The sequence below is a fragment of the Hibiscus syriacus genome, unplaced genomic scaffold (assembly GCF_006381635.1).
Source record: "Hibiscus syriacus cultivar Baekdansim isolate YM2019G1 unplaced genomic scaffold, ASM638163v2 tig00110213_pilon, whole genome shotgun sequence".
Classification (NCBI taxonomy): Eukaryota; Viridiplantae; Streptophyta; class Magnoliopsida; order Malvales; family Malvaceae; genus Hibiscus; species Hibiscus syriacus.
In genome coordinates, this window is record NW_024062630.1 from 2163167 (window position 1) to 2307345 (window position 144179).

The 144179-nt window shown below is 31.6% G+C and overlaps 10 protein-coding genes, 1 long non-coding RNA gene and 9 pseudogenes across 13 annotated transcripts; 10 read left to right on the forward strand and 10 right to left on the reverse strand.

The window, feature by feature from the left end:
- Nucleotides 1–1582: 1582 nt before the first annotated feature.
- On the reverse strand, nt 1583–4193 carry LOC120113938 (ATP-dependent Clp protease proteolytic subunit 3, chloroplastic-like). The gene is made up of 5 exons (XM_039134997.1): nt 3884–4193; nt 3430–3544; nt 2937–3112; nt 2091–2186; nt 1583–1984 (listed from the first exon to the last, which is right to left on the reverse strand). The coding sequence occupies exons 1-5, from the start codon at nt 4133–4135 to the stop codon at nt 1691–1693; spliced, it is 933 nt and encodes a 310-aa protein (XP_038990928.1). The 5' UTR covers nt 4136–4193; the 3' UTR covers nt 1583–1690.
- Nucleotides 4194–5887: 1694 nt separating this feature from the next.
- Nucleotides 5888–12797, forward strand: LOC120113636 (methionyl-tRNA formyltransferase-like). Its single transcript, XM_039134721.1, has 13 exons — nt 5888–6080; nt 6182–6244; nt 6706–6753; nt 9409–9492; nt 9763–9848; nt 10248–10261; nt 10506–10576; nt 10662–10766; nt 11090–11123; nt 11631–11731; nt 12186–12245; nt 12308–12511; nt 12701–12797. Exons 1-13 carry the CDS (start codon nt 5928–5930, stop codon nt 12770–12772), a joined length of 1095 nt encoding a protein of 364 aa, XP_038990652.1. The 5' UTR covers nt 5888–5927; the 3' UTR covers nt 12773–12797.
- Nucleotides 12798–14741: 1944 nt separating this feature from the next.
- LOC120113967 (heavy metal-associated isoprenylated plant protein 21-like) lies at nt 14742–15519 on the forward strand. Its single transcript, XM_039135018.1, has 3 exons — nt 14742–14880; nt 14961–15036; nt 15129–15519. The coding sequence occupies exons 1-3, from the start codon at nt 14809–14811 to the stop codon at nt 15425–15427; spliced, it is 447 nt and encodes a 148-aa protein (XP_038990949.1). The 5' UTR covers nt 14742–14808; the 3' UTR covers nt 15428–15519.
- Nucleotides 15520–20960: 5441 nt separating this feature from the next.
- On the reverse strand, nt 20961–26204 carry LOC120113723 (annotated as a pseudogene).
- A 1315-nt stretch (nt 26205–27519) lies between these two features.
- Nucleotides 27520–29225, reverse strand: LOC120113939. 3 transcript variants are annotated; one of them, XM_039135000.1, is made up of 2 exons: nt 29017–29225; nt 27520–28258 (listed from the first exon to the last, which is right to left on the reverse strand). In XM_039135000.1, exon 2 carries the CDS (start codon nt 28242–28244, stop codon nt 27798–27800), a length of 447 nt encoding a protein of 148 aa, XP_038990931.1. In that variant the 5' UTR covers nt 28245–28258; nt 29017–29225; the 3' UTR covers nt 27520–27797. The 3 variants fall into 3 exon arrangements, with proteins under 3 accessions (XP_038990931.1, XP_038990932.1, XP_038990930.1); XM_039135001.1 differs by having other exon boundaries at nt 27520–28255; nt 29014–29225; XM_039134999.1 differs by having other exon boundaries at nt 27520–28249; nt 28996–29224.
- Nucleotides 29226–32163: 2938 nt separating this feature from the next.
- Nucleotides 32164–35055, forward strand: LOC120113940 (annotated as a pseudogene).
- Nucleotides 35056–46971: 11916 nt separating this feature from the next.
- Nucleotides 46972–69723, forward strand: LOC120113943. Its single transcript, XR_005515350.1, has 3 exons — nt 46972–46983; nt 52596–52600; nt 69645–69723. It is a non-coding gene; the product is annotated as an uncharacterized LOC120113943 (long non-coding RNA).
- Nucleotides 54158–56858, forward strand: LOC120113942 (annotated as a pseudogene).
- Nucleotides 57786–60015, reverse strand: LOC120113941 (annotated as a pseudogene).
- Nucleotides 69724–71172: 1449 nt separating the features above from the next.
- LOC120113724 lies at nt 71173–72797 on the forward strand (annotated as a pseudogene).
- Nucleotides 72798–80930: 8133 nt separating this feature from the next.
- Nucleotides 80931–82374, reverse strand: LOC120113725 (putative transcription factor bHLH086). Its single transcript, XM_039134777.1, has 4 exons — nt 81699–82374; nt 81501–81602; nt 81323–81388; nt 80931–81236 (listed from the first exon to the last, which is right to left on the reverse strand). The coding sequence occupies exons 1-4, from the start codon at nt 82257–82259 to the stop codon at nt 81048–81050; spliced, it is 918 nt and encodes a 305-aa protein (XP_038990708.1). The 5' UTR covers nt 82260–82374; the 3' UTR covers nt 80931–81047.
- Nucleotides 82375–85183: 2809 nt separating this feature from the next.
- On the reverse strand, nt 85184–90183 carry LOC120113944 (annotated as a pseudogene).
- Nucleotides 90184–96118: 5935 nt separating this feature from the next.
- LOC120113946 (probable calcium-binding protein CML23) lies at nt 96119–96650 on the forward strand. The gene has a single exon (XM_039135003.1). It carries the CDS (start codon nt 96183–96185, stop codon nt 96633–96635), a length of 453 nt encoding a protein of 150 aa, XP_038990934.1. The 5' UTR covers nt 96119–96182; the 3' UTR covers nt 96636–96650.
- Nucleotides 96651–100150: 3500 nt separating this feature from the next.
- On the reverse strand, nt 100151–104964 carry LOC120113637 (transcription factor MYB114-like). Its single transcript, XM_039134722.1, has 3 exons — nt 104820–104964; nt 104603–104732; nt 100151–100703 (listed from the first exon to the last, which is right to left on the reverse strand). Exons 1-3 carry the CDS (start codon nt 104938–104940, stop codon nt 100169–100171), a joined length of 786 nt encoding a protein of 261 aa, XP_038990653.1. The 5' UTR covers nt 104941–104964; the 3' UTR covers nt 100151–100168.
- An 11748-nt stretch (nt 104965–116712) lies between these two features.
- LOC120113947 (6-phosphogluconate dehydrogenase, decarboxylating 1) lies at nt 116713–119432 on the forward strand. The gene is made up of 2 exons (XM_039135004.1): nt 116713–116813; nt 117702–119432. Exon 2 carries the CDS (start codon nt 117710–117712, stop codon nt 119165–119167), a length of 1458 nt encoding a protein of 485 aa, XP_038990935.1. The 5' UTR covers nt 116713–116813; nt 117702–117709; the 3' UTR covers nt 119168–119432.
- Nucleotides 119433–120417: 985 nt separating this feature from the next.
- On the reverse strand, nt 120418–120813 carry LOC120113726. Its single transcript, XM_039134778.1, has one exon. It carries the CDS (start codon nt 120811–120813, stop codon nt 120418–120420), a length of 396 nt encoding a protein of 131 aa, XP_038990709.1.
- A 6522-nt stretch (nt 120814–127335) lies between these two features.
- Nucleotides 127336–129634, reverse strand: LOC120113727 (protein GLUTAMINE DUMPER 3-like). Its single transcript, XM_039134779.1, has 2 exons — nt 129374–129634; nt 127336–127470 (listed from the first exon to the last, which is right to left on the reverse strand). The coding sequence occupies exons 1-2, from the start codon at nt 129632–129634 to the stop codon at nt 127336–127338; spliced, it is 396 nt and encodes a 131-aa protein (XP_038990710.1).
- Nucleotides 129635–131742: 2108 nt separating this feature from the next.
- On the forward strand, nt 131743–135002 carry LOC120113948 (annotated as a pseudogene).
- A 583-nt stretch (nt 135003–135585) lies between these two features.
- On the forward strand, nt 135586–142756 carry LOC120113949 (annotated as a pseudogene).
- Nucleotides 142757–142978: 222 nt separating this feature from the next.
- Nucleotides 142979–144179, reverse strand: part of LOC120113950 — a 3316-nt pseudogene continuing 2115 nt past the window's right edge.

The window sequence follows — 144179 nt, forward strand, 5'->3', positions numbered from 1 at the left end:
ATGCTTTTAATATTAGTGGTAAAGTTTCAAGTTCAAAACCTTCTATCTTCATTTTAACTTTATTTTTTTCTTTCATTAAGAATAACAGGGTATATAGCAAATATTGTAATCATATCCTAAGAATTGTAGTTGGCTGAGTGGTTTGTGCCTGTGATCACCCTCCTATTATATTAAATAAATTAAAATTAAAATAATCATTCAATCATTTAATGACACATGTCACTATCAAATTGGATATTAAATTTATTTAATTGAATTAAAATAGTGTCTAAATTGATAGAATATGTAAACATTAAGGACTAAATATATAATTATGTCAATTTTATTAACGGACACGTCATCATCTTCATTAAAAATTAACGGCCGATGACTTGATTGAAGCATTTAAATAGTTGGGTGGTCTGATCGATAAAATTAAAACATTGGTGGTCAAAATGATTTTTTATCATAGTTTGGTGGTCAAAATGATTTTTTACCCTATATATTATTGTTACAAAGAGGATGATCTCAAAAGTCACAATATGATACTGATAGTGCTCCCAATCATGACTATGCAATGATTCAACCATAATCTGATTTCTATTCACACCGTAAGCCAAAACACAGTAAAAACTGACGGCGGAGCTTTAGTTATAGTATTTACTTATATACTTACTAAGGGTTAATATTAGTTAACTTTTGAGAATAAATCTAATTATAATTATTAGCAACTCTAGTAGGAACAGATGGGAATCTGAAAGATGTCAACAACAAATCTAACGTGAAGGAAGATAGTCTTGTCGATAAATTTGATTTGATTTTGATGAGGAAATAACTCTTTTTATGATATTGGATCCGGCAACCCTATAATACGATATAGATGAGTGCGGGAGTGGAATTAATATTGAATTTAATGATTTTCAAGGCAACATGAATGTGATAGGAATGGGATACTGGTGAGTATTCGATTTAGTTTTGAGTCAAAAACTTTCAAGTTAGTTGCGTTGACAAGTCTTATTTTATAACTTTATTTTAAAAAAATTGAGTCGAGTTGACTCGATTTATTTGAGTTTATATTTAAATTTAATTGTAAATATTTATAATGATCTAATACTACTTGATTTCAATTTAAATGGTCTTTATAACTATACATATATATCATGTAGAGTTGAGGGACTTAATTTGAACTTGAAAATCAATCCACTAATTACTAAAAATTTCGAGTTATTTGAGTCATATTTTGTAACTTAAATTTTATTTGAATTTTTTTAGTTGAGTCAAGTTTATGACATTACAAGTTAAATCAAGTCGAATCGAACATTTTAACGTTAAGTATAAAGGTTTAATATTTTTTAAATCAATTTTTGCTCACTCATAAGTAGGAAGATATTAAAACATATTTATGATGAAGAAATTGATATGTATTCTATTCAAAGAGAGAGTGATAATTCTGGAATGGCATCTGGTAGTAAAATCAGAAGATTATTGCTTGATGTGAAAAGAACTACTTTAATTTTACAATCGAAATAAATTATGTTTAAAAAGAATTCAATGTCGAACTCGAGAAAACTTTGAAGATTTAGAGACACAACGAGGTCCAATATAAATGTAGGTAACATGTGTTCCTTTTTGTGATTTTCGAGGGGAAAAATGATGTAATCTTACATAGTCAAAAGCTTAGTGAGAGAAACAACAGTTATCTCTCAAATCATCACAAAGGAGCAGCTTCTCTCTTTTCCTGCTCTGTGTCTCTTCCCTCATCACTTGCTTCACCTCCTGTATATCCATTCTGCAGCATTTTGTGTTCCGTAGGCAAATTCTTCTTGGCTTTCCTGCTCCCTTCCACTTTCCACAAATCCCACACCCGGGTTTTCGGTGGTGGTGTTGCATCAGCAATCGGAGCTACTAGCCCTGGCTTGCCATCATCTATTACTCCGTCGACTAAACCATATTCCTTGGCTTCCCAAGGATTCATGAAATTATCCCGGTCTGTATCTATTTCAATCTGCAACATAGTGGATAGTAAAAACAAGATGACTCGAATACTAAAACAAATGCAAAAGTGTAAGGGGGAAAACAGATGATAAAGGAATGTTGGAAGGCAATCAAACCTGTTCTTCAGGCTTTCCTGTAACTCTTGATAAGATCTTATTCAGCTTAACCTTATGGTACACCATTTCCCTTATTCGTATGCTCATCTCTGTTGCCTGGAATCATATATGAAACGGTCTAGTGTAGATAACAGAAACAACCAGAAATTAACTTGCTACAGACAATTCTATCCTTCTAAAGCAACATCCAATTAAACGAGCAAGACAAATTACTAGTAGAGCTCAAGTCAGACTTGTTCTATTAAGTATAAAAATTTATACCAAGCTCCATCTTTTTTCAATTAAAAACTCCATTTTCCGTATGGTTAACATCATTTCATCTTTCAAGAAAGTTTAATTGAACAATACAAACTGCTTCTGAAGAATTAGCCATGGAAACATTTAAAAAAGCAATGTACATTATATATAATGATGAAAGACACATCCAAATCATGAATAGTGATCTACATAGTTAGCTTCTGACTCATAGCATTCTTTGATTTTAATGGCTCCCTTCAAGCACTAATATTTTCTCGGGAAGCAAGGGGGATAAGAATTCAGTTCTGAATCACATTTGAATACACATACACACACACACGTGATGATTGCAATTTCAGCCTTGATCATAGAAGATCAACCAAAGAAAATTTGAAGGTTCAAATTGGAAAGCAAGCATTTCAAGTTTAATAATGAAAACAATCAACAATTAAATAAAACTTTAAGCTAACAATTTGAACATTATCATGACATTTAATAATGAAAACAGACAATGAAGTTGATAGTGCCCAAGAGTCCTTGAAGCAAAGATATAAATCTTATCTCAGAGGATCAATGTTCATAAAATAATGCAGAGCATCACACACTTACCTTGCCTCCAGCGGTTCCAAGGGGTTGATGAATCATCACTCTTGAATTGGGCATGCAGAACCTCTTCCCTTTTGTACCGGTAGCCAGAAGAAATGCACCCATTGATGCAGCAAGTCCCAAGCAAATAGTTGAAGCATCTGCTTTACACATCTTCATGGCATCATATATTCCCATTCCTACATGCATCAATCAACGAGGGAAAGTTAATATACACGTAAACTGTTTGCATAGCCTATGTGAATACCTCTTGCATCCGATTCAACAACACTGATCAAGGCCATTTGCTAACCATATAATTACTTTGAAGAAGCTAGCCAAGCTAAGAACTTTAGAAGTTAGCCTTTCTGTTGACTAAAAACAATTCTCTAAAGCATAGACTGTTTCGAAACAGTTCCTTAAATTCCAAAGGCCAATCCAATGCTTATGAATAAAGGCAACCGATAGAGAAGAGAAGCAAGGAATCAAGCATATGGAAGAAAACCAATAGACATACCAGCAGTGACAGAGCCACCGGGTGAATTGATGAACAATTTGATGTCATTCTCGGAGTCTTCAGCATCTAGAAGTAACAGCTGACTTATAATCAAATCTGCTGTCATGTCATCCACCTATTCAATATCAATGAAATAAAATTAAAAAACGGGTTCAAATCTAAGAAACTTCAAACCCAAATAATCACCAAGAGAATGTCAATCTTTGACCAACAACAAACAAATTTGAAAGTACAAATAGATATTAATAAACAACCCATTCCAAACTGAATTATAAAACTAAAAGGAGAGATTGAAATTACAGATAAAAAATGGCAATAAAAACAAACAAATTTGAAAAATATTAAACCCTTAAACCGAACCCAGTATCCCAATTGACATATAAGCTAAAAACAAAGTCTAAGAACTTGAAAAAATAAACCACACATTCAAAAGGAGAAAATAAAACCTGAGAACCCAAAAGATAATCCTTTGACGAAGAAGCATGTTGGTGGTGTCAAGCTCTTCGAATCTAGGAAGCCAAGCTGGAGCTGAAGTAAGAGGGGATACACCAGAGACATCCCAGTTGCTGGATACGGTTGCTTTTGGAAATGAACTCCTTGAAGCCTTAATACAAATGGTTTTCCCTCTTCTTTTATTTGGAAGCAAAAAACTTTTGTTCACAATACATGGTGGTGGTTTGGCTATGTGGGTTAAACTCATCTCCATTTTTTCTTTCAAGAATATTTTTTTTGATATTGGGGGATTTGTCCGCCATATGGTTTTGACGAGGAGGGGAAACAAGAACAGATTGGGGTATTATCTTAGGTGAATTACATCAATATTAATTAAAGTTTGAATAAGTTTTTATTTCGATCACTTAACTTTTAAAAATTATATTTTAATCCTTAAAATTATCGAAGAATAATAACATATTTATGTTCGTTATATCAACCTCTTCACAAAAACTAATATCTAATTTAATTTATAAATTATAATTAAAATATCACAACTCTAAAAATATCATTAAAAATCTTAAAATTCTGTGAAAATCTAAAAAAATAAAACCAAACATAATTTAAGAGTAAACTATTTAAAGTTTCTTTACACATTTTTATATATTTTAATATTATTTTTGAAAATATTATAAAAATAATTACTTCAATTAATTCATCTGTGAAACAAATTAATTTTATAAGACTATAAAATTAATTAAAGTAAACTATACAATCAGTTACCCAACTTTTAAGGCATTCTCGCTGTAGGAAATTTATCAAAATAATGTATTTTTACTAAAAATAATTTTCCAAAAAAAAAATATTTGTAATAATAGTATTCATTTCTTTATGCAAAAATAGTATTCATTTCTGCTGCATAGAAAGAAAACACTTTCATATAATTTTATTTTTGTCTATGTAATAAGTCATTAATGGTTTTTCTCACGTTCACATCACTCATAACTAAAATGGAAAAAAAATGGATAAGTGATAATACAAATTTTATTCAAAAATAAATAATGCGTTGTACATGTTGAAGGGATGACTGAGGGTAATCATCCTCTAAAATTTTTAAAATATCAAATATTTTAGATTTACTTTGTTGTATTTTTCAGTGATAATTTATTTTCGTCTCTAAAATTTTATAAATTTATCTCCCTTAATATAAGATATTACATCCACCCCTACATAATTGCACATATTAATCGAACAGCGACAATGATGATACACATGTATATGTATTGTCTCCAATGACTCATCGAGTACTTGTATATAAAATTATATTTATACGCTTTAAAAAATAATCTTAAAGTTCTTTAGAACCATAGTTTAAATTTTTTATTAAAAAACTAAAATGATATTTTCATTATAATTTAAGGGTTAAATTATATGTTAATCTTTTATTAATTTATTACATATCAATTTAATAAATAAGAAAAATTACATGTTTAGTATTTAAACTATTACTTTTGTTTCGCATTAGTACTTAATCTTTATTTTTTTGTTGAAAATTATACATAATGTTTTGGTTTAGGTTTCAATTTGATATCTATCATTAAAAAAATAACAGAATTACTAACTTGACATTTTTTCAATGATGATGTGATATTATCTTATAACGACATGTACCAAAATAAAACCTAAACTAAACGTTGAAAATAATTTTAAAAAATAAAATCTACGTACCAAAATATAACAAAAGTAATAATTTAAATATGTAGTTTACCCTAATAAATATTTGCAATGCAGTGATTATTTTATTAGTTTTTATAACTCGAGTAATTATAACATAATTGTTGAAACATTAATGACTAAAATAAAAATTCAATATAAATTTGACGACCATGGTTTGTAGACTATCCTATTATTACAGTATTATATTAGGAATTTTGGCGATGTTGAAGCGGTGTCGTTTTATCAGATATCACAATTTGCCTTTGTCCGGACCGGGTTACCAGCCTGATCGGGTAAGTCGTAGTTAAGTAGCAGAGGAAAAGGAACAAAGAGAAGAATAGAAGATAGATATGCATTCACCCTCAATGCTGCGTCGTTTCATCTGCATCAATGCAGCAGCATCGTTATCTGTAGCACCTTCTTCTTCTTCTTCTTCTTCTGCTGCTGCTTCTGCTTCTATTACTTTCAAGAAAAAGTCACTTGTCTTCTTGGGTTCCCCTCAGGTACTTCAAACTACTTAGGAATAAAAAGTTCATTAGATGTTTAAATATATTTTCCGATGTTGTTTTGTTTTGTTTTTTAAACAGTGGATTCTTTTTTTAAGGTAACTGCAACAGTGCTTGATGATCTCTTCAATGCTTCTGCTGCACCAAGTTCTTCTTTTGAGGTACTGCAGAGGAAAAGCAAGTTTGAAGCTTTTACCTTAATTTTGTCTTTTACAAGCTCTTTGATAATGGGTTATTGTTAGTTGTTGAAAGTATGTTCCCCATTGGAGACAATGCTCATTGATAATTAGCTAAAATTGATGGTTTTAGGCTTCACAGTTGCCGGTTGTGTTTTAATTGATGCGACGATTCATGTACTTGATAATTTGATTTGAAAAGTGGGAGTCAGCCTGTCAATTAGTATCCCCAAATATTTGGTATTTTCCAGGAAATGGTTCCGATAGCCAATATCATTAAAACCCAAATTGTGTGCGAATTGAAACTTTACTGGTTTTCTTGGCATTGTACCTTGAATCATTTGGTATATGCATTGACTGAAGAAAGAAATTAATACTTGTGCTTTTTGAGACATAGTTTTATCATTTTTCGTTGATAGTCATTGTTTAAATTGTAATTTATGTAGATTGCAGCTTTTGTTACTCAGCCACCTTCTAGAAGAGACGGGCAGAAAGATGATGCCTTGTAACCCAGACCGATGTGGGTAATCAGATCCGTTTCGAGAAGTCACATTAGGGCCACCGGAGCGACAAACTGTAAAGATAGCGAAAAATTTAAAACTTTTATTGAAACGTGTAACTTATAAAATCAGTTGTCACTATTTAAAAATAAAACAGATTTCCAGACTCGTATATAAGTCAAAACACAATTACATGTCCCCTAATCACATGTACCATACTCTGCAACAACGCCGGAAGAACTCCCTTACTGAAGTCGATAGATGCACTGGTACAATTCTTTTAACCTGAAAAGGTGAGAAATAGAGTGAGTTTCGACGTAATACAGAACTATCAGATGATGCTGAAGAACGTGCAGATACATATAAACATATATTTTCTTATTGGTTCAAATATCTATAGATTTCTTTAGCTGAGCTGAGGTCCTATTGATATTTCAGGTAGTAACATATAATATTCAGTTCAGATGGAAATATTTCAGATGTCTAGGTTCAGGAGATCAAAATAGGTTATCTAGTGTGTTCCCAAAAATCATGTAACTTTTCAGATTTACGGTACTTCAATTTTTTCCCTTCATCCGGTCTTATTATTTAATTCCAATTTATCATCTATTCCAGTCCTTTCGAACAATTCTGATAAAAGAACACCCTCCGATAAATTGTTCTTTAGGTATTTACTCATAACTCGGATATTTTCGGGTCAAGTGCCTTCTTGGATTTTACAAACGAAAAATCTTGAATTTTTCTTTACAAATACAGGATCTTAATAATTAAATTCGTACTTAATCGAGTTAAGTGCAAATCCTCAAAGTACTTTCTCCTTCAGGGTCAACTCTGACTATTTTACCTCTCAATGACATTTTCGTAATTTCTTAACTAGATAATTTTGATATTAGCTCTTAACGAAAATAATATAATATAGAGATCCTATGATTAATTGCTTCCTCGAACATTCGTTGATCTTGAAATGATTCCTTAAAAGACTTCTAGTATCTAGCATAAACAACCGGTTATTCATAATTTCCAAGTAAAACTAATATTTCTTATGCACATCAATAGTTTTAGCATATCAGTAATTCTTTTCAGATTTATTAATCCACTTCCATGGACAATTCTTGTCATTTTTCAACATAAGTGTAATTTCGTAATTTTACCTAATCGAAATATTCTCATAATTTATCATCTAAGTACCTTTAATGAGATAAATTATAATCTACATATCTATGGTTGATTCTTTTATCACTTAATTCCAGAACTTGTAATTTAATTCCAACTGTCCTTCAATTTCTTATAATAGTCATCTGAGCCATATTCAGTTACCTACTTTCTACCGTATTCGTATATAGTGTAGATCTTCATTAATTACATATATGAGACCAAACATTTCCATTCATGCATTTACCAATACCAACATGTTCTATAAAGCATAAAGAGGTAGTAAAATATTACCTCGATTTTCGTGCAATACTGATTGACTATAAAAATTCCATTCGAACGCCTTTGATCTTCAATTCAACTTCCAATAATTCCTCAGATACATATCAACATAAATTATATCAGAAACGGAGCTTAATTACGATAAACGGATCAAATTGGGTGATAAATCAGTGAAAAATAGCTTACCAGGTTCGAATTTGGTGAAACGGACTTCGGATTCGGATTCAGGACGTCGAAAGCATAAAATATGACTTTTCAGAAATTTGGAATTTTCAGTTAAAATCAAAGTCAACGGGTTTGACCAACAATTTTGAGGCATTCGGATTCGAATTTTGAAAAACGAACTGCTGAATCGGATTTGGAACGTTGAAAAATGTCAGGATAGGTATACACGATCAAAGTCAAAGGTCGTTTAATGCCCGGTCAAAGCCTGTCAAAGTTTTGGTCAACAGTGGTCAATGTCGGTCAACGATCAATGGGTCGGGTCGGATTGTGACCGGTCAAACCGGTCACTTTTTCCTTCCCCACGCGCAGTGGCAGCGCGTGAACAGTGCTAAATTCCCTGAAAAATTCATAAAAATTATTTTGAGCGATTTCGAGATACTTACAAATCTCGGTTCACAATTTTGAACGGCGGAGAGCTCGATTTCAACAAATCGGAAACTTTGGCCGCTTCACCTCCTCACGCTCCGCCGTCGACGGAGACCAAGGATGACACCGGCAGACTAGGAACTATGTAAGGAACACGATGGTGCGGGAGGTGTCGTAAACTGATGCTCGGATCGTCGTGAATCGACGAAAAACCAATTGAAATTGAGTTATTACCGACGATACTTCCGACTGAAATTAACTACGAACGGCGACGATTCACGACAAAATCTTTGAGGGGTTTTGTTCCTCGCTCGACAACGAACACGATTGTGGTTTCGGCTCGTCGATCGGAGGTTGAACGGCGAGTAGATCGGAGTTGAAAGAGAGGTTGAGGGGAGAGGGAAAACTGGAAAAATTTCCAGAAACATACGGGAAATTGGGAGTTTATATCATCTCATAATTAAAAATGGTTAAACCAAGAGTTTAGCCACTGAACTTCCTACACTTCATAAAATAGTCTGTCAACTTTAAAATTTTGCAATTTAATCCACTGTTTCTTTCAAAATACCAAATTAAATCAACTACTTTATAATTTTTTAATTTTAGCCCCCTAAATTGGGGTGTTACATGCCTTCACTAGTAGCTCAGTATGCTCTTGATAGAGGCTTTCCTTCTGATCTCATTTTCACACCTGAATGTGCTGGAGAGGTAGTTTTCTTTCAGCGCTCCCATTCAGTATAATTTGGAAAATTAAGACATTCGTTAGTTCTTATGAAAAATCTGAAACTGCATGATAATGTGTTCAATTGATTGGTCTGAAACAAATCTTCAAAATTGAGCCTAATTTTACTGCCATCTTCTTCTAATAATCTTGAACTTAGGCTAGAAGTATTTCTACTTTGTGAGATATAGTACTATATAAAAGCCAATAACTTTCCTAACCTGCTTATAAGAAGTATTTTTTTCTACTTTATATAGGAGACCTTCTTGTCCAATTTAAGATATTTACAGCCTGAACTCTGCATTATAACAGCATATGGGAATATTTTACCCACCAAGTTTTTGTTAACGGATTTGGAGTTTTTTTGTTTCTGCTTCTTTGTCATGTCTATGTTTGTGCTTACCTAATGTTTGCTCTCAAGTCAACAAACACTGCAACTATTTTTTTTTCTTGCAACTTATAATGGTAAGTTGATCTTTATAATGTGATCTTTACAGATTCAGCTTTTCACCAAATGCTAGACTTATAGTTCCTTTCCTGAAAGATGATTGCTTGTTTTGTTGACTTAAGTTTGTGAAGCATCTACCCCTTGGCAGAGAGGTTTGTCATTGTAGTTGGAGTCTTATATTTACAAACTATGTGTTGTTAGATTGTTAAACAGCTAAGGATTAATATCCCTAAGGTATTTCAAATCATTTTCAGTTTTCATCTTTTGATCCTTACTGCTTTTCAATTTTTCTAGCAACATAAGGATAGGTGAAAAGGAGGAAAGTACAATTCTTAAGAATTTTCATGTAGTGTTTTTATTATAGGATCCCTCGTTTTATCATGAACCACTTCAATAAAAATAAAATCTAGGCCTAAAATTGTGCATAGTTACCCATTAGGAGAAATAGAATGGGTAAATTTGCATTTGCAAAATATTTTTGGTATTAAGAACAATGGTAAAGGGTATGCTATCTTAATTCAGAAGTTGCAATACGTCCTTCTGTCTTCTCAGGAACAGTCAACATACACCCAAGTCTACTGCCATTGTACCGTGGTGCTGCTCCTGTTCAAAGAGCACTTCAGGTTCCTCCTTGCTATAAATTTCATTTTAATTATGACTGCTTTTACAATTCTCCTATGATATACAACCATTCAGTTTCTTCATTAGGATGGCGTTAAAGAGACAGGAGTCTCGTTAGTATTTACTATACGTGCCTTAGATGCTGGACCTGTCATTGCCCGAGAGAAAGTCGAAGTTGATGACCAAATTAAAGTAAGGATATTTATTTTTCGAAGTAATTCCTAAATCAGTAATTGCTGATTCAGACTGTCATAAAATGGCCAGTTAATTAATATTTACCTTTGTAAATTTTCAAATTGCTCCAGAACCAGGTGCTGTGAACAATATGCATTTGATCAAGTTTTACCATGATAAATGGACTTTTCTTTCATCTATTATACTTATTTACCTTTTCTTGCCTCTGTCATTTTTTCAGTTCTAACTTACAAAATTGACATTTTGCCTCCTGCACTATTTACAATATATAACCTCATATATTAATTAATTTGATGAATGCTTATATGATTTACATGCAGGCACCAGATCTTCTAGCATTACTATTTTCTGAAAGTGCTCCTATTGTCTTCCCTAAATTTCGCACATCTTGTTCTGCTTCATACCCAAAACACACTTGCAGTTTATCTACTATTCCTCAAACAGCTTGCATGAATTATTGAATGTAGATAGTATCATCAAGATTTTTGAATCAGTCTAACTCTTCCATCTATTTTTATTTTTAAAAGGGCTCATACAATTCCCTTAACAGCCATGCTCTATATTTTTCCACATAAATTGTGTTGTTCTTAGGGCATAGACTGCTTTCATTTGCCATGCTCATATCCTTTTGCGGCATATATTAGTGATTAGTCTCAGGAATGAGTTTATGAGACCTAAACGATAAAACTATAAGACCTGCTTTCTTGTCACTGAATCATAATTCTCATAGATTCTTTGTCCTGGATAGGCACTGTACTTAGTGCATAGATTCTAATAGACTATTTACTGCAGTTACCTTCCTTTACCTTGTTATATTTAATTTCCTCTCGAGGAGAATTGTCTCATCTTTAAGTTATGCATGTTCTAAACTTCTTGTACACAAACTTCCTTCCATATTCGATGGATCTGCTAAAGTGAATGCAGAACCTCAAGATGATTCTAAAGTTACCTTGGCTCCGAAGGCAAGGGTTCCATTCTCTTTAATTTCTTTATCTGTTCTCCAAGTATCGTTCATATGAATTATTTGAATATTGTTGCCTCTTTGGTGCATCTACATTATACATTTCCACATGATTTCTACTCACTAATGGCATGGGTAGTTTCTGTATGTTTATAAATGTTGGTTTGCAATTTTTAAAAATTTATTGGTGTGCTTCCAAATACTTGGTGCTATTTATTACATTCTGTGTATATTCAGTTTTTGCATCTAAAATTGAATGAATACTTTGATACCAGACAATGCCTACAGTCTGCACGATGGAGCTTATGGTTTGCTATGTTAAAGTTTGATTGGTTTCGCTTGTTGTTCACGAGCAACCGATGTGAAATGATATGTTCAATCATGCATTGATGGCTCTATCAGTGGGCCTTTAACGAGTACATAGTTTTGCCTATTTTTTCCCCTAATATAAGCAGATAAGTCCAGAAGAATCTTGGCTATCCTTTGACGAAGAAGCTTTAGTTCTACATAATAAGGTTGGCTTCTCTTCCATTTTCTCTGAATCTGAGAATACAGTCATGACATGCAACCTGTTTAGGTTCGTGCATTTGCAGGTTGGCCAGGAACCCGAGCTAAAGTTTTAGTTGTTGACGACAAAAGTAGCAACCATAATACCCTGGAACTTAAAATCATCACTACAAGAGTAGGGCCTGATGATAAAATTCAGGGCAATGATGTAAATGACATTACTTTCGTTGATGATGCATTGGTGTTTCCCTGTGGAGGACATACTACTCTTGAGGTGCATGAAAATTCTGTGTTTCTGGTTTTTTCAATGGATGTTTATGTGTATTGTTGGCTATGTTTTATTTACCAAGAAGCCTTTATTCTTATCCTAAAGCTTAAACCATATCCTACAACCAAAAAGAGAACGAATGCGCTTTTTTATTTTATTTTCTAGTTTCTTATCGATTTACTGGTCCTGAAACAGGTATTGGAGGTTCAACTTCCTGGTAAGAAGGTGACAACTGCAGCAGCCTTTTGGAATGGTTTACGTGGTTAGAAACTTAAGATAGTATAACTGAGGAGCCATTTTGTTTGCATTTCATTCATGCATTTCAGAAATTCCTTGTTTTTGTTGGAACATTTAAGCGAACTCAAAAGCTACATTTTGAAAGAAACAAAAATGTGTTGGATTAAATGCTGTGAGTATAAATTGAGGGACAAGTAGTGAAATTCCTCAGCCTGGTGTACGGTTTCCATGCTTGTCTGTGTAAATGATATACAAATCTCTCAAAATTTATTATAATAAAAATAACACAAGACGATTATGTATTGTAGCTTTGTATAGGAATGGAAAGAAATTTTGGTATTTCTTTCTTTCTTTGATTCCTTTTTGTTTTGGTTACTTGGGTTGAAAGGAATATAAAGAGAGAATGAAAAGGTTTCTTTCTACTTATTTTGTCAAATCTTATCCTTTCAAAATGGAAGGAATTTGGATGGGAACACTCTTTTTTATTCAACTTAGGCTTAATTCACAAATTGATGCTTAATGAAATCTTTAACAGTTGTAGATAGTTTTACCCATTATTATTTATTGTGATCTAATTCTCTAAATATATTTGTTTTTCTAAATTGTGTTTCCTTAAAAAAACCCTGGAATTGAATCGTGTGGCTTGGACATGAACACGTAGAGGAGGTAGCAGAAGGTGCATCTGGGCCAAACTAAAAAGCATTTGCTACTGAAAAAGGGCGCATTGAATTTCATGGTTAAGAAAAAGGCGCATTGTTGGGAATGTATAAGTTACGTTAAAATTAATATACGGTTAAGGAAAAATATCATCGAAAATGTTAATATATTTTAATATTTTCGGTAAAGGGTTATTTAAAATATTATTTTTTTACTGAAAATATTAATATTAAGCGTTATTTAAAATGTTATTTTTATTACCGATTTTTCTACCGGAAATTAGGTAGCGAAATTAACATTTTCGGTAGGAAAAATAATGTTTTAGGTAGCGCTTTACCAAAAATGTTAAAAAAACATTAACATTTTCGATAACGCATTTCCTTAGCCGTATATTAGACTACTGTAAGCTTGGGGCATCTTCACTTTCCCTTTTCTCATTCACCAATCATCAGATTACTAGTGTCAACAAAAAAAACTATTTTTTTCCATTTTGACCTGCAAATGCCCATCCTTCCCCTTCCTCTAAAGAATTTTTATATTGCAATCCAAAATGAATAACATTCATGAAGTTCTCTTGGTAGTAATTTGTGTGTAGAAGAATACCAGAGGTTTCCATAAGTTTAGGAGTATGACTCGATTTTATCTCCTGGATAATAAACTTTTTTTACATGATTTGAACTTGTTATTGAATGCAAGTGTTTGCTCAATACACACAATTATGAATAAATCATTTTCACCCACCAATGATTGAGCCCATTCCCTAGAGTGGAATGAATGCTTTTTTAAATTTCAAGCAAAAATATTAATATGGAATCAACCAAATTACATTATTTTCGTTATTTTATTAATAATTCAAACCCAAACCACAGGCCATGTTTAATATTTATGATTATAAAGATTCATAGACAGATAAAGTATGGTTTATGTGATAACCTTTTCTTCCTTTTTTATATTATTTTTCATGCTAACCATAACCAGCATTATCTTCTGGATCTAATCTTTTTCAAGCTTAGACATGTCAGATGAGATGAGATGAGCACCAGGAACACATGATTTTATGTTAAAGAGTTAACGGATAAATTTTTTAGAGATAACTAAATTAATAAAATTTCAGGAGTAAAAATAAATTATTATTAGAAAATACAAATGAAAATCTAAAATATAGTAGAATTTGAAAATGTCAAGGGCCGATTGCCGTCCTCCCCATCGGTCCATTCCCGGAGACGAGAGGTTGTAAATATCTACTGTTTCCTTTATTTAAAAAAAAAAGAATTTACAATTCATTTTCTGTATAAATACCAAGTCTCAAAGTCCCATTATCACGTCCACTGTCTATATTCCTTTGGTTTTCCTTTTCTTTTCTCTCTCTCAACTCTCTGTTGTGTACCTACTAGCTTTCTGCAACAAACATGGGAGCTCTCGATTATATTTCAAACTTTTGCACTGTCTCCGAAAGGAGGAGCAAACGCAAGCCAATGCAGGTACCTTTTTTCTTCTTCTTCTTCTTTGAATAAAAACTTCAAAACTCCACTTTCCTACTAACTCATTCAAAATTTCCCAGACAGTTGAAATCAAGGTTAAAATGGACTGTGATGGCTGTGAAAGAAGAGTCAGAAATGCTGTCACCAACATGAAAGGTCCAATTAATCCAACCCCCTCCCCTTTTTTTTTATAACATCATTAAGATCTTGTATGTTGTTAACATGTTTCCCTGTATGCACACAAACAGGTGTTAAAACTGTCGAAGTAATCCGGAAACAAAACCGGGTAACGGTGACCGGGAACGTGGATCCAAACAGGGTGTTGAAGAGGGTGAAGAGCACGGGGAAGAGGGCAGAGTTCTGGCCTTATATCCCACAGCATGTGGCCTTATATCCGTATGCAACGGGGGCGTATGACAAAAGGGCACCGGCGGGATATGTTCGGAACGTGGCGCAAGCCTACCCGGGACCTTCTTCCAACGCCCCCGAGGAGAAGTTCGCAACTTTCTTCAGCGATGATAACGTTCATGCGTGTTCCATCATGTAGGGTGAAGTAATCAAGTTAGATTTTTGACGACAATGTGCTGTTTATATTTTGTAACAGCTTCGGTTCATTGGGAAATATATATATTACTTAAACTTCTTCTATATAATTTAAGTTGGTCTATTTATGGTTTTTGGTCTCTCTACTTAAGTTTCACATAATTTGGTTTGGTCAAATTCTCTCATTAGTCCCGATGTTATGCATATATATTGGATTTAATTTTAAAATTTTAGTCCTGGTCCAAATAATACAACAACATTGTGATTGAATTATAGACTTAAAATAGTTAAAACAGAACAAAAACTAAATTTACAACACTCATATTACAATAACTAATAGTATAATTTAACTTAATAAATTTAACAACCATTATTTGGGTCATGATCAAAATTTCCAAGATTCGAAAAGCATAAGCATTGTAAATGACTAATGTAACATCTCAATTTTGTCAGGCCCGTTTTATTAAATTCAATTCTCGAATAAAATCAAAACAAAAACATTATATTATGTATTTAAAAAAAAGATTATAAAAACTCAAATACAGTCGGCTCCTTTTGTATAATTTGATTGAATAAATTTAACAACTATTATGTGAGTTGTGATCAAGATTTGAAAAGCACAAAGATTACAAATGGGCTAATTACAATATGGAACTAAGGCTTTACTTGGTAGAATAGAAATAAAATTTAAAAAGTGAAGAGATAGAAAACATATATATATATATATTATTAAAAAAAACCACCCACACACACATATTGAATAGTTTATGAGTTGTGGAGAAGACATTATCAACCGTGATACTTAATGACTTGAATAGTTTATGAGTTGTTCGAATTTAACTTAATTAAAATTTGATCAACGTCTGATTCAGATTAATTTTATTCGAGCTTGACTTGAGTCTTTAACGAGTTGAGTCGAACAAGATCCAACTTAACTCAATAAGTTCGCAAGAAGTTGATTATTATTTTTTTATATAATTTTTTAGTAGTTATCTCAAAAGATCATTCTATTAAAAAAAAGTCTAATTAATAATTAATAATCACTAATTTACTAATAGATAATAATAAAGACGTTAAGTTGTTGATAAATAATTACTACTAATTTATTAATTTTATAATAAACAACTAGAAGATACTAAAATATTAATTACTAATTATTGATTTACTAGATTTTACGTATAGTTAAAAATTAAGATAAAGATTTTAGTGAACTTAACTAGCAAAAAATTACTCAACTCATGATCGGCTCGTTCGGAAAATACACCTAACTATCAACATACCTTATACAATTTCTTTTAAAAAATAGTGACTGAAAGTAAAATATTCGAAAAAAGTGTGTGAATTTCAAGATTGAAGAGTTTGGAGGCAGTGAAGCATATGATTCCCACCACAAAAAATTAGCTGACCCTTATTCCCATATGTAATGGGGGTAAGGGAGAGGTAGAATAATAGGCTGCTCCCAACGCCAGGTTGAGAGCAGCGTCTGTAGGAGACCTCCGAATTATGAAATGCCTTCCGTGAGACTTGATTCCACGACCCCAAGTGATGGAAATATATGTTAGCGGTGAGACTATTTTCCGCATCTTTTTTTACCTATTGCTTGTATGAATACAGTTATGTTCCTTCAATTTTCATATAATAATTACATATATGGCTTTACTTTTATATAATCGGATGGAATAGTAATTTTATTATTCTATAAGTTTAAAATTGGAGGAATTTCGATAATCCAATTTCTCTTCTTGAAAATACATGTTTAATTTATGCTGTGCTTATATTTATAGCAACTAACATAAAAAAGCACGTCGTATATACAAGAATTATTAAGTGGAATTACATGTGAGATGATTGTTCAAAATGAAAATTAGGAATCTTTGGCACGAACTGTTCAAGACGTCAATTTAATGCCAATGTAAGCTAATTTGTGTTTGTCAACATCATCGGCACTAACCAAATTAAAAGGTAACTCAGCTTCATGTGCAAGCATCGCAATGCACCAGTCCACAATGGTGTTGCAATTGTCTCTCTTTGGAGTAAAGCCGAACGCCTGTCCGAAGCCGATGCAAACTGACTGATCAGCACTAGAGATCCATTTATGGATGCATATACGAGAATTGAAAATTAAAATGGCTTTGAATTAATCTTCATATACCGAATTATATAAATGAAAATGCTTCGACTGCTTCCTTTTGTGCCGGTGAGATTTAGTATCGATTCGGATCATTCTCGGACATATATTGTAAAATGATCTCGACCACTTTGTTACTTTTGAAACTTTAGTGGGGAAAACAAAAATTTACTCAAATATTAGTGATTATTTGTGTAATTTATCCTTTTTAATTTTATATATTCATTCTGCCCGTCAATAATTCGTTAAAAGTCTAACGACAGTTAACTCTCAGTAATTACATCTTAATTAAATAAAAATGAAAGTGACTAAATCTTATATTTTTTAACGAAAGTGACTAATATATCTGTAAACGGTAAATTTTGTATTGATCTTAAAAAAAAATAGTTTACAATTTCTTTTAGGGTTATTGAATGAGTAAAAATAAATTATTAAAATTATCTTTTTATTTTTTCTTCAAAATATATTCTCATTGAAATTATCTTTCTATTTTTTCTTTAAAATATATTCTCATTTTCTACTATCAATCTTAATTTTGAACGGATCCTAACTCATATATTTATTGTCTATTTTTTATTTTTTTAGTAAGAAATGAGAATATATTTTAAAGAAAAAATAGAAAGATAATTTCAACAATTTATTTTTACTCATTCAACGATCCTTAGAGAAATTGTAAACTTTTTTTTACACAATGTAAACTAAATGAGAATATACTTCTTAGTGACTTCAAGATATTTTGAAAAATTAAAATGTGAGTAAAAGATTAATAATAAAATATTTATACAAGAAAATTTAATTTTTAGAGACGATAATAATTAAAATCGTAATACATATCTAACTTTCTAAAATAAAAAATCATATATTAAATTAATTATATATTTGACGATAAAATAAATATAAACCATCGTAAAATTAACATTCATGTAACCTCTAAAATTCTTAAAGAAATATTAACTTTAAATGGTTAAAGCATTATATAAAGAGGCTATATAAACAGTAGCATAATTCAACATTATATTATGAGGGGTCATTTTAAAAAATATTGTATATATTAATTAAAATATTGTACTAATTTTATCGTTGTAAATTATATATCAAAATATCATACTAATAAAAGAAAATTTTATAAATTCTTAAAATTTATCTGTTCACATAAAAGTATAAAGAAACAAAATAAACCGATAATAATATTATCTAGAATTGTGTCTAATTTTTTCCGAAGATAAAATTTTATGAACCCACATAATAAATATAGGTATTTGAAATAAAATCATAAATATAAATTGAATTTAAAAATATTTTAAAAAATTAACTTCAACTGAAATGAAGTTAAAAATTAAACATTTGATAACTAGATCGAAGTTCTCAGCTCAAAGAAGATAAACAACCAAATAAAAAAAATACAAAGATTTTTTTATCTTAAAATCATAAATAACAAAGGAAAATGGATTTTGATTCATTTAAAATAAAATAATAATACAAAAAATAGATGTTAACTGTTTTTAATAAATAGTATTTAAGTGGTTTTTAAATTTTAAAGTAGTATTCACATTTTGTGAGAACCAAATTTGATAACCTATTTATACATGTTTTTTTTTGCAGGGGTTAAACTTAAGAATTTAATATTATATATTAGGGTAAACTATATGTTTATTATTTAAACTATATGTTTGGTATTTTTTTTAAAATTTTATTTAAAAAAATATACCAAACATTTAGTTTAGGTTCAATTGGAATCGGTCGTTAAAATTTTTACAGAATTACTAACATGACATTTTTATATTTTTTTTCAATGATGATGTAACATTAACTTATGATGATACATAGATATCACCATTAAGTTTTTAATGGTGGGATACCAAAATTAAACCTAAACTAAACACTAGGTATCTTTAAAAAAAATAAAGTTTAGGTATCAAAACATAATAAAAGTTATAGTTTAGGTACTAAATGTATAATTTACCATATTTGTTATATGTATATGTTTTTTAATAATTTTTGAGGACTATGGTCTCTACTAACCTTTGAAAGGTTTCGTCACTGTATATAAAAACTCATCAAGTTATCTTAGTGGTGAACAAAAATATTGTTCTTCTTAGAAATTCATTTTTAGAGTAATCGTATTTGTAAAATGTGTGCATGTTAATTAATTAAGAAAATTATGAATAAATATTAATTTATAATTACCGTATATTATTTTAGAAAAATATAATCTATATAAAAATTTACAAGATACAAGAAAAATAAAAGTCGGCTGCCCTAATGGCAAGCTTAGTTTTCACAATTTCAGCGACATTTCCCTAAATTTTGGCTTTAAATCTAATGGACTGACGTATATACAAATATTAATTAATCAATTAGTGGTAGTTATAAATTTTCAAATAGCAACACCAATTAGGTATGATCTTATCTTAAATAATTCTTTTCAATTACATATTTAATGCAAAAAAACAACATAATTAATACAAACTTTTGATCTTCAATATAATTATATAATCATATGGTGGGGGATTAATTAGTATTATAAAATTTAACCATCATTACTTTGGCCGCTAAGCATGTGAGGGTCACTATAATGAAGTAGTTTATTGAAAATAATGAAAGCTATATAAAAAAGGGGGAGCACCATCCTTTTTCTTTTAGATTTCATATAATCTTTGGTGAAGTTTCTTCTCAAACAAAAAGAATTATTCCACTTATCAATTCCCCAATAATTAATTGTTGCACAACAATTATATAAATATTTTTCCTTTGGAATAGGGATTGATTTATACCAACTTTATTAGTATTTTTTCTCATGATTATTAAAATTATAAAATAATTATTAAATTTATTAAATTAATATAAAATTATTATTAAAGTTTTTATATTATTATAAAATAGTCATTAAAATTATCAAAATTATATATTTATTATAATGACCTTCGATTACAATGATAATTTTATAATAATTTTAATAAATGTAATATTTATTTTATAAATTTTAATAGTTTAAATTATAATTAAAACGACTATTTGAATATAATTTATTGATTTCTAATATATTTTATCACATTTTTTGAATAGTACGTGATGATTATAAGGTAGCATATGCTCAAAATTTTCTTAATCAAATGGTAATGTGCATTCACCCTGCAGACACAGTTGTTCGAATATAGATCCTCTAGGAAAAACAACATTTTCTTTTACCATCGAGACCACTCAATAAATTCTAATATACTTTACCCTAGATTACATAGAACATGGGTGATATTAAAGTCAGGGACGAAATAAGATTTTATGCTAGGGGTGTTCTTCTAAAATTTTATAGAAGAACAAATTTGTAAAATTTTAGGGAGAATGAAAATAATTTTTTTAATAAAAAATATATAAAATATAGAAGAATTTAAAAATGTTAGGGGATGACTGCCTAACCCGTCCCTCGATCCATCCGTGATCGAAGTACGGTGGCAATGGCATTATGAGGGATGTTGGAGCTTAGTAAATTATCCAAGTCTATGGTAGTGTTGGAAGATGCAATGACGATGGCAATGGCATTAAGAGGGATGTTGGAGCTTAGTGAATCACATACCGCTCTTTCAAATAAGTCGCAGTTTTGTACAAACCCCAAGGTACAATATAAAGCCTCCAAGAATTTGCCTGCAATTTTTTACAAGACTGTGGTTACTTCAAATTCAACAGATTTTCATATTAGGGACTTGTGGATTGTGAAACAAAATGTCGAGGCTAAAATAGAAGGGAAAAACAGAAATCCTGATTTAGAAGTTTCTCTGACATAAAGAAAACAAGTCTAAAATAACCAAATATGGGTACCAGTTTTGTTTAATGCTTATCATCTATGTCCAATTTTGACTGAATTTTCTCATATACTTAAAAGGATTATACCCATGTAACCATGTCTAAATATATGTGGAATGTGTCCGGTTATACTATAATAAATACTAATATTTATTACCTTTGGACCAATTTACACTCCATTTTTTGCATCTGCAAATGGTCAACACAATGTAAAACATTGGTTTAGTATATTGAAAAGAATGATAAAGCATCAGCTAAAATCTGCTCACTAGGGAGTACTTACTGGCAAAGGCTACGTTCCAATCATTTTGGTAGCTCGTAACGTTTGGTTTAGGCCCTTTAGGATTAGAAATATAGCTAGTAGTATATTGGTTGATGCCTACATAAATCGCTGAGCCTTTCACCATCTTAACCTCTTCCTCAGTAAACTTTGGTAGTCTTTCTCCAACAATTTCTTGCATTGTTCTTGGATACTCACCATATCGAATCGGATGCAGAAACCTATCTAAATTATGAATAACATCAGATTTTCTAACCACACAGTACAGATCCTGATCTTCTTCAGGTTAAAATGCAATAAAATCAAGAGAACAGAGATTTCAACATAATTAAGGGTAAAGAAAGCTGTCAATGCCAAAGAAGGGTCAAGATAAAATGCTGTTACATTTTGATTTTGGTAAAACATGCATCTTTTTTTTAAGTTCTTGTGACGCACCAGTCAACATGAAAATCTCTAGCTCTTTGAGCTGCATAGTTATCGGCCTTTGATCTTGTAAGAGGATTCCAATCCTCCCTTTCTGCTTTTCCTGAAGATATAGTCAGTTCCATATCAATTCGTAATCCTTAGGGTTATCAGAATAAATTATGATAAATATCGACCATGAATATAAACTGTCGCATAGAATATAAAACTTAAGGCTGCTATCTGAACCCTTGCTTATTAGTCTATCCAAGGAGACGATAACTGACCTGGTATTTTTGATGATATCTTTTGACTGCTTCAGCATGGCATAAGAGTAAATTATGGGCAGCAATGTAAGTCACAGTTGCAGAGTTTCCAGCAGTACAGTTTGCAACTTCCTTAGAACACCTTGAAGGAGGATTGAGGCCATTATCAAAGCCAAGAGCAGCCACAATCCTTGGTTCATTAAATGTAAACCAGTTCTTGACTCTTACCACTAAATGTCTTGAAGCAGAACTCTGCATAATGGGCATAATCCTCCCTGAAAATTTTGAATCATAAATTAAAATTTAAAGATTACAGAAATAAAGGTTTAATTAAATTTAACCACCTTAATGAATATTAAGCTCATCGAAAAGTAATCACGTATGTTACTCAGGAAGATCATAAATTCATAATGGTTATACTTTACACAATTTGGCGGTTCAAGTACCCACTGTATTTTTCCTGAAGAGCTAGAGGGAGATCATAACGGTTTAAGTTCCCGTAGGGAATAATGCCTACAAAAGGTATGAATCAGATCAGCAGAGGTTTTCATTTCATAGAGAAAGCCATTAAATTTCATACATACCATAAAACCACTGTGCAAAGCATTTCATGGAACATTTCAAAGGTACAAAAGCACAGATTTCATTCTGACATCAATGCAAATCAAAATCTTCGCTGTTTTTCAGGATTTGAGGCTGAAACATGAACAAAGTTGTTTGCTGACATCCCCTCAATTCCTCTTCAAATCTCAACGAGAATATTTCTTACTAGTTAATAGGCTATATTAAAGTCGGATATGCAGTAAACACATGTTAGATACATATATTTTTTTATAGAAAACTGAAGAATTCGAGTACTATAGAATTTTTTTAATTCATTTTTCTCAGTAGCATTTTAGAGATATACACATTCCTTTGTTGAGATAATCATGGCAAAACAAACTGAAAATCGGTGTCAAGCAATAGGCATTCATTTCATTCACCTTTCTTAACCATGTAGTCGATCAATCCATTGTAATAATCAACTCCCTCCCAATTTACTCTTCGAACTCCCTCTACAAAAATAAGAAAAAAATCAAAGAGTTAATTTGAACAATAATAATTAAAAAAATCAAACGAAAACAATTGAGCCATTGGTGCAATACCAGGAAAGATCCTTGACCATGAAATAGAAAACCGGTAAGCATCAAAGTTGAATTTTGCCAGTAAATCTATATCTTCCTGTAGGAATAGTGGGACACGAATTAACAGGATTACTTGTTAAAATTAATTAGATCAAATTTATCCATAATCATATACTATTCTTGAAACAGAAAAATTGAAGTGAAGACGTTTTGTAACGGTGGCACTGATCAACAGCCACATCAGCGGTATCATTATTGGCTATGTTGCCTGTTCCAAAAAAAAATATTTAAAAAATGAAACTAATAGAAGGATTTATTAGAATTAGTAAAATACTGTAATTAATTTATTAATTGATGTTTTTCTAGATAGAAATTAATTAATTAATTAGAAAATGACACTAGTCTAGACATCCTAGGAACAATCTCCTGAGAGAGCACGGTGATACTCCACATGCTATTTTATTTCAAAACTATTATTACTAGTCGGTAAATTCTTATCAATCATGAATCAAATTAACAAAAAATAAGATCAGTTCAATTTGAATGTAGAAAACAATGATTTGAACAACAAAATGTAAACTGAAATTGATTTGAATTAGAATCAATTCGAAGCGCAAATGACAAAAAATCAGTAATTATAATAAAAAAATGGTATGATAATTAGAAGGATGGGTAGTATTACCTGGTTTTTTGACATAAACATCCCAGATGCAAGGCCCTCGGCCGCCCTTATCCGTCATGCCTTCAACTTGATAAGCAGAAGTAGCAGTTCCGAACACAAATCCCTTGGGGGAGCTGTCCCTGCTAAGCCCTCCGGTATCGTTCACTATCTCCACATTTCGGTGCTGCCTTGCCGCATTTGCAATGCAGAAAATCGAACAGCCATGGCTTCATCACTGTAAACCTCACTCCACAGCCAAAATCAAAGAAAACAACAGTCTGTATGAATGAGATTGAGAACGGGGACACAGGTATTTATAGATGGGATTTTCTTTAAAGTAGGAAATTTGTTCTAATCTATACGGGGAAGAAGATCCCAACTTACTTGGTGTCACTACTGCATTTCACTTAGTAACTAAAAGATCGAATCTAAACTGAATTGAATAGCATTTATACTTGAATTGGCTCAAACTAAAATTCATCTGTTCGGATGGCTTATTCATTTTCTCTAGGCAAAATATTTTAATAGTCCTTTTAAAATTTTCATTTATTTTACCGACTAAATTTAACTCGATTGATGTCATTAGTATAAAATATATAAAAATCTGAGATTAAATATATTGATTAATGAATCCATCAAATGGTATTGGACTGTTCAAAAAAAGGTATTTATTAAACCGCCTCGATAGCTGGAAAGGAATATTAGTCTCGTTTGGAGGTCGTCAAACCTTGATTAAGTCTGTTCTTGCAAACTTACTCGTTTACTATCTCTCGATGTTTCATATGCCAGCCGCAGCTGGGTAATAATATACGGGTAATGAAAGTTTTACTGAAAATATTAATATTTTTTAACATATTCGTTAAAATATTATTTAAAATATTATTTTTATTAGAAATATTAATTTCGTTATCTAATTTCGATAGAAAAAATAACATTTTATGTAGCACATAATATTAACATTTTCGGTAGAAAAAAATAACATTTTAAGTAGTATTTTATCGAAAATATTAAACATTTTAGGTAACAATCAATATTAACATTTCCGGTAGAAAAAAAGTGATATTTTAGGATAATGTTTTACCGAAAATATTAAAAAAATTAACATTTCCGGTAACCTTTTTCTTTAACCGTATATTAAAACTGTCGTACCTTAGACAATACCTTCGTGGGTAATTATGACGACAATCTTAATATAAGGCTAAGGAAATACTCTATCGAAAATGTTAATATTTTTTAACAAATCCGGTTAAGCGTTACCTAAAACATTATTTTTTTTATCGGAAATTTTAATTTAGGTAATATTTTACCGAAAATGTTAAACATTTTAATTAGCGTTTAATATTAAGATTTTTTATAAAAAAAATAATGTTTTAGGTAACGATTACGGTAGCATCTTTTATTAACCGTATATTAAAGCTGCCTCAACTTATACATCCCCGGAAAAATATTATTGAGATCAGGCGTGAGCTATTTTCCTGGGAATGGAACCTTTGGTATGAATTTATCCGAGTCCTAAACGAAGCGGCGTGTAGTAATTCATCTGGATTGGGTGCTCTATCGGGCTGTACATCCCAAGTTCCTACTGCCACTTTGGTTGAAAGTGAATGCGACAATTTCTGGAAGCTGGTGTGGGTAAACTTGGCTCCTCCAAAAGTTGAGTATCTCGTGTGGAGAGCTATTCTAAATAGGCTTCCCGTCCTTGCAGAGCTAGAATTAAGGGGTATTCCGATTTAGACTCCGGCGCCTGTGTCATGTGCTTAAAGGAGAAGGAAACGGTGAATCACCTGTTTTGTAAGCGTGAGGTAGTTTGGAGAGCTTGGTCAAGATGGTTCGCTGTGTGGAATATCCATTTCGTATGCCCGAGTGACGTTAGATCCTTTCTCTCTTCTTGGGATGGAATGCCGATCGCAAAATCGTGCAAACAAATGTGGATCATGGCTTTCTTTGGTTTCTTCTGGTCAATCTGGTTGCTCAGAAATGATATTATGTTTAAGAAGAGCAGATTGATAGAGGAAAAACTGTTCGATTTGGCTATCACGAGGATCGGATGCTGGAGTTGGTGGAAATGGCCTGAGGTGTGCTGCTCAATCAACGATTTCAAAAGAACGCCACATGCCTTCATCTCGGTTAGAAAGTGATCGATGGAGCGATGTGTGGTTCAGGTGGCTGCTCGATGTTTCTTCTGTTTGAATGGTTTGAGCCTCTGCCTTTGTTTGATGTCATTTATCCATTGAATTGATTTATATTCAGGGGTTACTCCCCTTGCTTGTGTGGGGAGATGGTTGGGGTGCAAATAGGGTTCCACCGCTTGTTTATGCTGCGAGTTTTTTAGTAGTTGAGAGTCTAAACTACAGGTTATGCTGAGGAGGCGAATTAAGGATGATTCTTTGAGAGGCCAATTGGTTGTTTGAGTAGTTTTAATTGTTTTAGTGGTCCGTTTTAAGCGCCATCGACCCCCGATTTTGAAAGAGATTTGTGTGAAGGAGCCTGCTTTGTCTTTGACCTTTTAGACAGTATATGGAATTTGTATTAGCTGGGCCATGGTTCCTGATGTGTTGCGATGATTTTTATTGGTTGGTTGAGCTAATGGATTGCTGTGTGGCGTGGTGGGTGGTTACACCATACTTGGAAGTTTTGAGGCGCAGCCGGTTACATTTCCAAGCCGCTCAGGTTGAAAGCCGTTTCTGTTTGTTTTCGTGCAGTTCATCCCTCTTTGTTGGATGGCGTGGTTGTGTGATGCTATGTAACAAGTTGGTGTCTCGTTGGCATTGTTTTAGGGCATTCTTTTTTATTCATTTAGATGTAGGAAATTTTTTTAACGAGGTCCACAATAATACTTTATTTTGTATGTACTCTTAATCTAATCATACAAAACCTCTTTTTTTTCAAAAAAAAACTTTACTATAAAGGTAATGACAAATTTAGATAATCTAAATATAACCTAAATTTTTTTTCATTAATCTCTTACATTTTTTTCTTTAATATCATAAAAACTAAAATTAGTTAAAAGTAAGAAAATCAGTTCAATTTAAACAATTAAAATTTCGAAACTTGTGAATCTAAGAATCAAATAAACATTTAATATTTAATTATTATCCAAATCAAAGTCAATAAAAATCTAAATCAAATCCAAATCAAGTATTACAATTTATATAAATCTTAGATTTTTTTATTCAAAACCGATTTTAATGTATATGATTATTTTCTTATATATCCTTTAAGTTGTTTTAATTTCAGAAGATTTTATTCAATTCATATTTTTTTCTAACATACAATTTTTTATAACATCAATATTATATAGACTCTTCCCCACTTATTATCAGAAGATATTATACATTTAAATAAACTTAATCTTATATTCTTCTATTATACATAAGATAATAGTAATTGAAATAAATTAGTTAGTCATTTTTTACATTTACTTTTAAAGCACTCTATAATATTAATTAATATATTATTGCAGCAACATAACCCATAAATCTCTTTAAGATCTCATGTGTTTAGGCCAAGATAAACATCTCAATAGTTCCAAGTATTCTTGCGGCATTTTTTTGCCTGAAAGAGATTCTAAACCACTTACAAGAAGATTATGACTGTGGATCAAACATTTAACTTCCTCTGCAGCTTCAGATTACTTCAGCATTCATCTTCCATATCAATCGACAAGCGCGCGAATTATATAGACTAGCATGAAGCAAAAAAGTAATATATTGTACTATGCACCATGGGATTGCATTTCTGAAGGATCTATTAGACCTTCTAATACAACAAGTTGATCCAGTAGGGCATGCTTCTCATCTTCAAGAGACTTGACCTCATCTTCAACTTCTTTAAGCTCTTTACCCAATGTAAAGCTTCCTTCCTCCAGTAGCAAATACTTGCGCCTCAGTGCACGGTATTCATTTCCAGATGTAGAAGAGTCTGGTAATGAATCTGAGTTGGATCTCTCGGGTTGCTGAAATATTGGAGACATTTCGTTCTTCATGTTCCTTTTCGGTGTCTTCTTCCCCTTTCTTGATGGTAGGGATCCCTGTACATGCTGAGCCCCTGTAGTCTCGTTTCTTTCTGACGAAAGCATGGGTGCTTTCTTAGTGGAGCTTTTCTTTTTCCGCATTTTAGGGTTCAAATCTTCCTCAGATGGTGGCATCCTTGGATCTTGCATTCTCACTGCAGGAAACAACACAAGGATTAAAGAATAAGCACACAATTTTTTTTCTCTTTAGCTGCTGAGAATCATATATACAAGCATATAAGTTTATGTAATATTCACATGATTATCCAACTCATACCTAAATCTCATTTCCCATCCACCCAGAACCAGGACACGTTTGAAGTTAAATTGTCTCATCTTCCTACTAACCGACCCCATACTCTCCAGGTTTAACGATGATTCAAAGTTCAAACTAATATATTTGTCCTTAAGGGGGAATTCGGTTTTTAACATATTAGGTTCAAATATAGGAAAACTATGTTAAGGAACTATATACCCAAACAGTCCAGATTTAATCTATTACAAATAGAGCCTTACAACCGCTCAAAACATTGAGTAAACATTCATAATACGCCTGCAAAGCCCAATTTACAAATTCCCCAACTACAACGAATAAAACCTAATCATCCGTTCTTCATAACCAGCATCGTTTAGAACAAACCAGATCCCAATTAGTTTCAAATAAATAAAACATCACGTTACTTAGAAACAGGAAATTAACATTATGCCTACTAAAAAAACATGAATATCCTTCAAAAAAGACACGATAAAAGTTAATTATGCCCTAAATTTTCATCTAAAACAGGAAACATACTGCAGGAACATATACAATACATCAATTGAACATGGTTTTTGATAATTAAGAAGCCGTAATTTAAAATAGAAATTCATCAAAAGCGATAATCAAAGAGAGAAAATTGACCTTGGGAAATTGCAGACCGAATATTGGATTGGCTTAAGAATCAAAGGAATGGGAATTGGGAAAGTTTGTGATTAGGGATTTATAAAGAAAAAAAAGAGAGGATAGAAGATATAAAGAGAGATGGGAGTAGGAAACCGTAAAACCTTGTATTAGCAGGACTGTTCACCCCCTCTATCCGTGTTTGGAGAAGTACTATTTTCCAGGGGGTTTCTTTTAACGAAATACGAAGTAAATAACTAGACCCGTTAAGACTTAAGAGTCCGGGCAGCCGACTACTATTTAAAGTTGGAATGATTTTAATATAAGCTTTAATAGAAATTAATAGTAAAAATAAAAGGGGCTTGAACCCAATCATATATGCTATTAATTGAGATTCAGTTTTTTAGGCTTGGAATTCAAATTTGGATGGGCTGATTGATTAAAGATGTTATTGGGTTTGAGTTGAGTTTAATATAAAATATATTAATATGTCTGTGGTACATAAGATTTGGATCGATTTAATTATAAATTTAAATAACTAAGAGTAAAATTAATTTATTTGTTTAACAAACAACAATCTATAGAGTAAATAGTTAAAAGTTTTCAGTTGATACATTATTTCTTTTCTAAATTATGGGTTCAATACCCATTTTTTTAAAAAAAATTGGTTTAGTCACAAGCAACTGAAAACTTTTAATTCAATTTTTTAATAGTATAGGTTGGTTAAGCTAAAGAATACATGATATATATAAGAAATTTCAATTTCATTTGTAATTTACGAAAATTATTAAAGAAATTAATTCGACAATGTATAGAAATAATAACAATCGGTGCATATAGAAAAGAGAATCAGATTCAAGCTCTAGAAAAGGCATGGACGGTGGGAGGGGTTTTAAAAAAAAGCATTGGTGTGCGAATAAACATGATGAGCAACAACTTTGTTAATTAAACTACAAAATTCCTTGCGTTATTTTTTATACATTTATGCTAATTATTTTACATTTTTTTAATTTGCCCCACCTAATGCGATACATATTATATGCTTTTTGACATTCTTTAAATGATTGGAATATAGTGAAAGACAACTAAAAGGCTTTTTAAGTACAAATCTGATATTACACACGTATAGGGTTTAAGAGTGTGTGTGATATGTGCAGAGGGTTTAAGGGGTGCTCAAGAATGACGATGGTGTAAATGTATGTTGATTATTATAAGAGTATTTTAGGAATTATTAATTGTGTTGTTAAGAATATTTTAGATAATTTGTTGAAATTAAAATTTCGAAGACCAATCTAATCAAAATTATTACAAGGGACATTTTTTCGATGAATAGAAACAAGTCACTAAGACTTTGAATTTTTTCCAGTTTGGTCCTGTTATTTTCCTAATGTCCCAGACCCTATGTGGTCATTGATTTTGGGTCTATATCATGTTGTTTACAAATGTGTCCCAACAAATAGTATGAAACCGTGCCTTTTACCCCTAATTTCTTTGGACCAGTGCGCTTTTATCTGGATATGACATAATGTATTGCTAGCACATGAGTTGCTTTTTGGGTATTATTGAAAGAATATTTCACGTACGTGTGTTCTAATAATAGATTTGAATACCGCGTTTGATTCACTTACTTGGAAATTTATTGGATTAACTATATTATTAGTCATCAAATTATTATCTCTTTTTCATTTTAATCATCTAATTATTTCTTTTTATAAACCCATCATTGATATTATGTTTTTCCCTATTTTAATCATTGATAATTTAAAATTTACATTAATTTAATTTGTATTTTAAAAAAAATTCATGTCACTTTATCTATTCTCTTTAACGATTCACATGTCATTTTATCTTAATTTTATTCAACCAATAAAGTAGTGTTTATCGGAAGATGAGCAGAGGTATTAAACCCTTAAGGGTTCAAACACTTAATCCCTGAACTGAGTTGAAAATTTATTAAATTGCCTCTGAAACTTAAATTTGAATTATATTTTTCACACAAAATTACTGTTGAGGAAAGGATTCAAACCTAAAACCTCTTGCACATAGGTTCAAATACTTAATCACAGGGTTAAGTTTAGAATTTGTTGATATTTTACCAAAATTAATATCTAAATTAAATTATGTTCATCATCTCAATATTATATTAAAATTCTATTCGAAAGAATTGAACTTTAAATCCCCATATAAAAAAGTCCAATATTTAACCATTGAATTAAACTATACAATTATTATATTTTTAACCAAATTAATATCCAGCTTGAAATGTGATTAAAATTAAATATTAAACAAAAATTAATTTTTTATATAGTTTGAGAATAAAAAATTAAATACTTATTTATTTATTTTTATAAAATTAATATTAAATTATTTTAAAAATTAGTTATGATTAAATATAATTTTTAAATTACTTAAAAATAATTATTTAGATTTAAATTTAATACTTTAATTTGTAAATAATATTTAATTGATTGACATATATATATGTATGAATTAATTATTTTAAATATAGTTATTTTTTTCATATTACTTAATAAAAAGCTCACTTAACTCACATATTTATTAATCTTTTAAATATAATTAATTTATTTTATATAATTATTTTTTTGTTGCCCTTCCTGTTTCAAGTCATTACCTTGACTAATTCCGACCAACCTGCATCGCACACTTTGTTTTGGTGGGTGAGTCTTGCAACATAAATTTTCTACATTCATAAAGACTTAAACTTGAGATTTTACTTAAGCGATATCAAGTTGATTATAATTCGAGATTTTAAATAACACTTAATTGATTTGCGTGCGTATTATTATTTTTCTATATTATCTGATACAAAATTTAACCAAATCTTACATCGTCTCCTTCCCTGGCAGTTCTCCAATAAAATTTAAACAGCCTTAATATGTTACAACTTTTATAAACGAGCTTATGAAATTTAATATTTCCTTTTGAAAATAAATTTTAATCTTTCAATCTCTATTGGCCTTTTCTTTTTTTAAAGGAAAAAAAGTAAAGGGAAAGGAATTTGAAAAGAGAGGGGGAAAAAATCTCAGCAGCTGGAGGGGTAACATGCATGAATAAAGTAGTTTTTCTACAAAAGCAGAGCATTGAAATTATGAATGCAAAAAGTGAGCAACGTTGTCATTATTAAAATAAATTCCAAATTGAAAGTTTTTGTTTTTAATTTTTTATTAAAATCAAACTTCTTTCCTGGATGGAGCATCGTATAAAATAAATAATTAAAATAATGAGAGAGTGAAAGAAAAAAGTCTATAGATTGATGATACACCATGTTTTCCGTCATCTTCCTTCTTTAGTTTCAGAAGCTGTAGCTTTGAAACATGAAGGGTCTTGTGGTATGGCTTCCTGGGTTCTTGATTCTACTTTTAATGGCGGTAGCTATGGCAGAAACCCAGAGTCTGAAAACAAAAACCTACCCGTTTGGGCCATTTGACAGTTCTTATTACGACAGTTTTGCGGTTTTAAAGCCAGCTACAATCAGCAACGACGCCCTTCAAATCACCCCTGATTCCGTCGGTAACTTCAGCCTCAACGACAGGTTCGGTAGAATCTTCTTCAATCAAACATTCAAGCTCTGGGATGGAGATTCCAAAAAGAAAGCAGGTGGCAAGGTTGCTTCATTTAATACATCATTTCTCATCAATGTTTTTCGAGTTAATAACTCGGTTCCCGGAGAAGGTGTCACTTTCCTGATTACCTCCAACACCGCCCTGCCTCCCGGCAGTTCCGGACAGTACTAGGACTGACGAACTCATCCACCGATGGTCTTTCCTCCAACAGCCTTGTTGCCATCGAACTTGATACTTTTAAACAGGATTTTGATCCGGACGACAACCATATTGGTCTAAACATCAACAGTGTTCGTTCTAAAAAGACTGTGTCTTTGTCCCATTTTGGCATCCAAATTGCTCCCAATGGCACAAAGTTTTACGTCGTGTGGATCGAATATAATGGCCAAAACAAGTCGGTACAAGTTTTCCTGGCGGAGCAGGATCAGGTTTCTTCCCCAACGCCTTCGAAACCCACCAAGCCAGTCCTCAGCTCTGATCTTGATCTCAGCAGCATTGTCGAACAAAACGCATATTTCGGTTTTTCAGGATCAACAGGCAGCCATGTTCAGCTCAACTGTTTACTCAGATGGAACTTGACAATCGAAATACTTCCGGGTGCGAACTAAGGATCCAAATCGATCAAGATTGGGGTTGCAGTTGGAGTATCAGTAGTGGTTCTTTTCCTGCTGGCAATCGGAGGGTTAACTTGTTGTTGGTACAGGAAATGGAAGGCCAGATCTGATCCTAACATATTGGGAGCACTCAAGACTCTTCCAGGTACTCCAAGGGAATTCAAGTTTAGAGATCTGAAAAAGGCCACCAATAACTTTGATGATAAGCACAAGCTCGGTCAAGGCGGGTTCTGGGTCGTCTATAAAGGGTTGCTGACGAAGGAGAGCCTCGAGATCGCCGTGAAGAAGTTCTCCGGAGACATTAAGGGCAAAGATGATTTCTTGGCTGAACTTACCATCATCAACCGTTTGCGCCACAAGCATCTTGTCCCATTGCTAGGTAACCTATATGTGCAAGCCCTTGTCTCCATTTTCATCAAGATTTAGTCAAATTAGGCCATTCTATCAAACTTGACAGTTGACATAATAATTAGTCATTGCTTTTCGTCTTCCTTCCTCTTTCTTGAAATCTTCCTTGCTGTGTATTGTCATACTTAACGATGAGAGGGACCAGACATAATTAAATAACTCGGAATTAGTTTAGCATATGTATAATTTTCCCATATCTTCATGAACTTGGATAAATTTTTTAACTAGATTGTATTTTTTTATTTACAATAAAAAACTAAAATGTCTACATCGCAAGGTAGTCGATCATTAAGTCAAGTATACTAAAATGTCTCTGTTTTGGTTATAATTAACTCAAAAACAACTAACTATTTCCAAACATGAGAAACTTATGTTTGTTGGAAAAACTTTGTTGTTCGGATAGTCCAATGAAACATCACATGGTAACGTGCAAGAGTAGGTAGGCGCAGTTATAAGAATCCGAAGAAACAATATATATAGTTTATTAGTAGCAGTTATCTTCAATGATAAGTATATGAAGTTTATTGCATTTTTAAATGAACTTGCAGGATGGTGTCACAAGAATGGTATGCTGCTATTAGTATACGATTACATGCCGAACGGGAGCTTAGACGCTCATATATTTTGCGGCCCGGAGAAGATCACACTTAATTGGAATCTAAGGTACAAAATCGTGTAGGGAGTAGCATCGGCTCTACACTATCTTCACAATGAATACGACCAAACAGTGGTGCACCGGGACCTTAAGGCTAGCAACATCATGCTTGACTCCTACTTCAATGCCCGATTAGGTGATTTCGGGCTGGCTCGAGCCATCGAAAACGAGAAAACGTCTTACGCAGAGCTTGAAGGAGTGCCGGGCACCATGGGGTATATTGCCCCCGAGTGTTTCCACACCGCGAAGGCCACCAGGGAGTCCGATGTTTATGGATTCGGTGTGGTTTTGCTAGAAGTGGTGTGCGGGCAACGTCCGTGGATTAAAATAGGCGAATTCCTGCTATTGGTAGATTGGGTTTGGTGGTTGCATAGAGAAGGGAGGATACTGGAGGCAGTGGATGAGAGGCTAGGCAGTGACTATGTAGTTGAAGAAGCTGAGAGATTGCTGTTACTTGGTCTTGCATGTTCGCATACAATTGCCAGTGAAAGGCCTAAAACACAGGCAATCCTTCAGATTCTATCAGGGTCCATGGCGGTACCCCATGTCCCACCTTTCAAACCGGCATTCTTTTGGGCTTCAATGCCGGGACCGGATAGTTTCAGCATCACCTCGAGCTTCACTAACACCGCCGATATCACTCCGGTATCGTCGGGATGGAGTCCACATTATTTTAGCAGGGATGTGCAAGGTGAATTCAGTGATGGAAGCGCTCTCATGTGAAAACTAATAGATGGCCTCACATTCAACATTTATGCTTTATTATGAAAGTGGAAAGGTCCTCTTTCACTGTTTTAAACCCCCTTTTTTTCCTTTTATTGTGCTGATTTATCTGTCGGGAAAGGGATTGTTAAATGTACATTTTGCATTACATATTATATATTTTTTTCAGCACAGTTATTAAAATAATTTTTATTAATTATTTATTTTAATTAAACTTGGATTGAAATTTTAGGGACAAAGTATAATATATTATCGTACAAGTAGAATAAATAAAGGGAAACTACATTGAACCGACGGTTATAGATATGAAAAAATTTCTAGAACTGCATCAATTTCCAACGAGTTGAAAGCTGTTACAAATGTTCCTTAATTTACAGCTAAGAGATATCTATTTACTCGTAATATTTTCAATATAAATTCATTAAAAAATAGTTTAATATGATAATAACTTCTTATTATCCTTTTCAGAAGGTTTATTGTTTCAGTCTAAATAATATTATATGATGAAAAAATATTATAGTATTTTCTTAAAAATTGGTGATGGATAGTTGGGTGGTGATGGTAATGGATAATAAATGAGTGCAAGTTGGATGGAATCTGATGGAACATAGCAAATCCTTGTCCGGATGAGGCTACAAAAGCAGCAGGATCCAACATGGATGATCATAAATCTAACGTTAGCGGATGTCTTTCTCCCATGTGCGTGTTCAGTAAATGTCATGGAGTTTTGAAGCTATCTTAGTTCAAGCACTTTCTGAGAAGGAAAGGGAAGAACTAGAAGATTCCATCTCTCTCACCTCCTCCAAACACACTAAGCCTTTCTATGTTTTCTTTTAAATCTCAAATATGGTATAATTCCATTTTATTTCATCCCTCATCTTCAACTTCTGTAAGAGCATGATACAAAACAGTTCGATCAAAGCAATGGATTCAACCAAAACGAATTAAATATTAAATATAATTAACTCAAGGAATATTGGTGAGTTGACAAAGATCAAATCAAGGGAAGTACAACAAGGGAAAAGATTAATGAGTTAGGATTTGAATTTCTGAATAACGGAGGCCGTGGCTCGGATATCCGAACTGTGGAGAATTCCTTGCAGCGACAAGAAGAACATAATGTGATAATGGCCTCATCCAATGCTAGACTAGATCGAGGAAAGTTTTAGTTCGAAAATTTGAACGATTTTATTTAGATTTACTATAATTGAGACCTTGATTGCGAGAACATATCTTGTATTCATGATTAGGAGACTAAAAAGATTATACTTATGAAATTTGGTTAGAGACCGCTACTGATGATAACCACTGATATGACGATTAACGACAGTCTACGATGATGAAGTAGACAATTAAAAACTCCCAAGAAATTTGATAGAAAAAAGGGAAGAGGGAAAAGAGAAAATAAGAAGAAAATGAAGAAAAAAAATGAGGGTTATAAAATACACAAAAAACGGAGTCGCTCTGAGGGCAATATTAAGAGTTTCATAATGGTGTCGTTTTGATATAAAATCTGTGTTCGAACTGTGCCTGATCCACCCAAATTAAGATACGTGTGCTTTGAGGAACAGTGATAATTATTTTTAACCCTTTGCAAACTGATAAGTATTCAATTTAGTCACTAATTACATGAATTAAACTTTGAAGTGTTTCATGATTTCGTGAACGTGGTGCATTGTTTGCCTTATATAATTAAATGATATTTTATTCAAGTTTTAGATGATTAGATTACTAAATTACCCCTATGTATAATTATAAGTGTTTAAGGTCAAAAAAATTTAAAGAGTTAATTACACCATATGTCCCTAAACTATAACATCATTTTAAATTGATCCTGAAACTTTTGAAGATTCTAAATTTATCCCCAAATTATGACTCTCATTCTAATTTCATCCCTAAACTACGACCCTATTTCTAAATTGGTCCCCAAACTTTTGAATATTCTAATTCCATCCACTAATTCATCCAAATATGTAATTAGTTTCAACTATAGTTTAACCTAAATTTTTTTAAATATATAATAATACAACTTAGCCTAACTATTTTATTAATAAGTGATGTGATTGGTACATGTGTATAGTTTGGGGTGAAATTGGAATGTTCAAAAAGTTTGAGGACCAATTTAGAGTGAAGGATATAGTTTGGGGATGAAATTGAAATATTTAATAGTTTGAGGACTAAATTAGAATGATAATCATAGTTTATGGATGAAATTAAAATATTTAAAAGTTTAGAGACCAATTTAAAAGGAAGGTCCTACTTTGAGGACATATGATGTAATTAACTAAAATATAAAAGAAAAAGTAGTAATACTTTAGTATTTATGAATTAGATGCAGACTCTTATGTATAAAAATACTAAAATATCCTCGTAAGTGAAAATGTTAATGATTTTACTTTGATCGCTGTAAAAGAATATTTTTGTTTATCTCTAACTCCAAAACAAAATTCCGTAATTTCAACTGTGTTTAAATCAGGAGCTTCTGTTACAGCTTATGTTAAGTGGTGTTTTTTTTCACTGTGTAAGTTCTTTAAAGTACTTATGTCTGCGTCGCACAGATCACGCGCAGACATTAGGCTTCGCAGACTGTTTGTTTTTTTATAAGACATAAGCTCTTCAAACGTCTGCGCGAGCTCTTCTTGGTGCAGACTTTGTTTTATGTCTTCAAAGGTCTTCAAATCTCTTCAAGAATAATTATAAAATATAGTTATTTATTTAAATAATTTTAAATAATTTAATAAGATTATTTATTTTAAAATAAATCAATCCATATTTTATAATAATTTATTTTAAAATAATTTATTTTAAAATAATTTATTATAAAATAATTTATTATAAAATAAATTATTTTAAAATAAATTATTATAAAATATGGATTGATTTATTTTAAAATAATTTATTTTAAATGATTTATTAGTATAGATTTATTTATTTTAAAATATGGATTGATTTATTTTAAATAATTTATTAGTATGGATTGATTTATTTTAAATAATTTATTTGTATGAATTGATTTATTTTAAAATATGGATTGATTTATTATTGTAGTTGTATAGATTGATTTATTTAAATAATTTATTAGTATGGATTGATTTATTTTAAAATATGGATTGATTTATTTTAAATAATTTATTAGTATGGATTGATTTATTTTAAATAATTTATTTGTATGAATTGATTTATTTTAAAATATGGATTGATTTATTATTGTAGTTGTATAGATTGATTTATTTTAAATAATTTATTAGTATGTATTGATTTATTTTAAAATATGGATTGATTTATTTTAAATAATTTATTAGTATGGATTGATTTATTTTAAAATATGGATTGATTTATTATTGTAGTTGTATTGATTGATTTATTTTAAATAATTTATTAGTATGGATTGATTTATTTTAAAATATAGATTGATTTATTTTAAATAATTTATTAGTATAGATTGATTTATTTTAAAATATGGATTGATTTATTTTAAATAATTTATTAGTATTGATTGATTTATTTTAAATAATTTATTTGTATGGATTAATTTATTTTAAAATATAGATTGATTTATTATTGTAGTTGTACGAATTGATTTATTTTAAATAATTTATTAATATGGATTGATTTATTTTAAAAATATGGATTGATTTATTTTAAATAATTTATTATTATAGTTGTATGGATTATTTAAATTTCAGTATTGTAAAACTAAAATTATTTAAATATCAGTATTGCAAAACTCTTTTAAGTTTAAAAAATCAGTTTATTTATATTTCAGTTCATTTTAGCAGTCTACAGACGTTAAAAAACAAACAGTCTTCTTGCAGACTATAGATTTTTGGTCCACCTCTTCTGCTACAGATATTTACAGATATAATTCGTAGGCCGTAAATCTTTTATTTCTATAAAAACAAACACCAACTTAATAATTTTGTATCATTTGAGTCTCTGACTAAGCTTTTCAAGGGGAATGTCTCAGGAAAGGCGGGTTAATATACGGCTAATATACAGCATTACCGGATACATTAAAATGTATTTAATAAATTCGGTTTAGCGGTACCTATTATGTTGACAACTAATAATGTTTTAGGTAGAAAATATGAAAAACTATTAAAAAATTTGGTAACCGGTAAACTTTGGTTATCGGTAAGTATCTATCCTTTTATAAAAGTGTCCATACTTTTAACATATCAAGTAAATTTTACCGGTTTTGTCATAATGAATCTGGTTTTGTCATATTTTTACCTGTTATATTGTAAATTATCTATCCTTTTTATAAAAGTGTCCATACTTATTTCACTGTGAAAATATATTTATTATTATCTTTAGTTAATATTGTTAAATTTAAAATCTAAATAATATTTTATAAAATATCAAAACAATCAAATAATTTTTTGTGTAAATGAAATTATTAAATTAATATTGTAGGTGGAAAACATGAAACACTATTAAAAAAATTGAAACATAAATTACATAACTTTCAAAAAAGTATATATCATTTTTATAAAAGTGTCCATACTTATTTCACTGTTGAAAACATATTTATTATTATATTTGGTTAATATTGTTAAATTTAAATTCTAAATAATATTTTATAAAATATCAAAACAATCAAATAAAATTTTGTGTAAATTAAATTATTAAATTAATATTGTAAGTGGAAAACATAAAACACTATTAAATAAATTGAAACATAAATTACATAACTTTAAAAGCAGTTTTAAATCCTAAAAAGTGTCGATACTTTTAAGAAATATATCGATCCAAAACGATATACCAGGTAAAAATATGATAAAACCGGTAACAAAATGATAAAACCGATAAAATTAAAAGTGTCGATACGTTATATAAGGATCGACACTTTGTGAATTTAAAAGAGAAGCAGTTATAGCGCCTATAATGTGTCGATACTTTAAAAAAAATATCGATCCACAACGATATAACAGGTAAAAATATGATAAAACGGTATCAAAATGATAAAAACGGTAAAATGATACCGGATATATTGAAAGTGTCGATACTTTCGTAAGTACGTGTAATAAATTATCGACACTTTCAAAGAAATAGGTAATTATCCTTTCGAAAGTATCGACACCTGACATAAAAGTATCGACACTTTTGTATTTGTATCGATTAAATATAAATAACATATCCGATGAAAATATAAGCTAAATATCCTCTGAAAATAGATAGAACGGACGAGTTTTTGAAATCGAAGAGTAATTGTTGCTGCATTTCAGAAGGCGTTTCTAAAGCGAAGTTTGTTTGTTTGTTGCTGCAGTCGAATCGAAAAGTATGTTGTCGAAACCCTAATTTTTTATTATTACAGTAATCGCGATAGGGTTTTTTATGTGTTGTTTGGGGTTTGGAGTAAGGAAGCATTTGGGACCGATTGCAGGTAAAAATAGATATTCAAGGAAAACGATAAATGTCGATACTTTTATTAAATATTATAGGTAGAAAATGATATTATAGGTTGTATAAATGTGCGACACATTTTGGTGTGGCCATTCAAATTCTTTTGAAGAAAACCGTTTTACCACAAGAGTAGTTATCTATATTTGTATATTGAAAAGTGTATGTAACAAAATAATTTGATTTGCGTAAACTGATATATGAAGGAAAAATGGAGTCAATGGGTTGGAAAATTGTTGGTGGAGCAGATGACTTTGAAATTGAGGCCGAGACTCGAAAGCAACCAAAGGGTGGATATATGTACTTCTAGTAAGTATCAATGTCTTTTTGTTATTATTGTTGAAATGGTAATTGGATTAAAGTATCGATAAACTTTAAATTGATTACAAATTTTAAATGTTAACAGTATGGCCGAATGCAAAAGGATGAAGGGAGATGGCACACAGAGCGGTTCGGTATGTAAAATGAAATTGACATTGAGTAGTATTAGTATTTAGTGTTAATGTATTGATTAAGAAACGTTTATGTTTAATATTAGGTGAAAAAAGATGTGAGGTCCAAATGGAATTCAATGAGTGATGCTGAAAAGGAACCTTACATCACACAGTCAAGGAATGATAGTAAAGAATACAAAGAACGGAGGAAAGCACATGAAAATAAGGTATTCATTAAACTTGTAAATACGTTGATACAAAATATATAAGAACTATAACATTATATATTGTTAAAAAATGTAGGAAGTTTCGACAAGATGCAGCATTAAAAGGGTGAATTTATTAATTAAACACCTTAAGGAGAAGGGTCAGTTGAATGTGCTGGGAGAAATAGGTTTTGGATCGTTGATCGGAGTAAGGGATCGACCTATTCGGAGGGAATTGTGTCGATCCTTGATGGCACAATTTGACGTCAGTCAATGTATGGCTAAGTATGGTGATTATTCATTCCCTCTGGGGGTATCGACTGCTGCAGCCGTATTGGGGGTACAAAACAAAGGCAAAAGTGTTATAGAAGTCTGTAGGAGTAAGAACTGGAAAGCACTTGCCTCCAAATATGGTTTGAATCATAAGGTGACATATACTGAAGTTGAAGAGGATATCAAAAGTGGATCTTACTTGGGGGATGAGGCTGAAGGCCCGAGTTCTATACCTTGTCGGTATATTTCTTTGTCCAACGGGTGATACGTCAACGAACAAGGAATATATGAAGCTCATTTGCGATGAAGGCTTGAAGGGTGAATTCAATTGGGCTGAATATATCCATTCGAGATTGATTGAATCAATTATCACCTTTAAAAAGGGCAGCCAGAGATACCTCAAAGGGTGCATAGCAATCTTAGAGGTAAATGAGTTGAATCACTTTTTGTGTTTTTATATAAAAATTCTAATTTTATTATAAATGCAGGTTGCACTGTTCGATTTTTGGTCGGGCTGTGAGGCAGTGCCGGCTTATGAAAGAACCGGAGTGGCACGCATCCGTGCATGGGGGAAGGAAGAGGTGGTTAGAGTGATGGTGAAGTTGAAGTTGGATAGAGGGAAGAAGCAAGAAATGGTAATAAATGTAATTAAATAATATTAAGAATATAATCAATGTCTTAATATTGTAATTTAATTTTTTGAAGGTATTGGCAAGGATGTAGAGGAGGCAGTGGAGGCAGAGGAGAAGAAAGGAGGGATGGTTGTATTGGGGGATGAAGGTGAGTGGGACGACGGTGAAGCAAAACAGAGTAACTTCGACATTTTGATGTCTGAATTGGCTGATATCAAAAAAATCCAATTTGAAATCATGCAAAGACAATCAAGAGTCGAAGAGAAACTTGATCAAGTCGTAGAGAAACTCGAGAGGCATAAGGGGGTAGTGGAAGGAAAAATAGATGGAGTGGTGAAAGAAGTAGAGGTGTTGAGGGGTGAAGTGGTGAAAGAAGTTTCGGTGTTAAGGGGTGATATTAAGATGGTGACGGGAGAAAAATTTGAGGGAGTGGTGAAGGAGGTTGTTGATTTGAGGAGTGAACTTACGGGGGTGAAGGGGGGGTTGATAAATACTCGGATGAAGGAGCTCAATTGAAGGGTGAAATAAAAGATATGAAGAGCTATGTAGAAAAAAAGTACGATGAACTGAAAAAATATGAAGAAGAAAAGAGGGAGGAGGAAGAAGAAGAGATGGAAGAAATGAGGAGGAAGGAGAGGCCCAATGTGCTTTATACACCGGAGAGTGTCATAGCAGCAGTTTTGGATTCGGAATGTCCTGCACCCCAGAAGAAGAAGCAGAAGGTAAGTTTAATAAAAGAATACTTAATTTGATTTTTATTATGTTGTTGTGACAAAAATTTGTATGCAAAATGTAGGTTGAAAAAAGCGGACATTCCAACCGGAATTGATCACATCGAAGCTGCAATTTGTGATTATTTATGGAATAGCGAGTTAGAATCGGGGGTAAGTGAAATATATTGTTTTGTGAGTGATATTTAAATATTTCATGACAAGATATTAATCCTAATGATTCATACAGATATTCTGTAATATCAATGGGAAATCAATTCGCTACTGTATACGACGTTGCAACGTTGAAGCCTACAGAATGGGTTGGCGGTGTGGTAAGTAGAAAGTAGAAAATAAATAAAACTTATTGAATATGTTCTGATTGTGTAATTAATTTTGTTAGGTTATCGATTTGCTCGCCTGGACCATATGCTACGATTCTCAAAAGTCACACCGAGGATTGGCTACCTTCCATACCTCTTAGTGGTGAGTTAAATTAATAAATATTGAAAAGTAGTGTTATAGACGGTAAATTATAATGTTTGTTGCGTAATTACAGCAACAGGCGTTGGAAGCCAACAATAAAGAAAGTGTTGAGAATATTTCTACCTTCTGGGGTGTCATATTGGATAACTATGTGAAATTCACCGACTGTGAGAAGGTAAGACACCATACCAATTGCAAATGATGTTTTCGGATATAGAATGTTGAATTTTGTCAAATTGGGTGTGAAATTTGTTGCAGATAATGATCACAATAAACTACCATAATTCACACTGGTATCTGTTGGTGTTGGATATGGTAGATCATGTTGTAACAATATATGATAGTATGTTTACAACTGAAGCAGCTAAACAGAGAGTGAAGGATGCTAAGAGATTGGTATGTATGTATGTATGAAAGGACATTATGTAAATTATAATGCATAATTTTTTTGGTGCATAACTTCTTCTATTTTAATGCAGATTAAAATATTAGATTCTTATAATAAGAAACGCATTTGGGTTGAGTCATGTGGATCTCTAGGAAAGTATCCCTTGAAAAACTTCAAATTTGTGGAGCATAAGAAGAATAAGCAGTTGAATGGGTATGAGATGTTATCACAAATAGAAAGCTTAATTTATGCAGTATTCATCATAATTGACATGTGTGGTTTTCAAATTTTGTAACAGATATGATTGCGGCATGTATGTGATGATGTGGATGGAATCGATCGGTTCTACAGGGGCAACTGGTGATTTTGTAAGTGGATAGAAAAAATTGTTTGTGGTAAAATTGTTAAAAGTCGTAGATTGAATGCTGTAGTTGACAATACTTAACGTTCTGACAATTTGAATATAGGTTGTTGGAGACTGGGATCGATCGCGAGTATTAAATGATCTCGTAAGCCACAATCAAAATGAACGAAGACAGGAGATAACAAAAGCCGCAATATTACATAGGAATAACAAAAGGATGCAATGATGTAAATGTCGAGTTAATTTTGTATAAGATTTATAATTTTGTATACGATTTATATTTTTTTATGTGAATATAATTATGAATGAGATGAGAAAAGTTAGCAGTATGTTGTTGTACATGTTTCTTATACACATTAAGGGTCATGTCGATACTAATATAGTTTGTGTCGATATTTTTTTTCCAGAATGAATTAAAAACAAGGTGCATCAATAAAGTGTCGATCCATATATAAAAAGTGTCGATCCCAAAATCATCGAACCCAAAAGTATAATGTAATATGTAATTTTTCAATCTAACCGGTACAATTATACCGGTTTTATGAGAGAATAAGTCTAAATAATGTGTCGACACTAATATAGTTTGTGTCGATATTTTTTTCCCAGAATGAATTAAAAACATGGTGCACCCATAAAGTGTCGATCCATATATAAAACGTGTCGATCCCAATATCATCGAACCCAAAAGTATAATGTAATATGTAATTTTTCAATCTAACCGGTACAATAATACCGGTTTTATGAGAGAATATGTCTAAATAATGTGTCGACACTAATATATTTTGTGTCGATACTAATTTAAATATCAAGTGTTTTCCACCGTTTATATAGTACTCTTAATCGAGAAACCCTAAACATAAATGCAAGCAGGCAGATCTTCCTCTCCTCTTTCTTCCTTCTACCGTTATCATAAGTGACGATCAGATATTCAGGTAAATTTATCGATATTTTATGGGTTTGATTGATTTCTATATTGGAGTTTTATCCTGAATGTGTTTGTGTTCCATTGTAATAGGGGTAGCATCCAACCAAAATGGCTCCAAACGTCAGCGTCAGAAGCGAGGTCTTTCTCAAAGCTCTTCTCAACCAGTTCTTCTCAACCACCTCCTTCTGTAACAAACGATTCTTCTGAGGAAATCAGGTCCTTCGAAACTCTGAACTTTAGATCCGACATGGAGAAACAAAGATGGCAGACGAGTTTTAAAGTAAGGAAGATTCGTCCCGAACGTGTCATTGACCTGGGTTTCTTGTTTGATGATAAATATGCATTTAGTTTTAAATCCACATTTACATCTTGGGGTTGGCTTGAATTCCTTGGTGTAGAACCAAGATATTATCCCAACCTAGTTAGAGTCTTCTACAACAATGCTTCCTTACAGCACGAGCCTAATAAGACTAATATAATAGGAATTAATACACATGTCATGGGGAAGGATATATATATATCTCCAGAAACTATTGCGGAGGGTTTAGGTGTAGCGAATACAGGGGATTCAGATGAAAATGGTGTAGATTGGTCTACAATTAAACGGGTTACTAGAAATAGCCCAATTCACCTCGATGTAGAGTCGAGAGTGTTTCACAAAATGCTCACATGGTATATCCGGCCTAGTGGGGGAAAACATTCAACGCTTCGAGACAGCGATTATTGGTGGATAGCAAAGTATAAATCCAAAACGGCTCCAAACATTGCAAAACTCATATTTAATACAATTGTATATATGGTCACAAAGGGAGCAACAATTTCAACTACACTACCATATGGATGTGTCATCACCCATCTGTTGAAGAAGAAGGAAGTTGATTTTTCGCATGACGCCCTGTTCGATTAACCCGCAAGATTGACATGGTATTTATTAAAAAAGCGGGATATGATTTTGTTGAAAAACTCGGTTGGAAGCGTGTCAAGGAGGTCGGATTAGATCAAGAGAGGGAGGAAATGGACCCCGTTGGCCATGAAGAAGAGCAACCAAGTGGAGACGCAATGATGGAAGAAGCAACAGTTGCAGAGGATGTCACAATTAAGACCGTGTACTTGAGAAACTACCTGTATTTTCCGAGCATTTTCTATTCGTGTGGGTAAGATGAATGTCATTACAGTTTGCTGACTTTTCCTTGTCTATGATTCCTACATATTTATGTTCGACTGTTTGTGAACAGGATCAAAAAAAATGCAAAACATACGATTCTGTTACCTATTGTAAAGATCTCAATGATGTTTGGAACGCGTGTCCAGATTTTAACGAGCTAAATACACTTTTGGTCGATGATTCAGCGGAAAAAATGATTTATAATCCGGTAGGTTGCATTTATGCAATATGTTTCTGATCAGTTGAACAGGTGTTCAGACATTGATTATTTTAACAACTTATGTGTTTATATAGAAATACAATTACATATGTCCACATACCTTTGACGCTGCTTCCCATTCGAACGACAAAGCTCTAGGTATGACACAAATTTATTCATGCTTATGCGAATTTAATTTATTGTTAGTAAAATTGCACCTCATTAGTTTGATAATTGAAATTATTTATGTATGTCCTCAGAAAAAGGCGGAAACATACGAGAGTATTTGGAAAATTTGTTGAAGGCCTCTAATGTTCCGGACTTCGTTAGAAACAACCCTTTTTCATCGGATTAATTTTGTTTGTCGGTACATTATTTGAACATTCTTGTGTATTTAAATTTTGGTGTGATTATATTGTATGTATATTTCATTAATTATTCCATATTTGCTTCTATGTGTACATATACATTTGAGTGAGTTTTAAGATATTAATTTAGTAATTATAGGCGTCTAATGATTAATTTTTACGTTACGGTATATATTATTGTTAAATTAAAAATTCTTAATATTATTTTATAAAATATCAACACAATCAACTAATTTTTTGTGCAAATGAAATTATTAAATTAATATTGTAGGTGGAAAACATGAAACATACTTAAAAATATTGAAACATAAATTACATATCTTTAAAAAAAGTTTCGATCCTTTTTATAAAAAGTATGGACACTTTCAACATATTATAATAAAATAGATAATTTTGTAATATAACCGGTATAAATATACCGGTCTTATGCGCGAATAGGTCTACAACCTATATCGACACTTTTTAATATTGTGTCGGTACTTTATGTCCATATTGGAAGAAAAATGTGTCGATACGATTTAAAAAAGTGTCGACATTTTACACATCGGAACCCATAATTATAATGTAATAGATAATTTTGTAATATAACCGGTATAAATATACCGGTCTTATGCGCGAATAGGTCTACAACCTATATCGACACTTTTTAATATTGTGTCGGTACTTTGTCCATATTGGAAGAAAAATGTGTCGATACGATTTAAAAAGTGTCGACATTTTACACATCGGAACCCATAATTATAATGTAATAGATAATTTTGTAATATAACCGGTATAAATATACCGGTTTTATGAGCGAATAGGTCTACAACCTATATCGACACTTTATAATATTGTGTCGGTACTTTATGTCCATACCATTTAAAAAAGTGTCGGTAATTTGAAGTAACGCGGTTTTTCTTCCTTCATTCAAATATTTATATGTACATACAATAGGAGTGATGTTGATACTTACGATATATTATATGGAGATCGTTGTCATTCCATTCCGTCTTCGAAAAAATCAGTTGATGTAGGCTGTGTGCTTGTACTCAAACTAAGCTTGACTTGAGGACATGTTAGTTTGTTATGCCCCTCACCGTTGCAGTACCCACATCGCCTAATTTGCTTCTCGACCTTGTTCTTCGGCACTTCTTTTCGCTTGCGTTGTTTTCGTTGAGGGTCACGAACATTGTTTACTACAATGCTCTGGTTGACTGAATGATTCAAACCAAACGAGTTTTCTAATTCTTCTATTAGTTTTTTCATCTCATCTCTTGCGGTTTTGAAAGACTCGTCTGTCTTTGATGCAATGTAGCATAACCTACTTGACGTTGAACGTAGAGCAGCGAACCTTGCCATTTGCATCACTTCTGGAGACACATTCAAATCAACATAGCTGGGTGCAGAAGCCTTCGCATCATTAGTCCACCTACTTTGAATCAAAGTCCCGGGCAAATATGTGTAGTCCAATTGCTTCAAAATGTGAAGTTGATGGCGACACGGAAGTCCAACGGTCTCGAATTTTTTGCAGGAGCAAATTAGAGTTTTCGTACGAGAATCAAAACTAATTTCAAATTTCCTATTTTTTCTGCGTACTTTGACAAAATATAATGTTGACATTCATCTGATAAGGACTTAATCTCTGCCTCAATCCGGTACAATGTCTCCCGTGTAAGCATCTTGGAACATGGCTTTCAAGGTCGACCAGTTTTGTGATCTGGAAGGGCTTCGTATGGGAACTTAAGTAATCCGCTTTCAACTCGTTCATACGCATTCTACTAATTCCATCTTCAATTGCACGAACAACATCTAAATATGTCTTCTTGTGTTTCAGTGCAATAGCTAGTGAAGCATTCATAGACTCGCACCTTTGTGTTGAGCGAATGGCAAAGAAATGACCGGTTAGATATGCTTGTGCCCATAAGTGTCGTGTATTTCCCTTCTCAATCACCCATGGATGCTTTTGGACGTTGAATTCTGAAACAATCGAACGCCATTGAATATCAAATTCCTTGGTTGTCCACCAGGAAGCCATGCATTTTGAGAATGCTGCTGTAAACTTTGGGTCACCAATGTTAGCTTGTGCATTGCGAGAAAGATGCCAAGAACATAATCTGTGCTTAGCATAAGGGATAACAGATTTGATAGCCCTCTGCATTGCCCTATCCCCATCGGTTACAACAGAAATAGGTGATTTATTCATCATGGCTTCTAAAAAATTCTGTAGCACCCACTCGAAAGATTGAGACGTTTCGTCAGCGATTATGGCAGTGGCAAACACAATTGTGTTATGGTGATGATTGACACCAACAATAGGCATAATTGGTCGACCATACAAATTATCTTTGTACGTTGTGTCGAACGCAATTACATCACCGAAGCATGTGTAATCCGATCTCGATGTAGAATCCGACCAAATAAGATTATACAATGCCCCCGATTCGTCTACCGAGTATGTCATAAAAAACCCGGGATCATCATGTTTCTTATAATCAAAGTAGGCAATAAGCGCATTCACATCCCCATCGACGATTTCCTTTGCTTTACCTCTTTGAAGTGCATTGTAGAGGTCTTTATGTGTAAATCCAACATTATGATAGCCCCCTGCCTGCTGCGTTAAATAGTTCATTACTTGTGACGTGCCAACACCGACCTCTTTCAATGTTGTTGCCTCATCGATATCAGCCTTACTTACAGCTCGATTAGAACGCATAAATGGTGTCATAGCAGATGTGCACAATGCATGATTATGTTTCTGATCAGACTTACTTATAACCCACTGATCGTTTGTATTTGTTGCTGTAACTACGACTCTAGCCTTACATCCTGTTCTTGTGACTGGCGTATGAGCACGTTGACGATCAACAGTATTGACTTTTGATACTCGAAACCCTTCTTTGGAACAACAAAATTCTTGTGTCTTCACATTCCCTTCCACGTCAAGCCGTGTTGTTCCCTTACGTGCACTAAACCCATGTTCCCGTGCGAATCCCTTGTAAAAGTGCCAAGCTTGATCACGTGAACAGAAGAGCTGACCAACCAATCTGTCAGATTCATCAACATTATGTACTTCATGGCATTCCTCGGTTGGCTTAACATTGTCTACATCAGTATTATCCATGGCAAAAATTTTGTTGTGCAAGTTCAGTGCTCCAGGAGTTGATGGATATGTAACGAAGGTTCATTTTGAACATGTTTCTGTAGTTAAAGGGGGGTACAACATTAAATTCGCAGTACATATTTAGGTATGTACAATAACTACAAGTATATTATCATTTTAAATTCGCAGTACACTGTTAAAAAAATTGAAACATAAATTACATAAGTTTTAAAAAAAGTATCGATCCTTTTTATAAAAAGTATGGACACTTTCAATATAATAGGTAAACATATGATGTAATAGGTAGCCCTTATATAATGTAATAGGTATCGTTTATATAATGTAATAGGTAATGGTTATATTGTAAAGTGTCTATCCTTTTTATAAAAGTGTCCATACTTTTTTCACTGTGGAAAACATTAATTTAAGGTTATCTTTTGAGTGAGTTTTAAGATATTAATTTAGTAATTATAGGCGTCTAATGATTTATTTTTTACGTTACGGTATATATTATTATTAAATTAAAAATTCTAAATAATATTTTATAAATATAAAACAATCAAATAATTTTTTGTGCAAATGAAATTATTAAATCAATATTGTAGGTGGAAAACATGAAACACTGTTAAAAAAATTGAAACATAAATTACATAAGTTTTAAAAAAGTATCGATCCTTTTTATAAAAAGTATGGACACTTTCAATATAATAGGTAAACATATGATGTAATAGGTAGCCCTTATATAATGTAATAGGTATCGTTTATATAATGTAATAGGTAATGGTTATATTGTAAAGTGTCTATCCTTTTTATAAAAGTGTCCATACTTTTTTCACTGTGGAAAACATTAATTTAAGGTTATCTTTTGAGTGAGTTTTAAGATATTAATTTAGTAATTATAGGCGTCTAATGATTTATTTTTTACGTTACGGTATATATTATTATTAAATTTAAAATTCTAAATAATATTTTATAAAATATAAAAACAATCAAATAATTTTTTGTGCAAATGAAATTATTAAATCAATATTGTAGGTGGAAAACATGAAACACTGTTAAAAAATTGAAACATAAATTACATAAGTTTTAAAAAAAGTATCGATCCTTTTTATAAAAAGTATGGACACTTTCAATATAATAGGTAAACATATGATGTAATAGGTAGCCCTTATATAATGTAATAGGTATCGTTTATATAATGTAATAGGTAATGGTTATATTGTAAAGTGTCTATCCTTTTTATAAAAGTGTCCATACTTTTTTCACTGTGGAAAACATTAATTTAAGGTTATCTTTTGAGTGAGTTTTAAGATATTAATTTAGTAATTATAGGCGTCTAATGATTTATTTTTTACGTTACGGTATATATTATTATTAAATTAAAAATTCTAAATAATATTTTTTATAAAATATCAAAACAATCAAATAATTTTTTGTGCAAATGAAATTATTAAATCAATATTGTAGGTGGAAAACATGAAACACTGTTAAAGTATCAATCCTTTTTATAAAAAGTATGGACACTTTCAATATAATATAATGTAATAGGTAAATTTGCAATGCTATCGGTATAAATATACTAGTTTACTTATAAAATAGGTAAATATAAGCGCTACCTATTACATTATATAAGCGCTACCTAGTATGTTATTGTACTTTATAATATTTCCGGTTAAATAATATAACATAACCGGTCTAAATTTTAACCGGTCACTTGTTTAACCGGTCACGCCGTATATTAGCCGTTTTTTAGGCGCCGCACCGCAGAACGACCCCTTTTCAAGAGGAATGCGTCTTGACCCGATTACTCTTTCCAATATATAGAGGCGCTTGGCCTAATCCTATTGGTGGCATTTGGGTGAAATCATGACAAAATCAAAGATGCTCTGCATTCCCTAATTAATAATCCTATTAATTTTAATTAATTATTGAGATTATAAACTTAAGGGTAAAATGTACCATTACTCACTAATCTATTATTTTTTTGTCACTAAATTATTTTTTGAAATAATTTTTGGCGATGATATAATTTAGAGTTTATGATTTATTTTGGTCTAAATAAAATTATTTAAAATATGAAACGCAAGTTGTTAACGAGGAGAATGGAAATAATTAAAAAAAAATCGTGTCAACACCTCTGTTGAATTTTTAACCGTTGATGATCAAAATGAAATACAATATTAATGATAATTTTGTCAAAAAAAGAAATTGTTGACTAAAATAATAAAAAATACTAAATTCATTAACGACTAATGATGTAGTTTAACCCAGACCAATTACCTAAAGGGTGCTTTGATCCTCATCCAAAAGATTCATTAGATAATGTAGCTTAACGTAACCATGAGAGGGTGGACATAACAGTGAATAAAAATGCGAAAACATAGATACTTATGTTTCAGCAAACATGAAACTAGAAAATTGAAAAAGTCAGATTGCTCCCAAAAGAAATGAAGCCGGCAGCATTACAGACCTGGTTGGCACATGCATGTGAACCACTTATGGTGCAATATTTAGTATGGTTTTTATTTCATTTTTAAATTGTTAGAAATTTGACACGCCACATCCAGGGAAAGAATCACATCAAGCATTTGATGTTTCAAACATGTGAAATTTGGAAATTTAATAAATCCCTCAACTGAATGTTATAATTAGACATTATATTTATTCATCAATTTTCAATCGAATTTTGATTTTTATGAATTGTTTCAATCAAATTATTTTAATAATGAATTTAAATTGATTAAGGGATGGCGCCTCATCTCGACTCCTGAGCAAACTTGCAATGATGGGAATAGTATCGTAAAACTGAGAATAAGCATGCTTCCTTCATTTAAACAATTTATCTTTAAAATAAAAAAGGAACTTCTCATTTTATGTTGACGCATAATGGATTGCAATAAAAATGTGGTATTTAGAAGTTAATTGAGTACGTAGTAATATAAACAAAAGATGTACCTACCGATACACAATCTCATGCAAAGAGTTAAAAAGAAAATGTCCAGAACTAGTCTATTGTCTGAACAAGTCTTAGAATAGCAGAGCATATGACATGTTCTCCAACAGTGCTTTTGTCGACTTTCATGTTGGAGCTGTGTATAATATTGTCGGACGTTTCCTATATACAATTATCGTACATGAATATCTAAAACCTCCATGTACAATATATAAAAGGATTAAAATAAATGCAGGATTCGGGGCCTTTTGTTCCCTTTGCTTGTTATTTAAGTAGGGAGATATGAATTCAACTACATTTTAAATTTTTTTAAATCAAAATTCTTAAGATTTAGGCGTTATGAAATATGTTGGTAGAAAGAGTGGGGTTATAACATATTATAGGTCGTTTATTTTTTATTTTTCGTAATAGGAAGATTGTAAGTCAAAGAAAGAATTGGGGTTTAAACAATCATGCATGGTGGTTTATATATTGATTTTTACTATTGATGTTAGGTTTAGGGTTATGATAGTTATCCGTAAGCTGTTAGGGTAGATAGACATTAGGCCCGTCCCAAATGATGTTTAGGCTCTGTGCTACTTTTTAAAATAAGGCCTCTAAAATATTTTATTATAAAATTTAATTTATCAAATTTAAAATTACGAGGGATCTACGAAACCTTTTTACCAAAATTTATCATGAAAACGATTAAAGATAATGCCAAAATCTTTGTTTATAACTTTCTTTGTCATTTTCTAGAGAACCAAACGGAAAGTTTGTTTTCCTTCGAACAAAAATATCGTTAGGGCACAAAAATTGTACATTGATAGACCTAAATGACATTTATGTGTGGGTCTACTAAATTTTGGGGCCCTGTGGTGTATCACATGCCACACTTGTCAATGAATATACTTGATAGATATGATTATCAAATAACGAGTTTGATTTTGACAGATTGCACGGGGCTATCAATGATAATGTCAAGAGATTATAGTTAGTCGAAGGATATGAAATTCCAAAAGTTTCTATAAATGGAGAAATTCCTCTGTAGACTACGATAAATAAAAGAGTGATAACAAAGATACATATTAAAAGATTATAATTAATCGGATGATGATCTAAACTTCTATCAATATAAATTCTTCTAAAACACTTCAATAAATAAATAGTTGTAAAAAAAACAACTTACAAAGAGATTAGAAGGATGTATAACAAAGTAAAATAATTAAAAATGGCAAGGATGGTAAATATTGAGCCTAAACCACATTATAAAACATGGTACACTAGGTCAAGTCATGTATATGGGAAAAGTGAAAGGGCATAGTAGTCGCGTTTAACTTCGATTCATCCTTATCCTCGTATCAAAGGTTATCCTTCCTCTGCATTTCATGGCTATGATGTCCCCACCCACTATTTAAGCTTAATAAAGGGCGATTGCGATTTCAACGTTGGTTTGGCAAAATCAAATCAATTACATCCCCCACCCCCTTCTCTTTTGTCTCCATTAATCTTTTGGCACAGTCACAATTGAGTTTTCCCACCTTAATCTCCATTAAAGTCTATCATCAAATCTTAAACAAAGTTGGAATCTTTTATGAAATTTCTCTATTTTCACACCACTGTTTAATTTGAACCCTTCCAATAGTAGCATACTATAAAATTCCCAAATCAAAACCACTTTTTTTATACCACCGAGGACAATGGGGAACAGCATGGGAGGAAGAAAGAAGGCAAAGGTGATGAAAATCGATGGCGAAACTATCAAGTTAAAGACACCAATTCGAGCTTGGGACGTAGTGAAGGATTATCCAGGCCATGTTTTGTTGGAATCGGAGGCCGTGAAGCATTACGGGATTCGTGCTAAGCCATTAGAGCCACAACAGGATTTGAAGCCTAAGAAAATTTACTTCCTGGTGGAGCTTCAAAAGTTTCCGGATGACAAAGCACCCAGGAGAGTCCGTTCGGGAGGGATTCATATGAGCGCTAAAGATAGATTAGAGTGCTTGAAGTTGTCGAGAAGAACGGTCTCCGATGTGTCCATGGTTCGAGCATCGTCGAGCCTAGGGCTGATGGGATCGGACCTGCTGAGTCCGGGGGATTGATGACTGTCAAAATGAGGCTGCCCAAGTCTCAAATGGCCAAGTTGGTGGAAGAGAGCAGAGATGGTGTCGAGGTGGCCAATAAGATCCTTGATCTTTATATCGAAAAAGTCGGCGGTGGTGCCGATAATCAAATCCACCGTGAAGCAGGGCCGTGGAAACCTGACCTTGGTAGCATTGGAGAAAACTTCAAGGCCAAACGAGAGGTATGCTCTCTTTTTTCCAACCCCTTTTTTTATGTTCTATAATTTACTTCAATCAATTTCAAACAAAGAAAATCCAGGAAATTAGGTAAACTTACTGGAAAAATAAAGGAAATTCACATGTTAAGTAAAGCTAACAACTGAATTTTGAATGATTATTTTTGGGCCTACGTGTTGTTAATTTGTAATACAAAGAGCGGTTAATTGCTAAAAATGGTTGTTTAAAATAAATCAAAGGGTTTGGTGAGTGATGCAAAGGTTGTTTTGGTAGCTAGCCAAGAAGATAGGCCAACTTCAGAGATCTACAGTACCTGAACTCACCCATTCAGATAGTCTCACTTTACTAAAATCTACAATAATTCTTCATTAGGCAACAATTCAAGATTTAGTGAAATTAATATCTTTATAATCAAAGCTGAAAATAATTATTTTAGTGTTAAGATTTTACTTTGAGTATCAATGATTTATCTCGAATAAACTATAATTTATACATATGTAGATAGGATAATTCGTCCTTTAAATTGCTATGACTTGTGATTATGATTCTTTTTAGTCTTTATTTAAGATGTAATTCTTTTAGACTTATTAATTTATCTAACAAAATTAAGTGTTTGAACAACGTTTAAGATTTAAATAAGTGTAGGTACAAAGAAAAGGATCTAAGTTTTTTTCTTTCGTAATTGTAAGTTTAAGACGTTAGAAATTTTCCTCCTTGTTTTAATTTTAATTTCACGTTGACATTATCTATGGGGGAAGTTAGTTTAATTTGAAAGTCAAAACAAAAATGTCAAACGAAAAGAGTAATTAATCTTTTTTTCTCATTTTCAAAGTTTAATATAAGAAATGGTCTTTGAATATATTCAATAGATAGTTAAAGGTCATCGACATCAATTCTAGACATGAACCGTCTTTTCTGTTTCCCCTTTCTTAATCACATAATTATACATATTAAAATATGTAAATTAAACTTATCGAAACTCAAAAAATCTATGGAGGAAATTATTTATAAATTTTCTATAATATATATGAGTTAGAGAAACTTTTGGGTTGATTAAAATATTCTTCATTAGACTTATTTTATTAAAATTTTTAGTTTTATAACAATAAAACAAATATTATTTTTGTTCCTAATAACAATTTAAATAGTTTTAATCATATTGAAAGTGTAATTATAGAGGAATATAAAGTATAATTCAATATTTTATTAACTTTTCTTGTATTTTATTTTTATTTAATTTCAATATAATAAATAATAGTACAAATTTCTGTGGAGTATAATCCAATATGAATACATAATAATAGACAGTTTTAAAATTTTAAGAATCTATAATAACAATATATATTTTTGAAGAGATGTAAAAAAAAATATTATAAAAGTTAAAAAAAATAAGGCTTCATTTATTGGGAAAAAACAGATTGAAAAAAATAAATATTTTAAAATATTTCAGATAAAAATTACATTTAATCAGCTTTTGTAATTCTTATATCACAATTTATTTCAGATAAAAATATTTCTACTTGATAATAGTTACACTTATACAACTACTTAAATTATAAATCTTAATGTTACTCAATTATATCTTCCAATTTTCAGAATATCTTATAGTCGTATATATTTAAATTATCTTTACATAAAACAAATATAATTATTTAAAATAAAGAACAAATGTATGTATATGTCAAACAATCACGTTGTTCCTACGGAGCAATATTACAAAGAACCGAAATTTGACTTTTAAACATTCAAAATCTATAAATACATGTTTTATTTGGTCAAATTTTAGCACCCAAAGTTTTGAAGAATATTTCGTCTCTGGTCGATAACTTATATACATGTTTTTTTTCTCTCTCCCTTGGTTAGATACATAGTAAGGTTGCTTATAATTGATTATTTTATAATTGTTTTTATGATTTGGAATGAGCAGAAGCGAGTGAGCTTTATTCCACGAGAAGAGGGAGAAATTGGTTTAGCAAGTCAGCTTCAGCCCCATTAGTAGTTTTCTTTTACATGATTTGTTTGATTTTGAATAGAGAATTATTGTAAATATTGAAATACACGACTGCATGAAATGTTTGGTTGTGGTTGTGTGTTATTATTGTTATTTTTCATAAATTTATATATCATAAATCGTGTTCGAACATCAAGAATGTCATTGATATGAAGGTTTAGTGTCAAATAATTAAAAATTATCTTTAAACATCTTGTACTTACCCCATATTAATATAAAATTAATTAATTAAACCAGTTATCCAGCAAGGGATATGAAATCACAATTGCAACAAATCCAATTGTTCAGGTTTTATTTATTTATTAGTTTATTTTGAAAGTCAGCAGAGTTTATGAAGCACAATAAAACGACACTGTTTACAAACTTGAGCAACTAGACTTAAAGCAAACGGTGAAAATAATGTTTAGTTCCCTCGTTAAGTCGTCAGTTTCAAGGAAGGTTGTGTGAAGTGACATGTCTAGAAATATTTTTTTAAGGTGAACATATGTATAAAATTTATGCATGGGTAAACACTAAAAAATTTCAGAGTAATTACTGTTAATAAAATAGATGATTAATTAAAATAATAATTTTAAATTTTAACGTTTTCTATCCCAAGTATGTTGTAGATCCGCCACCAGTTGTGTGATATGATAAGAAGAAAAAAAAGGAATTTGAATGTGGGCGATTCAAACCAATGGATGGTACCATAATGATGATGCTGATAATTTCTAAAGAAAATCTGCAAAAAAGCAGGAAAATGAATCCACTTTGGAAAATGAGAAAAAGAAAACACGCACAAGTGATGCGTTAAAATAATGGAGACTGGTAAAGTTATAAAACGTGGATTCATCTTTAAACACCTTGATTGAATTCAATGGAAAGCTGCCCCATCTCCGGTAAGAATCCACTTTCAATTCCATAGCAACTTTAGCCGATCTTGAAATTTCTGTTCCTTGTGCACTAAATATCAAAGAAAAATACCTTGTTTGCTTCCATAATAACAGCTTCTTTACAAGCAAACTAGTAACATATAATTTCCAGTTTATTCACATCTTCTTTTACCAGTCACCCGATACCACCACATGCGGCCTGGACTGGCATTTTTCACTATATATGCTTATGAAAACTTCACGTTACAAACACCACCAAAACAATCACAAATCAGTTGGGGTGCAAACCAGAGCTCTTTGCTGTAAATGTCTCAAGCTCTGCTCCATACTCACTTGCACCATCTCTGCCAGCATCTTCTTTGCTTTACTAGATTGCTCGTCTCCGTCTATCTGAGAGATTATGTTGCAAACAATGTTCTCTAGTGTCGGGCTCGATCTCCGATCTCGGATATGGACTCTCCCTCAATAACCTCAAAAGGGTCTTAGCTTTTGTCTGAGATTTTGGTGTTCCTTGCACTGTTAGCTCCAGTACTCCCGGAATTACACCTTCTCTAAGAATCGGTTCCCTATATTTACATCGGTCGCTCTCGCATATTGTCAGCAGTGCCCCAACGGCATGTTCCCTTCCCTGGAGAGTGCCGTTTTCCAGCACCTCAACGACTGCTAATATTCCACCATCTTCAGCTGCCAAAATTGTTCTTCCTTCATCGAAACCGACCAAAGATTCAATCACGGAACAGCATTTTTCTGCAGTTTTCGAAGATTTTTTCGAGGCTTTCAGTAATCTAACAATGGCAGGGATGGGACTGGTTTCTTTAATGACGGTAAGATTGTCGGCATGCGTCGAGAGATTGGATAGAGCCATCACAGCATCAACCTTTTCTTGTGTGGTTCCGTGTCTAAGGATTTGTACCAGCAGAGGAATGGCACCGGATGAGCCGATAATCGGCTTGTTGTTGACAGAAGCAGAAAGAGTGAGCAAAGCTGCTGTTGCAGTGCCCTGTATGTTTAAGTTATCACTTTGAAGGAATCTAATAATTGCCTCCAACGCACCTGCTTCGACAATGCTAATCTTATTCCTGCACAATTTGATGCAAATTAATACCTTAATAACATCTCTTCATTCAAACTCAAACACCAAACAGTGACAATTACAATATCATAAAGCTTTTAATTAATCCAATTGGGTTGCTTCATTTCTAAGGAAGCAAAATGAATACTTTCTTATATTGATAGGAAAAAAACACAGCTCCTAAAGGGAAAAATAGATGGATTCAAATCCTCCTCTTTGAAGAAAAGTCACCAAACCAGTTATGATGTAAAAACGATAACTTCAACTAGAAGATAAGAGGAGGTTTCAAAAAAGAAGAACAACCACACTTTTTAATCAAATTAATAAATATATATATATATATATATATACACCCTTCAACCAAAAACGGAAACGAAAAGAAGCACCTAATTCTTTGTAAAGGAATAATCCCAGAATTAAATCCATCTTTACTTTAAAGTTTGAACCATATGAAAAGGAAGGAAAATAGCGTGATTCATCGATATCACCTTCTCCAATTAATTTGTTTATAAAATTTATTTTAGACTATATTTTATTAAATTGTACGGTCAAAAACTTCTGGGGAAAAAGAAGAAATCATGTTTTGATGCTCTGCTATGCGGATTTTCTGAATAACCAATCAGGAAATATATATAAAAATTAGTACTCTTTCTCATGTTAAAAAAGAAAATAGTAACATCTGAAGTAAAGAATAATCAACGTGAAAAAATCAATCTTTTACGAACTCCAATTCCCAAGAAAAAGCTACCCTAAAACATTAAATTAATTGTCAAACATCCGAATCACGAAAAACGTAATTTGAAACGTCAGGAAATTTTTTTCATAATAAAGAAACGTTAGTTGTGGAGATTATTAAAGGGTGAACGTACTTTTCGTCTTTAACGGCAAGATTGAGGAGGGCGAGAAGGACAGACTCGTGGTGGGACTCAGGTGAGTCAACTCGGATCATTGAAACGAGTGGGATAACAGCGTCGGCGAGGACCCGCCGACACCTCTGGGAAGTTTTGGTGAGACGGCGGATTTCCTTGGCGGCTTGAAGCTTGGAATCATCATCGTCGTATCGGATTAACTGCAGGGCCCGAAGGACGGCTGAGGTTTCTCCACGTGGCGTGACGTCCACGTCTGACGAAGAAGGGATCTGATATTCAGCGGCGGCATCCATTGGAAGAAGAAGAAAAGAGTCGGTGGCTGAAGAGAAAGTACAGAGAAAAAAAAATCTAAAGTGGAAACTGGTAAAGAGAGCGAACGAGAGAGAAAAATTAAATGATTGTATTTTATTATTATCATTTGAAAGAGGTGGCGTCAAGCAACAGTTTAAACCACATGCAGTGACTGAAATATACAAATAAATAAGCCAAAAAGTATACTACCGTTGTGGGCAAATTTGCTCTGATGCAGCTTTGAAAAAAAATGGTTGATATAATAGAGGAGAAAAAGTATTTTTTTTAAATAGGACATTTTAAATAATATTGTCGGAAGAACATAATATACGTCTCGAAAACATTGTCGAATTGAACAGCATCTTTAAGTTCTGATCAAACGACCATGGCTAATCTCCCTCTCTTTCTCTCTCTTCTCTTTCATTGCTGCAGTCTCTCTTCCTTTCTCTCTGCTACACAGTCAAGTTTAATGCAACGACAAAAATAAAGAGTACGAAGATGTCATGTGTTCGAAGAGGGTAGTTCTGCGGTGCGGCGCCTAAAAAACGGTTAATATACGGCGTGACCGGTAAAATAAGTGACCGGTTAAAATTTAGACCGGTTATGTTATATTATTTAACCGAAAATATTATAAAGTACAATAACATACTAGGTAGCGCTTATATAATGTAATAGGTAGGCTTATATTTACCTATTTTATAAGTAAACCGGTATATTTATACTGATAGCATTGCAAATTTACCTATTACATTATAATATGTTGAAAGTGTCCATACTTTTTATAAAAAGGATCGATAATTTTTTTAAAGTTATGTAATTTATGTTTCAATTTTTTTAATAGTGTTTCATGTTTTTCACCTACAATATTAATTTAATAATTTCATTTGCACAAAAAATTATTTGATTGTTTTGATATTTTATAAAATAATATTTAGAATTTAAATTTAACAATATTAACCAAAGATAATAATAATATGTAATATATGTTTATTATTTTTAATTTAATAATATATATCCTAACGTAAAAAATAAATCATTAGACGCCTATAATTACTAAATTAATATCTTAAAACTCACTCAAAAGATAACCTTAAATTAATGTTTTCCACAATGAAAAAAGTATGGACACTTTTATAAAAAGGATAGATACTTTACAACTACCTATTACATTATATAAACGATACCTATTACATTATATAAGCGCTACCTATTACATCATATTTTTACCTATTATATTGAAAGTGTCCATACTTTTTATAAAAAGGATCGACATTTTTTTTAAAGTTATGTAATTTATGTTTCAATTTTTTTAATAGTGTTTTATGTTTTCCACCTACAATATTAATTTAATAATTTCATTTACACAAAAAATTATTTGATTGTTTTGATATTTATAAAATAATATTTAGAATTTAAATTTAACAATATTAACCAAAGATAATAATAATATGTAATATATATGTTTATTGTTTTTAATTTAATAATAATATATATCGTAATGTAAAAAATAAATCATTAGACGCCTATAATTACTAAATTAATATCTTAAAACTCACTCAAAAGATAACCTTAAATTAATGTTTTCCACAGTGAAAAAAGTATGGACACTTTTATAAAAAGGATAGATACTTTACAACTGCCTATTACATTATATAAACGATACCTATTACATTATATAAGCGCTACCTATTACATCATATTTTTACCTATTATATTGAAAGTGTCCATATTTTTTATAAAAAGGATCGACACTTTTTTTAAAGTTATGTAATTTATGTTTCAATTTTTTTAATAGTGTTTTATGTTTTCCACCTACAATATTAATTTAATAATTTCATTTACACAAAAAATTATTTGATTGTTTTGATATTTTATAAAATAATATTTAGAATTTAAATTTAACAATATTAACCAAAGATAATAATAAATATGTAATATATATGTTTATTGTTTATAATTTAATAATAATATATATCGTAATGTAAAAAATAAATCATTAGACGCCTATAATTACTAAATTAATATCTTAAAACTCACTCAAAAGATAACCTTAAATTAATGTTTTCTACAGTGAAAAAAGTATGGACACTTATAAAAAAGATAGATAATTTACAACTACCTATTACATTATATAAACGATACCTATTACATTATATAAGCGCTACCTATTACATCATATTTTTACCTATTATATTGAAAGTGTCCATACTTTTTATAAAAAGGATCGACACTTTTTTTTTAAAGTTATGTAATTTATGTTTCAATTTTTTTTAATAGTGTTTTATGTTTTCCACCTACAATATTAATTTAATAATTTCATTTACACAAAAAATTATTTGATTGTTTTGATATTTTATAAAATAATATTTAGAATTTAAATTTAACAATATTAACCAAAGATAATAATAAATATGTAATATATGTTTATTATTTTAATTTAATAATAATATATATCGTAATGTAAAAAATAAATCATTAAACGCCTATAATTACTAAATTAATATCTTAAAACTCACTCAAAAGATAACCTTAAATTAATGTTTTCTACAGTGAAAAAAGTATGGACACTTTTATAAAAAAGATAGATACTTTACAACTACCTATTACATTATATAAACGATACCTATTACATTATATAAGCGCTACCTATTACATCATATTTTTACCTATTATATTGAAAGTGTCCATACTTTTTATAAAAAGGATCGACACTTTTTTTTAAAGTTATGTAATTTATGTTTCAATTTTTTTAATAGTGTTTTATGTTTTCCACCTACAATATTAATTTAATAATTTCATTTACACAAAAAATTATTTGATTGTTTTGATATTTTATAAAATAATATTTAGAATTTAAATTTAACAATATTAACCAAAGATAATAATAAATATGTAATATATATGTTTATTGTTTTTAATTTAATAATAATATATATCGTAATGTAAAAAATAAATCATTAGACGCCTATAATTACTAAATTAATATCTTAAAACTCACTCAAAAGATAACCTTAAATTAATGTTTTCTACAGTGAAAAAAGTATGGACACTTTTATAAAAAGGATAGATACTTTACAACTACCTATTACATTATATAAACGATACCTATTACATTATATAAGCGCTACCTATTACATCATATTTTTACCTATTATATTGAAAGTGTCCATACTTTTTATAAAAAGGATCGACACTTTTTTTTAAAGTTATGTAATTTATGTTTCAATTTTTTTTAATAGTGTTTTATGTTTTCCACCTACAATATTAATTTAATAATTTCATTTACACAAAAAATTATTTGATTGTTTTGATATTTTATAAAATAATATTTAGAATTTAAATTTAACAATATTAACCAAAGATAATAATAAATATGTAATATATATGTTTATTATTTTTAATTTAATAATAATATATATCGTAACGTAAAAAATAAATCATTAGATGCCTATAATTACTAAATTAATATCTTAAAACTCACTCAAAATATAACCTTAAATTAATGTTTTCCACAATGAAAAAAGTATGGACACTTTTATAAAAATGATAGATACTTTACAACTACCTATTACATTATATAAACGATACCTATTACATTATATAAGCGCTACCTATTACATCATATTTTTACCTATTATATTGAAAGTGTCCATACTTTTTATAAAAAGGATCGACACTTTTTTTAAAGTTATGTAATTTATGTTTCAATTTTTTTTAATAGTGTTTTATGTTTTCCACCTACAATATTAATTTAATAATTTCATTTACACAAAAAATTATTTGATTGTTTTGATATTTTATAAAATAATATTTAAAATTTAAATTTAACAATATTAACCAAAGATAATAATAAATATGTAATATATATGTTTATTGTTTTTAATTTAATAATAATATATATCGTAATGTAAAAAATAAATCATTAGACGCCTATAATTACTAAATTAATATCTTAAAACTCACTCAAAAGATAACCTTAAATTAATGTTTTCCACAGTGAAAAAAGTATGGACACTTTTATAAAAAGGATAAATACTTTACAACTACCTATTACATTATATAAATGATACCTATTACATTATATAAGCGCTACCTATTACATCATATTTTTACCTATTATATTGAAAGTGTCCATACTTTTTATAAAAAGGATCGATACTTTTTTTAAAGTTATGTAATTTATGTTTCAATTTTTTTAATAGTGTTTCATGTTTTCCACCTACAATATTAATTTAATAATTTCATTTACAAAAAAAAATTATTTGATTGTTTTGATATTTTATAAAATAATATTTAGAATTTAAATTTAACAATATTAATCAAAGATAATAATAAATATGTAATATATATATTTATTGTTTTTAATATAATAATAATATATATCGTAACGTAAAAAATAAATCATTAAACGCCTATAATTACTAAATTAATATCTTAAAACTCACTCAAAAGATAACCTTAAATTAATGTTTTCCACAATGAAAAAAGTATGGACACTTTTATAAAAATGATAGATACTTTACAACTACCTATTACATTATATAAACGATACCTATTACATTATATAAGCGCTACCTATTATATCATATTTTTACCTATTATATTGAAAGTGTCCATACTTTTTATAAAAAGAATCGATACTTTTTTTAAAGTTATGTAATTTATGTTTCAATTTTTTTTAATAGTGTTTCATGTTTTCCACCTACAATATTAATTTAATAATTTCATTTACACAAAAAATTATTTGATTATTTGATATTTTATAAAATATTATTTAGAATTTAAATTTAACAATATTAACCAAAAATAATAATAAATATGTTTTCCACAGTGAAATAAGTATGGACACTTTTATAAAAATGATATATACTTTTTTTAAAGTTATGTAATTTATGTTTCAAATTTTTTAATAGTGTTTGATGTTTTCCACCTACAATATTAATTTAATAATTTCATTTACACAAAAAATTATTTGATTTTTTGATATTTTATAAAATATTATTTAGAATTTAAATTTAACAATATTAACCAAAGATAATAATAAATATGTTTTCCACAGTGAAATAAGTATAAACACTTTTATAAAAATGATATATACTTTTTTTAAAGTTATGTAATTTATGTTTCAATTTTTTTTAATAGTGTTTCATGTTTTCCACCTACAATATTAATTTAATAATTTCATTTACACACAAAATTATTTGATTGTTTTGATATTTTATAAAATATTATTTAGAATTTAAATTTAACAATATTAACCAAAGATAATAATAAATATATTTTCACAGTGAAATAAGTATGGACACTTTTATAAAAAGGATAGATATTTTACAATATAACAAGTAAAAATATGACAAAACCAGATTCATTATGATAAAACCGGTAAAATTTACTTGATATGTTAAAAGTATGGACACTTTTATAAAAAAGATAGATACTTACCGATAACCAAAGTTTACCGGTTACCAAATTTTTTAATAGTTTTTCATATTTTCTACCTAAAACATTATTAGTTGTCAACATAATAGGTACCGCTAAACCGAATTTATTAAATACATTTTAATGTATCTGGTACTGCCGTATATTAGCCGTATATTAACCCGCCTTTCCTGAGACAATCCCGTTAGAAGACGTCATTCACTTTAGGCATCTTCCGACATTCACTATAACTTTCACCCTACTTTAAATTTTCTTCTCTCTTACATCAGTCATTTTTTTCAAAGTTCAATCAAGCATTTTTGCTTACCCTTGTGCTACATCTTGAGTTATTCTCATTTAAATTTAAACCTGTTCTAATTATCGATATAATATATAAAAGTATCTAAAATTAAATATATATTTTTTATTTTTAAATTTAAAAGGATCTAGATAATATATATTATAATTATATTAAAAACTATATATTAATTAATTATAAATTTGTTTATTAATACTATAAATCATTTAAATGTATTATTTATAATTATAATAATTAACATTTACTTTAAATTTTTTATTTGTTCAATTAGACATAATTGTATAGTAAGCTTATGTTTCAAATTCTAATTATATCACATTTTAATTAAATAAATAAATCTATGTTAATTAAATTTGTTCAAAATACTTATTACTGATATCATAATGATTAGATCTGTTTGGATGCAGATAAAAATCGTTAATATTACTAGAAAGGAAAAATATTTAAAATTATAATAAAAGTTTATAATCAAAAAAATAAATTAAACATATAACTATAACATATTCCTATAATCATTAACACAATAAACTAGTCACTTAGAATCATATAATGATCATACAAGGAAAAATTAAAAAAATCATCCAAAAAACTTAAATAACATATAGATACGAACAAATCCGACTAATCAACAAACGAACCACAACAAGATATCAAACTACTAAAAGATAACCAACAATCACAAAATAGAGTAAAGAGTAGTGAGAAAAGTATCTTTAAACACAAACCACATATTTAAATCCAATCTAATAGTACAAAATAGAATAAATTAATAGAATGATAAACAAATGTTATCTTGATAATTCGAAACGACATAAAATCTAATCTTAATAAAAATAATTAGATAATGATTGTCGCTAAATGAATAATATGTATGTAAAGATCATGGTGTTATTTTAAATATTTTAATAAAATGTTGAATAAACATTATTTCAATTATCATTAATAGGACGCTAATAAATATGTTTTCACAATTACTTGAATTTGACATGATAATTATCTTAAAACTGAACAATTTATATTTAACACACTGCAACTTTCTTTTAGAAATACATCTAACTATTTGATATGAAATATCAAATTTCAACAATTCTAAATTCAAATTATTGAGTTTGGATTAAAAATATTTTATTTTGAGTTAAAATTTCCTTTTATCTTTTCATTTCTTCATAACAAAATTATTTTAATTTCCAATTATACAAATTCAAATTACTATTTTTGTTGTGCCAATTAAGTTCAAATTCGTGAAATGAAAATTTTCAAATTCAAATTGATTTTATCATTTTTATTTCCTATCATTGTCGGCCCAATGACGGAAAGATAACATAGAAGGAAAGGAAAAAGAAATGGAGGAAACTAAAACACATGTTCCCAAAAACAAGTTTCTTCTTCTGTCAGGGAAGGAAAAGTCACGTTTTCCAAATATACTTAAATTACATTTGGGGACAATTAATTGACACCCCTTTCAATCCTCTGAATTTTAATTTTTGGATAGCATAAATTATAGAACAAGTCATTCGGATGTTAGTAAGTTTACAAATGAATGACTTATTTTTAAAAATTATAACGAATCATTTAATTAATCAATTGTCATACACCACAAATTATCTAATAAGATTAAAAATGAATCATTCAACTATTAGTAAAATTATAAATAGATAATTTAATTTAAAAAAATAACAAATGAGTCACTCCAATTAGTTGGAAAAGAAGACTCATTCCAGGGTTTTGGCACTTCAAAAATCGAGGGTTTAATTCGAATACATGAATAGTTGTCGTTAAAGAAGAAACTATCGAATGATGGACGACATAGATAGAATTTCAAGAAATTTAAAAGATCTGAAGTAATTTCACGGTTTTCAAAAGATATTCTTAATAATCTCATCTAATAAATTGAATAAGAGATCATGGTGAAATTAGGTTTCATCGACTATCTATACAATGGCCTATAACAGTCAGTGCAATGATACATGCAGAGAGAAACGTAGAATTTATTGTAGGAGGTGAATCTGTAAAATTTTAGGAGTAAATTTATTAAATCTAGGGGTGAAAATAGAATTTTAATAAAAAATATCTAAACTATAAGGTAATTTCAATTTTCAGGGAACAACTACTTTATCCTTACCCTTACATGCAGAGAGATACATGACTTTATTGTTATAATTAATTTATTGGGTAACTTGATTTGTAAGTATATGAAATCTAATTTATTGGATACATGTTCGCTAAGAATCTTAGAATTGTATTCATGTTCATTTAATTTAAAATTATGTGTGTTCATGTTAAATTCATTTAACATACGTGAATATATCCTTTTTAGAGTTTATAAACATATTCATTTAATATGTTCACAAACATTAAACAAAAATATTTGAAACATTAAGCTTATGTTCTCATGAATATGTTCATGAACATATAACTGAACACATATACGAATAATTAAAAATATACTTGAATAATAAAACAAAAAATCATATATGAACATAATTCTACTTATATATAATAACCAAATATAAATATTAATAATTATAATAAACTAATAAGATAAATATAAATATTTTTAAATATCTTTTTATAAAAAAATATCAAATTTAAATAAATGAACTAATAAATGACCTTATAAACATACTAGTAAATAAACTTAAAAACAAACAAATAAACGAGTTTATAGATGAACTAATAAATAAGTTTATTTGTGAATAATAAACGGATCAAAGACATCCCTGATCAAACTCGTTCGTTTAATAAATAAACATATTTTTCATTTATACTCATTTATTTAATATAATATTGAATATAACAAAAAAACATATACCAATAATTCATGAGTAATTATCGGAATGTTTTATTCATTTACAACCTTAGACATTGGCATATTTAAAGAACATGCATCTAATTGTATACATGTTTGTACCTACTAAAACTAAAAGTAAAGCTTTCAATTGACATCTTCCTTCTCCATTAGGTTGTGGGTTCAATACTTATTATGAGCAAAATTCTCATTCTCTCTTATGGTAGGAATTATTAAAAGAAAAACAAACGATATAATTATTATAATGATCTAATTTTAAAGGAAGTAGAAGAATATTAGGCTAGATTTGTTGAATTCGAGGCATTTTATAGTGAAACAAACACTAGATTTGTGTTCAGAAGGTAAAAAAGAATCAGGTGATAATTTTGGGATCCAATGATCGTTGACAACAACAATTGGAGTCGAATTCATGTGTCAAATTAACATTTACCTAAAGTTTATAAGCTAAAATGATATTCATCTAAAGTTTAAGAGTCAAATTAATATGGTATCTAAAGTTTAAGATTCAAATTAAAAATAATAAAATCTTCTACTAACATCAAACTAACTTGGGAAATTAATGTGGTTCCCATCGTAGGATCTCGACCCATCACCAGGGGAACTATTAGTAGTCGGAGTAAATTCCATCTCAACATGCTTAATATCGGAATCTAGGTCCCCCACGTCAGGAGGTTTCTCATTATGGCGGCGGCGCTTTTTACTTTAAGGTTCCACGATGTGGCTAAATATAGTATCGATACTATTATCAAAGTATTAATACTGTCTAAACTTATTTTTAGTAAAACTGACTCATGTTTAACTACGTGCCACATCAAATACCCATTTCATACATGCCAAATATCATGCTACTTAAAATTAATGCATTGATATTCAGTGTTTTTGTCCAGTTAATATAAATTTAATTGATAAAATCAATAAAAATATTAAAATTCAATGGTGTTTATAACAATTTGCCCTAATATTAAAATCACGACAATACTAAAACAAAAGTAGATTAATTTCCCAACAACCATATTTTGAGGAAGGAAAATAATAAATGAGTAACAAAAAGGAGTCACCACTGTCGAGCACTCCTTACTTGATGAGATTATGACCGATGAGGGTGCTGGAACTATGATCGCCGGTTAAACATTGACATACTCTTCTCTTTTTTGTTAGTTTTCCAATTTATTGCAATTATGAATGCATTGCCACAAATTTCAATGCCTTTTTTGTATTAGTTCCTGAACAATGTTCCAACTGTGAGATGTTGAAATTTGCTGGCTCTGGTTCTGCTTCAGTCTCGTGTGGCAAGAATAAAATGAGTAATGGAACCTGAGCACAATTTCAATTAAGCTGCACATGTATGATACTGGCAGAGGCTTTATGTTTCAATTGCTCTGCCTTGAATCACCTTCCTTAACTTCAACACGTTCCTCTCTCCAATTAAAAATTTCAACTCGTACAATTTTAATCTCGTGTACCCGATTTTAAACACCCCTAACTGAATGTGACACTTGTAAACTCGACGTTAAGTAAATGCCGGATTTGTGATGTGATATGATATTTTTTTAATTAATAATTATATTTTTACATGCATACTAAAATATAAACATATAAAATTATATAATATCTACACATAATATTTATATATATATAATATTATAAACAAAACAAAAAAATATAGAACATAATATTATAAACAAAAATTTTATGAATTTGATTATTATAAACTTTATGGATTTCATTATGATATAGATTTAGACTTTGGTGTCCTTACTTTTAAAATAACATTAATGATGTCAAAAATTTCTAGAGCAAGTGGGTTAAAGCTTTCTATTGACACCTCCCCTCTTCACTAGATTATGAGTTCAATACCCATTAGGAGTAAAATTCATATTCTCCCTTCCCTTGGATAAGAATTGTTAAAAAAAATATCAAATGATAAAATTATTATAATGATCTAATTTTAAAGGAAGTAGAAGAATATTATGGTAGATTTGTTAAATTTGAGGCATTTTCTACTGAAACAAACTCTAGATTTGTGCTCATAATGCAAAAAGTAGAAACAAGTGAAAATTTTGGGATCCAACGACAATCAGTGACTACTGGCGGTGACTGTCGATGGTAAACTTTAGTCGAATTCATGAGTCATATTGACATTTTACCTAAAGTTTATGGGCTAAAATGATATTTCATCTAAAGTTTAAGACTTAAATTAATATGCTATCTAAAGTTTAGAGTTCAAATTAAAAATAATATTATCTTTTAGTAACATATTACTTCATCAAACTAACTTGGGTTAACAACTCAATGATCAAAATATAACAATTGACAATATAAATCATTAAAACATAACCTTTTTTTTTTAATTTAATAGATAAAAATGTACAAATATGAAAGAAAAATATCAATCCAGTAGCTAGCCCTTTGATAATTGTATGTTATTAAATATTTGATTTTAAAATAAAAAAATTAATTAATTGAAATACAAATCCTTCAAATCTTTGTGCAATCTAATTCTAGAGTTTAAATTAATTAGAAAAACAAGTTAAATTCTAGAGTTCTCTTTTCTTTTTCTTTTTTCTTTTTGAATAGTAATTTTAGAGTTTTAGATGAAGTTAAATTGGGAGTTTGCTCTACCTAAATGAGTTTATGAAGGGTAACCTGGCCGCAGTTTTACTTCCACGCTTCGTGCAATTCAGTTATGGCCATCCACAAACGAATCCTTAATCTTAGCTCTCTGGTTCTCGTCTCTTTCTTCGTCATTGCCTCTGCTGAAGTGTTCTTCGAAGAACGCTTCGATGGTATAATTTTCTTTTACGCATTTCCTTCCGTTTTCTACATGCATTCCTTTTGACAAATGAAATAGGGGCTCTACTTTTTGGCTGATTTTGCATATTATTTTGAAACCGCAGATGGATGGGAAAGCCGGTGGGTAAAATCTGACTGGGAGAAAGATGTCAACTTCTCCGGGGAATGGATTCTCACTTCCGGAAAATGGAATGGCGATCCTAACGACAAGGTATCCTACAATACTCATAGCTTGGAATTGATGAAGGTAGCTTTTAACTCCTCTGTTTCAAGCCTTAATAATGGCTTCATGTTTTGTACAGGTATTCAAACTGGTGACATTCACAAGTCACAAGTTCTATGCTATTTCTGCTAAGTTCCCGCAAGCTACAACAAGGCCAAGACTCTAGTATTCCAATTTTCTGTCAAGCATGAGTAGAAGCTTGTTAGTGGTGATGGAGTAATGAGACTGCTTAGTTGTGACATGGACCAGAAGAAATACGGCGGTGAAACTCCTTTCAGGTTTTTTTACGGTTTGCTCTCTAATCGATGCTATTGTAGATTTATTGAGGGTTTACATAAGATTTTATATAAGAGGGATGAATTTATAAAATTTTAATGACTAAAATATATTATAAAATATAAAGAAAATATCTAAATTACGTGAGAGTTTGAAATTTCCAAGGAGGTTACTGATTTCTTGATATGTTGGTTGGGGGCAGCATTTTGTTTGGGCTTATATCTTTGATCGAAGAATAGATGTTATTTTTCGCTACAACGGGAAATACCACTATATCAAAACGGAAGTTCCCTGTGAGACTGACCGACTTACTCATGTTTATACATTTATTCTCCGTCCCGATGCTACATATAGCATTCTTATTGATAATGTTGAGAAACAAAACGGTAGCTTGTACACTGATTGGAATCTTCTCCCACCCAAGAGAATCAAGGATCCCAACTACAAGGGCAAGGGGGAGGCACCAATGATCGACAACCCAGGTTTATTTCTATTTCTTGTGTAGTGTGTTATTTCTTTTTCTTACGAACAACAAATTTTTTAAGTGATTTATTACTGTGTTTTCTTTACTACTATCTTACTTCCATTTTAGACCATAACAAGATAAATGTTTTGTTTTGTCAGGAGAACTCTGGAACATTGTTTGATAATATCTTAGAAGCGGATGATGTTGAGTATGCTAAAGAGCTAGCTGAAGAAACATGGGGCAAGCACAGGGATGTTCGTTAATCTATGTGTTTCCAACTGTTCCTTTTGGCTTCTTCCCCTTTTTTGATTGATTTTGTTGGTTTTTGCAGGCTGAGAAGGCTGCATTTGAGGAAGCAGAGAAAAAGAGAAAGGGGGAGGTAATCAAAATGGTGATGGAAGTGAGTCCAAAAGCAAAGATAATGGTGAGAAAGAGAAAGAGAGAGTTACATGCAAGTAGTTATTTCATTTTTGGCTTCGGTAATGAATTTTCATGATTTGTATGCCTTATTGATCTAATTATTTTGTCCCTTTGCATGCAGGATGGGGTTTAAGGCAATGATCACCTCTATATTTTACTCTTGGGTACGTTTGGTTGGCATGAATCCCTTGAAATTGAGGGAAATTAGAATCCAACTCCACCACTTTCTCATGTTTGGTTCAAGTTTTTCAAGGGAATTGGAATTCCTCATGACTTCAACTTTACATCAAATGAGGGAAAGTGAATTCAATCCAAGAATGGATGGAATTCAATTCCCTTGTTGGAGGGAATTGAAATTTGACTATACTACCCTCATAATCTTTTGGTAACTTATTCATATATTGAATAAAAATATTTTTTTATTATTTCGGGTCGGGTCGGGTGAAACTTTATTTTGGTCGTGTCGGGTCGGTTTTTTTAAGTGTGATATTCAAGTAGGGTCGAGTTCGGGTTTAGGGTGAAAAATACCCGACCCGAAAATATATATAATTTTACCTTATATATTTAGGAATAATTACAATAATATCCCTCTATATATAATTTTTTTCAATTAAGTCACTGTTTTTATTGAATAAAAATAATTTTTTTATTATTTCGGGTCGGGTCGGATTTCTAATTCATATATTGGGATCGGGTGAAACTTTATTTTGTTCGGGTCGGGTTTTTTAAGTGTGATATTCGGGTCGGGTCGGGTTTTTAAAGTGTGCTATTCGGGTCGGGTCGGGTTCGGGTTTAGGGTGAAAAAAACCGGACCCGACCCGAAAAAAATATATAATTTCACCTTATATTTTTAGGAATAATTACAATAATACCCCTCTATATATAATTTTTTCAAGTAAGTCAATGTTTTTATTGAATAAAAGTATTTTTTTTATTATTTCGTGTCTGGTCGGGTTTCTAATTCATATATTGAATAAAAATAGTTTTTGGTATATTTTTTGGTAACTAATTAACATACTCCGATTGGAATGTATTGAAATATTGTTCTATCTTTTGGTAACTTATTAACATATTTTGATTGCGATGATTTTAACTTATAATGTTTATTAGCATGATTTTTATAATTTATTGAAATGAATAATCAATCAATAAAATAAAAATTTAATATTTTTTAATATTTTATAATATATTACTATATGTAAGTTGTAAAACAAACTAAAATAAAGCAAAAAAATAAGAAAGACAATTATGTCATTTTACATTACTGAAATCAAATTCATCTGACATGTCTGCGAACCAAATAGAATATGGAATTGGATTTCAATTCCATATAGATTCCAATTTCTTCACAGATTCTAATTCCCTCAGAAACATTCCAACGAACCAAACGCCACCTTAATTTCGTTCGCACCGGAGAGTGCTCATAAACAAGTTTCTTTTCTCTTTGTTTTAATATTTGTAGGTATAGGGAGTAGAGTAAAAGGAATTAAAGCCCGCATTGCATTATGCATGCAAATGAATTGTGGCTTAATAATTGTTTATTAAATTATATTTTACTCTCAATTTGCATGCAAATGAATTGTGGCTTAATAATTGTTTATTAAATTATATTTTACTCTCAATTTGCATGCAAAGGATGCAAAGGCCGCTTTGGTATATTTTAAAAAATATTCAATTAGAATAATTATTAATTTAATTGAATTAAAATTTATTTACACAATTATAAACTACTTATTCTAATGGATTCAGTTTTAAATCAATTATAATTTTAGTTTAGCTAATTTTAAAATAAAATGAACTACTTTTAATTTGATTAAGATAATTAATTTCAAACTATAAACTATAATTAATTTGAAATTATTAATTAATTTGAATTTTAGTGTATTTTGCGGAAAACAATTGTACAAGTACAGGTTCAATTGCAAAGAACATCAGCAAAGAAGAAGCCGAAGTTTTTATGAATTTATCGTTCATAAACGCAGCTACGTGGTTTTTACCAAAATAAAATTTGAAAAAGAATATATTTTTCGATGAAATACAACTTGGGACCATAAATCGGAGATTAAGTCTAATTTATTTACCTTTCTTAAATCAAGGGTCAAAAGTTGTCATTGTTAAACGGAAATCCCATTTCTAGTCAAATTTTAAACTAATTAAAAGCTTAACGATTTGTTGATTATAACATCAAAAAATTATAACAAAATCTATATTTTTATAATTAAATTTAAATAAAAATATAATTTAAGTTGTTCCTGCAGTATCTTAAACATTAAGTACCTTCGGGCTCCGCTCTAACTGCATAGTAGCAAGCCAAACATTCTTTAGATCACTTAACTTGCAATAAAAGTTTGTCAGTATTGAGTAAAAGAATGTTGATATATCGAAATAATTAAGCTACCTTGTGTTTAAAGTAACTTGCCTTTGATATCTTCAGATTTAATTAACGATTTCAATTATTTATTTCGTATTTGTATCAATATATTTTTATAACAGTTTAAATTAGATGAAAGTTAATTATTTTTAAAGAATGTTGATATATCGAAATAGCTACAGATTTTATAAGAGTGGAACATGAGGAAATTATATAATGGCAACCCCCCTCTGTCGGTTGGGTCCGTCTAAACTGTGATGGACCTATTTCACGTGTCTCATATATCGGAGCGGCTGCGGTGTTATAAGAATTTGATGTATTGACTTTAGCTGCACTCTTTAATTAAAAAAAGTTAATTGTTTTTTATTATGTATAATTTATTTATTTAATTAAAAATTAGATCACCACACCAATAATAATATTTTTTTTTTTTGAGAAAAAATGTTTTAATAATATAGTATTACTAAAAAAATAAGCTTTTGTAGAGAGCCAACTTTGCCATGTCGGCATCAAGTGGTGTAGGCTGATCAAATTGTAGGCATTTTTATACTATATGAGAATGCATTTAAATACAATAAATGGAAATTCAAAGGCTTAGCTAATTATTGTTTTGGGCATTTATATATTTATGAAGTCAGATGGTTTGTTGAGGAATTAAATGACGAAACCCAGTGTGTGTTTAACACAATTCAAGTCAAAATTCCCACATGACACTTTAATATTTATTCCCCCATGCTAGTTGTTTCCCATGTTCCAAAGCTTAATAAACAAGCAAAAAACAGCTTTAATTAATGTAAGCTTGTTTTGTCTTCAAATTGGTCCACACTCATCAATTCCATTGGAATAACAGGTCCAATTATTTGTGCTAGTTTATATTATCAAATTTCCATATTCGGTTATATATTTTGTCGGGTTGTATGCTAGCTGGTCACTTATTTTTGAAGGTATTTGCTGAGCAATAAAAGATGTTCAAAAGTCCCACATTGTTTATCTTGCGTATTGATTTTCAGTTGCACCTTTGGTAGAATGTTAATTAATGACCTGTGCTCCAATTTAAGTGGGATTAGCATGTGATTAGTCCTTGTTAAATTCATTTTGAGTTACGGTTCCATTGTTTCGGAAAACTGGAAGAGAGCTCATCAGCGTTAATTAATGGAGGAGATTCTTCAGATTTTCATGCATGACAAAGTACATGGATGCATGTACACATGATGAATTCAGAATAAAATATTAGGGGTCAAATATAAATAACATTTAATGAGGGGTTAGGTTCTTTTATTCAGTCATCAATTCAAAATTTAAACACATAATAACTTTAAAAAACAAGGAGATGAGAGTTAGAACTTAAAAAATGTTGATAGTGACTTAAAAAGTATTTGAATCAAAAAATTAAGAATTAATGTAAAAATAAGTTCTCAAATTATATCCTAAGTTAACTTTAAGTGCCTAAAAAATTTTCATTAAAAATAGGTGCATAACGTTTTCTCCGTTACAGTTTTAGATATTTACGCTATAACAGTCATTAAATTCAACCGTTATTTGACACGTGTCACTGTTATAAATGTAAAGTAACCTAAAGTTCAATTTACCTAATTTCAAACTAATAGGGACTGAAAAGAAAATCAACCCAAAAGATTGGTTAGATAAAGCTTAATAAGCTATGCAAAGCAAATGAATAACTTATAAAAGATTTATTGTTATGTATTGATTCACATCCTAATTGATAATTAAAATTACATTTTTTGTATAATTTAGTTGCTTAAGATTACTTGGTAATCAAGTTTATTTAGGTAAGAATTCTTGTGGAATAAGATTTTTTTGATGATCAAGTATTTGACACTATAAACATAGAGTATGCATTTAAACCTTCAAACTATGAAAGAAACTTTAGAGAGATATAACCATTTTGTGATCTCTATTTAAGAGATGGATTTTGTATGGATATTCAAAGAGTTTTGGTGATACATTTGTTTTTGCAATATACCAGGTGTTTTGAGACAAAAAAATTATGTGTATTTGAATTATTTGTTATTTATATGTTTATAATGAAATTTTCTCTCGTCTGTAGAGAAAGATAAAATTAAATATCTTATGTGCAATTTATTTCAAGTTTATTTCACTTTGATTATTCTTTTCTTATAAATTCTATGATTTGAGTTATCAAGAGTGTCATGCATCTTAAAACTTCAAATCCTTTGATTTAAACGAAAGAATTACCATAAACCAAATAAGTTGAAAATATTTTTCTAAATAAATAAGTTAGAAAATATAAATGCAAATGTAAAATAATTTATATGAAATTGGAGTTATAAAGTTTTAATATTATAAAAATGAATATGAAGTATAAATCAAGAGTTTGCACACTAAAATCACATGAAAATTCCCTAAAACATGTATGCCCACTAGAAATGAATAGGACTATACTTTGAATCAATTGTTTCTGAAATTTATATGTATACTCACACAAAATATATATAGTAACTTATGCACCGAAAATATAATTTCAAACGAAGAAATTTATTAAGCTCAATAATATGCAACTATTCTACTATACTACATAGAGTAATGACACAATTTCAAACACTTAACATGATTTATGGAGTAGAATTCATAAGTTGAACCCACCTGATAGGCTAGTTGCTACCTTAGCATATTCATAATTATAGATGAACAATATACAAGTCATATCGTGTTCATAAGTTATGATAAATTATATCATTAAAATAATCTCGTGCTTAAATCAGACTATTTACTCGTTGATCATTGTGCTTATTAATATCGCAAATTCAGATAATTTCACATAATGCATGTAACCCTCTAGACCCGGTCAATGCATTACGAACAGATCTAGCAGATTACGATAAAATTTTTCCAAAATATTTTTCAATAGTTTAAAACCATATTACGAATAAACATATTTAAATGATAACATTAAAGTTCAATTCCAGTAAATTAAAGTCGTAAGGACTAAGTAAAATAAAATATTCCATAATCAGTATCAAAACAAATCTAACATCGGTAGCAGAAGCAACATACGTCGTAAAACGAGTATTTTCGAAATAGAAGCACATGTCACCCAAAATAAATGCAACTCGGAAGATAAAATACATTACAACAAAATAATATTGTACGAATGTGTCGATCCTCTAAGTGTCAAGTTCGGGTTGCCTATCAAATAGTATCTAACAGGGAAAAGTTTGGGGGAGTGAGCTAGGGAGCTCAGTGTGTTCCAGCAGTGCAAACTAAAAACATACAATTAAGGGAAAATGATACTAGAGTTGTAGTTTAAAATACAGAACAACCCTCTAAATGTACATCATGTAGGGACTTAGGCCCAAAGGGCGTAGGTGCCAACCTAAGGGAGTACTTTGGGTCCATAAGGTCTTATCCTAGTTGAAGCATAGGTGCCTACATGAGGGTGCGCCCTCAGGCCCATAAGGACTTACCTAATGCACATAATAGAGGAGTCACCCTAAAAAAGTACCTTAGGGTCCATAAGGTCTTACCACTAGGCCCATTGGGCCTAGAAGCCCACCTAAGAGTCACCTTAGGTCCATAAGGAATTACCAGCTTGATCGGTGCTGAACATGTATGAGGAATTACCAGTTTGATCGGAGTTGAACCTACAGAGACTTCATACTAGATTCCAGAGTAATCTGAAAAGAGTAGTTTTCAAACAGTACCTAACAGTAGCAAGAAAATCAGAGTTCCAACATATATCAATTCAGTAAAAACAGTAACTAGAGAACATGAATCAGACGAGAAAGCTTAAAACTTCAGTAAATAAGAAATCAGGCTTGAACATATAAATCATGGGAAATTAAATCAGACCAGCTAGCAATATTGCAAATCAAGTAAAATAGTCATGTACACATGATATTTCAAACAGGTATTTAAAACTGATACATATGTAGCACACAAGGAACACACCTCGTAAAAAGAATCAGTCCGGGAGATCTTTGGAGAATTGGTCTCGCTACGAACAAAAGTAGTACACCACCCTAAATCAAACCAGAACAGACGACTCAAGAGGTCGGACGGAATGAGAGGAGTTGGGCCGAGCAATCGAATGGTCAGGAGAATCACGGGTACTATCATAATCAGAGTTGTAAATCAGTCATTGAACTTTCCAAAATTCTCCTTAACCAATCTATTTAAATTAACTATGCAACTACGGGTTCGAAGGTCGATTTGAAGGCTTTCGAGTTAGAATTTGGTAAAACGAACTTCGAATTCGAACTCAGGACGTCGAAAAACATAAAATAGGAGTTTTCAGAAAATTTTGACTTTTTGGTCAAAGTCAAAGACAACGAGTCTGGTCGACAGTCAACGGGCAGGTCAACGGTCATCTCAAAGTCAACGGGTTAGACCGGTTCGGGTTAACTCGGGTCAGTTCGAGTTGACCGAACATTTCACGAGCAACCAAACACAAAAACGACCCAAATCAACATATTATCAATCCAAAACACAATGAAAATAATCAAATAAAGCGATCGGAAGATTACCCACAGTGAACAATGAGGCAATGATCCCCAACCGAGTTTTGGTCGAAACCACCTAGGGAGCACAACGATGGTAGGCGTGAGGCGAAACGCTAACTGTATCAGTTTGAAATGCGACGAACAACAAAGAAAACCTTTGGTTTTTTGAAGAGCCTTCAAACGTTTCTCCCGACGAACGACTAGGTATTTCAATGAATGACCGGCTGTGCTTGGATCGGAGCGAGGCGTCACTTCTATAGGTGTCGGCGATGTCTCTCATCGACAAGTGACAGCCGAGATCGACGATTGAGGAGCCAAACGAGTTTCTCCTTCTTCGCGACGAACGGTGGCCGATTTGGAGTCGATGATGATTAAAGTTTGGACGAGGAACGACGCCAGCTCGGTTGACAGTGGCGATGCACTCCACTGCTGGACGAAGACGGTTGGTCGACGATGGGGTGACGGGAATGGTTTTTGTATCAACGAGTTTCTCCTTCTTCACGACGAACGGTGGCCGATTTGGAGTCAATGATGATTTTGGTTTTTGGGTATTTTTTTAACCTAAACCATAAAGTATATTTTTATTAAATTAAACATCATTAGTGACCTAGGCTATGTGGCTAAGGCATTTATGGTTATCCCTTAGGTAGGTCATAGGTTCAAACCAATTCAACCACTAATTAACCTATATTTTTTTCTATTGACCAACAAAGGGTAAATTTAGGGTCAAATCCCAGAACTTCCTATATATTTGAAATTGTCCCAAAAATCTTCAGAATTATCAATTTTGGTCGCTTGTTTAAATTAAATAAATTATATATTTTTTAAATTAAAATTTGAGATATGACAATGCATAATTGTTTAATTCACAATAAAATATAGAGTGATCGTGATGTTTTCTCGATCATCATATATGGAAGTTAAATTATATTATGAAATCATGTGTTTGTAATGTTTCTTCGATCAACTTGATCATTAATTAATCATACATCTTCATATATGTCACGCAAAAAATAATATTAACTAAATTAAACTTAATAAATCACAAATTATAACATCAATTTATTTTGAAAATACATTTACTGTTGACATCAATTTATTTTGAAAATACATTTACTGTTGACATCATTTTAATAACTTGTAATGTCCAAATAAATATATATATATATAATTGCTCATTGTAATAATGACAGAAAACCCAATACTGAATTTGTCAGATTTATTTAGATCTAAGATTTAATATGGCTGACATGTGAAGGAAATAAAAACAAAAGTAGATAAAGAAATGAAACTAAGATTAAGTTGGGAATCGTAGTTGAAATTAGTTAAAGAAAAGAAGAAATATCTATTACAAGGTCTTCAAGAGAAAAGGAATAGGAATACTTTGCTATCTACTCAGATTGTCCTTTTTTGTTACTTTTTTATGATTAAATCACCATCAACATCCAAACAGGCTTTTCAACGCTTGGGTGTTGTTCTTGAATTATACTAACATTTTTCTAAAATTTAAGTGTCTTCAACGTTCAACCCATTACTTAGAGCATGAATTCCTGTCTTTCTGAGATGAGAGTATAGCATCAATGGCTTCCCTAACTTGAGAAATATCAGGAGCTTTCCCCCCTTCAACTGGCCAAAATTCATCTGTTGCCAACACCTTCACTTGCAACTGAAGAAATTTCACATAGCTAATTGCTTTCTCCAGCATGGTAACCAGATCAACCTGTGAAATCAACATTAACATACATATCATTTCCACCTTTTACCATAAACGCAAAATATCGGTTTCAGTAGTAATAATTTGCTTACCTTGGAGCCATTAGGTACCAGTTCTTGTAGTATCTTCAACCGCTCACTGATCCTCTCACGTCGATTCTGGATATTGAAATTTGAAACAATCTCTCCATGTTAAATTTTCATCCTTGATTTTGCTTTAGTTCGCAGTCGAAATTGAATCAAGTTTACTTAAAGATGCAAATGAACAAACCTTGGCTGCAATACTCTGGGGGTCCTTTGATGGACCGGACTTGGTTTTCGCCTTCTTAGCTTCTTTGCTGCATTGTTTCTTCAAAGCTTGATTACCGTCTCCCTATAGAACTCCAATTACATCAGCATTAAAATCAGTGGCTATGTTATATGGATTGACTGTTAATTACTACTAGGATTGAACGGAAAAGGACGGTACCGTATTCGGACGCTTGACGCCAGCTGAGTCGGGTGATCGTAATTCGGTGATGCTATCAGCAACCACTGCTACCTCAGAGTACAACCAATCTCCATTGTTTTCTTTTGTTATGGAACTAAAATTGCTAGCAGTTTCAAAGCAGCTGAAATCTCCCACCGAGCGAGGGTCGACACCGCTCTTTGTATTCATCGGATTCCATTCGTAATTCTGATTCAAACTGCCTTCCCTCATGGAGTAATCTTCTTTATGACCATTGGCGTTCAAGTAAGTACTTTGCAGAGCCTTCTCATTTTGCTCAAAGCTAAGCAGAGATCCATAAGTAGTCCCATGAACGTATCCATCATACACTGAACCTTTGAAGTTTATCAAAGAATGAACTTCTTCGGGAGGCTGGAACATGAAACCGTCGGAATCGCCACTGCCCGGAGACGAAAACGACGAAGAACTAGTCATCGGAAAGTTCTTGACAATCACACCAGGCTTTTCCAAGTCAACTCTGTCATCAAATTTGTAAGGCTCAGAGGATTGAAGTGAGCAGATAGGGTCCTTGGCAAGTGCCATTAAGAGAGTGAAAAAATGAGGTTGAACATGAAAGAATGCTTCCCTACAAGCCCTATATATATATGTAGAGATTGAAACTATAGACTAAATATTAAATTACAACTAAAGATGGGATTGAAAATATTTGTTTATTTGTTTCCTTATCGGAACAAGAAACCTGCATATTAAAATATTGGAGCTATTGCATAGATGTAATGAACTAGCAATTGAATATATATATATATATATATATATATGCATAGTGATAGTTAGCTGGCGGAGGGTTGATCGAAGAAGATTAAAGGAATACAATGAGAGAGAGAGAGTGAAAAGAATGGTGAAAGCAGCATAACGGTCGGCGGATTTTTCTCCATCCCCACGTCTCTCAGATTCCCATATTTTGTTATGCAGTTAACTTCACACACTGTATGAAGAGAAGCTTGACGCTGCTTCCTACGTTCTTTCCTTCTACTTGTGCATGTGAGTTTTCTACTGTTTTCATTGTTCATGCTGCCTTGTATGTCAATCATGGAAGGAACCATTGGCAATTCCTAGCACTTGACACTTTCATTGATTATTTGGCATAGATTTGGTTAGAGTATCTAGGGGTGTAAATGAGCAGAACATTCAATTAGTTGTTAGTAAACCATTTGTATAATGTTCATTTATTAAACTAAATAAAGAACAAATTTTTTATGTGCGTTTAATAAATAAATGAAGAAATAGGTGTGTTCAGTTTATTTATATTCACAAATAAATTCGTTTATCGACTCGTTTATTTATGTTTATAAGCTTGTTTAAAAAGGATAGAGAAAGAAACTTAAAGGGTTTATGAACATCAACTATAAGGCTAACGCTAATTAAGGGAACTTTTAATTATTGGAATAAAACAGAAACATATGGTGCATTTATTGCGGTAAATGAGATGGAAGAAGGTTAATCTAATTGTATCCATTATTAATGTGTAAAAATCTTTTGGGAACCCAATGCAAATCCTTCTCCACATGTTTTGTTTGATGGTCTAGGGAAGATGCAAAGCTGGCCCTTGGGAAAAATAAGAGCCATTCCATGGTTTTAGGAGCACTGTTTGGTGTACTTATACCATGAATTCCAAACCCTGTGTTTTGAATATAATCCACATGAATCAGCTAAAAGATTATTTTAAGTAAATCACGGAAACAATTTACATCAATGTGATATAGCTGTCTCGTACAATACAATTAATTATAAATGTTAAGATTAGGATTTAAAACCCGTTTCATGAACCTACTAAATCCAAATTAATTAAAACACGGTTCACAATTTAACTACCAACAACTTCTATCAATCGAACAAAATGAGAATCAGTTGGGGATTGAAAGCCAAAAGAAATAAGGAATTAAAATATTTTAGCCAGATCTTTCTTTAGCCCACGGTTGGCAGCTGTGAAATCAATGTACTCCTCACGAGAAATGTACCCATCTCCGTTGGTATCGATCTCCGACATCATCGACCTAACTTCTTCCTCCGTGACGCACCCGAACATCTGCAATGCATCTCCCAGCTCCGATGCCGATATTCTGCCGTCCCCGTTTGCAGATGTAATCGAAGCTAGCCTTCTCTTCACCATCCATTGATTTTCTACCCTTGGTTTTTTAAACGATGAATTTTTAACATGCAAAAGTAAAAGTCGGGGTGTTCTTAAAGGAAACGGGGAATCTTGCACTATGAACGGATCACCTGTAAAAGTGTTGGTAACATCCAACAGTTTTTACTGAATTAAAGGTAAAATATGGAAGACGTGTCTAGATCTTAGGTAATTATGGAAGGATAAAATTTAACCAAGAGACCCAGTCAATTAAATACAACATAAATTGTTGGGTGGGTCAAGATATCAAACATTTTATATCTTCTTATAGTTATCATATTAATATTATATCCAAAATAATTGTATGTGATTAAGAATATTTTAAATGAAGATTTTATTTAATTAAATTAGTTAAAATTTTACATAAAAAGAAAAGTATTCTATTCTTAAATAAAAGATAAACACTTCATTGAATATATTATATTTGTTAAATTGAGCATGCTACACTATTTCACCTCTCGTTTGGTATGGTATATAAAATATACAAAATTTTCACATTATTAAAGAACTACGATCGATTTTTAAAGAAATATTATCTTATAATTATTTCAAACCATTCAAAAAACAACTACAGTCGATACTGTAATGAAACAAGATCGGCTCAAACTATAATTTTGATATTTCTGTTTTCTATGGTTTGGTGTGTTAAAATTACTATTTAATTAAAGTACATGTAAATAGATTCTTTTTTTATATATTTATTATTTATATTTACATTACTTTATATTTATTATCTATTTTATAAGGATTAAAACCTTTATCATCAGCAAATTTCAGTTTTAATTTTTATATACACAAATATTCAATATATGATTCCAAATTCATACCTTAATTCTAGAGAAAAAAATTACGGATAATAGATTTATTCAAACTTTTAACTCGATTTAAGCATTCAAATTCAAAACAAAATTAAGGTCAAGTATCCGATCAAATCGAGTAAAAAAAATTTTAAGATAATCGAGTTGATAAACCTTATTTTGCCATCAAAATTCAATTTTAATTTTCTCAAATCAAGAAAAGTCAAATAATTTGAAAAAAGCTAAATAAAATAAATTTATTCGATTTCGATTAAAAATATGAAATTAAAATTTTATTCACCGCTAAAGCTCAAGTGTGAAGGATTCAAGGAATTTGATGTATCCTTCAGTGTAGAGAGCAGAAAAACCAGTGGGTCCTCCACTCAATAAACGGATTTAAAGCATCATACATACAATACATACTGGGAAAGAGAGAACTCAAAATTAAAAGGCAGGAGGCTTTCCATTATTATGAGACTTTTCATCATATGGAAGATCGGAACAGCTATAAGTACATCGATGAAGGTAACGGTGAGGATAAAATATTACCAGGGCATATGCGGATCGTTTCATGCCTCCTGGTCGTTGATAGAGATGTAGGCACGGAACTTTCAAGTCACCTAATTACAGAGTCTGGGAAGAAAACTTATGCTACATTTTTTATAATAGCATCACAAACAGCTTCTCTAGTTGGCAAGGCAGGAATCGCACCCCTTTCTGTCACGGTCAATGCACCGCAAGCATTAGAAAACAACAGAGCATCCCTCAATCGATCCTCATCCTGCAAGATTACACGGTCCCTTACGACTTGATTGAACATTTTGTACTGCATTCTTGAGGAGAGAATGAAAGAATTCTTGTTCACAATGCCTATACTCGACTCATGAATCTTTCAGGAAAAATATGAATGGAAATAAAACGGAACTATCTGAAAATTAAAAGGCCGATACCTGAAGCAAGGAAAGATCAGAAGCTAGTTGTGATAATATTCCAGCTACAAAAGCATCCCCGGCACCAGTGGTGTCTACAGCTTCACCAAGCCCTTGACTCTCCCACTGAATTCCTGGAAAATGTGATTCATTTCTTATTATAGTTATCGTGTCGTTTAAGCTTCAGAACGAGATTCGGGAAACCGTAGGAACAAGTATTCGTTGAGACTAACGAAATGACTAAATCTCTTTGTAAGAGATTAAATTATCAGATGAAGAGCACTTGATCATCAAACTCATTTTCATTGTGCACAAAGTTCCAAGACTCAGCAACATCGGACTAAAGATATCCAAGCATGTATAGGGTAGTCATCTTTGACATCAAACTAAAAGATCTACTTGTTTTTGTCCACTCTGAAAAGCAAGAATCTAAAATAGGAATGGATATGAAGCATGTTTTAAGCAATTCCTACCCCATTCTTATTTTTCATCCACAGGGGCAACTCCAGTCATCACTGCTCTGAACAGTCCAGACATCCAGATAACTCGCACTCAGAAAGGGGAAAAAATGTCATAGAAACATATCTAGAGAATTTACCTTAGTGTAATAACGGCAACCTTGCGGGCCCTCCGTAACTATAAGCAATTTCAGATTTGGTTGGAATAATTTACGAACAGCATCATCATCATATGGATCTTCTCTTGTGTTAAAAAAGAAATCTCTTCTTCGCTTATCTGAAATTCACTCATTAATGGAGACCATCGATATAGATACAGTACTCTCCGTTTACTTTGTGCATTGCACTCTACGTCTCTTTAAATCATCTGCTTTATAAGATCATTACCTTGATAATATCGGCAGTATCCCAAACGCTCATAATTCCTTCCCTGGCACTCTCTGCAGAGAGCCACAATGGCAGCCTAAGGTTGGGATCATAGGACAGAACAACACCTGCATCTTTTGCGGCTTTTGCTGCAGCAACGTGAGCTGACTTGCATGGTTCAGTATTATAGAACCATAATGAAAAATGGTTGCCTGCCAATTGATGAAGATATATAATTCGAACCACATAAACCAGAAGTTACGATAAAAGAAACAAAATTGGTAAAAACAATGGGGACTATACAGCAATTATACAAGAACCAACACCTTTCCAGTGAAGCAGTGCCTTAGAGAAATATAAGAGCTCAACATGGTGAATCTTAAAGCTGAAAAAATATAAGATGCAAAGGAAATTACTTGAAAAACTTATCAACTGATCTATCATAATAAAAAGGTTCAAAATTGAGTATCATTTTGAATGTTTGTTTATTTGAATTAGTGAAAATCACTACGCAACTCCAAACGGCATTATATATGCAATTTCTCACTCTATAACTATTATACCTAGAGGATCATTGGTACTATCTGTTTGCATATATATTTTCACTGTGTTTTTACTGTTATTTAATCAACAGTTATAGAGGCATCATACCTTTGTAATCAAATCAAAATCAAGTTCGTTTTCTTGGAGCAACATATCAGCACTAGGATTACGATAAAACATGAACTCACGTTCCCCATCAGTCCTTAGTGTTACAAATGCTAAAGCAGTTCGTGCACCAGGATCAAAACGCATCCCTTCACAGTTGACATTATTTTCCTTTAATATGTTAGCAAGCATGTATCCAAATTCATCCTCACCAACCTGTCCACGTCACATAATAATTGAAGCTAAGAAAATATATAAATTAAAACATCATTCTTTTTTCAACCTCAACTTTGGTACTATGTTAAGCATCCAACCTTAAACCAATTGGTAAAAGGGGCCTAACTTGAATAATATCACTTAAAACAGAGAATTTTTTTTATCAAGGTAGAGCAACCAAATTTCATAGCACAGAAGTAATATTAATAAGCTGAGGATGCTATGAGAAATTTTGACACTAAACTAGGAAAATGTAAGCATGAATGAGATGTGTTAATATCATGTTCAACAAGCAAGAACAATACATATATCGGAGATATTTTACGCAAAGACCAAAGGTTTTTAAACAGAATCCTATAATACCAACGATGAAGATTCATTAGAGAACAAGTTAAGTTATAGAAATGAAAATCTGACAGAACGGAGCACCATCACAAATTTTATAACCTAAATAACAAAAGAAATGAAAATACATTCAAAAAAGTACCTTCCCAATAAAAGCTGATGAGCCACCAAGACGAGCTATGCCAACAGTGACATTAGCTGGTGCACCTCCAGGAGCCTTCTTAAATGCAGGAGATTCTGACAATGAAAGCCCACTGATAGTTGGGACAAAATCTATCAGCATTTCCCCAAAACAAACCACAAGTGAAGAATCCTTTATTTCAGGTAATCCATCAACAGGAAGGGCTTTTCCTAAAATAAATATGGCAAAGATAATGATTAGTTGTGGAAAGTGAGAGTACGAGACATACAGAAAAATATATACTGCGTAATTGCAATCCGCAAAAAAAGAAAAATATGATTGTATTAATAAAAAAAATAACGTTTAATATCATTTTTCATGAGTCCAGCTTTATTTCTAAGTTGAAGAGTTTGGTCAAGTTCAAAATTTAATATGTGGCATTCAACCATACAACCAGAGTCAAGATGCCCTCAATATAGCTCGATTTTCTATAGAAAATAATATACATCAAGGCACCGCAAATTATAATGCCCTCCCAGTATTATATTAACAGAATAAAAGGGTCGCCTATGGAAACAATGAACAGCTTGATTTGATTTCTTAGTTATCACAGTGATATTATCATTAAAGATTTCATGGTGATGATCACTGAAAGAGCCGAGGCTGGATAAAATGGAGTTTATAACCAACTGACAACGAATATTCATAAAAATTAATCTAAGATTATCATATAATACTGTAGCATTTAGTAAATAATTAAAGGTTAATTTAACAAAAACATGATTTCATGAGTTATCTTACCAACTGATTGAGAAATTTGAGCAAATGAAATGGAGTTCATAACTAGATGACAATTAATCTATGATGATAATAAAGTAAACAGTTAAATGTTAATGCAACAAAAACATGATTCTTAACTATGCCATTTTATTCTATCCTATCTTTTTCCGGAATCACCCTAATGCCACATCCACATTTAATGGGATATGTATTGATGCTTCAAATTATTAAATTAAAGAGAACATCAAACACTAAGATTTTTAGCAGCTTGATTTTTAAGATATAATGACAATTAACCACGAACTTGACACATTAGATTATTCATTTACGTCATTCAACTTCAAACTTACTATACTCCGCGCTCTTTTACAAAATGCTTTCTATTAATGAGCTTAAAGATCAAATCAGGTCTTATACATTAAGAATGTAGTGGGTGCTGATGTTCTTCATTCATAATTCAAGATATATATTTTTTTTCTCATCCGATAAAGTTGTACAGGAGCAGGTATAAATTCAACAAAGGGATGATTTATAAGTTTTTTCACTTCTAAGGTATTCAAGATGTGCTTTATTTAATATGTATTGCTTTGGTCCTTGATCTTTTGAAAACTTGATGATGAAGAACACTAATAAGCTAGCCTTAAGCTGTCCCGCCTTACTTGAACTATGCTTCTGATACATCCTCTTTTCCCTCTAAATTTAACAATTTTTAAAAATAAAAACATCCCTAAAAATGGCATCGGTCAACTCATCATATTCAGATAATCATAGTTTGCAAAGAACACATCAATAGCAGGCAAATGCTCTACGAAAGAGTAGACAAATACGGTTCTGAAGACAATCATATGGGTTTTACCCATCCTAGAAACAAAATTCTATGACTTCAAATCATTCTAAAATGGTTTACCTAACCAAAAACCAATTATTTATTGTACATGAAATGTGCACAATGCCACATTTGTGGAGTTTTTAAACTCCACTGGTATGTACGAAATAACAATCCCTTAAACATTTTAAACAACCACATGAACTCCTAATTATCCTTGAATCATTCCCATCCAACTAGCCAAATAGCAATAGTCATGTTTCTTGGTAACTTGCATTCCTTAATAAGGTAAGCAAATAAATTTCAAAACCTCCAACTTTCTTGATAGTAGACAAATATTTCAAATCGTTTACAACTTTCTCAATTAAGTTGGAGAATCCATAATCCATGTTTTCCACATTTCCAACTTTAGCTAATAACTTTCCCCCCTTGGATCATATTGAAACTTGAGTAGTAAGACAGAAAATAATACATTTTCCAAACTTGAATGCTCCATAAACTACCGCAACAACTATAAAAATAAAATCCACATCACTCAAAATAACCAAGATTGCCCTTAGCATTAATGTCGAAAACAAAGCTAATCACGTCATGTAAAACAAATTTGAATAAAAAAGGAGCAGTCTAGCTATCCTAAATGAAACTTACATGGGAATAAAAAATGTAAAAAGAAAGTTATGAGTACCTTGGACATGAAACCTAGGAGTAGAACGCTGAAAACATGGAGGGGAATAAAACCCAGGATCTGTAACCTTGCCACTACCCATTTTTAGTTTTTTACCGATTTATGAAATGGGTAAGATGTCAGACTACCAATAACAGCGAGAGGAGGTTGAGTGAAGAGTAGACATCGTAAATTATAATTTAAAACAATGGAAATGATTGAATTTGAGAGGATGAAGAATGGGAGAGAAATGGATTTGGAAAGGATTCAACAAGATCAAATATTTCGACTGATGTTTGATTTGCTGCTGTTCTTGTAAGAGCCCAGATTTTATTTGGAAAAAGAATCCAATTCCTTTTAGTGAAAAACAATTTTTTGAACCTCTCAGCTTGTAACTTTTAACTTTTTAAACAATTAATAAGCTATCCATGGAAAATATCATTGCTTTTCCTTCTCTTCCTTTTCCTGGGAATGAGTGGGTAAATAATACAAAATATACGTGTCTCCATTTTGCTGGTGTAATCCGAAATTCCGAATACTTACACATAAAATTCAGTTTTTATTCATCTAAACAGAACATAAATCTATGTGAACGAACTGGATAAAGAATATGGCCTTGCTGTGCCTTGAAAAATTATATTGAGATTTTGAATACAAAATGTTTAATTTATGTATGTAGTGACTTGAATTTTAAGAAAATAAACTTATAATTACAATTAAACTATTATAATAAATTATGTAAAATACAAATAATATAAGACACGTTAATATCATTATTACCATGATACTAAATAAATAATGAAATATGACATGGAAGTTTTTTTTTTTTTTGAAATAATATGACATGAAAGTTAACATAAGCACATCACAGATAAAAAAAATTGTCAAAATCTATATAAAATAAGTTGTTATTATATGCAGGATGAAAATAATCAACATAACCTTTAGTAAAGGGTTTATGCTTTGTTTAGCATGAACGATAAAAATATTGTTAATTAAATAGTTAAAATTTGTAATTACTTTCTTGCTTTGAATCTTAACCATTATATTAATAAAATTGTCATCCTTCATATCAAATAAAGTCTTGCTTAGATGATAAAAAACATTAATATCCTAAAGTTGAGTCATTATTTAAATGGTTTCTTGGAAACATTGATGAGTTTGTCACCTTGTTCTCATCTTCACAGCAGTAGAAGAGCACATGAGCATCAAAATACTCGGTTGATTCATCAATGTTTTTCTAGCGCCAGAACGTTAACCTGGAAATCATCGGTGTGTCGAACTTTCTGGTGTGTTGCCTTCGTCCCCTCATCTCTTTGATAGACACAATTCAATCAACAGAATCATTGGCTGACACAATCGATAATGACTCGTTGAAGCTCCGTCGACGATGAATACGCGACTGCCATGATTTGAGTGCATTCAAATTATTTAATATTGGGAGGAGTTGGATGACGACGAAAGAGACCAAGAGCTGAGGACAACAAATTTTAACTTTTAAAAAACTAGTAAGGGACAAATTTGGAAGGACGGAGATAATATTTTTATTATTATTTAAATTTATTTAAAACAATGAGTGAATCCTTGTCTAAAAAATTCTTAATTAAAGCCCTGTATGGTTTGGACCGAACATAGATAATATTTAGAGGAGATTTCAATAACTTCATATATTTACTTACAAACTCGCACATTGTATTGCTAATTGTATAATTCAAATCTTTTACCACCCAATCAAACGAGAAATTTAAAATGTTTCAATAATTAATCAAATTCAAAAACCTAAAATTATGATTCACCAGACAGATTCCAACTGCCAACAAATAATCAGTTGAGTGGTAAATTTTTATTTATTGAAGATCTATAGTTGGCACAAATTTATGATTAAAATCTTGAACATCCTACATTTCTCCTTTCTTAAATTGACCCCAAAAATGTTCAAACTTTGAATAGTTAAGGGGTTTATTTAAGAAATATTTATATCAGTATATGCACTTGCACTTAAAATTTTAATTTTCCCAAATGACAGCATGAAACCACATGGTCGAAGCATGTGCAATTAGATATTTTGACCCGGGAACACAACTAAACTTCGTTGGCAGTTAACATCAGAGACGGTCCAAATAAATAAATAAATAAACATAGAATTTGCAATGAATTATTAAACAATAAATAATGCCATTTTCAATAGGCTTTGGCCTGCCTTTCTGTACTACGCGCTTTCTATCTAGCATTACCTCACACCAATTTACATTGTATTAGGTACATATGATCACACGTTTTTATGTGACGACAGATAACCACATTAACTTATCTTCCTATCTTTTTATAACAACCAAATTCATGATGCATTAGTATTAAATTATTTATACAAATCTTTATTTTTCACATATTAATCATGATGTGTTATTAAATTATACCAGAGTATCTTAATTACCAAATCATTTTTTTAATTCAATAAATCAGATTTTATATTTAAGAAAAAATCATTAATTGAGATAAAAATCTAAATTCTTGCTAATTTCTTATTGGTCAAACAATGTTTTCTCTCAGTTGTTGTGATGTTCGGCAATCTTTCATAAGTTTTTCTCAATGGTACAAGATACAAATAAAATTATACTATCAATAAATGCAAAGAAAATATTAAAGTCATGAAATGTAGAATTAATTAATCAAAAAAATCTAGATAACCTACATATAACTTGCACACGTCTCATTAACTTCCTTTAGCCGTTAAACTTTATTATTTCATAGAATAATAATAATAATCAAATCAATGAAAAATCCAAATCCTATAAACAAAATTGGAGGGTACCTATGGTCAAATACCTACCATAATTCTACCCAAAAAAATTATCGATACTAATCTTATGGCACACTCAAGTGAAAAATGAAATCTACTAAAATATTGTTTGAGTTTAATAATTATTAATAAAGTAATAAAAATATTTAACAATTTGTTAAATACAATAAAATAAGAACATTTTAAAATATGTTAAGGTGTTGAATTTGTGAAAGTGGGTGTTCTTTAAGAAAACAGTATGTTTTAAAAAAAATAATGTTTGAATGATGGGTAGAATATTATTTCCCTCGCTTCTTAAATTAAAAGATATTTAATATTTTTTACAATATAAAAACCGTTAATTTAAAAAAAATTAAATTACAACAAAAGTTTATGACCATAACTATAAATTAAAATACATAATAAAATTATTTCTTATAATCATTAACACAAGACATTAGTAGTTAAGATCACACAATGACCATACAAGAAAAAAGTTAAAAACATAATCAAATAATCTCGAATAAAAGGTAGATATGAACAAATCAAACTATCAGCAAATAAACCACAAAAGGGATCAAGTTATTGAAAGATCATCGACAAATCGCAAATCAGAATCAAACGACATGAGAAAACTATCCATGAACGTAAATCATGTATATAAAATTCAATTTGAGAGTCAAAAGTAGGAAATATCAACACAATAACAAATGAGTGTCATCTTGATCAGTGTGGCGATGTAAAATTCAACCATGAGAAAAATGATAAACAAAAATAATTATTAAACGATTGAAAGCCCCAAAAGCAGAAGAAATATGTCATACATGTAGAGTAAAATGTGTTATAAAGATAGAGCTATTAAAAATGAACAATTAAGAAGAAAAAAAGATACAACATAATAAAATAACGAAAAACAATGAATGCATACGGTCGGCGACCAACACTAAAATTGGTGACGTTGCTGGTTATAAAGATAAAGAAGAATAAAGACTAATGACAACATAATAATAAAATAAAAATAAAAACTAGAATTGAAAACGCCCAAACTTTGGTATATCCATATCTATTGTAGAATATATTGACTGTTTAAATGTGTTGATCTTTTATATATATATATTAGACCAATAATAATAAAAATAATAATAAGTAAATTAAAATAAGAATCAAATTATTATTAAAATGCATATATCATAATATGTTCGTATTACGATATAGATTAAGATTTTTTATTTCCCTTATTATTAAAGGAATATAAGATAGATTTATATGATTTATTTATTTTTTAATAAATTTGAAAGGTTCTAGATTAAGTTTATGGAATTTGAAACATTTTTTTTGATAAAACATACACAAAATTCGCATTGAAGATGTCAAAGAGGAATGAAGCAAAAAATTTGAAGTCTAACGGTCGTTGACAATGACAGCCGATGGTGAGCAGTAATGGGAAATGATAGTAACCAACAACACTCATCAGTGATAACATTAATTGGATCTAGGGATTAAATTAATATTTAATATAAAATATAATGGTTAAATTAGTATTTTATTTAAATTTTAGAGTTAAATTAATATTTCGTCTAAAAGTCATGAGTTAAATTAAAATTCAATCATTTTTATTAATATGTTTTGTCATCAAATTATCGGAAATTAATGGTTCAATGATTAAAATATAGTTAATAATATAAATAATCAAAATGATATTTTCTTAATACATGACTAAAATAAAACAGATAAAAATAATCAATGTAGTTTACCTTAAAAAAATAAATTGTACTTTCACTCAAAATGTTAATTTCCCCAAATGGCAGCATGAAAAAACTGTTGACCCCAAAATACAACTAAAGTTCGTTGGTAGTTAAAATCAAAGACGGTTCAAATAAAAACATAGAACTTGCATTTTATTAATAAACAATAAAAAAATGAAGTGATGTCATTTTCAATAGACTTTGGCTTGCCTTTCTGCCCTACGCGCTTTCTTCTAACATTACCACACACCAATTTATATTGTATTAGTATATATGATGTGACGATATATAAACATATTAGCTTATCTCATCTTCCTATTCTTTTTACATATTAACCCATTTTCCTAATATCTGTTTTCGTTTTGTATTTTTATCCGACTTTAATTATTCGTATCATTCTCATTGTCAAACTAACAAAAATATTCACATATGAGCAATCATTGATCAACTTAAATTCCTTAAATCACTAATGAAAATATTACATTAGTTGTCGTCTAATTGTTGTTTGTTGTTATATATTCACATATATTTCCGGAACATGTTATTTGTTGTCTAATTGTGCGCTCAATGACATGTTTGCCTTGATGCGTTGATTTTGGTGGTCAGAGAAGACTTCTGAGCGGAGATGACCCTTAGCAGCATGGCACACGATGTGCATCTACACTGTGTAGGGGTTGAAGTTTTGTAGTCTTAAATATTTTAATATGATCTTAATTGCCAAATAAGCGTGGCGTCCTATCAAGGAGCCATAACTTCTTGTTGCTAGAGTATTATGTGCCAAATATTACCTCTCAGACCATATGATGCATGCAAGTTTGAGTGAAAGGAGTTCCCATGTGTGGACCTATTTGCTTGCGTTGATGACATTATTTCTCGTGAAGAAAATAATATTATCTTTTACAATTAAAATTATTCAATTAATTTATTAAAATAAAATGTTTAAACATATTTGATCTAATATTTTTATGTTATATTAAATACAATAATAACTAAACTAAATCAATAAAATGTTTTTTTCTTGGAAGGAAAGATGGATGATTGTTAAAATTGCAGTGGTGAACAATATTTATGGTTTAAATCTCTTATTTTTGTTTTTCTAGAAAAAATATTTAAAAGTTAATATATTACATCTCCATTCCATCCTTAGTTATTTATAATAATAAATTAATTTAATTTTTGTTGTTTAAAGAAAATAATATTTTATCATTAAAAATACACAATAAGTTCACTTAGCTTAAAACAATCCAATTAATATCTAAATAATTTATAACATTAATTTAATAAAAAAACAAAATAAATATATAGATATGAAATGGTAGATATATGTTGTTTTTGGTTAGGTTGGAAATATATTGAGGTCTAAGAACGCGTTAAGTGGCATGGGTCTACAACAGAAATATCTTTCCTTCCAAGTCACACAAATTTCCATTCTCAGCAATTATTTTTATGCTCTAAATGAACACGTGTCATTTCTTGGTGGTTCCTTTTTCGTACACCTGCCCACATCCCATCTTTTCCTTCCTTGTTCACGCGGAATCAATAAACCGCGTTAATAGACCTATAAATACGCCTTCTGAAATCACAGTCCAAAAGTTAAAGCGGCCAATATACATTACTTCTTTATCTGTTTCTGCATCTCTTCAATGGCGGGTTTTTTAGGTTCGCTTGAAGAGATGAGGAAAGTGTTCAACAAATTCGACCAAAACGGCGACGGCAAAATCTCTCGGGAAGAACTGAAATCCGTACTCAGTGCCTTAGGCTCCAAGCCTTCTTCCGAAGAAGTCGATCGGATAATGTGGGAGATGGACAAAGACGGAAATGGCTACGTCGATCTAGATGAGTTCATTGCTTTCCAAGGAAGCAACGTCAATGGAGACGATTCCCAGTGCACGAACAAGGAACTCAAAGATGCGTTTGATATGTACGATTTGGACAAGAATGGATTGATTTCGGTGAACGAGTTGCATGCCGTGTTGAAAAGATTGGGCGAGAAGTGCTCGTTGAGTGATTGCCGGAGAATGATCAGTCAAGTTGATAAAGATGGCGATGGAAGCGTTAACTTTGAAGAGTTCAAGAAGATGATGACCAAAGCTTGAAAATAGTCTCCAAAAATTCCAGGTTAAGCTTTTAGGGTTTCTTTTTCAGTTTACTTTGGCCAACTTCATTGGTCTAGGAACCTGAATGAAATATTTGTGTGAAATGCTAATTAGGTTTTATATTTTGTTGCTTTTGGTTATTAATCTGTGAAATTAATTTGGGGATTTCTATTTTTTTTAATTATTAAACCATAATTAAAGAAAACGAGATGAAAATTATTGATACTGGTTTCATGTCAAACATGTGAAGCTTTTTATTTCTGGGTTGCTTTCGTGTGAAATTTTGGAAATTTTAAATTTCATTTTTGTGCTCTCTAATTGGTTAAACTCAATTATTCAGCACCGTTGGATTTGGTCCACAATTCTTTTTCCTTTTTTTTTTTTTTGTTATTTATTGGTGTGGTGCGGAGTGGAGTAGCGGACACGAAAAAATTGGTTGGCAAAATGCTGAGCTCAACACGGTATTGGTTGGTTGCTCTGTTTACTTGCTTGCTCACTTTTTAATTTCTTTTTTTTAATATGCTTGGAAGTCGTATAAAAATTATATTTGGTAGCTTTATTTGAATTTTATCAAAATTTAATTATTACTATTATTTTTCAGTTTTCAAACTTCAGGTTTTGGATATTTACTACTATATTATATTAAAAATTTGAAGAAAATGTTTCAAAAGAATATTGGAAGATAACAAATTTGATTTTAGTCAAAATGTTTGGGGTTTTTTCTAATGATCGGTTAAAAGGAAAAAGAAATTGTTGTTTTTTGAAGTCTTAAGTCTAACCACGAGTTTTGCATACGCTTCCATCTTATTGGTTGGTCAAACCGGATTCATAGGTTCAAACTTTTTTCTCACTTGGATAATGTTTTTATAACAGTTTTATTCAAATAAATCACTAAAACAATATAAACATATAATAAAATATAAAATTAGAGTTACTAATCCAATATTATCTTACGATATTCTTTATATTTGTCAATTATTATTTTTTTCTTTTGATTTGAATGAATCTTTAACCTTTTAAACTTCAAATAAAATAAAAGAATCAATTACAAACTTAATCCAATATATAAATTCTGTATTAACAGTGTTTTTTCATTCTTGTTCTTAGAAGCTTTCATCAATAACAATTTGGGGTTTAAAGGAGACGAAGAAATTTTGAGAAAATAATTCATTCGTAAAGTAAAGTATAGAAAGGACTGGGTAATGATATATTTCCTCGCTAAATCTGTCTGTTTTGGATTTTAAAATTATTTCATTCAAAACGTCAAGTAAAAAAGTCAATACTTATATATTTTTTAATCTTTATATGTCACACTCTTTTAAACCTATCAATCTATCAAATATATCAATCATTTTTTAAAGATAATTTTATCATTTCCTTTTGTCAAATATATCTCTTAAAACTATGTATAATTTTTTGAAAGTTCTTTAGTATTTTTTTTTATTCCTTTTTCTTTTAATAACATATAACACTCACTAATCATCGATTGTCAATTTCTATATAATATAACCTCGACACATAAGAAATCATTTTCCATCAATTTCAACTTACATTATTTTTGGTGAATTTGATATGCACAACTTCTTCAATTTCTCATTTTACGATTTAATCCTTACACTTCTTTCTATTTTAGCCCTTTCTTTAATTTATTTTAATCTTTCATTATTATTATTATTAATTATTATTTTAATGAATATTTAAAATAAACTAGTAAACCAAGTGAATTTTTTAGTTTCTGATTAATAATTTCAGATAAATTTTTTGAGTATTAAAATTCGAGATTACACCTTACATGTTTGAAAGATAGAATCCATATTTCCAAAACGTGTTACGTCCAATATAGAATATAATGGCGTGTTATCCTTAGTTGTGCGAAGATACTTGAGATTATGCTTTACTCTTTCCTAGTGCTTCAAGTAAATATGCATTTTACTTCTAATATATATACGTATGTATTTTTTATTCTACTATATTTGGATAGCCTTCCAATATAAAAATTAAAAATATAATAAAGGAGAAATTATTTCATGAATCCTTTCTAACATATTATCAATGATCCCAATCAATTAAAAAGGTCTATGTCAATCCTTTTTTATGTCATTTACACTTATTTTCTAAATTAATTTCTTCATTAATACATATTAAAATTAAACTTAAATTTAGAGATTAGTTTTAGAATGTTTATTAATGCATATAAAAAATTATCTCTGTTCATCTAAATTCTTTCTATTTTTCCTCATTCATTAACTTTTCATGATTTCTGAAACTAAAACACATGAAGTTTCTCATTTATTTGAAAGATTATTGAAACATTTCTAAAATGTTGTATAACTTCTTCAATGTATAAAGTTTAGGACAAAGCAATTCCTTGTTTTATTTATTCATAATGATTCGAAGTAATGGAGCACAGTCAGCTTTTGCCAAAATTGAATGTTTTAATCGCTGGATCAAATCTTTAGTTCCATTAATAGAATGTATGCTTAAGTCCATAGATAGATGTATATAATTAATAAACTTTTTGTCGTTAGTTTTTGTTATGTATCTATTGGGTTGTATCATATAGATTAATAGATAACTTTTTCAAGATATTCGTCCGGAAAAGTTGTCTTCACTTTTATTTGTTACATCATAATTTCATATTTCTGGAAATGATGATGTTTCCTCGTAACTAAAATTTTCTTTTTGTATGTTTTATCCCTTCCGACAAGTCTACAAGTTCTAAGACTGAAATAGATTTCATTGACATCCATAGTTTTCTTCCAAAGCTTGAAATAAACATGTCAGTAAAATCAAATTTCTCCCAAAAATAGGCGAACATAAAGAAATCAAAGATATGTCTCATTAAAGTGAGAAGTTTCAGATAGTTTATTCACAAATATTCAATATCTATAGTCGACATTGAAATATCATTTATTGTCATAGAAGAAGCATTTAGGCTTTGCTTTGTCCTTTGGTTTCTTTGCATTCTTCTTCTTTACCTTGGGTCGAATAGAAGTCCAAGTATAATTTTTTGCTTTTGACTTTCTTCTTTTCCTTTCTTGAAGATGAAGCAACCATCAAATTGCTCATCCCCTTACCCGAATATGCTTCCCATCGGTCAACATCAGTTCATATAGTTCATGAATTGTCTCGGATTCAGCTCTCTTTTTTCTTATTAAGTTGTAAGCAGCTCTAAACCTTGCAAATTCTCCAGACAAATAGTGGAGAATGGCATTCTAAAGGCATTTTGGCACGCACACAACTTATGGTTAACGGGGGACCTTAGCTTTTGAAGGAATGAAGAAAGTGCGTTTAATACAAAAGAAATTTTAAAGAGTCAACTACGCAGTGGGGAATTTATAAATAACAAGACCTGTCTTTTAATTTGAGCGTATAACGCTGTTAAGTATTAAAGTCTTGAATTTCTTAAGACAGTGATCGGATCACTCTCGCAAGTCATTACATGAACCATCATTCTCACTACCGTAAGTAGTGATATTCGGCATGCATCATCTACCTCAAGATACAAACAAATACAAACGCTATATTTCTGGCTATGGGTTGAACACATTCCAGAGTTCAACATCGAGATAAAATTCATCCAAACTACCATAAGGGTCTTCCTCAACCACCTCCAATTCTTCATTCATAGGCTGCTCTCCCAGCACACTTAGATCCATAGTATCGAGCGAACCTTGCTGCTGATGATAATCGACCTCATTTTCATTCATCGTCACATTTTTCCACAACATGATCTCGTTCTCATTCATCGTCAGATGTTTCCACAACATGATCTCCTCATTCTCATTAGGGAAACAATAGCCACTGCTGTCGGCTGATGCTAAATTGTTGCTTGCTGCTGCTGCCGCCGTGTTGATTTTCATGTTTCCATCCGAGCATATTGGGAAACTGTTCTTTGATAAGAGCTGAGGGCGAGGTTTGATGACTTTGGATTGCGGATTCGATGGATTTAGAAGAGGGTTTAGGTTGAAGGAAGGATCCACCTTTTTTTTCCGCAGGTGGGTATTCCAGTAGTTTTTCACATCGTTTGCTGTTCTTCCGGGTATTCTACCAGCAATCAATGACCACCTGCCATAATAATAATAAAATCATACATTAAAACTTTATACTAATACGTAATATTAATTATAATATCTTAATCAAATAATGTTAAACAAAATTAAAATATACGGACTCAATCTCAAATTTAGCACAATGAAATTATAATTTGACCAAATAATTAGATATTAAAAAATAGAAAAAACAACTAACTTTATTTTCCTAATATTTTTTGTTCAATTTTTATAAAACTTTAATATTTAGTACAATATCCATGAAAATTGAGAAAAATGTACAAATAGGGTTGAAACAATTATATGTATCCCTTAAAAATCTATAAGATAAATAAATGTATCACTATCACTAATTTATTATCTCAACCATCAAGTATTGAGTGTAAGATAAGACATATATTGTATTGCAATTATAAGTAATAGCGATAAACGCTTTAAATATATAGTCAGTTCATGGTTCTCAATAATAATAAATACTATATATTATATATTTAATAATTAAAATACTACTATTATTTAATGGTTATGGTGACATATTTGTAACATTTAGTCGATTCAAAATTTTTTGAACGAATTTAGTAGTACAGAAAAGTATTGTTATTTCTAAAATAAAGATAACCATCTATTCTATCTAATAATTTGATAATATAAAAATTTTTAATTACTCGCAATCGCAATGAAACAAGTGTGGCTGTGTGGGTGACAAGTATTAACTGTGTTTCTGTTTTATGCATCCAAGTGTTGAGTTGACCCTCAAGTCTTTGTCAAGGTTTGTAACAGTTAGATTATATTAGATGGGAGTAGATATTTTGGAGTTAAGAAAATTATAGTATTGAAGGTAAAATTAATATATTAAATAAAAATGCATGTAAAAGTTTTTCTCTATTTTATTGTTGTTTTCTTTTTGCTTTCCGGAAATATGGAATATTTCTAGGGTGGGAAATTTAGAAAAAGATAAATTTAAGGAAAATATGTAAAAGGTTATTAGATTACATAGATTGTTATAACTTTGATAATATTTTATGTAATTTTATAAAATTTTATCTAATTATAAAAATCTTATTTGATATGAATCAACAACTTCAGTGATTAAATGATTGTTGTTATCCCTAGTTATCTTAGATTCGATCACGTCATATGTAATGATGTTTGAACGTTCATTGTCAGATGATTAAGAGTCTTTTGAATATATATCACCTTGTAATCATTCCATACTAAAAAAAATATTATACTAAGTTTTGAAATTACACAAAATACCGCTCAAATTTGTATAATTCAAAATGTTAAAAAATTGAAAAAAAAGTTCAATTTTATAATATTTTGTGTAATTGATTTAATTGCACTTCACATCCTTAAATTATGTCTCTCATTCTAAATTGATCCCCTAACTATTGAATATTTCAAATTCATCACTATATTATGGCTCTCATTCTAAATTGATCCCAAACTTTTGAACATTCCAAATTCATCCTGACCCTCATTCAAAATTGGTTCCAAAAATTTTGAATGTTCCAATAAAGTCCCCCAAAATCGTTAAAAACTTGTGATGAAATTGGAATAATCAAAAGTTTAGGAATAAATTTAGAATGAGGGTTCATAGCTTGGAGGTAAATTTGGAATGTTTAAAAGTTTGGATCAATTTAGAATGGGAGAAAATGAATTTAAGGAAGAAATTAAAATATTATGAATTAATTTAAAAAAGAATAATTATTTAGGGAATTAGGTATTTGATGTAATTTGAGCTTTCTTAAAATTCCTAGTTTAGAAATTTCCATATCAGGTCATGTGGCTAATTGCTGTTCTCAATTCACGTGTGATTGCTTTTGTTCTTTCAATTCATTTTTCTTTATACCATCCTTTATAATCCTAAATATATTTATTTTTCACGTCTAACTTATTTATTTATTTTTATTTTATTATATTTGAGTTTCTTTGAGATTTATTTTAGTTTATCTCTAAGTATATTTGAATTATTATGGTGGTATATATTTTTATTATAATAATTAATTATGATAATAACTTTATTAAAGTATATTTTTTGTAATTATAACGCAAAATTTTATTTATAAATGCTTGTTAAGAGGCATTTTTATATTAAAATGATATAAGGGGATTAAGTGGTATATGGGTTTTCAAATTGATATAATTAAAAAATAATAATTTATGTACAATAAACTTAATGACTTTAAAACGAAAACGTCGCATTCTCGGAGTTTTGGTTCCCTGGAAAACCAAACATAACCTAATCATATGTCGCTATATGTTAATAAATAAAGCTAAAAAAGTAGGGAGGAAATTCAAGTGACGCTGTAGTATCTTCACTTCTGTCACTGTTTATATGATTTAAACTTATGTCCCAAGAATTCAACTTATAAATAACTTCTCTTATAAATCGTTAATATGATAATAATTATTGTGTTTTGTTAGAAAAAAGAAATCATCTTCGTTGAATCTTGATACTAAAAGAAACGGAGAACGAAAGATTTTTAAAGTTAAAAATGACTTCTTGATTTTGGAAAAAGTAGGTCATTATCAAAATATTTTTTAATTATTCAATAGTTTTACAGTAGGTTATAGGGTAAAGTACACAAATAGTCTCCCGATTATAGGATGATATTTTTTTATAAAATGGTCACCAAACTGTTTAGTATGTTCCAAACTCGCCATTTTTTGTTAATTCTTTTACAATAGCCTGAGCTTGATGTTAATCTATTGATTGATATATGATAGTTTTTTAGATTATGAAATTAGAATTTATCATATCTCAGTTAGCGGGTTAATATCTAGCTCAGAATACTGTCAATTTTTAATGGAAAATGACGAGTTTAAAACCTACTAAATAGTCGGGTGGCCATTTTGTAACTTTTAATAGTCGAGGGACTCAACAAAGCAACACACAGAGGACCATTTTATAACTTTTAATAATCGATGGACTCAACAAAATATCACTTAATAGTTAGGGGACTATTTTGTGTACTTTACCCTAATTTATATATTTTCCTTGATTTTATTTATATATATTTTATAAATATTATCATTCAAAGTAAAATTATCTAGACAGGCAAGGTCGCATCTGGTAGGGGTGTTGAAAAGTATCCAATTCAAAGTACTTCATTCGTCAACCCGATATAAAATTGCTGTGTATTTTGGAGGTAAATACTTTATTTCGTGGATTGGGTATCCGGCCCGTTTTTTTAACATTATTTCATCTCAACATTTAAATTATTTCTCAAATTACTTCTTTTAATCACAAAATATTTTAAATTTAGCTGTAATTTATTTTATTTTTTATTTTTAAATTATATAATTTGGATTTATAGATTTTATGTTTTTATTATGTATAAACTTTTAAGTTGTAAATTTTGTGTTTTTTATGTATTTTTTTAAAAAATATATAAATTTTAAAAAATAAAATAAATATTAACCAGTATTATTGACCCGAAAATGTGGGAACCCGAATTTTACGGGTACCTGACTTGCCGGTGCCCACCTCTTACGGGTCAGGACACGGGTTGATTTTTTGTGACCAGAAAATTAGGTTAAAAAATATATATTAGTCCGGTTGATTTATTTTTAAATTTGACTTATATATATATATATTATGTTAGATAATTTTTTTTTATTATATTTATATTGATTCAACCGATAATTTCTTTTAAATTTACCACCGTTGAATAGATATATTAAATTTTTCTAAAGTCGTTATTATAAAGAAAATACATTACCTTCTGCAATTGGGACCACTCTTTAGATTCAAAACACTTTTCAACTCATCACTAATGAAAAATAAAACTTTAAAATTTGATAAAACATTATTATTATTATAACTTTAAGGAACATGTAAATTTAAGTATATATATATATATCTAAATAATATATATAAATATAATCATCAACACAGAATGAAATACTTACCTGTTACCTAGGAGTTTATGGAGGCGAATGATGAGGTCAACTTCATCAGCTGCAAAAACTCCTCTCTTGATATTAGGTTTCAGATAATTCAACCACCTCAGTCTACAGCTTTTCCGGCAACGATTCAAGCCTGCAATTAAACACTTTGTAGTTCATTCTCATCACCAAAACCAAATCAACTTTTGAATCACAAAATAATAATCCTGGATGAGTTTACCTGCTCTGGAAGGCACTAGATGCCATTTTCCTTCTCCACATTCCTCAATGCATTTCTTAAGAAGAGTGTCTTCTTTTTCAGTCCATGCACCTTTTCTAACACCTACAGACGGACCTTCCATGGGAATTACTTTCGTTGTTAAAGATTTTAGTTTATATTTCCCAGTTTATTTATAGTTTCCAAAGTGTTCGGGGAAGAAAAGGGTTTATTACAATGGCGACGTGCAGGGTTTTGTATCCGCAGAAATCTCAAGAGAAAGTGACTGCTCTCCTCTACTGTTGATTACATATGCAGCTACCGTTCCAACTACAGTCATGTAACCCACTCAGATCGATAGTAACCCGATCCGATCCGGGAAGTCACGTTAAGGCCACCGGAGCGACCTACTGTAAAAATAGCGGAAAATTTAAATTTTTTATTAAAACATGTAACTTATAAAATGATTTATCAGTATGCATAAATAAAACATATTTGCATACTCATATATAAAACAAAATACAATTACATGCCCCCTAATCACATGTACCATACTCTACAAACAACGCCGGAAGAAATCCCTTACTGAAGTCGATAGCTGCACTGGTTCAATTCTTTTAACCTGCAATGGTGAGTAACAAAGTGAGCTTCGGAAAGCTCAGTAATACAAAACTACCAGATGATGCTGAAGAACGTGCATATACAGATAAACATATATTTCCTTATTGGTTCAGATATCTACAGATTTTTAGGCTGAGCTGAGGTCCCATTGATATCTCAGGTAGTAACAAATAGTATTCAGTTCAGATGAAAATATTTCGGATGTCTAGGTTCATGAGATCAAAATAGGTTATCTAGTGTGTTCCCTCTAAACCAGTGAAAAGATACATATTTTTTTTAAAACATATTTTTATTTATCAAAAACCATAGTAATATCTCCAACCGAACACATTATATTGTGTAGGTTCCCCAGAACCATACACCCCCTGCACAACAATAAGGCCCTGAGCACAAAGCCGAAGAACCTGCAGATATACTTCCTCCAACAATACCCCAAATAAAACATTTACCGTCAATAAACGGAGATATCAGAAAACAAAACATAATTCAGATCAGATATCAGAGTATAATCCAGGTCAGGAATCAGAACAGATTTCAGATTAGATGTCAGAACATAATTCAAATCGGAAATCAGATAAAATATTCATGTGAGTAGGGAACACACTACAGTTTCCATATATTATTCAAATATATTGGATAATCTTATCGGGCGGAGAAACACGGATATTCAGTTTACCGATAGAATGTCGGAAGTTAGAATCACTATTGGAAGAGTTTATTAACTGACGGAATCATTCATTATTTAGAATGTGATTTATCAGGATCATCTTATTCAGACATTTTTCGAAAGCTCTAAGTAATCAAAAGGGTATTCAGAATCATTTACATCGGAGTTACTTGTGTTTTCAGATATGACCAGAGTGATTTGAGCTGATATGGAAAAACGAAGATTAAGAACCTTTACAATCTTTTTCAATTAATCGGATTATCGAACAACTCTTAGATGAATAGTTCCCAGAACTAATGATTATCGACTGGTCAATTCATTGTCCTTCCAGGGTATTTACTCTTAAATACCACAAATTCTTGTCCATAGATCATCTTCGAAATCATCGTTGAATAGATCTTCCAATGTCTTTATTTCATTTCCACGCTTCCACAATATCATGAAATGCTGATGTGCTTGGTTTGTAGTTCATGACCCAGAATGACAGTACATCATGTAAGTTCATTAGCATTCCGAGACTCATCCAAATCACTTATTTAATCCTCAGTCATTGAGCTTACTTAGATCACTTAGTAGTCAAGTCTATACTGGTTACTTCAGAGTTTTCCAGAGTAATTCGGACGTTTCTAAATTTCGATACATATTATACTTTCGTTCAGTTCAATTTGATATTCGTAATTGATTTGTCTAATGAATATCTACTTCTTAGTACCGAATGCGATCTAGAGTTGAGCTGAGCTGAGTACTTTCAGAATTGTCATCGATCCAAACTTGAGGAGACGAACCAGGATTCGAGTGGTATCTATGTTATTCAGGTACTGACATAGCATTAGCGTTGGTCAACTCACTTAAGTTGAGTTCCATTGCTTTTAAGGGTAGTACAACACCCATGTTTATTTTGATTTCTTAATTAATTCGAGACATTTACTTAGTCTAGGCCATAAGGGCATTTTGGTCATTTTTTAGATCAAGGGTATTTCAATCATTTCCTTTCGTCCGGTCTTATTATTTAATTCAAATTTATCATTTACTTCAGTCCTTTCGAACAATTATGTCAAAAGAGCATCCTCGATAAATTATTCCTCAAATATTTACTCATAACTCGGAGATTTATGGATTATCAGGAATTTTTTGTATAAACTTGTGAACTTAATGATGAAACTAGTAATTCATCGATTTAGGCATGACTTCTTGAGTACTTTTTTCATTCAGGGTCAATTCGGGCTATTTGTTCCTCTCAAAGGTAATTTTGTAATTTTCTAACCATATAATTTCAGTATTAAAACTCTTAACAAAGATAATTATAATTTAGAGATTCTAGAGTTAATCGCTTTCCCGGATAATCCTAAACTTTAAATTATTCCTTATCAACTTCTAGTATCTTGTACAAGCCATCTTGGGTTTAGAAATCGGTTATCCAAATTTTCTAAGCAAAACTAGTATTTTCCATACACATCAGTAGTTTCATCAGATCAATATGTCTTTACAAACTTCTTATCCAACTTCCAAAGTCAATTCATGTCTTTTTACAATATAAGGGTATTTTAGTAATTTTACCTAATCGAAGTATTCTCATAATTTATCACTTAAACCGTATTCAGTTCCAGTCCATCCATAAACAAACATGCATAATAGTTCAATCATATAAATCCATGCATTTTTCTATTTTCAACATGTTCTATAAAGCATAAAGAGGTAGTAATGTATTACCTCGATTTTTGTGCCATACTGATCGATCATTTAAACTCTATTCGAACGTCCTCGATCTTGAAATCAACTTCCAATAATTCCTTGGATACATTTCAACAGAAATTTCATTAAAACAGAGCTTAATTGCGTAAAGCGGGTCGAATCGGGAGATATATAAGTGAAAACAGCTTACTGGGTTCGAATTTGACGAAACAGACTTTGGATTTAGGACGTCAAAAAAAAACATGACTTTTCGAAAATTTTGATTTTTTGGTCAAAGTCAATGGGTTTGACTGACAATATCGAGGCTTTCGGGTTCGAATTTGGAAAACATACTTCAAAATTTGGAAAAATGGACTTCAGAATTGGACCCAAGACGTCGAAAAACATGAAATATGACTTTTAAAAAATTTAACTTTTTGTCAAAGTCAACGGTCAACAGTAAACGGGTAGAGTCGGGTCAAACCGGGTCAACTGCCCCCAATTGTTTTCGAACCTCCCCACGCGCAAGGGCGGCGCTGGGGGCATGAACAGTGATATGGTGTCTGAAAAATTTCAAAAAAATATTTTATGGCATTTTGAGACACTTACCAAGCTCGGTTCACAATTTTGAACGGTGGAGAGCTCGATTCCGAAACATCGAAAACTTTGAATTTAACTTTTTGTCAAAGTCAATGGTCAACAGTAAACGGATCGAGTCGGGTCAACTGCCCCCAATTGTTTTCGAACCTCCCCACGCGCAAGGCCGGCGCTGGGGGGCGCATGAACAGTGCTACGGTGTCCGAAAAATTTCAAAAAATATTTTATGGCATTTTGAGACACTTACCAAGCCCGGTTCACAATTTTGAACGGTGGAGAGCTCGATTCCGAAACATCGAAAACTTTGACTTCCTCACTCCTTCACGCGCCAGCGACGACGGAGGCGCAAAGGTCACCGGTGGACTCGGAACGATGCAAGGAACACAATGGTGTAGGAGGTGTCGAAAACGGGTGGCTGGATCGACGTGAATCGACGGAAAACCAATGTAGATTGAGTTAAAACCGATGATATTTTCGATTGAAATTTACGATGAACGACGCTGATTCACGACTAGAGCTTTGAAGGGTTTTGTTCTTCGGTCGACAAAGAACACGATGGTGATTTCGGATCATCGAACGGTGATCGGACGGTGAATAGTTCGGAGCTCAAAGTAGTTGACCGGTAAGAGAAAAATGAGGAAAACATCTACAGAAAACATACGTGGAGGGGTTTATAATTCAACACATAAGAAAAATGGGTAATTTCGAGACTGGGTCCCTAAATTTTCTTCACTTCTTAAAATGGTCTGCCAACTTTACGATTTTACAATTTAATCCCCAATTTCTTTCAAAATTTCACTTAAATTTCTTACTTTATAATTTCTAAAAATATAGCCCCTAAATTGGGGTGTGACAATTCTCCCATCCTTTCAATTCTACGCATTCCTTTATTACTTGGTTACTCATTCTGACGTATGCTTTCAGTTATTATCTATCGTAATAATATGTTGCTCACAATTAGGTGTGTTGAAAACCAGGTATCTGTATTTCTAGGGTACTCAACATACCGGATACATAATTTTTGGGTATTGAAATGCTGACATGTGTCCCGACCCATTAAGTTTGAATACCCGTAAACCGGGTACCCATATTTTCGGTTTAAGGATCTAGTTCATATTTTTTTTCTCTTTAAATTATATATATTTTTTAAAAATTACATAAAAAATTCTAAAATTTAAATGTCTATAATACTAATATACTCATAAAATTTAAAAATTTAAATTATATAATTAAAAGATAAAACTTATTAAAAATATAATTAAATTTTAAACATTTTGAAGTTAAAAGAAATAATTTAGATTATTATGGTGAAATAATTAAATAGTAATAATTTAGAATGTTACAGTGAAATGATTTAAGAAATTAGAAATTTAAAATATTAGAGTAAAATAATTTGAGAATTAGGAATAAAAAAATCTAATATAAAATAAAAATAAAAAATATATATAATAAACATGGTACTGGATCGGAGGGCACCCAATTAAAAGATAATTTGTTATTCGGACTCGGCCTGGAAACTCAGAAGAAATAATGTGCCGGGTACTCGACCCAGAAAATTAGGTATTTTTATTATAAATACCTGTTATTTTTTAACCGAATCAATGGATCAGATATTTTTTAACACCCCTATTAACAATCCATCCATTAATGGTTGAGGTTATTAATTGATATATATATATATACTATTATTTTTAATAATTTAAAGTAATTATAGGATAATATGAGTTTAAAATAGTTTTTAATTATTGACAACGACATGAATCCAAGACCTCTAGGAAAACAACGCTCTCCTTTAACTACTAAAGTATAAAATATATACTATTTTACTTTCGTTTAAGGAGTGATGTTTATTTTATTTTATTTTTGTTGTATATGCTTCAGGTGTTGGCCTAAGAAGGTATGTGACCATTAATATCGAGTATTTAATGGACCTAAAAATTAACATGTTACTGACTTGAAATCACATTCATACAGCCGTAAAAATGGGATATAACAAGTATGATTCATTTACTTCACATATTTCAGTTTCTTATGGCATATGACATCAATTTAAAGAAGTTGATTATGTTTATTGTTCCTTACAAGAATTCCTTATTCCCCATGAACCAAATTAGTGGGCTGATCATAGATAAGCCCACCTTACCCTCTATAATCAGAATGCCTCATAGCATACCTCAAAAGAACATAAGATAATTAAAAATGGTTGTTCCTTGTTCCCATATGTAATGGAGTAAGGGGGAGGTAAGATAGTAGGCTGCTCCCAACACTAAGTTGAGAGCAGCTTCCGTAGGAGACTTCCGAATTATGAAAATGCCCTCCATGGGACTCGATCCCACGACCTCATCTTTTAGAGGTCCTCAATTCAAGCAGTTTGTATCTGTAAACGTGTGTTGTCAACGATTAAGAATTTTTTTAAATAAATACTACCGTGTAATCACATTAGATTATTAAATACAAGAAGAAGAATTAGATGAACTTTAATAGTAGCCAGAAGAATTAGATGAACTTTAATAGTAGCCAGAAGAGTTAGTAAAAGAGGTTCGAATTACTTGCAGAAATTGTGGCAACCCCTTTCTTCAATCTTTCTTCAATTCTTATTCATGAAAAAATAAATCAGTACAACATAAGATATCAAATCTAAGAATCCAAACAAATTATATCATTTCTTTCCTTACATTTTTCGTCATTTTTTATGAGCCCAACAAGATGTACTTTAGCATGAGATCTCATTGGTGATTCATACCATCGACAAAAATATATATATATATATATAATTTGCGAATCAATTGGTATAATTCTTACAAACAAAAAGACACCTTACAAGTTTGTCTTCCGATCATATTGTCTTCAATACTATCGATTTTTCATACTTGCAAATTGGAGTAGTGTTTGATTAATATATTGAGTTCATCTCTCCCCCTTCCTTTTCACCCTTCTCTTTCTTTGATCATTATACCTTCATTTCATTTTTTTTCTTTTCCTAAGATACGAAGGATGTTAGGGTTAGAAATTTTGAAATCCCAAAAGAGAGATGTTAAATCTGAAAAATAGGATCACATTTTTTTTCTTTTTAAGTCTAAATTATTAGGTGGCATTTAGGTGGATGAAAAATAATAAATAATTCATTTCATGGGACAACAATTGGGATAATAGTGAAGTGACCAAAAATATTTAATATCTAAACTTTAGTGATTAAATTAAGAAATTTTAAAGTTACGTGATTAAAACAGGGGTGAGTAAAATTGACTGATGAATTTTATAGTTTACCCAAAGAAATATGATTAAAAAATGCCACACCATCTGATTTTGCCGCGTATGCAAAAGAAAAAAAGTGTAGTCCATTTGACAAGGCAAAAATCAGAATTATAATTTGTTTCGGTGTAGCCTAAATGAACCAAACGCACACTTGTTCATTTAATAAATAAAAGAATATAAACGAATAATTTTTTTTCATGTTTGTTTATTAGTTTATGTTTTTTTATTAAAGAATATAATTTGTTCATGTTCGTTCATTTAATAAATAAACGAACACGAACACGAACATAAACGTTGAAGACCTTACCTTCCATTGTTCTTTCTAGAGGTGTAAACGAGCCGAGTCAAGCTCGAGTATTGCTGAGCTCGACTCGAACTCGAAAACTTTAAGAGCAAGCTTGACTCGACTCGAAAACTCGCGAGCTTAAAATTATCAAGTTCAGCTCGAACTCGAAATATAATAATGAAACTCGACTCGAACTCGAACTCAAAAAAATTTCATCAGCTCGAATAAAGCTCGACTCGAGCTCGATTCAAGTTTGATTTTGAGCTCGATTTAACCTCGATTCAAGCTCGATTGACCCAGTCTATGTAAATATGTTGAAAGGAGGTAGTTGCCTTTTATTTATAATGCCAAATAAGTGGTCCACTCATGTACTTCCACAATGTGAGATATTGCTTCAACAATGCCACTGAACCATCGTGCTTATAATATTCGTGCTTATAATGTAATTTTAAAAAATCTAAAGTTATAATATAACATTATAACTTACAAATTGATCACCAATTGATTTAAGAAGATTGTGTTAAACATAAATAAATGAACATAATCAAACGAACATAAATGAACATAACCGAACGTTCACGAACGTAAATGGACGAACGACATATATTCATGTTCGTTCATTTAATTAAACGAACACAAAATTTTATTTATGTTCGTTCATTTAATAAATAAACACACATAAATGAATTTCTCGTCGCACGGTTCATGAACGATTCGTTGAACGTTTAATTTCTGAACAAAAATTCTGGGTTTTCTCTTTTTCTTCTAATTTCATAAGATTTTGCATGCTAATTTCTTGATAGGTAAAGGTTTGATTTTGTGTTATAGCACGGTTTTTATCAGATTTTTATTTGAACAAAGATTGTTAATTTCGCATCCACGAATTTTGATATATCCCTTTTAGCTCTGTCGTTGTTTTGCATATCCCTTGCATATTTTTGTACTTAATATTTCTTAATCTTGTTGTTGTTGGATCTGCTTTCTTTGACTTAGCTTCTTGCTGTTTTTTCTCTTGTTTTTATATTGATCTTTTTTTTACCAGCTTTGGGTTTGATGTTTTTCAATTAGTTGAGTAGGATTTCATTACTCTTATATCTCGTATTACAATTTTAATCCTTTTTTGCTTAGCTCGGATATTTATTAAACATTTTAAATTATAGTTTCTAGATATTGGCCTATAGTTAAATAAGATAGTATTATTTTTCTTAAAATCCTATTAAGTAACCAACTAGGATTTTTAGTACTCCTCAATTCTCTAGCGTTTTATTAGTGCATCTTCTGTCTTATTTGGTTTCTTTTTTCATAGTTCCTCATAGCTTCGGTTACAGATGCTTACTTGAGGTCATGTCATTCTTTTAGATCCCATGGGGCGTATAGGGGGAGGGCTCGACAGAGTGGTGACAATGAGACTAGATTAAGAGTTTGCTCGCTGAATGTAGGCACATTAAATGCTAGGCTGCTGGAGCTGACCGGCGTACTTAATAATAGAAAAATAGATTTTGCATGTATTCAGGAGACTAGGTGGAAAGGGTCTCGCGCAAGAGAGTGTAATGGGTACAAGTTGTGGTATTCAGGCGTAGATAACGCTAGAAATGGGGTGGGTATCTTGGCATCCTCTAGGCACAAGGAAAATGTAGTTGAAGTTTGCAGATACCGGGATAGGATCATGATGATTAAGGTTATTATAGAAGAGGAAGTAGTGAATGTCCTTTCAGTGTACGCCCCACACGTTGGCCTAGGGAGGGGGAGAAACGTTGCTTCTGGGATCAGTTAGATGATATACTTAGGAGCATTCCGGAGGACCAAAGAGTTTTCATAGGGGGAGACTTCAATGGCCATATAGGAAGTGCAACCGACGGGTATGACGGTGTTCATGGGGGTTTCGGTTATGGTAGCAGGAACGATGGGGGGCGTACGTTGCTTGATTTTGCTACTGCTCACGATTTGGTGATCACTAACTCCTTCTTTAATAAGAGAGATGCGAACTTGATTACGTTTCATAGCGGGGGACATTGTACCCAAATCGACTACATCTTGATTAGAAATCAGGAACGATGGGCTTGCATTGACTGTAAGGTGTTCCCTGAAGAGGCATGTGCATCACAACACAAATTGTTGGTTTTGGTGTATCGCGTACCCCACGGGCGGAGCACTCATAGGAGGGCTAAACTTGGTAAACCTAGGATCCCCTGGAAGAACTTACATGGAGCGACAACTGATGACTTTAGGAGTAAGGTTTTGTCTAATATTAGTTTTGAAACTACAAACTCAAAAAATGCAGATATGTTATGGAAAAATATGGCAAATTCCATCAGAGATGTTGGCAAAAATACCCTTGGGTTGTCGACGGGGAAGGCCAAGGAACATAAAGAATCGTGGTGGTGGAACGACGAAGTCCAAACTAAGGTGAAGACAAAACAAACTTGCTTCAAGGAGTTTCTACAATGCAATGACGACGAAGAAAGGTCGAGAGCTAAACAAAGATACCAGGAGGCAAAGCGGGAAGCCAAGAAAACGGTAGCTAAAGCAAAGGATAAGGCATACGAGGAAATGTACAAGAGATTAGACACCAAGGAAGGACAAAATGGCATCTTCAGACTTGCAAAATCTAGGGAGATTAGGAAAAAGGATCTAGGTAACATTAGGTTTATTAAGGACAACAATGGTGTTCTTTTAGCGAAAGATCACGATATTAAGAGGGTTTGGGGTAGTTACTTCTTTAGCTTATTTAATGACGGTGCCTCTCCATGTAGAGATAGTATCGCTGATGGGTTAACCGACTATCATACTACGGCCAATGACTGCCCTACAAGTAGGATTGGGTTTGAGGAAGTCAAAATGGCTCTTAGAAAGATGGGAAGGGACAAAGCTGTCGGTCCTGATCAAATTCCTATCACTGTGTGGTTGGCCCTAGGAGAAGAGGGAGTTAAGTGGTTGACCAACATCTTTAATATTATTCTAGAGACTGCCAAGATGCCAGAGGAGTGGAGAGAGTCTACGGTGATACCAATCTATAAAAATAAAGGAGATCCTCAACGTTGTGGTAACTACAGAGGTATTAAACTCCTCAGCCATACCATGAAGCTATGGGAAAGGGTGATAGAGGCTAGGTTGAGACAAGTTACTAGGGTTTCGGAAAACCAATTTGGCTTTATGCCAGGCAGGTCTACCACGGAGGCGATTCATCTACTTCGACGGCTTATGGAGAAATATAGGGAAAAGTCTAGAGATCTTCACATGGCGTTCATTGACCTTGAGAAGGCTTATGATAGTGTTCCCCGCGATACGATCTGGAAGACTTTGGAAACGAGACGGATCCCAACTGCTTATATCCGGGCGATTCGTGATATGTACTGTAGATCTACTACTTACGTCAGGACTACAGTTGGCGACACCGAAGCATTCCCGGTGGAAATCGGTCTCCACCAGGGGTCGGCTCTTAGCCCTTACATCTTCGCCTTGATCATGGACGACATCTATTGGGCGACACCAGACGGTGTACCATGGTGTATGCTTTTCGCTGACGACATTGTCTTAGTTGCTGAAACAAAATCTGAGTTGAATAGTAGACTGGCTACCTGGAAGACTGCTTTGGAAGAAAAAGGTTTAAGGATCAATATTGAAAAGACAGAGTATTTATGTTCAAACTTCAATGAGAACCAAAACGATGAAGATGTAGAAGTATGCATAGAAGGACACGTTCTCCCCTCAAAGGATTGTTTCAAGTACCTAGGGTCTATGATACATAAAGATGGGGGTGTAGATGATGACGTTACACACCGTATAAAGGCGGGATGGCTAAAGTGGAGGGCCGCTACTGGAGTTCTGTGTGACAAGAAGGTCCCTCTAAAACTTAAGGGAAAATTTTATAGAATGGCAATAAGACCAGCGCTGTTGTATGGATCAGAATGTTGGGCAACCAAGAAGGATCACGTAAGGAGGATTGAGGCCGCAGAAATGAGAATGCTTCGATGGACATGTGGTAAGACTATGAGGGATATGACGACAAACTCTGCTATTAGGATGTCCTTGGGGGTGGTGTCTGTTTCCGAAAAATTGAGGGAGGGAAGACTACGGTGGTTTGGGCATGTCCTTAGGCGACTACCGTCGGATGCGGTAAGGAGGGTAGAGTCGATTACAGTCGCCGGTGCCAAAAGGAAAGGACGACCAAGGCGAAAGTGGGAAGACTGCTTGAGATCTGATTTGAGGGATTTAGCCCTTACCGAAGACATGACCTCTGATAGGAAAATATGGAGGCTAAAGACTAGGGTAGTGGAGTAGTGTGGGTCACATCTATAGGGTGTATCATCTCTGTCTTCTTTTAATGTCTTTGTAGTATTTTCCATGACTTATACTTTTTATACGTTTCTGTTATTGGTATTTATGAAGGATTAGAACTGGGCTTGCTATTGACTTCTGTGTATCATTCTCTTCATGTTTCATGTCTATATGCAGAGATTCTTTCGCAGGGATAATTATGCAGGGATTAATTCCTGTTACAGACGCACATATGATTTTAATGACTGCATATGAATACTGTTTAGCTATGTATTTATGTATTTATTTATACATGCATTGCATTTTATCTAAATTTTTAAGTTTCTGACTGCCGGAGGTCTTCCACGGAAGTTACTCTCAACCTGGCGTTGGGGGTAGCCTACTACCCTACCTCCCCTTACCCCATACATATGGGAATTGGGTTTTATTGTTGTTGTTGTTGTTGTTCCACCTACCGCACATCATGATAACTTGATAAGTGGCCAAATTTGACCCTCTTCGCTCTAGATGGTTTTGTTTCCGCTATGTATATATTTGACCAACTGCGTTATTACCCATCGCTTCATTTTCTCAAAAGTTCATATCTATTATTCCATTTTCTGGGTTCCCGTTCAAAAACCTAGAAAAAGAAGCGACTTTTGAGGTTTGCGTTCGTTTTCTTATGTTCAATTTCAATATTGTTCCAAATTTGTGGTCTTTCTTGGTTTTTAGCTTTAATTTTTTTTAATTAAGCAAAATAATTGTCTTTCTGCCTTTTTAATTCAGAATTGCTGATCTGAGTTCATATCGTCTTGGATGATTGATTTTTTTTTTCTATTGTTAGTTTAATTTTATTAGCTTGTAGCTTGGTTTTGCATGAACGAATTTAGTATTGGGTTAGGTTTCCTGTAGTATCTGATAAGTCTGTTTATTTTCTTTGCCTTATTATTTGGTTATTTGATGAATTTGATAAACATGATCTTATTTTCGATGAAGTATTTATTTATTTGTATTCAATTTATTTTTATCTGATAGCTTCTGAACAAAAATAATATAGTGTTTCTACAGGTGTTCTAGATTGTTTAAGAAAAACCTTTAATTATCCAATGAGGGTTTAATCCATTGACTTGTGGAACACAATCATGTTTTGTCCTTTAATTGATTTTCTTTGTCAAACAATCAACTTGCTGTAAAAGATCTTAAAATGTGAACCGAAACAGAACTGTTAATTTTGCATGCAAGAGTTTTTTTTTTGCCGGTTACCATTGTTGGGATGGCTACCTGTGATATATATAGCTCGTCTATTTGCCTAAAAATATAATTGGAACTCTTACAATGTGAGGCTCACCTTTATTGGTTAATCTTATCTTGAAGACTCCAAAGATTTTGTTCCTATGTGATAAATATTCTAGTTTCAGGGACATTCCCCTTATCGTTTTGGTGGTTATGTTAAAAAAAGTATATGAGAAGTTGTTTTTAAGTTCTAGATCGTTCTTTATTTTCATGTTAAATCTTGTTTTGGTATCTCACTAATGCTATCAAAATCAAGCAGGGAGAAATATGGCTCCTCCTACAAGAATAGGACTTGCTGGTTTGGCTGTTATGGGCCAAAATCTTGCACTTAACATTGCTGAGAAAGGCTTCCCTATCTCTGTTTATAACAGAACGACCTCCAAAGTCGATGAGACTGTTGAAAGAGCTAAACAGGAAGGCGATTTGCCTGTATTTGGTTTCCATGATCCTGAATCTTTTGTTCAGTCAATTCAGAAACCTCGAGTGATAATCATGCTTGTTAAGGCAGGTGCTCCCGTTGACCAAACCATTAAGACTCTCTCTGCATACATGGAGAAAGGTGATTGTATTATTGATGGTGGCAATGAGTGGTATGAAAACACGGAAAGACGAGAGAAAGAGATGTCTCAACTAGGTTTGTTATACCTTGGAATGGGAGTTTCAGGTGGTGAAGAAGGTGCACGACGTGGTCCCTCTTTGATGCCTGGAGGGTCCTTTGAAGCTTACAAAAACATTGAAGACATTCTGCTTAAGGTTGCAGCTCAAGTCCCAGATAGTGGCCCCTGTGTGACTTACATTGGCAAAGGCGGATCTGGTAATTTTGTCAAGATGGTTCATAATGGAATCGAATATGGTGATATGCAGCTGATTGCAGAGGCTTATGATGTGCTAAAATCTGTTGGAAATTTATCGAATGAAGAACTTAAAAGTGTTTTCTCAGAATGGAACAAGGGGGAGCTTTTGAGCTTCTTGATTGAAATCACTGCTGATATTTTCGGAATTAAGGATGACAAGGGAGATGGTTATTTAGTTGATAAGGTTTTGGACAAAACTGGCATGAAGGGTACCGGTAAATGGACCGTACAACAAGCGGCCGATTTGTCTGTTGCGGCTCCAACCATTGCAGCATCTTTGGATTCAAGGTTCCTCAGTGGATTGAAGGATGAAAGAGTTGAAGCTGCTAAAGTCTTCAAATCAGGAGGTTTCAGTGATGTCTTGACTGACCAAACTGTGGACAAGTCGAAATTAATCGATGACGTAAGGCAAGCGCTTTATGCATCCAAGATTTGTAGTTACGCTCAAGGCATGAATCTCATTCGTGCGAAAAGCATCGAGAAAGGTTGGGATTTGAAGTTGGGAGAACTGGCTAGGATATGGAAGGGTGGTTGCATCATCAGAGCTATTTTTCTCGACAGAATCAAGAAGGCTTATGATAGAAATGCAAATCTTGCAAACCTTCTGGTTGATCCGGAGTTTGCAAAGGAAATCATTGACAGACAATCTGCTTGGAGAAGAGTTGTTTGTCTCGCCATCAATTCGGGTATTAGCACTCCTGGCATGTCATCCAGTCTGTCTTATTTCGACACATACAGGAGGGAGCGAGTCCCAGCTAATTTGGTTCAGGCTCAACGAGATTATTTTGGTGCACATACTTATGAAAGGGTTGATATGGAGGGATCTTTCCACACTGAATGGTTCAAGATAGCCAAACAGCTTAAGAATTAAGTCTACTCCAAGGTACACTCTAAAAGTCTGAATAAGTGTAATAACATTTCCTCTGGACTTCATGGACTCAGACTGAGCCATGCCATGGTGTTGTCCCTAGAATTGATTTCGGCTTCATTTCTCAAATCCAGCTGAGAATTAGACCGTCTCTTAATATGTTTGTTGTGTTTTCTGCTGCTTGTGTTGTTTCTCGACTCCAGTACGAGTCAAGTTTGTCACTTAAAAATATTTTTACTTTTAAAATATTTTATATTTTATAATTATTTATTAATATGGTATATAAAATAAAAATAATATAATGTCAACAATGAATTCATGTATATTACTATGTGACATTCATATTCACTTGAACAAATCAATAATCATTAATTTTTTCATCTAAATCCTATCAATTTAACAAATAAATAAGTGAAAAATATTTAGAGCAGGTTCTGCTCTAAATAGTATGCATAATGCAACAAGTTTCATAGATTTGTAATGGATTCGGAGATTCTCGAGTTTGATGAACAAATATATATATGTAAATAGAATTTTAATGCTTGATGTACCTTAGTAAAATCCTTTTATATTTGTTGCCAACATAATACAATTTCTCTCACTCTTACCTATGATTTTGTTCGTTTAAAAAATTTCACATAAAATTTAATATTTTTGTTTACGAAGTTATTTCTTTAATCATCGTTTATCCTAACACGTCTACTAGAATTGTAATTGCTAGTATGCATAATTACCTTAACCATTGGAAACAAACATAATATCATTACAATGTTTGTCTAGTAGATACTAACATCACTCGGGATGAACATAAAATATTAAATCTTTTGGCTTTAACAACTTTGTTTTTCTGATACGAATGGGGTTCATATTATATATGAATTATCTCAATGATTTTTTTTGAGTTAAATTGAAGGGGTGTTGGGAGATATATATTCTCTACAAATTTTAAATTGTTATATAATTTAAATATTTTTTATTATCTATTAATATCTGATTTTATATTTTGTATTTCATTCCCTTGTGCACTTTTATTATAAATTTTAAAAAAAGTTATATTTTGTAATTTAAATTTTTTTATTATAAACTTAAGTGAATATATTTTCGGAAGTTTATTTCTCAAATATATATCAACTGAAGTTTGCCGACTGTTTGTTGCCGGAATCATAAAAACATTGCAAAAAATCACATCGAAGTACGGAAAGAGAACAACATTCTGTGTGGTCATATACTTATTCTCTCGTCTGCAGCAGCAACTACTTGTGATGTTTCCAGACTTTCTCAGCCTGATGTTTCGGTCGACTGCGGAGTCTCTGCTTGGGTTCACCACTGTTTTTGGCGCCCCTTTCAACCTCTTTCTTTACTTCCTTGCATGAAGAATAATCGCCCTTATCATGCTTGAGATTAGCATGGCCATGGCCTTGACTACCTTTACCTTGATCATCCTTGTGTTCATACCGATGCCGACTCGGGGCAGACGAGGCATCGGATACCGTCGAATCATCACTGGCTTCTTCACCATCATCATCTTTGATGTTGTCTTCCCTCCATCTGAAATCATCTTCCACGGAAGAAAAAGCCAAGTACCTTGTCCACCCCGACTCGATGTTACTAAATTCTTCAGTGCTCGGAAACTGTTTGAGAGGATCCATTAGAATGCGGTGAGAGTATGAATGAAGAAACTGGGAATTCTAGTATATCGTCATCTTATTTACTCTGAAGAGTATAGTAATTTTTTTATACCAATATAATAATTTTCATCTTCTTCAGCTTCCAATTCTGTAGGGTAAGTACCTATTCCACTGAGGCCGAAATTCATACAGTGCAAATTAGGTGAATAAGGAAAACCAAAGCCTTATTGTCTAATCCCAAGATCTTACATGTTCCCAGTTTAGATTATGACTCAATCGTGAATCATGTGAACATTTACTTCAGGGCTAGGCACTGTAAAAGCTTCAGAGTTTACATGTTAAATTGGCTTGCTTTCAACTATCAAAGTTAATTGTTAACTAGCTGTAAGAACATAATGATTGCTATAAACCCTAGCTAATAAATTCACTCATTCGTTCTCCTTAATATTCGATCAAGTTCTGTGAATCAATTTATTCTTATAATTTAGGTATAGACAGTAATCGATGAGCAGGTTGCAGTAAAAAGAAATCAAATCTTCATTGTCAACCGACAGCTAGGACCCGGGGCAACACTATGGATTATGCATGCAGATTTCTCCCTGATCACCGACCTTTCGCCACTGTGGTTTCGTGTGAGAATTATTATACTAATTTCATTCAAATGAAGTTCCACATTCTCACGTTTTACATGCTGAATTAATTAAAAATGACTAAATCGGTTCAATTTAGTTTTGAAATCCAAAACCTAATTATTTGACTTTAAAAATACTTATTAAATTTATATATTTTGTAAATATTTAAATTTAAAATTATAATCCAAATTCATCAAATCATCTAAATGATGAAAGAGAGTGTTGTTCTCCTCCGATATCCTAGTTCGAACAACTGTGTTTGCATTGTGTAAATTATCGAAGATTAAAAAATATTTTAAATATATTTTTTGATTTTATAATCACCCCAAACTATTAAAAAATTAAAATCGTATCCAAATATATTATCTAAACTAAAACTCAACACATTCATATAATTTAGTAATCTAATTTTCTGGTTTGTGTAATCAAATAGTATTAACTATAATATAGTTAATTTATGTAATTTTCTTTTTTCAGAAAAATGATTTCTATATGGAAAATAGATTAGATCGGCTTACCAACTGAACCGAGCAAATAAAATTGATTTAGTAGAATCGATTTTTATCATAAAATAGATTCAATTTCGAATATTAAAAATTAAAAAGCTAATTAAATTAATGTATCAACCCACCCGATCAAACTTCTCCCCTAAATTAAATTTGCCAGTGATATCTTATTTCTGGCTTTTGTAAGATCCGAACGTCAGACTTGGAGCTGGCGCATCTAACCCGCCTTCTTTGAACTGACAAGCCTATGTGGACTGGCCCAAGACCAAGCCCAAGCCTAGACGGGTTTATTTTTCCATTTACATGTTTATTTATTTACATTCATATTAAATGCTTTGTATTAGATATATATATATATATATATATATATATATATATATATTTTTGTAATTATGACGGTGGAGAATAATATAGGAAAGACTATTATTGACCATACATAGTGCTAAGTGATGGGATTAAAAGAATATCTTAGGGGTGTTTGGTTCAAGGATTGTGAAATTCTCATGGTATGGGAATCCTACATTCCCATGTTTGGTTGGCCGGGAATCTCATTCCCGGTAATGTTTTATTACCAATAGTAGATTTTTTGGGGTATATTACCGGGAATATCATTACCTCCCATTCCTTTAGGTATTGTAACATTACCGGCGTTTTGGACTAAAATGCCTTTAAATTTTTATTTTTTTTCAAAAATATCATTATTCTGTCATTGAATAATAAAAATTTTACGAAGGTTAAATTACAAATTTATCCTTAAATTATTTTAGATTTACAAAAAAAAATCTATAATTAAAATTTTATATGAAGTTCAGAGGTTAAAAAAATTTATTCTTTCATTAAACCTTTTTTATATTTTTAATTTTGTAAAAAAATATATATAAATATTATGAATTTAATTTTTTAAAGAAAATATATAAATATTTTACAATTTGTAATATTATACAAATATATAATAAGGATAATTTGGTCAAATATACATTCTAATAATTTTTTATTCCTTTAACCAAACACGGTAATCTTACATTCCTGCTAAACCAACCAAACACAAAATACAACATTCTCAGTAATCCTATTCTCTTGTAATCTTTTATTCCCACTGATAACCTTACATTCCGTGAACCAAACGCACCCTAAAAACATATATCCATACCAAACATAAACCTGCAACACCAACCATTCATTCAATCACAGTCCCAAACTCATCATAATTACTCTCTTTTCCTTTCAGCTCAAACATCATTTCTCATTTTGACCATACGATGGACATATAATTTTATGTTATAGAGATGAATATATAAAAGTTTAAAGGAAGACAAATCTATAACATTTTAAGGATGAAAATAAAAAATATAAAAAAATCTAAAATATAAGTAAACTTAAAATTTTCAAATGACAACTGCTCTTATATACTTTCCTCCCTTCACGGCGCATCCACTCAACTATTTCTCTGTTAAAAAATTGTAATTAAATCAAAGTTTTATGATTAAGTTATCTAAATATATTACTTTCAAATATCGAATATAAAACTGACACTTATCTTCAATGATATATCTAAAAAAAATTCTTTCTAAGATCTAAAAAAGACGGGAAGTTCTACAGTACGGTATTTTTAATATACAATTAAAAAAAACATTATCAGTTTTGTTATTATTTAAAAAATAAAATCGGTAAAAATTACTTAAAATATTATTATTTCTATATAAAACATCAATGTTTTTTAAAGTGTCCAACAATAATAAAACCGGTAGAAAAAATAACAAAATCGATATCGCTTTACCCGTTTTATTAACAAAACCGGTAAAATGTCCAACAATAACAAAACTTGTAGAGATAACAATATTTCCGGTAATTTTTATCAGTTTTATTATTTAAATAATAATAAAACCGATAATATTTTTTTAACCGTATATTAAGACCGCCACACATTATCAATTCAAAAAAAAGACCGAGTGATTGAGTATATTTTTACAATGTGACACCAAAAGTCTAAAAACACGATTGATTAAATATATTTTTTACTTTCTTACAAAAAAAAGTGTGATTGATGAAGCATCCGTTTGTTGGGGTTTAAGCAATACATAACTAAGTTGACACTACCAAGGATTAAGATGAAGAAAAATGAAAAATTAACGAAAAATAAATTAAATAAATTTTGTTAAAATATGAAAAATTGCATGCAATATATATCACATGTCAGCACAAGACAGGTCTGAGTAGTAACAAAGTATATATGGATCTTATTTTAAATCACCCAATATGTTTAAAATATATATATTTAAACATTTTAAAAAACTAAATATTTAATCAGTGTAAGATTTACATTACTAACTCCCACGTTGATTAGATTCATGTGTGTAACCCCATACCCTACTTATACATTACGATTAGACCTAACGGATTGCATTTAATTTTCAAAATATTCTTCAATATTTTACAATCACGGTATCGCTCAAAACAGTAGTATAAGTGTAAAATATTATAATAATTACAAAATAGTAAATAATTAGCATCAAAGTAATTCGTACTACAATAGTAAAAATAATAAACGTCAGAAAATATGTAACTCAAAATACAGGCATATGTCACCAAATAAAGGCAGTCTAGAAGATAGAAACATTACAACAAAAAGGTACTATAGGTGATGTGTCGATTCTCCAAGTGCCAAGTCAAGAGTGTCTATCCAAAAGAATCTGATTTGGGGAGTGAGATAAGAAGCTCGGTGTGTTTCAATAGTGCAAATAAAACGTAATAAGAAAAATATTTAGCAAGTAATTCAATAAAGTAATCAAAACAATCATAGTAAATTTTTATACTATATAACTCATGACTACACTCCTTCTGAACACCGAAATGCAGTCTACCAGAACTGTATCTATAATGACTTATCATATACCAATTAGGTATAAAAGCCAACATAAGAGAGTATCTTGGGACCTCAGAGCCCACCCAAGGGTCATCTTAGGTCCATAAGGAATTAACAGCTTGATCAAAACTAAACCTCCATACTCCATAATCCTACTCAAACAATATCTCAATAAAACAAACCATATAGTAAATTGTAAATTTCATTATCCATAATCAAGCGTAATAATATTTCCCAATGAAAACAAGTAACCAGAGATCATATATCAAGCAACCATAATTCTTAAAGGGTAATTTAATAATTTGGTAAATCAGAATATCAAACGTTAAAATATTCGTAAACCAACCAGATAACAAACCATATTTCAAAAAAGATAAAACAATCATATAACACACAGTGAACACACCTCGCAAAAAGGGGATTAGTATGTGAGTCTATTGAGCGCCTGCGTCTATACGCTTCGAAACAGTGCTCAAACCTAGATCATAATAAAAACATAGTTACTATTGAAGTAGTATTTTAATCTAAATATTTTTAAGGTTCACGGATCATATGGGCAATCACTGGTTCATGGGGTCGAACGGATCGAGAAGAGCTTAGTCAAGCTGTAGAACAATCGGGGGAGTCACAAGTATCTTCAATAAACAACATCTTAAATTAGTCATTGTCCTTAATTTAATTACGCTTCAATGAAATACTTAAGTACATATGTATGTCTAGGTTTAATGGCCAATTTGAAGGTTTTCAAGTTAGAATTTGACGAAACAAATTTTGAATTAAGACTAGGACGTCGAAAAAATATAAAATATGATTTTTTAAAAATTTTGACTTTTTGATCAAAGTAAACTTCGATTAAAGTCAATGGTCATGTCAACGGTTAAGTTTGATCAAAGTCAACATGTTGACTCATTCGATTTGACTCAGTTCGACCCGGTTTGGTCTGACTTAACCGGTTTGATTTGAGCAAACCTATTCCAGTATGCTCATGGACAGGCCGAGAAGCCCACGCACATTGGTGGCGCATGATACCGTGTGCGACGATGTGCTGAACAATAGACTAGATCGGTTGAAATTTGAGAAAACCGTGGCGACTGACTTGGTTTTCCGACGAACCATTCGCTGGCTCTCAACGACGAATCACTCTGCTTCTCGACGATTGCTGGTTGGGTTATTGTCACTGGACAACAGCGAACAGAATGATATGGCGGTGTAAGCCATGACGATCAGATGACGCTGAATTGACGGTAATGATTTGACGACAAACTTAGAGATTTGGGTTTTTAAAGTGTGATATGGGAGAATAATTTTGGGATTATAAAAAAGGGTCAGATAACGTTAAAACGTAGTTTAATTAAATAAATTTCAAATAGTAAGCTTGCTTAGTTGGTAGGGGATGGTTATGCCTCTAAACAAGGGTCAAACCTCAATAACCACCTTTTTTTATTTCTAGTTTTATCATCTGGTCAAAGAAAATGGGAATATTTGGACTTAAGGCCCTGGACTACCATGAGTTTACTAGTAGACCCCTGAGTCCTCGGAAAATTTCAATTTGATCCCCAAATAAATTAATTACATTGAAAAGATTTTAAAACTAAAAATTTAGGGGTGTGACAATGTATATATGGGTCTTTTCTTGAATAACCAATGAGTGTATATCAACATTTTAGTTCACGTAAATTTGTCCGGTCACTATGAAGCATTGATCATTAGTCAATTAACGATTTCTTTAAAATCAAGATCATTTTGATTTAAAATAAAATATTAGAGGCTAAATTATTTTTAAAAAATAAAAACTAAAATGATTATTTACTCAAATATTAAAGTCTATTTTTTCTAGTATTATGCGAAAAGTTAATTTGGATACTGTGCTTTTTGTAATAAATGTGATATTTTCCCACCCAATTCAAGAAATCGTTTTATCTAATCCCAAAACCAAATTGGGTTTTATCATATACTAAAGAGGGCCGATAAATTTATCCTTCCGATTTTGAAACTAAAATAATAATAAAATTACACTTTCAACCTAAAATTTATCATGTTTAATTTAGTTTAAAATGTAAAAATTTAAATTAGAATAATAATAAAATTGTATTTTCATATTTCAAAAAGTTTATAATTTAACACTAACCCTTTTTTTTTTATCTCACCCTGTTATGAACTCTCCAATTTTCTTAAAAAAAACCTGACTCCAAAAACAAATAGTACTTGGATTCCAAGCTCATAAGCCATTGATCACAAATGATTATGCCTCACTTTTCCTTTTGATATTGGACATGCACCGCAGACTAAACCATGGACCTTAACTTATTAATTAGCTTATTTATTCCATATAAATTTCAACCTGTGTTAAAATATAAACTAATACAAAATTATATGAAGGAAACACGTTTAAAAAAAATTGCCTGTATCAGGCCAAATTAAACTCTGATTTCTTATAAAATGTTAATGCTTGTGAATTTCACATGTTCCGCTCGTCTATTTAAGACAAAAGTAAAAACAAAATTGAGGGTGTGGGACGGGAGAGAGATGGTGTTTGGCCTTGTCAAACTTGATCGCAGCAGCATGGTGAAGAAGAGAGTGGTTTAGCCAAGAAGGTAGGCTTGTCATCTCCGGCCATGATGAGTACGATTTTTGGCTCGGAATCGACAACTCGGACCATCACCATTTCCTGCTTTACCTGAACATCATTGGGATATGATTTCATATAGCAACAAGGCAGAAGAAGCAATGCAGTTGCTATCATAATTAAGACCAAAGCCAAGCTACCAAAGAGGTAAGGTAATAGAGAAGTAGCGCTGAGTTTGGTGCTCAGTGTTGTATTTGCTGCCCCATGTCTCTCTGTAGTGTAATGTTAGGTGGAAGATGATGAATTTATAGTTCAAAAAGGACAAAAATAGTGATGTCAAAATTTAAACATTTTATGCCTCTAGAATGCCTTTTATAGCTGGGTGATTCTTGAAGTTTCCTTCGGATGCCAATTGCCAACCATTCTTTTTATGATTACTATATGTTCTATGAAATTGCACTTTACCGTGTATATAAATATGGGTAACTATACAAATGGTCCCTCGGTTATAAGGTGCTACTTTATTGAGTTCCCTAATTATCAAAAGTTATAAAATGATCCTCCAGCTATAAGACATTATTTTGTTGAGTCCTCCGATCATTAAAAGTTACAAAATGATCATTTGATTATTCATATATTCTAAACTTGCCATTTTCTTTTTAAAAAATTGCTACACGTTGACCTACTGTCTAGGATATGATAAAATCATATTTTAATGATGTCTATTGGCACCACTGTTACTTTCAAACGTTGACATGCAGACATAATGTTTCAAGCGCTGGCTCAGATGGTAACCAAATTTTTAACGAAAAATATCAAATTTGAAACATATAAATAGTTTATAAGTTTTAGTAGTTCAAACTCAACAAAACATTGTCGTATAGTCGAATGATCATTTTAACTTTTAATAGTAAAGAAATTTAATAAAGTAACATCCTATAATCATAAAATTATTTGTGTTCTTTTTTTTTTTTAATCTGGAAGCCAACTTTTATTGCATAAGTAAACAAAAAGTCATAATGAACGGACAAATAAGTAAAGAAACAACGCTTATTCCTAAAAAGCAAAATAATGAAACGGATATTAAAGAAATTGCATTCTGCAGCCTAAATGAAATGAAAAATAACTGGCTCCAATCGTTTCTGTATTCTCTAAATGAAACAATGAATCGCCCAGAGAAAGCAACCACCATATAAAGTAAATTCTTATGGTATTTCAAAAGAAAAATATATTTTAAAATTATTTTCAATACAATCAAGGTGCGACTTACGAGACTGAGGCCTCAAACAGTTGAGGGTCGTATATGTTGAGGGTCGCACATGGGTTTTTATTTTATTTTATTTTATAACCTTCCTTAGATTTGGCCTCTGGTGTTTTACTTGACGTCAGAGGTGTAAATACAATTAGAATTCAGATGAAATATGTGCATGTAGTTTTTTTTTTTTGTAATTTAAGGTCTCTGTGGTAAATCGATAAAATTCTGCAGTTTATTTAAAATATTTTATTAAAAAACTTAGTTTAAATCGTAAACAACTTGATATTAAAAGATCAGTATTAACAATAAGAAATGAAAAGATATTCACTGAAAAAAAAAACAAAACCAATGAGTTAATTTTAAGTTTCTATTTTCACTAATCCAACTATCATAAATCTATATAAAATCTAAAAAAATACACAATGTAAATGAATCTTACCCTATATATGTATATAACACATACTCTAATGTTTGATGATGTTTGTATTGCTTTCTTTTGGGCTTAAGCATCTACAAGCTACAGTGTTTCACATTTAGGCACCTTGTTAGAAGTGGGTCATCGGAGGCATTAACGGAAACAAAAAGTTTTAATTAGTCTTACTTCTGATACAGTTTTTCAGCTTCCATAATTATATTTTATACATAGTCACCTATATCCATTTGAAACAAAATTACATGACCGAAAGAAAGGTAGAAAGATGAAATAAAAGATTTACTCTAAAACTGTGAAAATTGTTAGCAATGACGAGCGGATGGCACGGGATTGGCAAGGTACGTTGGGTTTTCATCACCAGCCATGATCACAACAATCTTCGTCTCCATTTCCATTTCTATCCTCTCCGCAGCTGCTTCACCATTGGAGTTGGGTGGAGACTTTTTGCATGAACAAGCTATAATAACTATTGCCATGGCAATGAGTCCTAGCACTACTGCCACACCGCTAAACAGGGCTGAGTTCCAGTGCCGGCTTCCAGCCACGGTATCCCCTGCCGCTGCCGTGGAGTTGCTTGCATGGCTCATGTAAAGTTTGATCGGTCTTGCTTTTGTTTTTGGCTACTGGTTTTTGAGGTGGTGTAATGGAGGATAATTGAAGAGTTGAATTTATAGCAGGAACCAATTTGAGTTCCACAGTGTTTGGATTAGGACAAGGAAAATGAGGATGTTTTAAGCAAAGTACTAATTTTGTCTCTCATTTTCTAAAGAGATGCTTTCTTGGGCTTTACTAATACTAGGGCTATTCATTATTTGAGAAGCTTCTTCGCATCACTTCGAATAACCTATACTCCAATGATTCCTAACTTACGTAATTCTTTCAGTGTGTAGTTTAAGACAATATTAATTAAGGACTAATTGAATTGAATAATTGATTAGCGCTTCATTACATCATTCATAATCATAATTAGCACATAATTGCATAACTTGTCTCCCATTATGGAATTAGATCTTTGTAGCTATGGTATACATGGGATAAAAGAGAAAATGAACGTGAATACGTTCTATTGTATCTTCTTCTGATTTTTTTCACAAGTAATATTACTACGAGTTATACCTACGCAGTTATTGTCATTTCTTTGAAGTTATTCGAAGTTGCTAGAGTTTCATATTCTTCGATCAAGTTATAGTTCCTTGATACGACCATTAACAAGTCAATGTGATTTGTCAGTTAAATATGTTATCTACAACTAGATCTATTAACTTTGCCAACCTACATATAGTCATCATCACCTTAGGCCTAACATCAGCACTAAGGACTGATATATAAATCATGCAAGGATAACTAGTGGGCTCTTTCCTTCAAGAATTTCCTCTCTATCGTCTTCTTTAATCTCATCAACCAATCAATAATCTATGACTCTCTAGTCAAATTAACCGTTAAAGACAGCCATGACTCCATTCTTTCCATCCCTCTGCAGAGGAGTTTGCTAAGCAACATCTTCCTAATTCATTCCCAATTGGAAATTAGACAATTTTTAATGTGATCTAAAATACTTTGACTTCGTTCACAATAAATCACCCTTTTATGGATTCACAACAAGACATTAATTGTTGCAAATCCAAGTGATTTCCCTCGTTGCAAATTGATCAAACTTTTCAACAGTTAAACCCTTTCCATATTTAATTAGGTAGTCGAATAAGGGTGAGTCCCTTTCAGAAACCCCGAAGACATGATATTTTTAGTGCAAATAGTTATTTACCTTGTAAACTAAACATGGTACTAAAGGTAGCATTACTTTCCATTTAAAAGGCCCAAAGAAATGTGAAAACGCATGCTAAACGTACCAAAGAATTAGTTGGGGTTGGTTTTCAAGGAAACATTGCTGCATTGTTTGGTGAGTTTCATGTTGATGGAGGAGCTTTGCTTTCTCTTTCATTGCAAAACATATATACTTTTATCAAATTCATTTTTCTACCTTTTAAGGTTGATTTTGAGTAACATAACTAAAGATTTTGACACTTGCCTAAATATTAATTTTCTGCTTTATTTGAACAATAGATAAAATTTTATTACGATATATTTTATGATTGACTTTTATTATCGAAATATTACTTAATAGAAAATCTTCTATTGATGTCAACAAGTGATAAACTTACTCGAAATCATAAAACGTATCGTAGAAGTTTTTTTTCCTATGATACATGTCATATTAACCTTCTGTTACAAAGTTAACGACTGTTAACTGTCGAGTGGTTGATTTATAATAAAACAATAATACTAGTGATCATTTTGTTACTTTTTAAAACATCAGTGAAAAATATAAACTTACTCATACTTTAGTGACTTTGTGTACAATTAACCCTATAATTTAAGCATTTTTGGATGGCTTAAACTAAAAATAAGTCCTTATACTATATTTTTTTTTGCTTTAAGCATCTAAACTGCGTTTTTATTTACTTTAATTCCATAAACTATTTTTTTAAAACAAATATCAAATTTTGTATGACATGTCAACGTTTTATTGGCCGAAATAAAATTTTCTAATTAAGAAAAGTAAAAAGAATTAAAATAATTAAGTATAATAATTTAAAGATTTATTTTGATAAAAAGTAATTTAAAAGCTTAAAATAAAAAAAGAGAACAATTTAGAGGCTTATTTATACTTTAAGCCTTTTTGGATTTATCCTCTTGAATATCACCCTCACTGCCTATTCAAATGGATCTAAATTTTCTCACTTCTTGTCCTTTCATCTCCATGGATTCATAGATTGTCTACTCCCAAATAAACCCTTTTTTCTTTTCATCAGATTGCGAAAAGGCTTTGAGTTGGGTCAATTTTGTTTCAGCAAAATTGCCATCTTCAGCCATGAATTCACTTGAACCCCGTTCGATTTTCCTCATATCAGCCATTTTCCGTGTGGGTTTAATCCTGTATGGTGAATGGCAAGATGCCCATATGGAAGTTAGATACACAGATGTGGATTACATTGTTTTTTCTGATGCTGCTTCTTTAATGGCTTCTGGTCATTCTCCCTATAAAAGAACCACTTACCGTTATTCACCTTTACTTGCATTTCTGTTGATCCCCAACTCTTTTATTTCCCGTTCTTGGGGCAAGTTTCTCTTCTCAGCTTCAGGTATTTTCAGTTTTCACCATCAATTTTACTCATTTTAGAATTAAGTTTCTTGCTTTTGCACCTTGGGAACTTATTGTTGCAGATTCTGCCTATTCTTTAGATAAAAACCATGTATAAATTTCATTGTGCGATTTGGTTCTGATCCTCGTTTTGCAGATTTATTTGTTGGGTTGTTTATCCGTATCATATTGAAGCAGCGTAAGGTGCCTGATCATCTATGCACTTATTCCATGTTGATATGGCTTTTCAACCCATTCACCTTCACAATTGGAACTCGGGGAAACTGTGAACCTATTGTCTGTGCCATGATTTTGTGGATTATTATCTGTCTTATTAATGGTATGCAGACTTGTTATTCCCGTTTAGGTTAAATATATGTTCTTTAATGTATATTTTATCTGAGACGAAGAAGATGAAACAAACGACTACAAGGTGTTCAAAAAATGTTAATAGAGATACTTGAGAGAACTCTGATAGGTGGTGATCCATCAAAGAGATCAACTCTACATAATACTACATTCATTGTAAACATTGTTTATATACAGCTGATTCTAGGTCAGATAAGAAACAGAAAATGATAACTGAAAATGCTAAGAATGAAACTGAAAGGCTAACGACGAAATTGAAAGGGTAACAAAGATACTGAAAAGTTGCTGAATAGTAACTTAGTAACTGAGTTTGTTGTTGACTTTAACCACTGTGTTGACCATCAAGCCATGTCAGCCTGCTTATACTCTGATATGCTTCCTTTTTGTTCTCATATGTATTAGTGTCCTATAGATGCCTCTAAAAATTGGGTTCTGAAAGGATGGCTCTTAGGTAAAGGCTTACTTCTATATATTTTTGGTAGTTAAGATGTGGTTTTCAGTGTCATGATCCGTAGTCATTTTGAGTATTTAAATGTTGAGTTTGCCAATTAGTTCTCGAGTGCCTGGCTTTCTGATATATATCACACAGCTGGAAATGCTGGATCTGACTCTAGGTTAAATCCATCTTGAGGGAGCACGAGAGCGCCGAGAGATCCCTTCCATTTGCAGGTCTGTCTAGGTTCTTCTTGATTAGCTTCTTACTAAATTGGGATTGCTACATTCAGGGGAAATCCGGCTTCTAGCCATTTTAACCTGCCAAAGGAAACAACTTAAAAGGTCAAGTCCACCTTTATTTTTCGGCTGATATGAGAAATTTTATAAATTATGTGTCTCTAATGCAATTCACTCTCTGATTTTACTTTTAAAGATCCTATTCATCTTTTTAGAGAGTGAAAAGTAAAGAGTGAAAAGACTTGCACTACTAGCTTAGTGGGAAAGATTCACTGTGATAGCATTTATATTGGATTGCCTACTTGATTTCAGTATTAATCATTCAGAAAGTAACAAGTTAGGTACTGAATGGGAAAACTTTCATTACAGTAGTTTTCATATATATAATACAAGTCTTACGTTTTTTCTGTCGGTGATTGGGGCATTGGGCACCACGTTAAGAGGAGTTTTGTTGTTATCCAATTTAACTTGATTTATTTTGGTTGCCTCTGTTGATTTCCTTCTTTCTTCTTGATAGGTAATGTTGTACATGCTGCCTGTTGGTATGGTCTTATTGTTCACTTCAGAATTTACCCTATAATCTATGCGCTTCCTATTATCATTTTTCTTGATCCATGCATTTTTCAAACCGGTGTGAAGCCATTGTTATGTGATTGGACCTCTGATCAAGGGAAGATTTGTCAAATTAATTCACAAGTGACTGATCAGTTTGATGCATGGACTGCATTTAAAAGCATATTCACGAGGTCAAGAATTTTGTTTGGTCTTGTTTCAGGGAGTGTTTTCTTCCTTTGTACCGTTTTTTTCTTCCGATTATATGGATGGGAATTTCTACATGAGGCATTGCTCTATCATCTTACTCGTGCGGATCCAAGACATAATTTTTCCATCTATTTCTACCATGTCTATCTTAACTATGAACGTGATCTTTCAGTTCTGGAAAAGCTCATCTCCTTTTTGCCTCAATTTATAGTGCAACTGGTTCTTGTTTTCTGCTTTGCAAAAGATCTCGTGTTCTGCTTCTTTGTGCAGACAGTTGCATTTGTAGCATTCAATAAGGTATGCAAATTTAACATTCGTAGCTTCACTTTATGAACCTTGAATATTATGGTAACATAAAATCTACGATTTTGTATTTATTCTTGATTTACTTCTTGGACAGGTAATAACAGCACAGTACTTTGTTTGGTTCTTTTGCCTCTGCCTCTTATTTTGCCATGGACCAATATGAAGCTTAAATGGAAAGGCCTATTTTGCATTATTTTGTGGATGGGAGCTCAAACTCACTGGTTGTTGTGGGGTTACTTGCTTGAGTTTAAAGGCAAGAATGTCTTCCTACAGCTTTGGATGGCAGGCTTACTTTTTCTGGCTGCTAATATTTTCATATTGATCCTGCTTATACGGCACCATAACTACGCTCCGGTATTTAGAAAACATACAGGTTTAAAGACCACACGGAAAAAGCGTGAGTGAGAGGACGAAGTTCTTGCAAGTTGCAACATGTTGGAATTGGGATTTTCATCTAATCAATCAACAATGGTTACAACATATGAGCTTTGAATTTTTTTTCTGGTGGTGATTTGCGGGCTTACATTTCGAAGGATTTTCGTGGCAGAGCTTGTAAAAAAAAACAGTTAGAGAGAAAGCTTGTCTTTCAAAAATTTTGGCGTAGTCTTAATCAGAAGATAGTAGGGATGAAACCATATTTTGATGTTTCGAGGCTTTCATTTACTTATTTTCCTTATACAGAAATTGAGGATCAGTAGTTGGTTAGTTGGTAGCATATTTGCTTACTATTTTTTTTAAAAATTTTGTATTTGAAGGAAGGAATACATACAATATTGTTAAACATGGAACTATAAGATATGGTGAAATGCTGATCGAGCTACATGAAGGATTATTATTGATAGCCTAGTTGGCTTGGTACAAACTGGAAAAAAAATTATAGTGTTTTGCATAAAGCTGTTCAAATCTTGGATACGAAATAATTATCATACAATAAATATTATAATAATTAATATAACATGATACAATAAACATAACAAAAAATACTAAAAATAGACAAAATTATTAAATTTATATAACTATTTTACATCTTAAATAATCAATGAAATAAATCTCTGAATCATGAATATCCTAATCCATTAAAAAGGAATTCATTGAACGGTGTTGAGTTTAAACATCTATATTTATAAAGTACGTGTATTATCAATGGTTAAAAAAAATTTAAATAAATACTACATTATAATTATTTTAGACTATTTTAAAAAAATAATCCATTAAAAAGGCTTCTCATGTCAAAAATAATCCCCAAGGGAATACAATTATCCAAAGAAACAAACACCTCCATAAGTAACACACAATTTAGTTTAGGTATTATGATGAATATCAAACATATACCATTGGGGCGCTGTTTATCCCATTCCCATTGTGTTCTTCGATTCATCTCTCTCTCACTCACTAGCTCACACTCGTCCTCCTCACTGCAGCTTTCACTTATTCTCTCATTGGGGGATTGCAAAATTCAATGGAAAATATGAATATGGCGTTGGTTTCATCTTCTTCCTCACCCCCGAAGTTTTCTCTCTTAGGACACACTAATAATAATCCTATTTATACTCTGAAACCCCCACCAAAATCTTCACTTTTCCGATACCCAATATTGCCCCTCGTCGTTCCAGAGTCTCCTGCTCCGCCCACCCTACTCGTCCACGACGTCTCTCCCAAATTGGTATTTTCTTCTCTCTCTTTTGCTTCTTATTTTAAAAGCTTATAATTTTATCTTTTGTTGTTCTTGTTAATGCAGTTTTCGGAAAATCTGGAGACGAAAGGTTTGCCAGTATTTATTCTTCAAGTAATCAACAAACTTCTTCCGTTGGAGTCAACCCTTATCCAACTGTGCCACCGCCGTCCTCTCAAATGTGATTCAATCCATCGTTTTCCTTGTATTATCTTTGATTTCTAATGTCTGCTTTTCGAATATGGAGGAAAATGAACTAACTTTTTTGAACAGAACATTTGATGTTACTTTAACGCTGAATTAGAAATTAATAATCTATATTAGAACTAATGTTGCATTTCAGTCGTGTATCCAGTTTTTTTTTCTTCTTGATAACTTTGTAATGAGCAAAAAGCAAGCGCGGTGATCAAACAGAGCCATAATTTTCATTTATAATAAAACACTGTATTATTTTTCTTTTATATGAAACAACCTTATAGAATAGATATCAACTTTAATCTTTTACGCAATTTTTAATGAAATAATGGTAGTTTTTAATTGTTTACTTTTACTTTATTGCAGTTTTGGGTTAGTGAAAGATAAACTAGGGAGAAAGTAATGATTAGACGGATGTTCCAATTATATATTTTTCTGGTTTGCGTATGTTTTGTGAACATTTATGTATTTGTTTAGTTGTTTAGTTGTTTATATTCCCCAGAGGGTCGCCTCTTTTCTGGATTGGAGTAGGTGTTGGGCTCTCAGCACTTTTTACCTGGGTGAGAATACAAAGCTTCTATTTTCTCGTCTTTTTTAGTGATATTTATTTTATTCTATTAATCTGAATTGTTTCTTTTTCTGTATATATCTAATGAAGTAATTGAAATGACAGTAGCTTCGAGCTTAAAGGTGAGGGTTTCTTTCCTAGGAGGTATGGTTGTATTGTTTCACATGTAAGTTGTATGATTGAATCTTATGTAATAGTTTTGAAAGTAGAATTGGGTACTTCAATGAAGCAGTGAAAATCAGCAATGTTTAAAAATTTATTTAGTCTGCCTGGTTTGGATGCTCTCTACAAATTGAAAGCCTTGATTACTCTTCAATGAAGATTTTTCTTTTTGTGGGGATGGATATGCAGCAGTCCTGATTCGAACAAATTAATTGGTTATGTAATTGATTCTAATCACTGTACATTCGTTGAAATCCAATAACCAATGCTATGATAGATAGTGATGGTTGAAAACAAGATGTTTTGCATAGGGGCCCATAGTTTTCCTGCAAAATTGTATTTTGGATATTTGTAATCCCTGCCTGGGACCCATGGGGTGGGGCTCGGTGGTTCTTGTTGACAATAAAGTTTTTTTTAGTGAAATTTATAATCCAAGATGTAGAATCCACTCCAGTAAGTAAGAGCTAGTTGTATAATTTGGGCCTCCTAAATTTCCGTCATATCTCAGTTGAATGTGTTGGGAAGCTGACCACATGGTGGCAGTTTACCTTGACATAATTTTTACAATGGCATGACTCTGTGCCCTTCTGTGTTATGGCACCAGGACAAGTACTCGTACTAGATAAAAATGATATGATAGATTTTGTGCTACAGTAAGTTTCTTGGTTGTCATGCCCTGTCATGGTTTATTAGATATAACTTTCCCTCATAGCCTTTGAGTTGTTACTGAGTTGTGCCTTATTATATCTACATTTTTCATTGTACGATTAACTTCCATTATGTGCTTAAGATGATGCATATGGCTTAAACTTTGAGACTAGGGAGGTCGCTGAATAGCTCAGTTATTTCATTGATTTATGATATCCTTCTTTCCATTATTCAGAAATATGCAATGCAGCAAGCTTTCAAAACCATGATGGGCCAGATGAACACACAAAATAACCAATTTGGCAATGCTGCTTTTCCTTCTGGATCCCCATTTCCTTTCCCAACACCCCCCTCACAAGGGCCTGTCACATCCCCTTCTCCACCTCCTCCTCAAAACAGAGTTACAGTTGATGTACCTGCAACAAAAGTTGAGCCCCAGTGATTGATCCAGCAACCAAAGGAAAAGTGAAACAGAAACTGCAAAACCAAAGAAATATGGTAAAATAGAACTTTTACTGCTGCCATGTGATGTATAATGTGCAACTCTTCGTTTTTTGAGGTAAAATGGAACATTATATGGCTTTGATGCAAGTACATGAAACATTGGTAAAACTAACAAATCTCTTTTCTTTCTTTCCCTAGAATAATAGGTTTACTTAATATATGGAAGTATAAAACTGAGGTCTAGTATCAACGAAATTTTTTACTTCGAATGATGGTTTTAGATTCCATTAACAACTAAATTCATTCCAATTGCAGGTGTCGTTCTTAAGATTGTTTCTTTATGACTGATTCAAAGTTCCTTTTTTTTAGCTGATTCAAAGTTCTATTTGCAGCTTTTGTGGATGTTTCTCCAGAAGAAAGTGTGCCGAAGAGTGCTTTTGAAGATGTGGCAGAGCTAAGTTCATCGGACAATGCTCAGATTCACAAGGATGTAAGTTTTTTAAGCTTTTGCTTGGAGACCGGTTGAATGGATTAAGTTCTGTAATTTCAATGCGTCTACTTTGGAAAATTAAAATTTTGAATGATGTCTGAAGGTTTCTGATAATGGAGCTGCATCAAAGCAGGACACTGGTGCTTTTGGGGGTTATCAGTCAGCTGGTATGTAAAGAGCCAGTTGTAACTGACATTAATGATTACTTGAAATGAATGTGTGGTGCATTTGGTCAGTATTCGCTGTAATTACTGTCTGAAGAAAAGGATAAGAAATCATTAGGAGTTTTGTGTTAACTGCAAACACTTTTGTTTTCCCATTGGTTTAAAATTTTACTAGACTACGGGAGGTAATAACTTAATGTGTAAAACCTAAAGAAAAAGAATTTGTTTTTGCAACATGTTAGAGACCAATAAATCTTATGACAATGAGGGATTTAATAAATTGAATTTTGCTACCTATGTTAAAATAAAGGAACATTAATAGGAGTCACTAAGCAGCGTAAGAATAAGGAAGTGTTTAAAATTATTTAATTTTTCATGTCAATATGCATATAATTTTCGTAGTAATTAATGCTATTTAATTCAATATTAGCGCTTTTAAAGACATTTGCTGATGCATTTATGACATAGCTAAATGGTGATTAAATGGATGGTTCTATTACCTCATTGATACAGATGCATTTCTGCTGCTCTCTTATGTGGCACTTTGCTTGCTTTATGATTGAGTTGTACATTGTGCCTCTTTTCCAATAGTATACTTGTACCCTTGCATAGCCAACAATTTAATGATGCATGTACGCATTTGGGCACGCTTTTAGTTTCTTTGTTCTCTCTGTAACATTTATTAAAGCATTCTGTTACATTTGCAGGTAAAGCAGGTCCTGGCTTATCTGTGGATGCTTTGGAGAAAATGATGGATGATCCAACAGTGCAGAAGATGGTTTATCCGTAATAAAAATCCTTTTCCTCAATCATTTTATTTTTCGTATTTTCTTATTGATGTACCTGAGGTGTAGTGTAAGTTTATGCTTTTCTTAATGCTCATTCTTTCATTCCTTTTCTTTGGATTAATTACAGAAGTTAAAAAAAAACTTGGTCAATGTTATATCTTTCCAATATAAAATTTTTAGACTTGGTATCTCAAATGTTGTGATGAATGAACATGGAGCTAAATTACAGCTTTAAATTGTCAGTCTTTTAAAGGTAGTTGACTTTCATTAACATTTTGAGTACTTGGACTGACCTTGATAAGATATAGTAATAAATCTACTGAAAAATCTCTCAAAAGCTCCTAAGATCTACAACGTAGCTTCCTTGATTGGTTTTCATGTCTGGAAGTCATTTGTCACTCTAATCATGGAGAAAATGTAACCCCAAGTATTAGAAATTGGACCATCTAATGATCAACTGTAGTGGTAGAAGCCTGCTGTCTGGTTGTTTTTCAAGGTTGACATAACTATGAAGAGAGGGAAAGGATGGGGGGTTGTATAGATGGAAAATGATATGTTCCACTTTACTACTGCACCTCTAAAATATAATTCCTCCAATTAAAATCTTTCTATGTGTTTTAAAAATTCTTTTACGCATAGACTTCATCCTGATGCTCAAGTAGTTCTATTTCTAACTGAGTTAACCTATTTTTTGCTCAAAAGAAATTTAATCTTTTATTTATTCATACAGGTATTTGCCTGAGGAAATGAGGAACCCTGAGACATTTAAATGTAAGTACATGCTTAACCACTTTCCTTCTTCATTTCACTGTTTTTTTTTCTTCTGGATGAGGAGGATGGGTGGGTAGGTGGGAACAGAGGACAGGTTTGTGGTCTGTCTCTTGTCTGGTTAATTTGATATCAGGCTTTCCAGCTTTTGCAAAACCATATTTTTTTTAAACCAAGGAATTTGGTGCCAGTATACTTGTTATGCCTAGAGTCGGTTCTAAATAAGTTCCCCAGGTTTCTGAATCCTGGAATACTTGTTTTATTTCGCTGAATAAAGAGTTATTTGTTTTCTATAAAAAGTGATTCCTTCATTTGGTATATAAGCTTGCTTAAATTTTATGGATGGTTTTTAATATATCAATTGTCTTTCTTTTCAACATATTTGTTACAGGGATGCTACAAAATCCTCAATATCGTCAACAACTGCAAGACATGCTGTAAGCTTTTTCTGACTTATGCATTTGATTATTTTTGAGCCTGTGTCTTTCTCTTGATTTAGAGTTTTAAGCATTGCCTCCAAAAAATTTACATGTTTGCTTCGCATTCTTGTTCTTTTTCAGTTATAATATTTTATGCAATATTTATTGTTGCATGATTCCTGGTCTTGATTTTAAAAATTATAATTTGGATAGGTAGAGCTGGAATGATACTGTTTTGGTACAATTTTAAAATGTTATGGAGTTCTCAATTATTTCCTAAATGTCTATAATGTGCTTGAAGAGTAAGAACTAGGAATGATAATTAGCACGATACCATAGTGAAAATTGGCTTTCCGGCTACCTTGTAATACATTCACGGATGTCTTTCTCAGTCCTTTATTGCTATTTTTATGTTGTCACATCTCATATTTTATCATTTTTTGCATCCAAAGTTTTTAGTTTTATGCTTGTCTAATTTTTATTGATTTTCATCAACTTTCAATTGATCATGAAAACATAATCTTTTGGGGTTCATTGATGCTAAAAAAGTTATCTATATTATACATAACGAGAATCATAATACACTGCTGAAATGGGTCATTATCTGTGTACATTTTTCCCTTCCATTCTGCTTGAGTTTCTTGCAGTTGATGTTTAAAGATATGTGTTGTGATTTTAGATGAAACTTATTAACTTTATGTGAATTGATGATGTTCTCTCTTTATTTTCTCCTATTACATGCTCCTATTACATGTGTTAAGGTTACTATTAATTTTCTTGTTATTTAGAAATGGATGAGTTTATGGTCAATTCACATACTTATATGTACGCCTTGATAATTCTTTTCAGAAATAATATGGGTGGAATTTCTGAATGGGACAATAGGATGATGGATTCCTTGAAAAATTTTGATCTCAACAGTCCCGAGGTAAAGCAGCAATTTGGTAAGTCCAAACCTTTTATTGAGGTGTTCAAATGCTTGGGATAAGATATCAATTGCTTATATATTATAACTATTTTTTACCCTTTATATGTGATATACATAGTTATTAGATGGTCAAATTCTCTCATGGTTGAATATAGTTTATTACCTATAGGGTTTTATTATCTTCCTTTCCCATTTGCAGACCAGATTGGACTTACACCTGAAGAAGTGATATCCAAAATAATGGCCAATCCTGAAGTTGCCATGGCATTCCAAAACCCTAGAGTTCAAGCAGCTATCATGGATGTATGTTCTATCTGGTTTATTATGAACTGTAACTTTGTCTCTCGATGTCATTCATGAAAACCAAATAATATATAATGCTATTTTCTATTTGCTGGTTTTGCAGTGTTCACAAAACCACTGAGCATTGCAAAATACCAAAATGACAAGGAGGTAATCTAGGCCTTCCGTCCACATTTTATGTTTAATAGTTAAAGTTTTATTCATTGGCTAATTGATAATCACTATGTCTGCCCTTTTAAGCAACATTTTTCTTCCCTAATGATTGTATGTTGTCAATGTTATAAGTTCCAATTTATTTGAGCCGATTGAAAATTGCCCTTCTTTTGTTCAAAGATTAGGTTGCTTTTGCTCCGATGTGTGAAGACATACGTGCTTACTTTACATGCAAATGTATTGCTTTTACTGTTTCAGTGAGGGCTGCAAAAATACTTGTTAAGAGAGTCCATCTTTGCTTCTACTTCCTGGCTCTTGATCATAGCTGATATGAATTTTAAAGTTGATTCCTTGATACAATGTATTTGTTGATTCGTTTTATAATTTTATAATTTGTTTCTGCATTTCAGGTTATGGATGTATTCAACAAAATATCAGAACTCTTCCCCGGAGTGACTGGATCACCTTGATTTGGTTGTTCACTGAAGTTAACTGTTTTCAGAGCATAATGTTGTCGTTTTATGTTCAGATGGTTGAGGTGATCGGTTATTGGAGTATGGTAATCCAAGACCGAGCACAGATCTTATATCAATTGTTCAGAGTTTGGTTTTTTAGTTGTAGAATGAACGATGCCCAATGGGCCATATTCCAAATGTTCACATTTTACTGTAATCTAAGAGGCTTCATTAGCTGTAATTGGAGTCGAATGCTTATTTTCACAACTGGGTTATACAGAAAATATATACTCAATCAAACACATAAAAGGGAAAAGAAGGATTCATTCAATACGAGATACGATACGATTGTAAAACTGAAAAGATTTTAACAAATAAAATGTAGACATCAGTGATTCATTCGTAGCACATTTATCTCATTGCCAGAGCTGTAGGTGTGAGTTTGCATTAGTAAGATCTCATAATCAGATGTCAAAGAAGCAAATGAAATAATAAGTTTTTCATTAAGAAAAAAACAACTGTCTGACCTTGCATAACTTCCGCATTAGATTTACTCGACAGCTTTGGTTAAAAAATGAATTGGGAATAATTCAAGCATTACATGAATTCGTCACTTGCCTGCAACTGGTTAAAACTATGAGCAGAATCTACAGCGTATATTCCTTTCTTTTTAATACTGCTTAGTTTTTAGCTGCATCATCTCCATCTGTGTTTTCCAATGGCTTCAGATTCATCATGAACCTCCAGCTATCCTCTATTTCCCATTGTTTCTTTAGTTCGTGGATCGCTTTCGATGCTGCAGCAGCAATAGCAGGTTGTTATCTTCTGCCAGCCTCTACACAGACGAGTTCAAACAATAAATATCAATCATTGTTTGTACGGGGTTAAAAATAGGCAAAAGTACCTGTAATGCGCCCATGCGTTTCCGAGAGTCCACATGGATGGAGCTGTGGCCAGTGCATTAGCCAATGCTTGTCTGCATCACGGAAAACAGAAACCAAACACTTTATCTATATGAAGGTGATGTTATCCATGGCAAGCTCCACATAGCATACCTTGTACTGACATCAGGAGAACTCGAACACTCTGCCAGCAGTGAAACACTGCTCTTACCATCCATTGCATCGAGATCTATAAGTGTTGTTATTAACAACTCGAGCTGCTCCAGAAAAGAAAGGCAAAGTAAATAAGCAAAAAAATAAAGCTTTCTTAAATCAAATGTTCCGTCAATCGAGGAATACAAATACTCAGTTTGGACCTCTTCAGGATCTGTATAGTCAATTCCGTCAGCTTCAGAAAGTGCAGATGCTATACTCCAGTAAGCCTCCTGAATGTCAACATAAATGGTTTTGATGTTATGCCTCTTGATGCAACTGGTAAAGGAAACAGTAGGATAAGTGCAACCACAAAGGACCTGAATAGCACTAATGCGATCAATAGACACTTCACCGTTAAAGAAATCAAGAGTCTTCCCGTTTTTCTCAAACATTAAGTCATTGGCTGATAGTGAACTTTCCCATCGCAGTGGCCTGGATAAGACATAGATACACGTGCAAACAAAAGGGTCAAACTTTAAGGCTTCATCAACAGTTGAGGGGAAAATGGAGAAGCCAAAAGTTAGCGGAAACTTGTCAATATGAAACTTACAATTTGTACACCCTGCTCACCATCATGTCATGGACATTTTTCATAAACTGCACAACTCACAAAATCAAAAGAACATAAAT

What these genes read in the sequence shown, in the direction of transcription:
- LOC120113946 (XM_039135003.1), top strand. Translation starts at nt 96,183, where the DNA reads ATGGCGGGTTTTTTAGGTTCGCTTGAAGAGATGAGGAAAGTGTTCAAC.
- LOC120113938 (XM_039134997.1), bottom strand. Translation starts at nt 4,135, where the DNA reads ATGGAGATGAGTTTAACCCACATAGCCAAACCACCACCATGTATTGTG. An exon ending in CGGTGGCTCTGTCACTGCTG is followed by an intron (nt 3,113 to 3,429) that starts GTATGTCTATTG and finishes TGATGCATGTAG; the next exon opens with GAATGGGAATATATGATGCC. An exon ending in TTGGAACCGCTGGAGGCAAG is followed by an intron (nt 2,187 to 2,936) that starts GTAAGTGTGTGA and finishes ATATGATTCCAG; the next exon opens with GCAACAGAGATGAGCATACG.
- LOC120113726 (XM_039134778.1), bottom strand. Translation starts at nt 120,813, where the DNA reads ATGGATCCTCTCAAACAGTTTCCGAGCACTGAAGAATTTAGTAACATC.
- LOC120113939 (XM_039135000.1), bottom strand. Translation starts at nt 28,244, where the DNA reads ATGCAAGATCCAAGGATGCCACCATCTGAGGAAGATTTGAACCCTAAA.
- LOC120113727 (XM_039134779.1), bottom strand. Translation starts at nt 129,634, where the DNA reads ATGAGCCATGCAAGCAACTCCACGGCAGCGGCAGGGGATACCGTGGCT. An exon ending in CAACGTACCTTGCCAATCCC is followed by an intron (nt 127,471 to 129,373) that starts GTGCCATCCGCT and finishes AATGATGTTCAG; the next exon opens with GTAAAGCAGGAAATGGTGAT.
- LOC120113636 (XM_039134721.1), top strand. Translation starts at nt 5,928, where the DNA reads ATGCATTCACCCTCAATGCTGCGTCGTTTCATCTGCATCAATGCAGCA. An exon ending in CTGTTCAAAGAGCACTTCAG is followed by an intron (nt 10,577 to 10,661) that starts GTTCCTCCTTGC and finishes TTTCTTCATTAG; the next exon opens with GATGGCGTTAAAGAGACAGG. An exon ending in AAGTTACCTTGGCTCCGAAG is followed by an intron (nt 11,732 to 12,185) that starts GCAAGGGTTCCA and finishes TAATATAAGCAG; the next exon opens with ATAAGTCCAGAAGAATCTTG.
- LOC120113637 (XM_039134722.1), bottom strand. Translation starts at nt 104,940, where the DNA reads ATGGAAGGTCCGTCTGTAGGTGTTAGAAAAGGTGCATGGACTGAAAAA. An exon ending in TCTAGTGCCTTCCAGAGCAG is followed by an intron (nt 104,733 to 104,819) that starts GTAAACTCATCC and finishes GTTTAATTGCAG; the next exon opens with GCTTGAATCGTTGCCGGAAA. An exon ending in CATAAACTCCTAGGTAACAG is followed by an intron (nt 100,704 to 104,602) that starts GTAAGTATTTCA and finishes TTATTATGGCAG; the next exon opens with GTGGTCATTGATTGCTGGTA.
- LOC120113725 (XM_039134777.1), bottom strand. Translation starts at nt 82,259, where the DNA reads ATGGCACTTGCCAAGGACCCTATCTGCTCACTTCAATCCTCTGAGCCT. An exon ending in CCCAGAGTATTGCAGCCAAG is followed by an intron (nt 81,389 to 81,500) that starts GTTTGTTCATTT and finishes TTCAATATCCAG; the next exon opens with AATCGACGTGAGAGGATCAG. An exon ending in TGGTACCTAATGGCTCCAAG is followed by an intron (nt 81,237 to 81,322) that starts GTAAGCAAATTA and finishes TTGATTTCACAG; the next exon opens with GTTGATCTGGTTACCATGCT.
- LOC120113967 (XM_039135018.1), top strand. Translation starts at nt 14,809, where the DNA reads ATGGGAGCTCTCGATTATATTTCAAACTTTTGCACTGTCTCCGAAAGG. An exon ending in GCAAACGCAAGCCAATGCAG is followed by an intron (nt 14,881 to 14,960) that starts GTACCTTTTTTC and finishes AAAATTTCCCAG; the next exon opens with ACAGTTGAAATCAAGGTTAA. An exon ending in TGCTGTCACCAACATGAAAG is followed by an intron (nt 15,037 to 15,128) that starts GTCCAATTAATC and finishes GCACACAAACAG; the next exon opens with GTGTTAAAACTGTCGAAGTA.
- LOC120113947 (XM_039135004.1), top strand. Translation starts at nt 117,710, where the DNA reads ATGGCTCCTCCTACAAGAATAGGACTTGCTGGTTTGGCTGTTATGGGC.